Source organism: Cydia strobilella, chromosome 15 (assembly GCF_947568885.1).
Source record: "Cydia strobilella chromosome 15, ilCydStro3.1, whole genome shotgun sequence".
NCBI classification, from domain to species: domain Eukaryota; kingdom Metazoa; phylum Arthropoda; class Insecta; order Lepidoptera; family Tortricidae; genus Cydia; species Cydia strobilella.
Window position 1 is genome coordinate 16,661,799 of NC_086055.1, and position 144,179 is coordinate 16,805,977.

Genomic DNA, 144,179 nt, shown 5'->3' on the forward strand with positions numbered 1-144,179 from the left:
ATCAATCAATCAATGTGTGTGTGTGTGTGTGTGTGTGGTTTAGTGAGTTTAATTGTGGTCGTAGTATACTTACGGACGATTTAAAAAAAACGCTCCAAATCGGCTGTTATCCTACAAAATATAGATGCTGTGCGCGAACTCATATTGCAAGATCGACTTAGTACAGTCGGAGGCAAAATTATCGATCCAGACAAATGGCCAAAAATATGTGAACACGAATTTATTGTCTAAGGTAATTAGGGTAAGGAGCGTACACATATTTTTAAAACTTTGGGAATGTTTATATATTTATGCCCTTGACTGTACATATCGCGAGATAGAGGCGTCTCTGGGCAATAGTATGACGAGCATTTGCAAGATATTACGTGAACATTCGGCTGTTAAAAAAAGAAAACATCGCGAACAAGCCATTTTTGCGAACACAATGCACGTTTTGTATACCAAAATCACTATTTAAAGTGGTTTCAACGTATGAAAAAGTACATCGTTAATCATGGCGAACAAATATAAAAACAATAAAGGCATATATAACTATAAATTTTTATAAACTATAATAGATGTCATATATTAAAGAAAAAGTGACGAAGCCCTGTGGTGAAGGTAGTGGTTTGAATCTTCGTCACTTTTTCTTTAATATAATTATGACATCTATCATAGTTTATAATTTATATATAGTAGTGTGACTACTTAAAAAACACAAATCAAAATATTTAATAATATAATTTGATTTGTTTCCAAAACTTGTTTATAGATTTTTGTTATTTTTTTGCTTTTCCGGATACATAAGTAGCAGCCCTCGTATTATTCTCATTCAAGCCAACGACCCCGAAACGGTGTTATGACTTCATAATTGTTCAGCAATTACCACCTTTCTTTTAACGAAACATGAAGTCAACGCGTGAATCAAACTTTTAATTAAGCCGTCACGGAGAGGGTTGAAAAGGGGTTGAAAAGGGTTGATATAGTGCTTCATTTGGCCGTAACTTAATAAGAGGGAATTGGGACGCGTTTACGAGGAACATTAAGGGCTGAGGGATGATTTAGTTTGGGAAAAATGGGCGGGTTAATGATGTCTTGTTAATTTGGAGTTGTCTTTCGTTGGTGATAAGCAATATGCAACTAGTGTCAGAAAAATAATGTGGAAGTATTTGTGCTACGTTTAATTATTGAGAGTGTTTAATTTGAAATAATTATAAATTATTTTACATAATTTTGTGCTTAACGAGAACTTTAGCATGAGAGAAAATGTTTGTAAATGAGATTCTAATATATGCAGGTAACAGGTAACCAAACAAAATACTTGAATCGACCATCTAATTCCATAAGACTGACTGTTTCTGTCATCAATTTTTCTCATGATATGGCACATATTTTCAATATAGAAATTTCATTATTTAAATAGCGTACAATTCAAAAGGAAATAGTAGGCAGTATGATGTGTACTATGTGAAACGTATATACCTTACATATTATTTTATGGAGAGGATGGACCCCTGCAGTTTGTCATGTGCGTCTAATATCGGTGTATAGATCAGCCGGCCTAGCCAAGGTGACAATCGCTATCGCTTCGCCATCGAATCGCTTTGTGTCTCTCTATCACTCTTCCATATTAGTGTGACAGTGACAGTTGCGTTTCGTTCGCTACGGAGCGTTTGCGATTGGCATGTTGTCTACGGAGTCAGGACTGATAATACCTATCCGATTGTTAGTGGAGTTAGACCAAGCTAATTTGGCAGCAATTGATAGCAAAGACTGTGCAGGTTCCCTCGATTCGCAGGAGTGAGTCTTCAAAATCTTGAAGTGGAATAAAAGATAAACGGCCAAGAATGGGTCCGGCTCCCGTGCTCTTCGGCGGACATTCCATAAGTCCGCAAACCGAACCGCATGCTGTCCGAAATAATATAGGTGTAGGTTGTGGCTATTCTGCCGTGTCAGACGTATCTCTGCTATCTCAAAAAACATAGTTTTGAGTAAATCGACTTTAAAGTTTTTGGTGAGCGTGAAAACTAATAAACTCATATATTTCGTGAGTTTATTGAGTTAAGTCATTTTTAATATGTGTTTTGTGTTTCAATAGACGTGAAGAATAATATTTCTTTACTTTTTTTTTGTAAAAGTACATAGTTTTTGAAATAAACGCATAAACATAGTTTGGCGTAACCACTGTTTCATACATTTGGTGGTTGCGCGTAACTATGTTAACTTAAAGTTAGACGAGTTCGTTGTATGAGCGCTCATACTATTTCGCGTGGCCACGGCTCGCGGGCTTATTGCGGTTTTCGTTTATCTAAAGTTAGAAGACTACATTGTATCAACTTCTAGTAAAACGTGTAACCAGGGCATGGGGAATATTGAGGTGGTCACGCGTAGTTCTTTTATCTTAAGTTGTAAGAGTTCGTTGTATTAGTGCTCCTAGTAAAACGCGTAACCAGACTACACAAGATAATCCATTTTATATTGTGCTAACTCACATTACATACAAGGAGCCCGATTTCCATCAGTCCTTACATCATTGGTTATAAAGTAGATCAATCGTATGGTGGAAAGAGCCTTATGTTTAATAGCGTTTGCATGTATTGCATGTATGCATGTATGTATGTATGTATGTATGTATGTATGTATGTGTGTGTGTGTGTGTGTGTGTGTTTGTTTATATGTACTTTATTTAATATTTAATCCCAGTAAGTGTAAAAGGCGGAATTAACGGCAGAAGGTCAGTTACTCCAAAAAATTTAACCGCTTTAAAAAAAAAGGTTCTCAGTTTGACCCGTATGTTTGTCCGAGATTATCTCGCGTTTGGCTGAACCGAGTTTGATGCGGTATTCAGAAAAATGTTTGTTACATTTTGGAGAAGGTTTAGTATACATAGATCTGAGCTGATGCTGAACCCTGGCTGTACCTAGTGGAACTCAGGTTTGGTGCAACATAGGCACACGCTGTTTTGGTCATCCAACACGTCTTAATGAGTAGTTGGGGGAGCAGTACCCAAGATAAAGCTGATGCTGAACCCTGGCTGTACCTAGTGGAACTCAGGTTTGGTGCAACGTAGACAAACGCTGCTTTGGTCATCCGACACGCCTTGATGAGCACTTGGGAGAGCAGTACCCAAGATAGAGCTGATGCTGAACCCCGGCTGTACCTAGTGCCTAGTGGAACTCAGGTTTGGTGTAACATAGGCACACGCTGTTTTGGTCATCTAACACGTCTTAATGAGCAACTGGGAGAGCAGTACCTAAGATAGAGCTGAAACTGAACCCTGACTGTACCTAGTGGAACTCAGGTTTGGTGCAACGTAGGCAAACGCTGTTTTGGTCATCCGACACGCCTTGATGAGCACTTGGGAGAGCAGTACCCAAGATAGAGCTGATGCTGAACCCCGGCTGTACCTATTAGAACTCAGGTTTGGTGTAACATAGGCAAATGCTGTTTTTAGTCATCCGACACTCCTTGATGAGCACTTGGGAGAGCTGTACCTAATAGTGGAACTTAGGTTTGGTGCAACGTAGGCAAACGCTGTTTTGGTCATCCGACACGCCTTGATGAGCACTTGGGAGAGCAGTACCCAAGATAGAGCTGATGCTGAACCCCGGCTGTACCTAGTGGAACTCAGGTTTGGTGTAACATAGGCACACGCTGTTTTGGTCATCCAACACGTCTTAATGAGCACTTGGGAGAGCAGTACCCAAGATAAAGCTGATGCTGAACCCTGGTAGTACCTAGTGGAACTCAGGTTTGGTGCAACGTAGGCAAACGCTGTTTTGGTCATCCGACACGCCTTGATGAGCACTTGGGAGAGCAGTACCCAAGATTGAGCTGATGATGAACCCCGGCTGTACCTAGTGGAACTCAGGTTTTGGTTCAGGTTTGGTGTAAATTTATTGTGGGTATTAGAAGATATATAGTAAAAATATTAAGGTCAGTTACTCCAAAAAATTTATTCAGAATCAGAATCATTAACTATACGTTTCTATGTATTTCAAAATAAGACACTCCAGCGATCCAAATATATGTTTAAACTAATACTTTGCCTCTACTGACACTGGCTGACTGACATACATATTTAGAATATTGAAACATTTGGAACGACCGACATTTAAATTCAAAATTAGACATGACAATCACAAGACCAGTTGACGACTAGTTCATGACAGACAGCGGACGACGATAAACAGTTCAGTACCTATGTAGGTTATCTTAAGATTTAAAAAAAACGAAATAGTTTAGTTTTTCACAGGGTTTTCAGCAATGATTACAAAGTGAGATTAGCTAAGATAATTAGTCGCACAACCTTTGTTTTCTACCACATTTCTATCACTACACATTCGTAACAAGGCTTTACTTCGTAAAAAACTCATTTCAAAGACTAATTTATCATATTTTGAACAAACAACATAAAAAAACACCGGAACGCTAACTTAACCGGGTCAATATTACGTACGTAATGAAATGTAAATGTGACGTTTTCAATCAAAAGGTACCACATTGTCGCTTACCATAAGGACGAAAATTGCTTGTATCTTTATACGAAAAACCTGTCAGAATGTCCTTATGATAAGCGACAATGTGGTACCTTTTGCTTGAAAACGACACAAATAAACAAATACACGTGGCAAGGAGCGACGAGCCGCTCCCTCCGCCCCCCGCCTCACCGCGAGCCGCCTATCGCCGTACTACCTGCGTGTGGTTACGCGAAACTATGATAACTCGAGATAGTAGATATCCAGTTTGCCGTAAAAAAACTGCGAAGAGTTACGCATAATTATTCTAACTTGAGTTAGAAGAGATACGCATAACTCAATGTCCAAAAATTCGAAAACGTCTATCTTAAAACATGAAATATCTCAGTAACTAAAGACATTTTTTGAAATTTTGTTTAGGTATTATATAAAGCATAGTGTCTAGTTTCATTTTGCACTGGTTAGGCGTATCTCTGCTATCTAAAGATAGCAGAGATACGTCTGACACGGCAGTATGGCTTGTTTGACCTTTGGTTATTTATTATGGTTCACCTTTATTACATACAAACAATAATTAGCTTTTAAATGTGGACTTAATGATTTAAGTAAATCTCTCGTTAATGTAGTCATTTATCTGGGTAAAATTACTGAGCTTCAAAGAAAGTAGTTTGGATAGGAGGAAACCCCATATTCGAAGTTATCCCAATGAACCTTATTATGGGATCATACATAAAAAAAGGTCCCAAGGTCCGAAAAGGTCCAGTTTAAAGATGAACGAGCAAGAATGCGTTCGGCTCCTGTGCTCTGCGGCGGACATTCCGATGTGTCCGCAAACCGAACCGCATGTTGTCCGGAATAATATTAGACGTGTAGGCCGAGTGCTATGACTTGTTTGACCTTTGCTTATTTAGTTATTTCTTATGGTTTACCTTTATTGCATACAAATAACTATTAGTTTTAGTGTGGAAGTCCAAATATAAATAAGTTAGACTGTAAAGAAACGTAAAAAAAACCGGTCAAGTGCGAGTCGCACTCGCCCACCGAGGGTTCCGTACTTAAACTACCGTGAGACATATTTCAAAATATTTAGATCAGAACGGTTTCACTAACTTGTATTTTTAGTCGCTTTTGGCGACATGTTTCGGATTCTTTGGGAACCCTTCCTCAGGCACGAGTGTCTGCGGCGGTTGTACGTCGTGCTCGTGCACTGCCCGTGCCGCCCGCCTCGTTGATTGTTGCGCGCGCGCTGATGGGGCGGGGGCGGGGGGCGCGGGCAGTCCGCACTTCCAGTTCCAGTTCGCAGTTTGGGGGGGGGTCCATAATTTTTAGTATGTGTTGTTATAGCGGCAACAGAAATACATCATCTGTGAAAACTTCAACTGTCTTGCTATCACGGTTCATGAGATACAGCCTGGTGACAGACGGACAGCGGAGCCTTAGTAATAGGGTCCCGTTTTTACCCTTTGGGTACGGAACCCTAAAAACGTGACATACGGCCCGTTTATTCACTTAAAAGTTTTCGAAATTTACTTTGGCAGCTCATAGTAGAGAGTGTAGAGACACTGGGGCAAATGTGTTTCGGGTCATTTTACGTGATTTGGAATCGGGAACGTAAATGTTGTAAACTGTTCAGAATAAGTACGGTTAGCAGTAAATTCACGTAGGTACAAACTTCTCAACTATACGAGGGGTTATAAAATGCATCGGTTTGGGAATATTTATGTAACAAGGTATTTTTATTATTATTCGGAGAAGACTGTCTTCTCCGAGACTACGGGGACAACCGAACGCCGTCAACGACACGTAAATTTACAACTTATTTTATGCGATTAAGTCCCGTCCTTGTGAATAATAATGAGTGAAAATCGTGAAAGTTTAAATCAAGGTATTTTTACTTTCTTGAAAAACGTCAAACATCGTGAAACGTCAAATGTCGCCCACACTGTTAACAGTGGGGGGAGGCAGAGAGGGCAAGTGCCCCGGGCGCCATCCAGGGGGGGGGGGGGGGGCAAAATGGGCAAAAGGCAGCAGCAAGGAAACTTTTGAGAGTCGTCAGGGGGCGCAAATTTGGTGACTGCCCCGGTCGCCATATCCTCTAGCTACGCCCCTGACTGTTAACTGTCAGTTCGTAAACCTTATAACAAAAGGCGTAAGGTCCACTAGTGGGCAGTTCAGTGTTGCTGTTTGTTCAGGAGCAGGAGAGCCCCGTACGTCGGACGTCAACACAAATGTCTTAAACTTTCAAAATTGCGTTCAGATAAAATTTGCGTTTCTGATTCTGAATATATTAATATACCTATATATATTAAAATATTAATTGCCGCTACCTAAAGTTTATCTGGAAGAGATCGCTTTTTAGCGATAAGACCGCCTGTTGTTTAACCTCTTCTTTTCTGTATTGGGGGGTCGAGTTGCACCACGTCCGTAGGAATTACCCACCGCTACCCTACACGTGACCCCTGGGTGGTGCTAAAAGTGCAACAAACTGGCAACCGTACTGTCTTCCAGAAGATCTCAAGGTTCTTACTACACTGTTCCCAGGTAGCAAAATGACGTCAGCGACGTCATATTGACGGCATTATTACGTCATAATTGGTCATTATTACGGCAGGTTGACGCCGCTTATTTTGATTTTCGTAAAGCGTTTGATGTCGTTGACAATGATATTCTGCTAAGCAAATTAGCTGGCGTCGGCTTTACCCCCCATTTACTATATTTTTTTGCAAGCTACATGAGCGACAGACGTCAGTATGTTGAGTACGCGGGATTCAGGTCCGAGTCTTATTTCGTGAGATCTGGCGTAAGTCAAGGAAGTAACCTTGGTCCGCTGGAATTTATAGTAATGGTCAATGACTTGCCTCAGGTTATCAAAAATTCGGCTTGCCTGCTTTTTGCTGACGATCTAAAGATATATTTACCCATTAAAAATACTTCGGATTGTGCTAAATTACAGTGTGACATAGATAGGGTGGTTTCATGGAGTAAAGCAAATAAGTTGTATTTTAATACGTCCAAGTGCGTGACTATTAGTTTCACTCGAGCGCGAGACCCCATTGCACATGACTACCAAGTTAACGCGGAGATTTTAAATAGAGTGACAGAAGTTAAAGACTTGGGAGTTAAATTCACAGCTGATCTAAGGTTTAGGGATCATATCGTCAATATCTGTAAAAAAGCCTATAGAATGCTGGGTTTTGTGCTTCGGCGGTCCCATGGCTTTACAAATATTGGCGCTATTATCGCCTTGTACAATGCACTAGTCCGTAGCAGCCTTGAATGCAACGCAGTGATCTGGGCACCCCATGAAACGAAATATAGCTTAATGGTGGAGCGTATCCAGAACAAGTTTGTACGTTTTTTGTACTGGCGGAAATATGGTGTATACCCTTTCTACCCCTTAATGTATCCAACTTTATATGTGCTTGGTATGGTGGGATACAACGAGCTGCGGGTGCGCAGGGAACTATGCCTGGTAACATATATTTTTAAGCTACTCAGGGGCAAATTGTACAACAGTCAGGTGTTGAGTTATGTGAGTGTCTATGTGCCCGACAAGTATGTGTGGCGCCGGCTTCGGCCGCGACTACTGGCCGAGCCGCGCGGGCGCACCAACTTGCTCGGTCTGGCGCCGTTGACGCGCGCTGTGCGGACCCTCAACATAACGGCGGAAAATATTGACATATTCTCATGTTCTCTGAATGAATTCACAAAATCAGCATTGTATATATTATGTTATAGACGTGATGCCATACTCTAGATATTTGTTATTAATAGTTACACTATTGTCTTAGGTTTACCTGTAAAAATAGTTGTAAGTGTGGAAAATAAAAAAAATAATAATAAAAAAAAAAAAAAAATAATGACGTCGCTGCAAAAAAAAAAAATGACGTAGAAATGCTACTGGGGTTCTACCAAAGATGATCTTCTTGGAGTGCCCACTGACGAAGTACGATGGCCTAGTGGAAGATTTTAAACCGTAACGAGTGCAGCCATCACCTACTTGGACAAATGTAGATTTAGATTATAAGCTAGTTAATAAATGAACAGTGTAAAATATAATTGCCATACGATAAATAAATAAATTTTCTTTATTATTTTCTGTAATCAGGTGTGCAATAAAGAGTATTTGTATTGTTAACCACGGAGTGGGAGCCCCACGAGTAACCGGGGATCCGGCAGACCTCGTCGGCGATGGCGGGATAACTTGGACTCCTTCTTGACAGGCTGGCCAGATATAGCATTAAACAGAGACGAGTGGGAAAAGAGGGGGGAGGCCTTTGCCCAGCAGTGGGACACAGTGGGCTCTGAATAATAAATAAAATAATATGTATTGTATTGTGTTGTATATCTTATGAAGCGCGAATCAAATTCATGTTCTTTATCAAATCCTCGCCATTGTTGTTGTTTGGAGTTTTCTATCGGGATTAGAACTCATCGAGGCTTTTACTTATATTAAGACGCTGCCGGGATCCGGCATAGATAACCTCTCGTAGACACCACGATATGTTTGACGACAGGTCTGGCCTAGTGGGTAGTGACCCTGCCTGTGAAGCCGATGGTCCTGGGTTCGAATCCCGGTAAGGGCATTTATTTGTGTGATGAGCACAGATATTTGTTTCTGAGTCATGGGTGTTTTCTATGTATTTAAGTATTTATATATTATTATATATATATCGTTGTCTGAGTACCCATAACACAAGCCTTATTGGGCTTACCGTGGGAGTTAGTCAATCTGTGTAAGAATGTCCTATAATATTCATATTTAATATTTATTTATATCGTCAGAAAACAATAATAAACTGAAGTATGTAGTAGATATCATTATAAAAGTGACCAATTCCTTCGGTGGCCGAGGCGAGGCCGCAAGTAGGTATTATAGTTTATTATAGTTGTTTATCTACTACCTGGAAAACGTCCGTGTGGGCGTCCCATATACCGCTGGAGTGACGAAGCCCTAAAAGACCTGTCCGTCCTCGGAATTACCAACTGGCGTGAAGTGGCGTGGAATAGGGCAGAATGGCGCTCTCTTACGTCTTTGCCACGACATTGCGCGACTGGCTTCGGCTAAGGCGAAAACCATAAGTTGGAACGAAAGGTCCAATCGCTGTGTCACGCTCCAACCTATGGCTGTCGCCTTAGCCGAAGCCAGTCGCGCAATGTCGTGACCAAGACGTTATGTGTCAGACGCCAAGATCCTTGTTGGGTCACTGAGCCAGTGAAGTATAGTATAGTATATAATATCTACTATAGGAAAAATGCAAACTGATATATCGCGAAACATTATTACTTTTGCATTCTGCGTATTATTATAGGGAAATGGCTCATATTAATTTTAGTACATATTATTTGCAATATTTGCAAGCCCGCTAGCAGGCTTTCACTAGTCTCACTTGTCTGTTTTTTTAGCAAATAAATCATTTGATTGATTGATTGAAAAGTGTTCCTTTTTTCTTAAGGATTATTTTTTTGTTTGCAATATGGCTATTTGGGCACCAAAAATGACCGGTCTGGCCTAGTAGTAATTTCGGTTCGAATCTCGGTAAGGGCATTTATTTGTGTGATGAACAGATATAGTGTGTAAGTGTAGGTTCGTGTGTATTTATATATATCGTCTAGTACCCATAGTACAAGCTTTTAAATTTTCTCGAGGTGTGAGGTTAGAACCGGCGTAGCTTTATTTGACGTTCATAAGCGCATTGTAATATGCCTATGCCTACTTGAATAATAAACTATCTTTATCTTTGCTCAGTTTGGGCATAGAGTAACTTATACTAGAGCGGTACTGTCATAGTAAATTTTATAACCCCAGTAAATTCACTGCCATCTGTTGACACACTTTAAAACTAAAAATGAAGATTTATAAAAATACGATAAAATGTATTTAAATATGGATAAATGATTTTTTTTATTTGCATTAATTATTTTTATGATTTTGACCCATGTTCTTTCACTGATATGCGTTAAAATTGTTAAATAACAAACGAAACCGTCAACGCCATCTATACGACAGTAGGCCAAAGGTAGTAGCGCCCTCTGAACGAGAATCAAATTTTCTTGATTTTCGAGGCACGTTTTTTCCTTAGACTGTATCCATCTATTACGGAGTTATATCTATCTTTGGTTTGGGGCTAGGTCGATCTAAGATTGTCCCAAATAAATAAGTCTTTAAAGGATACCTAATTTATTTTTTTGTTTTAATCTCCAAAATTTATAAATTTTAAGATGTGGTCGTAGTGTAGGCATCATAGGTATGAGGTATCTAGTATGCAGTGATCTGCGGGATCCGGTAACAGAGAATTTGGTACGCCAAGGTATTTAGGTCATGGGAACCACTCCGTCAATTTGTATGGATGCTGGTGTAAATTGAGAATTCCTGATGTATGATCGATATATAGGTATATACGAGCAATATCCGTTCAAGTATGCGTTCGTTTTACATATTAGAGTAAACATACCGTACCGTAACTAGGTGAAAAGTAGGGTAGGGTAGGAAACAGTGGCTCAGCTCAAACAGTGGCTTAGTCGCTCCAATATCGCCTCTATCATGTTGGAAAAATAAAATACAAAAAATATAAAAAAAATACAAAATACTCATAAACATTATAAAAAAGCTGTGCCCCCAGCAGCGGGGCAAGGCCCAAGCTACAGCGAGAGGCTATGTCACAATTTTTTTTATAGACTTTATTTGCTGCCATTCCTCAACCCACCAACGGAGCGGCAGCTGACTTTCACGAGGGTTCATCATACATAGCCGTTAACCACTATACGAGTTTTCGCCTGTTCCTGGCCCGCGGTCTACTACCTAGTTCCTTATTGACAAAAAAAATTATGGTAGTCGGAATAGGTGAACTGTGTGTGTGTTGAAGTGGCAAAACCGGGTCATATGCCAGAGCTATGCTTTTACAGGTACGGAATTATGTGTTACAACCAAAAACTTTTATAAACTATCGAAAACGAAACACAAAATAACACAAAATATTTATCAGTACGGTTTTTACTCACTATTATTTTTAGTCTTTTAGTGTGCACGACGAACAACCGCCGCGGACACTCGTGCCTGAGGATGGATTCCCAAAGAATCCGAAACATGTCGCCAAAAGCGACTAAAAATAATAGTGAGTAAAAACCGTACTGATAAATATTTTGAAATATGTCTCACGATAGTTTAAGTGCGACAAAATAACACTTTAGGAGATTTGCGAACTCTTACACATGCCGTGGTTTAAGAATTCGCATAGGAAGGATAAGAGTACGCGCAACGTCACCGTAGGTAGAACGTCAACGGTCATAGACGTAAACTGTCCTATCGCAAAACCAGTGCCGTTTAATAAGATAAATACGATTGTCTCTGCGCGTGAGCTGTGATCTGCTTGTAATTGGACCGGCCATTGATAGCCTTATAAGCAAATAGACACAGAAGGCTCACTTTATGATTCAAGAACGTAGAACTGACACTTAGATTGTGATACAAGTTTGAAATTGGGTTTCCACTAAAAAAAAAATGAAAATCATTTATTGGTCACAAATTTCACAATCATTGTGTTACAAATTGAAAAAGGGTTGGGACCTCCTAGTAAGTATATCAATACTTATATTTATATTTATGACAGGAGACCCCTTAGACTTAAGAGTAACCACAGAAATTCTGTAGACTGCGACACGTTTCGGCAACACGGCACACTGATCTAGTAACCTTTGCAGGGGGACGATTTTAATTTCGCGCGCTCGATTTCGTGTAGCTCCCTTCAATGCTATTTAAATTCTACCAATAAAACAATTATTTACTTCTTTAAAGTATAAAAAGAACATTGCTATTGATATTTAATTACTCATTGAACTTGTGGGCCATATTGAGTTATACAATGGAAAGTAAAACAAATTAAGAGCCAACAGGAGCCGAGACCAAACTCAATTTTGAGATTTGAAAGAGAATATCGTCGTCGCGCTGACGGGGGCGGTACCGCGTGCCGAGGGACTATCCCAGTGTGTGTGGTGCACGCACACCGACGCGCACGTTATTTGCGCTCCTCGCCGGCCTCACGCCGCTCGCGTTTTTAGTAACTAAATTCAATATCCTTCTACAACCTGCAATCTAATTAACATTTCGAGTTACAGAATAGTAAAAAAACATAACATTACATGGACATACAAGAAAACATTGTTGTATAAAAACATACAAGATAACGGCTGTTAAATTAATCCAATTAAATATTTTTAAATATGATAAACAAAAATATTAAATTATAGTCGTGAGTATTTTAAAAGTAAAACTCCCTTACTTGTTTAAAATCAAGGTAGATTTTAAACAAAGTACTTACTTACTTGGTTCGTATGAATTAGTGACATACCTAATTAAAAAAGAAAGCTATAACTCCCGCGGGAACAATATAGGCCTTTTCCCTTCAGTACACCTGCATGAAATAAGATCTTTTCGAGCAAGCGTCTTGAAAAACAAATTTTCCGCTCTCCGGCTCCGTTGAATAGAAAAAAAGAAAGCCTCAGGTTAGATAAAATTATCATAATAAAGAAACATGTGACATGTGATATTTCTTACTTTGATGTAATTATACAGTTTTATTGATGGTCCGTTTTTTTATTTATGTGTCAGATTTTGATAAAAATAGGTATAAATTGAAGAGCTCCTAATTCTGATCGGAATAAATATGAAACCCAATAAATAAATAAATAATAATAAATATTAAATCAATATTATAGGACATTCTTACACAGATTGACTAAGTCCCACGGTAAGCCCAAGGAGGCTTGTGTTATGGGTACTCAGACAACGATATACATAATATATAAATACTTAAATACAAATAGAAAACACCCATGACTCAGGAACAAATATCTGTGCTCATCATATCATATCATCGAACCCAGGACCATCGGCTTCACAGGCAGGGTCACTACCTCCTAGGCCAGACGACCGGTCGTCGCCCAATATTTTGGGACAATAGTCTAGTCTACAAAAGGTTCAAGGTGGTGAAAAAAATAGTGTAAGCTGTTCGCATAAAAAAACCGCAAATCGATGTACAGGTTAGCCGTTTGGTACACGTATATACTAGTCAAAACAAAAATTTTGACCCGCAGTTCCTAAAAAAAATTCCCTTAGGAGGGGAGTGCTGAAACCTTTTTTTGTATAAAAAAAAACTTTTTTTTAAACCTATCGTATACTTCTCATCTATCATACGAAAGGGCTTTTTGAAGCGATTCTGAAAATATACCACATCATTGCATTTTAGCCATTTTTAGGGTTCCGTAGCCAAATGGCAAAAAACGGAACCCTTATGGATTCGTCATGTCTGTCTGTCTGTCGTCCGTCCGTATGTCACAGCCACTTCTTTCCGAAACTATAAGAACTGTTGAAACTTGGTAAGTAGATGTATTCTGTGAACCGCATTAAGATTTTCACTCAAAAATAGGAAAAAAAAAATTTTAGGGGTTCCCCATACTTAGAACTGAAACCCAAAAATTTTTTTTTTCATCAAACCCATACGTGTGTGGTATCTATGGATAGGTCTTCAAAAATGATATTGAGGTTTCTCATATATTTTTTTTCTAAACTGAATAGTTTGCGCGAGACCGAGAGACACTTCCAAAGTGGTAAAATGTGTAACCCCCCTCTAACTTCTAAAATAAGAGAATGATAAACCTGAAAAAATATATGATGTACATTACCTTGCCAACTTTTACCGAGAACTGGTTTGAACGAGATCTAGTTAGTAGTTTTTTTTTAATACGTTATAAATCGTAAACCGCAATTTACCTTTCACTCACGTTTCACATAAAAATACATTGTTTAAATTGTGTAATGTACGGAACCCTCGGCGCCCGATTCCGATTCGCACTTGGCCGGTTTTTTCTTAAATTGAAAGAAAAAGAATTTTCAAAACATACCAAGTTTGGGCTCCTCCAGATACGATATGGCTGTTTTTTTTTGTACAAATGATACGTGATATCCTCATATGTAACCCCAAAAAAGCAATAAAAAATTTATTTAGTTTTTTTTTTTTTTTCAATACAAAGTGACACAGTTCTACTTAACCCTTTAACTTGACCCCAAACTTGGTGTGTTTTGAAAATTCTATTTGTTTTAATTTACAAAAAAATGGCTAAAATGTAATGATGTGGTATAATTTTAGAATCGCCTCAAAAAGCCCTTTCGTATGATACCACACACGATAGGTTTTTGGAAAAAAAATATGTTTTTTTTTTCATACAAAAAAAATGTTTCAGCATACCCCTCCTAAGGGATTTTTTTTAGAAACTGCGGGTCAAAAATTTTGTTTTGACCTCTTAGTATGCGTGTGCCAAACGGCTAACCTGTACATCGATTTGCGGTTTTTCTTTGAAATTGGGCTTGTACGGCTGCCACTAATAGAGATACTAACTCCTAAAAATACGTATGATACCTCATTGGATTCAGAATGATGTCTAGAAAAATGTATTCGAAGCGTTTATTCCCACATAAAAAAAGTTCAAAGCTATTAACAAAAAACGGCCAAGTGCGAGTCGGTTCCGTACCATTACGCAAAAAACGGCAAAAAATCCCGTTTGTTGTTTGGGAGCCCCACTTAAAAAAATATTTTATTCTGTTTTTAGTATTTGTTGTTATAGCGGCAACAGAAATACATCATCCGTAAATATTGCAACGTTTTAGCTATCACGGTTCACGAGATACAGCCTGGTGACAGACGGACAGGCAGATTGACAGACAGACAGACAGATATTATTTTAAAGGTATTAAATATTCTTTTAAAAATTAGGAAATAATATGGTGTATTTAAAACATATCATGGAATATACTACGGTTATAAATTGATATTATGTAAAGTAATTTTTTCAACAAGTTAGGCAATTATTAAGTAACCACATTTTTTTCGAACTTTCGTCTTTGTTGTAAATTAAAAAAAAAAGAAAATAATTGGCGTAAAAAGTATTTCGCCTCGTGGAGCCCATTTCATGAGATCACGTCACAAAAGTTTTAATAAAATTAATACTTTGTTTAAAATAAATTTTTGAATAATAGTGAAAATTGTAAAATATAAAGCAATATAATAATACGTACTTAGAACTGATACTTTTCTAAATAAAGAATGAATAAACTAAATTGTGTAATTAATTTTTAGTGCAAATCACCACAATTTGCTTCTAAAGAGCAAATCTGTGACCAAAAATTATATATAGTTTTAATTTTTCGTTCGTATATTCAGATTTGTGTATGAAAATGTGAAACTATTATTTCTAAAATAAATTATTCGTCCCTAATTTACACAAAAATTATACCAAATTTGATCTCATATCAAGAGATAGGTAGAAATAGAGGCAAACTGGACCGCAGAAGCCGACTTTTCCCCTCCCTTTTTGGGGGGTAGCCAGGACTTAATCTCGTAGCTAGTGCGTCAGCTCAGCTTTGTATGAACCAAGGAATAATAAATAGTGTTAAACGATATCCCCTGAGACCAAAGTGCATACTCACTTTACTTACTTCGCCTACTAAGAGGCAAATCGCGACTTTGTTATGGTTTATCGATAACTTATTACATCACTAGATTATCGACTTTCAATGTCGACTATTGCCCATCACTTTTCTGTCCGTGTACGTATTTAGAAACTTGACCCCGCCCCTAAAATTAGTGCGATAAGGACAACTGCAGCTTAGGCGAAAAATCCTGCGTAAAAATCTCAAAAATCGAGGTTTCGTACTAGACTGTTTCCTCCTCCAAAACTTAAGCAATCGTAACCAAATTTGGAAATCTAAATGATTATGAAATTGTCTGTGTCGGACTGTTTTGATTTTTTGGCTAATTGATACCATTTTTGAATACCACGCCTCTCATTGCGGCATAGTCAGTGAGGCCATTTTTGGCCATGTTTGAAGGGCTCTAGCGCCTTAAAAAACAAAAATATCAAAAAAAGCAAAACACACCGACACAGATATTGACAATATTAATCTGTGTTAAAAAAATCATTCCTCTAGCTTCAAAAACCAGGGAGGAAACAGTCGAGTACGTTTGTATGGAGAAATGACCACTCCTGTTGGCTCTTAATAGTTTTCAAACCTGTTTCAAACCATTTCAAGGTGGGGGGGGGGGGTCGAGCGTTAGGTGGAGTGGGGGGGGGGTGAATTTTAAAGAGTACACCTAAATGTATCATGTCATGTCACATTTAAAAACTTTATTAATTTGTTTGTCTGAAAACATATCAGTCATTATATATAAAGACTCAATTATTACTCGTATAGTTGGGATGTTTTCCGGCACTTGTTACGACTTGACGGCCACGGTGACAGAAAATACAATAACAAGCATACTGGCATTCTGTATCTCGTATTGTGTTTCGACAGGACTCACAGGTATCGGGCTTAGGCGCGACAATCACACTCGCATTACACGTGCTCTCAAGGGAATTGGGTGGAATTGGTGAAATTGCTTCAATAATTGATGTGCAGCTTCGAGGTTAGGGCTTAGGAGAACGATACGCTCATCTGAAGTCCGAAGGGAAACCGTTTCTGTGCACATTCGCTCAGAAAACAGGCGTTATGACGCAAGAAGCCAGAGACAAGAAGGAGACAAGAGGCTTGGGATTGTGATTTTTGTTTAAATTTTGTTATCCTACGTATCGTGCACGGTCCAACGCTTTACTATCAGTTCCATTCACTCGCAAAAAATATGTAAACAACCAATTTTTAGCAAGAGCATGCAATAAGAAATATTCACACATTGATTTGTTACAGCATAGGTGTAAAAGATTTGTTTCTGTCATCAAACAAAATAAAATGGCTAACTCCGTTAACTCGTAACTCGCAATAAAATTGTAATCTTGTGTTGTATTGTTATGATTGTAATTGTACCTATTTGATAATATCTCAAATTCTAAATTATTATGCTTGTTATATTTTTAATCGTGCTCGTGGAATATTTACTAAATGTTACTGTTAAATTCAAAATTTTCAATAATTGTATTTTTTTTATGGAGCAAAGGAATTTTGTATTACCTATAAGAGGAAACTCTTTTGGCCAATGTTCTAACTATTATCTTTTACCTTATTCAATTTTCAATTCAATTTATTTATTTCCTTTAAGTACAATTTTAAGTTTACATCATACAAATATTCGATAGCTGTTTTACCGTGCAAACTTTGTCTTTATATTTCACTGTCTTAAGTTAAAATTCGTTATTTTCAATAACGCTTTGCTTCCATGCACTTACTGAACTTACTCTCATATTATTTTAGGTAAAACCCATTAACTTTTGAATTTAAAATAAACATCCACTTACAATAACGCTTTCTATTTGGCTACTATACGAGACCAATGCGCTTTGAGCCGAAAGAAAACTAAGTTTAGTGTTAGGTAGAGGTTAAGTTACAGTAGGCGGTCGAAAGTAAATATCTACGGGCCATAATGTGGCGTACGCTGTAAAGACCACTATTCAATGTACAAAGTGAACGGGATATATTTCAGGAACCACTACTAACGGTCTTGGTTGTTTGAGACAAAATCCTGGGCATGGCTCACGGAACACTTTACTGCCTGACTTCATAATGGTGGCGTTATAGTAAAATTATTTTATTTCATTCAAACATAATCAAATCATACAAAAAGGTAATCCGCCACATGCTTCATCAAAACACAAACGTAATCCGCACAAGCATCGTCCTGACCGTATTCTACATTAACACTAATACAAATAAAAGAAAGATATAACTCCGTAATAGATGGATACAGTCTAAGGAAAAAACGTGCCTCGAAAATCAAGAAAATTTGATTCTCGTTCAGAGGGCGCTACTAGTTTTGGCCTACAGTCGTATAGATGGCGTTGACGGTTTCGTTTGTTATTTAACAATTTTAACGCATATCAGTGAAAGAACATGGGTCAAAATCATAAAAATAAAAAAAATCATTTATGTATATTTAAATACATTCTATCGTATTTTTATAAATCTTCATTTTTAGTTTTAAAGTGTGTCGACAGATGGCAGTGAATTTACTGGGGTTACAAAATTTACTATGACAGTACCGCTCTAGTATAAGTAGTTAATTTCTGCAACAAGCTTCGTCAAAAAGAACAGTGTTGAATATCAACATTAGATAAATGATATTGTTCTCATCATAACGCTTTCTTATTTGTATCCTAAAGCAGAGAATAAATTATAGTTCTAGGTACAGAGAATTCACTCTAACAAAACGCATCTATTACGACAGATATGACTGCTACGTGGCGTAAGCGCGAGCAGGCGTCCGTTCTGTAGCGGTGCGCGGCAACTACTAAGGCTAGACACCAAAATTGGTGTGGGCCGCATGTACTTGTAGCGACGCGACGAAATCGCGGAGTGAGCCACGCCCGCCTGCCTAAACTCAGTGCAGCCTGGGAACTTTTTTTCAGTGGATAAATAAATCTCAAAATTTGCTTCACACACATCATATAGAGAGATATAACGCTTAACATTTTTCACAGTCCATAATAAAATAACGCCACAAGTTTAAAAAAATGGCCATTATCCTTTTTCTTTTTATTTCGGATCAGGGCGACAGCATCAGCCATTACTTTTAAACCCCCGACGCAAAAAGAGAAATATGTTTAACGCCAATCTGTCTGTCTGTGGCATCGACGCGCGACGGCATCGTATCGTAGCTCTTCAAGCGATGGACCGATTTTCGATGCGGTGTTTTACGTGAAAGCTAGTTTCTTTGCGGTGGTTATTAGCTATGTTTGATAGAAATCGATCCAGCAGTTTGAAGAGTATCAGCTCTTTTCCAAAATCATGTCAGACATTTTTGGCATGAAATGGATTTTTTTGGCATATCGTAGGGGGTTTGAGTTTTTCTGCCTTTCGGTGAAGGAAAACATCTTGAGGAAACCGGACTAATCCCAATAAGACCTAGTTTTCCCTCTGGTTGGGAGGTCAGATGGCAGTCGTTTTTGTAAAACGCCTACGCCAATTCTTGGGATTAGTTGCCAAGCGGACCCCAGGCTCCTAAGCCGTGGCAAAGTGCCGGTGCAACGCGAAGAAGAAGATAGCGTAGGGGGTTTTTTAATTTTTTAATTTAATAGTTATTGAAAGCTATTATCAAATGGTCTCGTAGTAGCGGATCCAGAATGTTCTGATTTCCCACAGGCTTCAGAGTATTGTAGCACTTACTACTCGCTGTTTGCCGTCGAACGACTGAACTGAACTTAAGAATTGTCGGGCTAATTGTCTATCTTCTCAATAGCGAATCCGTTTTTTTTATTTTATGACAAACAGGTTGAGTAGTTATGTCGGTATTTAGGTATGTACCTATATAATCAATCAATCAATCAATAATAATTTATTTCGAACAAATAAGTCCATAATGTGTTAGTAACATACATACTAATACTTAAATCTTGGGTTAGTACAAACATAATATTAAAATAGAATTTCATATAATGGGGCATGTAGCTGCACCCAGTGCTTTAGCCACGGTGAGTCCCACCGATAATATGTAGTATATTTAGTATATGTTAGATAGTTAGATAGATAAACCATTTATTCGTTTGCAACAATACACACATATTAAAACAGAAGAAACACAGGAGATACAAAAAAGCAACATTAAGATAAAAGACAAAACTTAAAAAAATAAACCGTAGAATTGCTGTGTGCGTTCCAGCAAAACAAAAGGGTTCTGGCTCAGTTATACACCGCTCTTTCGAGCGAAGCACTGGTAATTCTGCTAGAACCCATATATACCGATATGACCTTCAAACCTTCAAGAAAAGAGCGTATTCCCATCTTAAAGGCCGGCAACGCACTTACAACCCCTCTGGTGTTGCGGGTGTCCATGGGCGGCGGTAATCGCTTACCATCAGGTGATCCGTCTGCTCGTTTGCCTCCTATTTCATAAAAAAAAACCCAGGTCACTAACAGACTATCAATGTAGAAATTCTATAATAGTATATGTAGTGTATTTGTAGTGTAGTAACGCAGAAGAAGTTGTTTTACTGCAGTAGGTAATATGTCGTGTAATTTACCGTGGCGTCTAAGACTACTGAGCAGGTTCATTAGTTTGGATGTCACGTCACCAGATTTTATGACGCCATTGTCGTGGCTACATTTTTAACCGATTTGACTTCATAAAATACCCGTAGTTGGGTTGCAGTTTTTCCCAATATATTGCTCGTTCTATCTCGATTTTCAAATTGTAGGTAATTAATATTGACATAATGGGATTTACCAATTAGCTCCATTCATGAATTTATTTTTATTTTTGGATTCATAATTTATATCGTTGGAACACCGGAAATGATAAAAATACTTTTGTAAACCTTAACATTATTTTATTAAAAAATATTTAAAATGTTAAAAATTTTTGAGCGGTTGAAACGCTCATAATTTTTGGCGCGAATTCGACAGAGCGTGATGACGTCACACGTTGGGCGGCCCAACTGACGTTTGCTACTAATGACACTAATCTGTCGAACGCGTGACGTCACGTGGCGTTTCGAGCGTTTCGCTCACTAGCTTTTCGCGGGCAAATTTTTGTACTTTTTATTTATAATTTTAAGTAATTAAATGGTAATTTAAAAACGGAAATGCATTTGTAACATGATATAACGGTAACAAACATCCGAATAAAACATATTTCGTTCAAATATAAACTTCATGCATGAGGCTAATTGCTTGTTGGTGATGGGACTCTTCGTGATACAGGCTACTTAATCTGCAAAGAAAAAAAATGTTTCTGAACTTATAAAATCCTCACTAAGCTAGAAAAGACATTATGTACGGTCGAAAGTTTTAATTTATGACCCATTTTGTACCTTGTAACAGTGACAATAGTATGAGATCTCTAGCGACTTTCATACTGATTGTCACTGAGACAAGCTACGAAATGAGTCATTAATTAAAACTTTCGACTGTACAACCTAAACAATGGGAAGGGATCTGTATTATTGTCACCTACACATTAATCTTGCATAACGAAGTGGAAAAAATATCTGACACATTATTATTAGTAGATACAGTCGAACCTCGATAACTGGAAATATTTAAGCCCATTAAAACGAAGTACCAACAATTCCCTACACGGTCATCTAGTACAATATTTACCTGCATAAGTTCGAATAACTGAAAACTTTTCAAACTTACCAAATTTTATCAAAATCCAAAGAAAAACAAATCGACAGCTAAATAAAAATCTGCCGTAACATTATTTTTTTATTTGTTTAACCTCTGTAATTCGAAACCTCTTTAACACGAACAGAAACTTATATATGTATACCTCTTTGATGATGATGATGTCCTCCAAGACGTATCCGTCGACGGCGACATCCCGACAAGCGTTTTATTTTTATACTAGCTTTTGCCTGCGACTTCGTCTGCGTGGACCTAGTAACAGCAGCTAAAGTAAGTATAGCGCCTGGAAAAATTCTCATAGCAATAATTCAATTTGAGCATATTATGCACTCAAATTAGCAGGCACTTCATTAATTATCTCAATTCCAACCCGCTTTTTACTTTCTTAAGGGATGATTTTCGGGATAAAAACTATCCTATGTCCTTCTCAGGGACTCAACCTATCTCTATGCCAAATTTCATCTAAATCGATTCAGCGGTTTAAGCGTGAAGAGGGAACACACAGACAGAAAGACAGACAGACAGACAGACAGACTTTCGCATTTATAATATTAGTAATAATGTAAGGGTTTTTATTAACTATTACGCGCATGCGCGCGAGCGTGACTTGCAAATCCAAGTTTGGTTTTAAAAGTCTGGCAGCACGAAAGTGTAGAGCTGTCCAGATGAGTTGTAGGTAGGTAGGTTTTCGGAGCTGACGTTTGGCGTCAAGATCTTCAAGCCGAAGTCGATATTATCTACAAGACGCAACTTCGGTAACACGAACTTTTTGGGATTTCCGTTGAGTGTCGTTCTGTCGAGGTTACACTCATGCGTTCTGCAACATACAATTTGAATGTATGCCAAGAAGTGGGACATTTAACCTACCCAGTTTCTTGCAACTGCATCCAACATTAATTGCATTACAAGCTCGGTCCTTTGTCGCCTGGCCGGGACATATCCCGTGTACCCTTCTGTGTGTTTGGGTGGCTGCCGTTCACAATCCACCAACGGAGCGGCAGATGACGTCCACATTGGTTCATTACACCTTATCCTTACCCACTTTACAAGTTTTCGCCCGGTATGCTATTGGCCAAGGAAATATAGACGCCCACTGCTGGATATCCACCTGTCTAACGATCTCCATAATGACTGATAGTGTGTTGACTCGGACCACATTATTATAGACAGTCAAATAATTTAGAGATTCATTATTTTTTTCATTTCTCATGCTGTGAAAGAGGGTCATTGTTGTTCTAAAAGGTGTGCAGAAAATGATCCGTGTCTGCACTAGAGCATTTTACGTTCGAAGATTTTTTTTTATTTTTTTACGATAAGCAATTGAAATTTGTGTTTCAATGGATTTGTTATAGAATTTTCATTTTGATATTTGACTTTCCATTCCATGTTTAACTCGGGTGAAAGGCATCATTTCATCCCTTGGTTAACAATATACGGGCGTACCATTGTCGCTCATGCGAGGCTGGCTTATTATTATATTATTAATTATACGAACGAGTTTACCTTTTACTCTCTCTATTATATTAGTAAATTAAAGCACTTGCCTTTATCACGTTATTTTAGTACCAATTTGTGTGATCTTAATATATTGAAATTCTTAATTAATTTTGAATCTAAATGTCTGGCTTATCTAGGTAGGGTTTTCGAAATTAATCCTTTCATTTAAACGTTTCAATTTAAATTCCAAAGGCTGTGTAGTTTATATAGTGAAACAGATATTTTACAAAATGAAATTAGAAAAGTTTCAATGTATAAAAACCGGCCAAGTGCGAGTCGGACTCGCACACGAAGGGTTCCGTACCATTATCTATAAAAACGGCAAAAAAATCATGTTTGTTGTATGGGAGCCCCCCTTAAATATTTATTTTATTCTGTTCTTAGTATTTGTTGTTTTAGCGACAACAGAAATACATTATCTGTGAAAATTTCAACTGTCTAGCTATCACGGTTCATGAGATAACAGACGGACAGACAGACAGACAGACAGACAGAGACAGATAGACAGACAGACAGACAGACAGACGGACAGACAGACAGCGATAGTCTTAGTAATAGGGTCCCGTTTTTAACAAATATTATATTCGCGATATACACACAAATAAATACCCTTACCAGGATTCAAACCCGGGACCACCTGCTTTGTATGCAGGGTCACTACCGACTAGGCTAGGAGGCCGTTGTTATAAAATCATTTAACAGTATGAATAATGACTTAAGAAAAATGTGCAGAGCTCCGAAAGGCTCAAGCTGCATTCTGCATTTTAATCCCTTTAGCAGACTCAATCGCTGCGCCGGGGCATCCAGACGTCACTAATGCGGATTCATAAGACTTAGTTTTTAGGATTCCGTACTCAAAGGGTAAAAACGGGACCCTATTACTAAGACTCCGCTGTCCGTCCGTCCGTCTGTCCGTCTGTCACCAGGCTGTAACTCATGAACCGTGATAGACAGTTGATATTTTCACAAATGATGTATTTCTGTTGCTGCTATAACAACAAATACTATAATTAAACAGAAAAAAACAAATATTTAAAAATAGTGGGGCTTTCATACAACAAACGTGATTTTTATGCCGTTTTTTGCGTAATGGTACGGAACCCTTCGTACGCGAGCCCGACTAGCACTTGGCCGGTTTTTTAATACAATTGAAGTCCTTGAGAATCACGTTGAGTCTATTTCCATCGGTTCTTAAAATCTTCGTTTAGTAAATCGTTCTTTGGCCGAGTTTTCATTAGTTGTCGATTTTTTTGTCAGGTTTCGATAAAATTCTTCAAATAATCGCATATTCATCAATTACATCCATTGAAGGAAGAAATAAATTACATCCATTATTTCGGGAAAAGTATTGACTTTTGTATTTATTTCACCCAGAATGAGAAAGCTCTTCAAACTAGCCAAATTTTTCCCAAATCTAACAAAAAAAACTGTTATCTGTGTGGACAATGGTACAGTAGAAGGCAAAGATATGTTTTCTACATATCTAAGACTTATAAAACTGTATCGAGGCTTAAGGATGCCTTTCCACTGAGGCGGAGATGAGCGGAGTTGAGAGGAGACGTGCGGGAATCAAAATTGGTTGATTGCCGCACAGCTTCTCTTATCTCCGCTTATCTCCGCCTCGGTGGAATGAAGACTCCAAACGTTTTTATCAACAATTTCTTACATAAACCGCTTGTGGTGCTTCAATACTTTCCACTCAAAAAACACATTTATAAAAAAAATCTTGAATTTAACCGATTTTTTGTTGATATGGCTATGAAAAAGGTAAGATCAAGCATGAAATAAAACTATGAAAACGGATTATATCGCGTAAGTATATTGAATTTATACATCCCGACGTTTCGAACCCTTTATAGCGTTCGTGGTCAAAGGGTTCAAAGGGGTCAAAGGTGGTATAAAGGGTTCGAAACGTCGGGATGTATTATAAATTCAATATACGCGATATAATCCGTTTTCATAGTTTTATTTCATGAGTAACTATCGCGGTAACCGAAGACAATAAGTAAATCAAGCATATTAATTTTGTATAAAAACAAATCTTACGTACATAGTGTTAAATTCTTAACCCCTTGTTTGTGTATGATATTAATTAGGGTCCTGATCTTTTAAGTTGATCTTTTTGCATTTTTTCTACAACACAAGCGAGATTTGAACGATTTTTTACCACCACACACATAAGGAAAGTTAATGTAATATATTGATTTTAACATTACACAAACCCCGTTGACCACGAACGCTGTAAAGAGTTCGAAACGTCGGGATGTATTATAAATTCAATATACGCGATATAATCCGTTTTCATAGTTTTATTTCATGAGTAACTATCGCGGTAACCGAAGACAATATTATATTACACAAATTAGTTTTAATAATATTTATGCTACAATACCAATACTGTCATATTGACAATAAATTATTTTTAATAACAACCCAACAGGCTATTTACTTGAGTATTACTCTTTGATTTACTTACTATTTATAATCTGTACCATAATTCAAAACCTGACACCTGACATACTGTCATGAAATCAAAATGTTAAGATATATTTATTTGCTGTGTTTCTTTTATTTCGAGCTAATTTATTGTTATAACTCTATCCACGGTAAAGAGCACAGGAGATTGAGAAGGCAGGGGAATGTGGCTCACAACGGGCATAAGACTACCGCAAGCGGCCCTTACGAGAATTTAGATATGATTAATTTTATGAAACCTGAAGCTGAAGTCTTTGATGCTTATAACTATGAGAAACCACAGTAAGTGTTTTTACAAGCTTTTATTTCACTACATTTGCTATGACAAACAGTAGTAGTAAGCCAAATAATTACCAAACAGTTACCAATGTCCGAATGAGCTGCAATTTTGCGTCATACCAACGTAATTTCAATGTTAATGAATTTTAGACAGAATAAATAAATCCATACTTAACATACGCGAAAGTCTGTCTGTCTGTCTGTATGTCTGTCTGTGTTACCTCTTCACGCTTAACACATTCGGTGCCAGTCAGAGCTACGCGCTACGAGCGTAGCCGATAACACGGGAAAAACCGTATGTAGCGAAAAGCGCCTACGAACAGAGAACTTCCCTGGCGAGTCACTGGCACAGCTGAACCGCTTTAGTTGAAATCTGGCATAGAGATAGTTTGAGTCCCGGGGAGACATGGAATAGTTTTTATGTCGGAAATCATCCCTACAGAGAGTGAAAGGGGGGGGGGGGTAAAATTGAGAGATTTAATGAATTGCCTGATAATTAATCTAGCTGCTGTTACTGATTCCACGCAGACGAAGTCGCGGGCAAAAGAAAGCAAATATACAAATACAATCTTACACGAATTGACTTGGCCCCACAGTAAACTCAATAAGGAGGAGTTAGTCTCTCGAAATCAAAAAGATCCTGCAGCTGTTTGAAGTTGCAGGTTTGGATCGAGAGTTGTAGTAGGTGGCGATCACAATAGATCAGGGATGGTCGCAGTGATCGCTTTGGAGCCTTATATAGCCCCTAACACAAGAAGAAGAAGAAGCTCAATAAGGCTTGTGTTGTGGGTACTATAGACAACAATAATAGATGGATATAAATTACTGAAATACATAGAAAACATAGCTCCGGAGTCAGGAACAAAATATCTGTGATGAACGCACAAATATATGCCCACCAGAAGCCCGTTTCTCAAGGTTGTAATACAAATGGAAGTCTCTATCTAACAAAAACGGTCAAAAAGTGACATCCGCTTGTATTATAGGTAAGTTACAAGCTTTTGAGAAACGGGCCCCAGGATTTGACGCCGGGACCTTCTGCTTCGTAGACAGGGTCACTACTGAATGGCCATAAATGGCCGTTAGAATCAATCTAATGACAAAGTTAAATGTGCCATTTCAACCAAAAGGGTACTTATTGTCGCTTATCAGTAAGGCGCTATTTCCATATAGCTTCAATTAGAAATCAACCTTATCGACAAGCGACAATGTGGTACCTTTTGGTTGAAAACGTCACAAATACCGAATGAGTCGGCGATAAAATCTTGTATATCTACAACATTTGATTTCAGACGATTAAGTATCGAGGAGCTCCCTCTGGCGCGCCTGCGCCGCTCGCGCCACGAGCCCGCCTACGAACAGACTGCGCACGCGCACCGCCGGCTGCAAAGCCGCCAGCTCGCACACCATCCCAAAAGAAAGTGGTAATACGGTGCTCACCAGAGGCCTGGGGCCCATTTCTCGACCGGTATTAGTCTAATATTATTAGTGTTGTCATGGTAACCCATACGACTTGACAGTTCGTGGACTAATAATATTAGTCTAATACTGTCGAGAAATGGGTCCCTGGGGTCCTAGGCAAAATGACAATCGTACATCAACAAGCGTCGAAAGAAAAAAAAACCGGCCAAGTGCGAGTCCGACTCGCGCACGAAGGGTTCCGTACCATTACGCAAAACAGGCAACAAATCTCATTTTTTGCGTAGGAACCCTCGGTGCGCGAGTCCGACTCGCACTTGGCCGGTTATAACAAAGAAACACATAAGTACATGTACTGTATCAAACATTTCGACAAACTGTATAACAGTTAGTTGGTGGTGCGCTCTTAAACGAAATGCTACTTTGTTTGTTTTCAATGAAGGTTGACATTCCATTGAACTGAAGTGTACATTCTAATGTACATTGGGCGGCGCGAGGTGTGCCATAAAGTGTTTGAGTTGAAAGTTAAAGGTTCATTTTGTGAGTGCATTACATATTAACGAGACCGTAAAACGGAACATAAACACGATTTACCAACTCTGCTGCTGGCAGCTGTTGTTACATTAGTTGTCGTAAATATTATTTTATTGCTATTTTTCAAGCGTTTTACAGGTATTTATAGGAAAAATTAAATTTTAAAAATTAGGCACTTTTTTTAGTTAAGTCCAAGAATGTTGCGAATATTCGCATCCGCAACCGCGGAACTTCCGCATTATTTTCAACATCCGCATCCGCATCCGCATAAGATCGATGCGGAGCTTAATGCGGATGCGGATGTGGAAGAGGTAGCAGAAACGTCTTAAGTGCTAGGTAATTTCGGCATTTAGCCAATAGGAATCTCGTTTCGTTTTTGTGATTCGTCGATCGAGTACTTTAGCCTATGACGGACAGCGACAAGAAGTGAATAATTTGTTTTATTTGGACTTTAGTACACTATACCTACCACCTATATTCTTGTTCAAATACTAAGTTTCGTTTTTTTTAAATAAAAATTACTAAAGTGTAATATTTGACGTTTTTTATGTGCCTAATCTCGACATCCGCATCCGCATCCGCGGATGTGAGCCTTTAAAAATCCGCATCCGCATCCGCGGATGTCTAAAAATCGGCATCCGCAACATCCCCGGTTAGGACCACTATTTATTATTAGAAAATGTCGCACACACACCAACGTCACTGGTTTTGTTTCAGCACCTTCGCCTTGTTCCCTTTTTTTTCCCATAAAAACAAGACCAAACCCAAACTGAAGCAGGACAAGCGAAAATCCCACTCCTTTCGATTCTCCAAACCCAAAGACCATGGCTACAACCCCCCCTTAGCTCCTGACAAACGGGAACAGAAGAAAAACCATATAACAGAAAATATTGAAGTTACAACCATGAAAGATATCGCACAGAATTGCAAAATGAAAAATTCAGCGAAAATCATACACAACAGTAGACTTTACTTCGCTAATCCTTATAGAATCAATGATGAAGGTACTTATGGGAATTAAGAAGCAAGTAACGAAAGAGATTGAATAGGACTCAAAGAGGATAGGATATAGATTTAGAGAGATGTACTTTGTAACTTTAAATATAAATGTTATTTATAAGATTTGTTTCTTTTTAGTATTTACGACGGCACTATGAAAAATAACAGTATTTTTAGGGCAGTTCGTGGAAATAGGCGCAAGAAAATGTGTACGATTATTACGGCTGTCATTTCTTTACCGGAACGTTGTTTCTTGGTGCGAGGTAGAAGCGGCATGCGGATTATTATCTGTCGCCGAATATCGCCGCTATACTTACTCCACCTCGTATCTGCAACACTAATTTGATGACAAAAACACCCGTGTTCCGAATGAAAGAAAAGCGACATTTCCATCAAATTATTGTTGCAGATATGAGGTTGAGTAAGTATAGCGACGATATGGACTGTATTTTGTTAACGAGCTATATACAAATTGTTTTAAATTATTTTTCTGCGGTGGCTCGCAGGCCAATTCGAGCAATGAGATACGTCATTTGCTAGTTCTAGAAACGATACGATTATCTAATCCATATCGTATCGTATCGTATATGTATATGTCAGTGTAAAAAACCGGCCAAGTGCGAGTCGGACTCGCGCACTAAGGCATCCGTACCATTACGCAAAAATGGGATGGAATGGGAGCCCCACTTAAATATTAACTTTATTCTGTTTTTAGTATTTGTTGTTATAGAAATACATCATCTCTGAAAATTTCAACTGTCTAGCTATCACGGTTCATGAGATACAGCCTGGTGACAGACAGACAGACAGACAGACAGATGGACGGACGGACGCACGTTGGTTTCCTGTGAAATTTTCCAAAAATTTTCGAGAAATTTTCCAACTTTTTGGAAACTTTCCGCAACTTTGACATCTGTATGCAGAATCCAACATATTGTCAAGACTAGATACAATTTCAAGCCATAGAAATTTTTACAGCTTATTGACTCTTAAAGAGCGAATTAAAGCTGTAAAAAGTTAATAAGCTCAAAAAGCTGGATGGATGTTTCTTTGGTACTCTGGTCTCTGGTACTGTAATTGTTTAGCATTATACATCTTCATTCAGCTTTCACTCAAAAAATAAGGCCCTTGAAAAACGCTGCCTCTCTTCACTTGCACCGCACCGTCCCAAGCCCAAAGCCCGACAAATTGACTGTAATCTCCGCTCCACGCGTCCAGCCGTCGCCTTTCAATAACGACATTATCGCGCGAAATGTGGCCCGCATCTGCAGTTACAAATGCCGGGCTTATGGCCCCCGCCCCACACGTCCCGAATGTTCCAACATCATTCTTAAGGCTTTAATATTACAACATCTATTTGGTTTATAGGTATTGGGAGATGCTATAACCACAGGGCGGACACGTACATCAAAAATCACTAGCGTTTCTATGTGTGAACGGCACGTCCGTACACGCGTCATGCCACATACCACAGAATAAGTACTACCGTACAGAAAGGAAACTTCCTACAAAACCGAAGTTTGACAGCGGTTCAGGTTCGAATCATTTTGTCCCTTTCTAATATGTGGCACTATCCCTTTCGGCTATTTAGGGCTGTCAAAATTCAAGCCATTATCTTACCTGTGGTCGTGCACGCAAAGGGACAAGTTGTGCCAACTCTAATAATTGCTCGGGGCAATGCTGAGCCGAACGGAGCCGAGTTTGGCCGAAGCGAAGAGTTTCACACCCCTGCTAGTACTTCCTATGTCACACTGGTGCCGCGAACCTCCTTTGGTTATCACACTGGTGCTGTATCCGGGTGTGTTAACTACCTTAGAAGGTAAATAGTCCTATAGCAGGATAGTGATTTTTACAAGCAAACATTCCCTAAGCCGGCGTATTGAGCTGTCGCGATAATTGTCCCAGCGGGTAATAAGCCTCGAAGGCTCTTTATACCACCCGATTTATCATTAGAATTAATTCATTTGTCTAGTATGTACCCACAATACAAGCCTTGATTCACTGGGACTAGCGGCCCAATTCTAACTTTAACCTTTTGAACGCTTTTCCTCAAGCGTCACCCAGGTAGCATTTAAACGTCGTTATGACGTCAGCGACGGGATTATGACGTCATTATTGTCATTATGACGTCGCTGACGTCACTTTGCTACCTGGACAAGACGTGGCCTACACGCCAATATCTCGACTAGTGAATAACGAATATAAACCTTATCTGTCAGCAGGACAATTGCTTTGACAGCCTCCGCCATGACCACTTTAGTGCTCGGTGGCGTGGCAGGCACGACAGCACACGACCTATTTAGCGGCTCGTGGCGTCCAAAAGATATGGATTATATATGTCAGTAGCAAAAGTGACGTTTCTTCAAACAAAAACGTCACATTTGACACTGACATAATATTAATTGTAGGAACTGTAGGGACCATCATTCGGTGCGCGAGGTATAGCGAATAGTAGTAGCGGTTAGTATAGCACATAATTTGGGGTCCCACAGTGCCACATGCTCAATGAGCTCGGGTTCGTTAAAGGCACTAAATGAAGGGTACACGGAAAGAACATGTCTAGTCACTTTTTTTGGAAAATGAGATTTTTAATCTCAAAATGTAGAGCCCTTAATGAACTATTAGTAACAACTTCTGTTACCGCTGCAATTATAAATATAACTCGTTTTTATCTCACTTTAAAAACACCTATACACGAAAATAATATGGTTAATTACCCACATCGTTCCTTTCAAACCGCGATAACTCAAAATGTTGTCAGAGTGACTAGACATGTGCTTTTCCGTGTACCCTTCAAATATAATCGTCTCTCTGAGTAGCAAATGACTTGAAAGAAGTAGTAAGTAAGGCACAAGCTTTTTAACTTCAAATCGTATCAACAAGTTTGAGAACAAATCAAATTATTTTATTAAATATTTAAAGACGCCTAGTCTTACTAAGATGGCATATAGTCGAGAAATTCGGACGGGCAACGCCGTGGCGGGGTGGCCTAGGGGTTCATGGCGTTAGCCGCGATAGCTAAAGACGCCGGTTCGAATCCGGCCTTCACCACTGGAGGGCTTCGTCACTATTGCTTTAATATATGACATCTATTACAGTTTTTAATTCAAATCGTATCGTTCCCGTATCGTGTAAAGCGCCCCATCCATAATCTTATTAACAGTCGTAGAGTCCTCGTGTCGCCATATTGCGACTAATTTGCCGACGAAATTAGCGACGTCTTATGAACTGTCGCATAATCGTTGGGTTATTGTCGGTGTAATAGTTAACATCTGTACATTCTTATTAAATTGTGTTCATAACGGTGAAACTTATAACACAGGGCGGTCACGCTATACATCAAAAAATCACTTGCGTTTCTATGTGTGAACGGCACGTCTGTACACGCGTTATGCGTCATAGTGTGAGTAAGTTGCTTAAAAATAGTACTGAGCGGTCGGCAAACGGCCGTTAATCTTCTGTCGCGGGGCGAGGTAATTCGAGTCGGGGCGGGGCGGTGCGTGGCCATTCTGTATTACCATACTATTACTTATTCTGTGCTTATAAGGAGCGTGCGTTAACTATAGGGGGCAGCACAGGAGCCGTTAGTATTTGGCGCGAGGCGTAAATGTGAAGTTTATGCTTTCGATGTAGCCCAAAAGATTGCAGAATCTTTGCAAAAAAATGTACGACAACGGTAGATGGATGGCAGCACTTGCATTGGCATGTACATGTTTATGTTTCCGATTCAGGCCGCAAGATGGCAGACCGTCCAACGCGCGGCGCACGTTCCCATAGTAGTTATAAACATGAAACCGAGCGACCAGGGGTAAGAGAAAGACATATTCATGTATTGACAGGTTAATGTATGACAGCATAATCCTTTTTCTCTTTCACTCTTATAAATTTCGGTATTTCGCCTACCTATGCTGCCATAACCCGACCATGAAAAAAAAAACCCGGTCGGTGAGGACAAAGCATGGCACTATTTTCTCTTTCCTCTTATAGGAATCGCAATAAGACTATCTTTCTCTATCAAAGAGTGTCAGGCCCTTGCATTGAGCGGATTGTACGTAGTCGAATGCTGATAGTTATCCTACGGCGTTCCCTACAAGGCGGAGTCGGCATTCGTTGTATTTAGACGGTAGTCCTACCACTGGTTAGTCCGTCATCGCTTCTGGTTCCCCCGGGCCAGGTGGCATGCGTAAACGCACTTCCCCAACGTTAAAAAAACCGGCCAAGTGCGAGTCGGACTCGCCCACCGAGGGTTCCGTACTTTTTAGTATTTGTTGTTATAGCGGCAACAGAAATACATCATCTGTGAAAATTTCAACTGTCTAGCTATCACGGTTCATGAGATATAGCCTGGTGACAGACAGACGGAGAGCGGAGTCTTAGTAATGGGGTTTTTACTTTTTGGGTACGGAACCCTAAAAATGCATTGAGCCGACAAAAATATTTTAGTTCTTTAAAGGGGCCCACTGACTATCAGTCCGCCGGACGATATCGACCTGTCAGTTAGAACAAAAATTTGAAAGTTCCGAGCAACTGACAGGCCGATATCGCCCGTCCGACTGATAGTCAGTGAGCCCCTTTAGAGCAGTCAGTTATATACAGACGTTATTTCTCGTAAACACTATAGCTTATTAAATTTAAGGACGGAGAAAGAATGTGTGAAGTACGAAAACATTTGATAAAAAGACTAACTCGAGATGCTAAATCATCTACACATAAACAGGAAAAGTGGCAGAAACACGTGACAACGGACTTGTTTTTTTGGAACATCTTCAAAAGACGAGTTATTACTTCTATACGCGCAATCTAATTTTCGTGGCGTTGGCACAGTTAATAATTTCAGCTATGCTGATAAATATAAAACTAAAACTAGTGACTCTGTGAGCTGTAAACCTCGCGAGGATAGCTTTAAACTGAAAAATGTATGACTCCGCCTTTAAAAAAAAAACAAAAACTGTATCGACAAAAAAATTCTAAATTAATTTTTAACAAGCAGAAACGTCTGCGATCGATGCTATTAAGCTTAGAATAAATTTAAAAGTGGAAAAATTACTGCCTTGGGTGAGACTTGAACTCCAGAGGCCGTGAGTTCAAGTCTCACCCAAGGCAGTAATTTTTCCACTTTTAAATTTATTCTAAGCTTAAAAAAATTCTATTTAATCACCGAACCTACTCACAAAATTTCATCAGAATCGGTTGAGTATTGCGACCTGTAGGGGAAAACATCACATACGAAAGCATTTTTGCCCAAGCTGAAATGGAGACCTTCGCTAACGCTCGGTCAATAACAATGGCTATAAAAACTTCTTAGATACATATAAATTGTTTACTTACAGGCTTAGAGCAGAATATATTATTATCCATCCATATCTAAAATAAAACCTTTTAAACGTTACATATCTTGATTTATATTTGACCTTCAGTTTTATACAAACATCTCCAGAGGGCGCCAGAGCGACCCTAAAAGTCATGACCTAGAAACGTATCAATGGAAAAAAACACCCTTATAACATAGACTTTTATATTTTAAAGACTGACGATCTGCCTGTAATATCGCGAATATATACAACTAGCTTTTGCCAGCGACTTCGTCTGCGTGGACTTAGTAACCGCAGCTAAAGTAAGAATAGCGCCTGGAAAAATTCTCATAGCAATCTAAATTTGAGCATATTATGCACACAAATTAACAGGCACTTCGTTCATTATCTCAATTCCACCCCGCTTTTTACTTTCTTAAGGGATGATTTTCGGGATAAAAACTATCCTATGTCCTTCTCAGGGACTCAACCTATCTCTATGCCAAATTTCATCTAAATCGATTCAGCGGTTTAAGCGTGAAGAGGGAACACACAGACAGACAGACAGACAGACTTTCGCATTTATAATATTAGTATGGATGATATACAGAAGTATTTTTTTAACACAACGGTGGCAATTTGGCTGAATAATCAATCACAACTTTTTTTAATAGCGGGAAATTGTGTAGGTATTGAGTAATATGCAAAGCTGCGGGTATAACGGGGGATAACTGAGTAGTGTGAGTGATAAGTGTCACTCATGTGAGCCGTTTTTTTTTGAAGTCAAAAAAGTTCTAACAGCTTTATCTAATACAGGATCTAACAAAAATAGTGTGGATCCGTTTAAGGGCATATTCGGTATTTATTTATTTAATCTTTATTGCACAAAAGAAAAACTTATCTTACAAAAGGTGAACTTAATGCCATAAACATTCTCTACCAGTCAACCTTAAGGCAAAGCAGAGAGACAAGTCAGAGGTATCGTGTTCGGATTAGGAAAAAAGTAGAAGTATTTTTATTTGACACGCCCAAGACAGTCCAAGTCGGCTAACCCTCCATACAAATGCCAAAAAAAATCGTCTACTTTTCCATAGCTATTGTACAGTTTGTATTCTTTAACTGTCTTTGTCCTCGCTAGCTGAAAAGACATTATTTGTCACAAAAAGATAAATGACAAAGAATTATTAAGAAAGGTACTATAAAAGATGAGTGATTACTTGTTCCTGTGTCTCAAATTGCTTTCGTGTTTTAACTGATTATTCTGTATTTGTATTTAAAAGTCACAAGAACCCGTCGCTAAAATGCCGCTCCCATACATTCGGAACACCGCTCTCATTTTATAACGACAAGCTATGAATTAAATTAAGCTTGGCATGAACTAAATATGTCTAGTAGTAATAAGTGGAAACGTGAATTGAGAATTATCTCATGAAAGGTTCCATAAATAGGGGATATTACTGCAATGTTCTGCCACCAGAGTGCAGCACTAGCCTTTTTAGTAAACCATGGAGTAACTTATACATACTGTACCTTTGACTTGACAAGTTTTCAGAGATAATAAAATATGACATTGATGCACCAAGGCGGTTTGTTTACAGAGGACGCTAATCCGAAATTTCGCTATCTGCCTCTATCGCTCGAATACGTTTGACGACCGGTTTGGCCTAGTGGGTAGTGACCCTGCCTGTGAAGCCGATGGTCCTGGGTTCGAATCCCGGTAAGGGCATTTATTTGTGTGATGAGCACAGATATTTGTTCCTGAGTCATGGGTGTTTTCTATGTATTTAAGTATTTATATACCTATATTATATATATCGTTGCCTGAGTACCCATAACACAAGCCTCCTTAGGCTTACCGTGGGACTTAGTCAATCTGTGTAAGAATGTGCTATAATATTTATTTACTTATTATTTATATGCAAGTGACAGAGATGTTAGATACAGAAATTTTCTTGTTTCACGATAGTTTCAGATTGTGGTAGTGGCGCCCTGGCGCCCTCTACGCAGAGTTTCGCGTAATATTCCCTAAGTTTCGCGAATGTTCTCTGCAACTTGCACATTATTAATTTTAAAACCCCGCTGCACGGTGTCATTACATGACCAACCCCAAATGTTGCAATGGTTAAGTTAAATAAAGGTTCGCAATGGTATCTGTCGTAGGGAACCCTAAATTCACCGTTGGTGCCCAACTTCGCCCAAGTGAAATATTAAAATGATAATTTTACCAAGAAATAGATGTCGATTAAATTCACAATAAGTAGAGCTGCGTCAAAATAAATTTGAAGTAATAAAATACAAATTCCAAAATACTCCCTAATTTCGCCACCCATCCTAAGGCCACATTTCCACCAGACATGTGTTTCATAATTCATTTATTGCATAGTCATGAACATAATTACATAATAAGATGTTACAGATAAGTTGGTTAAGAACCAATAGAATATTGTCCACTAGAGCTGCGCTTAGCGAGGAAAGGTAAATGAAGTGATTCTATACTTCAATATAATTTGTGTTTATAATTAATTAATAATATGACAATTAAAAATTACAACTACAAATTACAACCAAAAATTACAACTAAAAATCTAAACTATACTATCCTAGAAACTAACACTAATAATAATAAGTCAAACTTCAGCCATCCCAAAAATTGTCCCGTGACCCCCCCGATGCAAAGGTGCCCATGACGCTCGCCGCGTTGCCACGCTGAACCGCGATGGACAATCTTTGCATCAGGAAGGACCCAGAGCGAGGATCCAAACCCCTCTCCCGCATGCGTCTCCCCACTTCCCCGAAAAAGCCCTTGGCCTCCGTACACCAGCAGCCCGTAATTTCCACTGCAAGAGGGACAAATAAATAGTTCGCCAGGACCTCATATTTCTCCCGCTTGCGAACTGCAGCCAACTCGGCTGCTGCCCCTGCCGTTCTCACAGTACGGCCAATATGCGACGCCGCGAAAGTGCTGACGCACGTTGCGTCCCACACTAAACATTTCCCCCTCTCCCAGGGAACCAAAGTTAACCCATCCGGTCTCTTCCCGTCAGAGCGACTGAGACCCGGAGGTTCCAAGACGCACGGGACGTTAGCAGATACTAGCGCCCTTCGCACGATATCATTAAGCGCGTGGTGCCGTGGGAACCTCCCCGCACACCGACCACAACTCAACGCGTGATGACCGTTGCTCTCCACCATAGTACCGCAGATGCAAACGTGGGGTTCACACACCGCACAGCCCAGGCGAAGAGCAACTGCAATCCGCGTCGAGTCGTTGTCAAGCAGTGTACCCAAGTGCGGAGAAGGAAGCGCGTGAAGCCACGCTCCAGACTCCGGCTTCGACACTGCGATTACCCTCGCCCTGTCCACACCCACCGCACTCTCCACTAAGCCCCCCAGCAACCGCTTAACCCCCACGTCATCCCACAAACGCTGACGATCCGGTCTCTCCGGCGGCGCTGCCTCCGGGTTGAGAGCCAGCCAAGCCTCCATAGCTTCCGCAGCGAAAGGTATGGATACCCTGTCACCATATGGAGATAAAATTTGAGTGACAAGATCCACGACCCCCGCCGCCGACGCCAGAAAGGCCGGCAAGCTCACGTCCCTTGCGCGCCTTACGCCTAACCCACCCGATCGAATGGGAAGGGAGGCCAGATCCCACTGGTCCGCATTGAGGGAGACGTTCAGCAGTGACTCTACCGAGTCCTTCACCACTGCATCAAACGAGTCAATAAGGCCGGGGCAAAGCCAGGTGGGCACGGTGCGCAAAAAGTAGATGACTCTGGGAACGGCGAAACAGGACCGCAACAGAACCAGTGACACGTGCGCAGAAATGTTCTTTAACTTATCCCCGGCGCTCAAAAGAACCTGTCTTCTCACCTCGAAGGCCTCCGGGATGGCTTCCGAAAAAATGGGAGAGCCTAACAGATTAAACGTTTGGGGTGACAACTCCTTGAGCCCGGGAAGCAACTCCCTAAATAAACTGAAGGAAAGTTGAGACTCGACGCCACATGGAAAAAACTCGCACTTGCTAGCGTTCACTTCTAGCCCCAAGTCACGAAAACGCGGAAGAAGAGCAAGCAAGTCTTGCTGAACCTCAAGAGGCTTACCCCCGATAGTACCGTCATCCAAGTACCAGATGTTGAGTGGGGATTGAAGCCCGGAAACGGCGGAAACGGATTCTATTGGTTCTTAACAAACACATCCCCTGCTACGCAAACTCGCACATCTATAGTGGAAACGTAGCCTAAATGTTGAATACGTCCATGAATACCATGATACAATTTATTGTGATTTAATGCTAGCTAATCATAATCATAATCATTTATTTATTAATCATAAGGCGAAGCTTTGAACTAAACGGCGAATTTAGGGTATGTACCTTAGCTTGGTCTAACTCTATCAATAGCTGCAATATTGATAGAGTTAGACCAAGCTAAGTTGGCAGTGATTTTGATAGCCCGGACAGTGCAAGTGTTATTTTAAACGTAAAACTACTATGAGATTATGATGTTTAAATAACACTTGCACCTTCTGGGGCCCGTTTCTCAAGCTTGTAACTTGTAATACAAGTGGAAGTCCCTTTCTAACAAAAGCTGTCACTAACTGACATCCGCTTGTATTACAACTATTACAAGTTACAAGATTTTGAGAAACAGGCCCCTGGGCTATGAAAATCGCTGCTAACTTAGCTTTGTCTAACTTTGTTCATTAGTAAATACATTCAAAGGTACTACTAACCAACGGCGCAATTCGGGAAATGAATAAGATTCACTAGATATGAAATGGTAAAGATATGTGACGCCCCACGGGTAAAGGTACCTTATGGCGGTTATCGATTCCATATGTGTAATCGTTTTTTGTAATTTTTGATTAATATAATTGCTTGTAAAAATTGACATGTAAAAGTGCCCCTGTGGCCTATTTGTTGAATAAATGTTTGATGTTGATGTTGAGCTTACGCTATTATTAACGCTGCTCCAATTAATATTCGCAATCATTTCCCCAGTAGCATTTATGCGTCATTATGACGTCAGCGACGTCATTATGACGTAATAATGCCGTAATTATGACGTCGCTGACGTCATTTTGCTACCTGGGTTGCGACGCTATGCGACGTAAGCGCCAGCCGCCATATGGTACCTTTTGCCGTGAAATGTCACATATCTTTACTATTTCATAGACAGACATCATTTATTGGTAATTGTAATATTACAGGTCACAACTTACATTTAAATTACATATTATTTACATACAACTTATTTGTCTATTGAGATCACAATTTCAAAGAAAAGCTTGCAATTATTACATATTTATTATTCAATTATTATAATTAAGTGATTATTCGTACATATTATTCGATTTTGTTTCTTTGTTTTCAATAAATTCTTTATAACTTTAGAAACATTTTCCAATAAGCCATTTTTTTATATATTTAATGCTTGAATCGCTTACAGAATCTCTTATACAGTCGCCATCAAATATATCGGAGCGGCCAAGGCGCTCACAAATATCTGAACACGCCTCTATTGTCAACGCGTTAGAGTGCGTGTTCAGATATTTTGAGCACCTCGGCCGCTCCGATATATCTGATGGCGACTGTACGTTTTGGTAACTTATTGTAGACTACAGGTGCTGTAATATGGATAAACTTTGCATATCTTGTGAATCTTTAATTCATTTCTCGAATCGCGCCGCAAGACTACCCTCTATCTACTCCCAAACTGTCTTGGCAGCTATAAACCCACTAAGCCCACGGGTGGGCCAGTGGGCACACCGTTTGGCGAAATAGATCGTCCTTAATCCGAGCGTGTTTACACGGGACTCATTACGGACCCTGATTTATCGGGTCGTTAAGGCGGGCGCACACGGGCGGACCGGTCAGAGAATCCGGCTATGTATATAGGGTAGGGTGGTTTACAAAGCTTGGGTACGGTGACAGCTGTCATCTCAATACATAAATCGCGTTTTATGGTTATTAATTTTATTATAAGTAGATGACAGCTGTCACGCGCTGTGTGAAAAATACTATAGCGTCCGAGTTTCGGTTTCGGCAGGCTTCGGCATAAAAATCATGTTTCGGGCGAAAGCTTGGTTTCCGCCTACCGACCTTTTGGCTGCGCCGAAACTTACATTTTATTTTCGGATGGCTTCGGCTAGTGTTCTATAATTAATCTTTCGTAAATAGAATGGGCGGAGCGGACCAAGCGCTGGCAGGTTGTTTATATAGGGTCGGCCAGTGATAAACGCATTAAAAAAAAAAAAAAATTTATGTTTATATAAAAATTATAATTAGATACGTTTTAAAAATTAAATCATCAAGATGTCGTCCGTAGCGGTGGCGGCACTCTTCCAGTATTGCTTGTAAATTTTGAAAGACTTTCGTTAGAAGTTGCGGAGATATTGATTGGATTTCTTGACGAATATTCTCCTTTAATTCTGCTGTGGTTGTCGGATTATTGGAGTACACTTTACTCTTCAAGTAACCCCACAAAAAGAAGTCTGCCGAAGTTAAGTCAGGGCTCCTGGGAGGCCAAGCAATGTCACCTAGCCTCGATATCAATTTTTGAGGAAACATTTCACGCAAAACTTCCAGGGTCACGTTACTTGTATGGCAGGTGGCCCCGTCTTGCTGAAACCATGTGTTGTTGTTGTAACCATACGATTCGTGAAGTTTCGGAGCTAGGAAATCTTTTAACACGAAAGTCTTGTTAAGTCTTTCAAAATTTACAAGCAAGACTGGAAAAGTGCCGCAACCGCTACGGACGACATCTTGATGATTTAATTTTTAAAACGTTTTTTTTTTTAATGCATTTATCACTGGCCCACCCTGTACTACTTGCACGAATTATAGGTGTTTTTTTTTGTTTGATGTTTCACATGTCTAAGAAAAGGCCACACATTTTTTTCAACGATTTAAAAAATAATAACGTCAACAAGTTCCGGTTTCGGCCTAATATAAACGGAGGCTACTATTGATGTTGACTGTATTTGATTAACTACTCAAACGTTTGATCGAAGGGCCTGACACTCTTTGATAGAGAAAGATAGTCTTATTGCGATTCCTATAAGAGGAAAGAGAAAATAGTGCCATGCTTTGTCCTTATCACCGATCGGATTTTTTTTCATGGTCGGGTTATGACAGTATAGGTAGGAGGCGATGGCGATATACCGAAATTTATTTGAGTGAAAGAGAAAAAGGATTATGCTGCCATACATTAACCTGTTAATACATGAATATGTCTTTCTCTTACCCCTGGTCGCTCGGTTTAATGTCTATAACTAATATACTATGTCTATGTTTTAGAATTGTCGGACGCCCAAATTCACCGTATGTCACCAATTTTGTCTCCCCAGTCACCCGCGAAACCCATCTTGTCGCATTACCATACTGATTAATCGACCTTCACAAAATCGTATCACACATTCAACCACTTCGCTAAAATCAACTTTAAGTCTATTATACAAGTTTGTTTTTCAAATGATGCAGTGGACGAGATATGCGATTGCGGAAGTAGTTTTATATTTATTGTGATTAGTATGTTAAGTGAATACGGTTTCCAAACTTTCCCAAGATTGGTGGAGATTTAGGGTTATATTTTGGGAATTTATTATTTGTTGCTATAATTACATTAAATGGTTTATGACACATTGTATTCATTACCTGTAACTTATATTTCGTCATTTTTTTTTACTTTAAACTTGGTGCACAATAAAGAATATATATATGTATATGTAAGTATAAGAACATACTTGTGTTCGGATCAAAATCAGACCCATGAAGCGCCTGCGCAAATATCGCAGGCAAAGCGTCGCAGAGGTCAACCACCTCTCGCATAATTTTAAAGGGGCCCACTGACTATCAGTCCGCCGGACGATATCGACCTGTCAGTTAGAACAAAAATTTGACAGCTCCGAACAACTGACAGGCCGATATCGTCCGGCGGACTGATAGTCTGTGGGCCCCTTAAGATATTGTCAAAATTCGCATGTCATCCATAAACTACCCATTTTCATAGTACGACTGAAACTTTGCAAATATTTTTAAAATAAGTTATTTTAATGTTAAAAACCATTAATTTGACGTTTGATGTACTGTTTTGAATTAAGTATAATTATAAGCGTTTATGTACACACTTACTATTTAAAAGTGGAAAATGAGTAAATAATAAAATCATTGTATGACATGTTAGAAATATATAATGCTTTATTTAATTAACATTAAATCATTTTATATTTTATGTCATTTTGTGCAAATTCATGAAAGCATAACCCATGGCGTGCTATGCACGTTGGTACATGGCAATTGGCAATATTATTTGTGTAAGTATATCTGCATATATGAATTTCCGGGATGTTTACATTTATATATTAAATATATTAATAACGGGTCACTCACGTATTTTAAGTCGAAAAACTCTCGACATGTTTCACTCCGTGAGTGACCCGTTATTAATATATTTATTATGTCTGTGTCTCACGGGAGTTTTGTTATTAAAACTAACATTTATTTTTATGATGCATAGTCGTAATGGAATATTTATAAAAAGTAAAACCTAAGTATACATAATTAGTAATTACTAAAATAAAATTGAAACTAAAGTTAAACATTTACTTTACGTTTAGTGAAATTTGAAGTCACTATATTTCGTTGCTGTGTGCATTTGTATAGCTTCTCTAGTGTACGGGCCATCTGAAAAAAAAAAACATTTAGTTTATAATTTTATATGAAAACTTTCATTTGGAACACACACACGCAAAACACATTAGAATTATCTTTAGCCAATTGATAATCCACACAATGTATCGAATCAATATAAAATAATATGTAATCAATTGATAATGAATGTCTTTCAAGTATATGCTCATTTATTTGGATACGCCCAATCGACTAGAATAACACTTTGGATTCCTTACAGCCGCGGGATAGACAAAATGTTATGTGAGACAAAATGTCCGTCTAAGCTAACTTTGCACTAACTTGAACATAACAAAGCGAGGGAGTGTCATTAGTCATGTTTTTAAAGAAATCCGTCAATTTATTCTGTCTAATAGTCGGGTTTAAAAAAAAAAACTATAGGTACACTAGTTTCAGCGTTGTGCATCAGTCATTATGTGCTCACCTATCGGGAATCACTCTTTAGAAGACATCAAGGCGTCGTTCCTGGCCGCAACGATTATTTCATGCAGTGCTAACGGGACTGTCACTGCCATGCAGATTGGGGGCTCATACGCCATGGCGTACAGCCGTACATCACTTGTCTTGTACTAACCTATCGGGAACCACTCTTTAGTCCTGGCTGCAACGATCGTTTCATGCAGTGCTAACGGGACTGCCACTGCCATGCAGATTGGGGGCTCATACGCCATGGCGTACAGCCGTACATCACTTGTCTTGTACTAACCTATCGGGAACCACTCTTTAGTCCTGGCTGCAACGATCGTTTCATGCAGTGCTAACGGGACTGCCACTGCCATGCAGATTGGGGGCTCATACGCCATGGCGTACAGCCGTACATCACTTGTCTTGTACTAACCTATCGGGAACCACTCTTTAGTCCTGGCTGCAACGATCGTTTCATGCAGTGCTAACGGGACTGCCACTGCCATGCAGATTGGGGGCTCATACGCCATGGCGTACAGCCGTACATCACTTGTCTTGTACTAACCTATCGGGAACCACTCTTTAGTCCTGGCTGCAACGATCGTTTATGCAGTGCTAACGGGACTGCCACTGCCATGCAGATTGGGGGCTCATACGCCATGGCGTACAGCCGTACATCACTTGTCTTGTACTAACCTATCGGGAACCACTCTTTAGTCCTGGCTGCAACGATCGTTTCATGCAGTGCTAACGGGACTGCCACTGCCATGCAGATTGGGGGCTCATACGCCATGGCGTACAGCCGTACATCACTTGTCTTGTACTAACCTATCGGGAACCACTCTTTAGTCCTGGCTGCAACGATCGTTTCATGCAGTGCTAACGGGACTGCCACTGCCATGCAGATTGGGGGCTCATACGCCATGGCGTACAGCCGTACATCACTTGTCTTGTACTAACCTATCGGGAACCACTCTTTAGTCCTGGCTGCAACGATCGTTTCATGCAGTGCTAACGGGACTGCCACTGCCATGCAGATTGGGGGCTCATACGCCATGGCGTACAGCCGTACATCACTTGTCTTGTACTAACCTATCGGGAACCACTCTTTAGTCCTGGCTGCAACGATCGTTTCATGCAGTGCTAACGGGACTGCCACTGCCATGCAGATTGGGGGCTCATACGCCATGGCGTACAGCCGTACATCACTTGTCTTGTACTAACCTATCGGGAACCACTCTTTAGTCCTGGCTGCAACGATCGTTTCATGCAGTGCTAACGGGACTGCCACTGCCATGCAGATTGGGGGCTCATACGCCATGGCGTACAGCCGTACATCACTTGTCTTGTACTAACCTATCGGGAACCACTCTTTAGTCCTGGCTGCAACGATCGTTTCATGCAGTGCTAACGGGACTGCCACTGCCATGCAGATTGGGGGCTCATACGCCATGGCGTACAGCCGTACATCACTTGTCTTGTACTAACCTATCGGGAACCACTCTTTAGAAGATATCCCGGAGTCGCTCCTGGCCGCTACGATAGCTTCACGCAGCGCGAACGGGACCGCCACTGCCATGCAGATTGGGGGCTCACCGATTGCTGCAACAATAATTTTTGACCTAGTATGAGTACCAAAAAATATAGCCTGTAGAAGGATACCACAGATGTCATCGATAAAAAGTAGGGTATTAGATAACTTGTACGACATTTATATAAGTATATTCATATTACATAAATACTTGTAGCTAAACTGTAACCCTTTCTCTTTCGCGACAGATTTAAAAGTTCCTGGTCCAAACACCTCACTCGAAGATTCTGTTAAAACATCACATGTTACCTTATCGTAGATTGACCCCCTGTTTCTTACCTTTGGCTCCAAGCACTCGTGGGTCTGGTATCGATTTGTCCTTTAAATAGACTCGGAAATCCTGCGGAATATCCCGCGCTTGCGGCACGTGGTAGTTCCAGGTGCGGTCCGTCAGTACTTCGCCGGTGTCCTGGTCATATACCATTTCCTCTGTAGTCCAGTAACCGAGGCCCATAATGAAAGCACCTTCTACCTACAATAAGAGACCAATATTGAGTAATCGAATGGATCAAGATTTTTTCTTAAATTTGAGCAATTAAAGATTTTTAGTAGTTGCTTTAGAGTTCCTTTAGAGTTACTTTCAAAGATTGGAAGAATTGAGACAGGTGCTACCTTGTCCGGGTGGCTTAGAGGTTAGAAAGAGAGACGCGGAAGCTGCAGATTACGGTTCGAATCCGGCCTCCGTCACTTGAGTGAGGGCTTGGTCATTTTTCTTTGGTATATGACATCTAATTCGGTAGGTACCTACTTATTCTGCTTACCTGTCCGATGTCCACATTCGGGCTAATACTGATGCCAGCATCCTCTAGTATGTCTACCCTCAATAACTCCCACTCGCCAGTCAGAACATCAATTTCCACCTCAGCCAATGTCACACCCAACACGTCAGGTTTCAGCAAGTCCTTTAGAGAAACAAACCCGTGCGTCTGCAGATCTATTTGGGCCGTATACGCCGCTCTTGTCAATACTTCCCAACTAGGATTTAATAGTGAAAGTCTTAAAGGCGCTAACCTTGCCAATAACTTCTCACAACATCTTTGAACACCTATCCCAACAGACATTGAAGTCGTACTATTCCCCGTTATAAAACCATTAGGTGCCGAAATAGTGTTGTTTGATTTAATCTGAACCTTTTCCACCTGTATTCCAAGAAAATGAGCAGCTATTTGAACAGCCTTGGTGTTCAAACCCTGGCCCATTTCGATTCCTCCGTGGGTTATAGAGACAGTCCCATCATCGTAATACACTGACATGTTTACGTCTAGGATCTGGTTACCAATGCCTTGCCAACGTAATAGAGAAAATCTCAAACCCCGTTTCTTCCATCTGTTCTCACTATTGAACTTATCCATAGCGTCTCTTCTCTCCGTGTATTTGCCTTCCTTTTTAACTTTCTCCACCATAAATCTGAGTTCGATAGCGGCTAGGTCTAAATTTCGCAATCTAACTGTAAGAGGATCTATTGATAACTCGTACGATATACGCTCCATGATGAATTCCATATTAGTTGCCGCTTCCAGAGTACCTGAAAGTAAATAACAGTACTAACCAGTAAAATCAGCTACTCTTCGTAAAACGTTAAAACTAATTTATTTTCCCCTCACTAGCTCGAAAAGCCGTCTTTTATCCTTTTAAAACAAGCGGGGAAAATCGCATTTTATCCACTAGTGGGGAAAGTAATTTGATCTTGGATGGAGCGTGTTTAAGTAGCTTTTGAAAGATAACAAAACGTAAAACGCTCATAATAATGGTTCGTTCGATATTAATTATCATAAATAAATGGTTTGAGAATTTAATAAAAATACCAAATTTAGCTTACACTCGCGGGTAAAATACAACTTTGCACCCTTGTATAACAAATAACTATTATTTTTTTACAGCATAAAAATATTGAAGATGATATCCGGAAACCTCCGGAAACTCTATAAAGGATGACTCACGTTAGACCGGGCCGTGTCCGGGCCGGAGCTTCCGGCGCTTACTTTTCTATGACATGACAGGTGATCACGTGATGCTTTCCATAGAAAACGAAGCGCCGGAAGCTCCGGCCCGGACACGGTCCGGTCTAACGTGAGTCGTCCCTTATCCGTCCACGGGAGGTTTTTGGCCTGTCCAGATTATTAGCGAGGTCGTACTGTAGTTTAATACAGAGTATATACGAACCAGGAGATCGGCACCAAGTATTGCTAGCAGTGTCCGTGGTTACATTATATACTGTATAGAGCCAACGCAACTTCTCGTAGCAATTCTGGGCGGTTTCTATCGTTAACAAGTATAATGGCTCGTCGATAATATATCCGTTGTCTGTGTAAAGGTCCTCTTTTCCGATACGAACTTTCCCCAAAAAATCTACTCCAACCTAAGGAAAGTTAAGGATACAGCATACATGCAATTCCTAAGCGTTTTCATACCAATAAAGGAGAAAACTTAGATCATAAAAAGGCAAAATATTTAATATGATTAAGTGACGACTTGGTTTCGTTACGATATCTACATGAAATCACTAGGTACACTAATTGTTTGAAAAGTGTGGAGTGTGGATAACCATTAGGTACACTTGTCCAACTTTACCTAACATCAATATTGGCTCAGTTTCAACACTTTCAACTTCAAACCTCATACTCCGTAGTGCAAGGGAACCGCTTGCCAACAGCCTTGGACAAAGTAGTAATCGGCAGCATAATTCGACATGGTCGGTTTAGCTTATGTGCTACCAACGCGCTCGCCACCGCTACCATTGAGCCGCGGGAGATCTTCAGACCGTATGCTCCTCCTAGTCGACGTACGTGGATGTCTATCCTAAGGATAAATATACATAATATATCAGCATCATCAAATGTAACTGCATTGAAGAAAGGAAAGGCGCAGTAGAGATAGAGAAAGGGAGACAACTTCGTTGTTAACAGAAAATCTTGTTGTAATTATGATCATCCTGCCTTGCTGAACTACTCCAGCTGCTAACTGTACTAGAAAGTTATGTAAATATAAGGTGTCAAATTTATTCTGCAAAAAAGTAATTAATAAGAGTCATTGTGCATTATTAACCTAAGAGCATCTGTTTAAAAAAAAGAATACTACTCCAATACATAACTGCAAAAATACTTCAAAGTTACTTACTTATGTTCAGGTATATTAAGAGCCCGGGATATCACAATCTGCGTTCCATCCATATGCTGCGTCGTACAATGCAACTCTAAACCTTCCTCTGTAGGCTTCGCTACACTCACCAACGTCTCCATGCAGAAGTGCATCTGCTGATATATCGTCTGCTTCCCTTTTATAATATTAAACAGCACTCCTTTCTCTTCCCCGCCTCCATCCTTCTCTCCAGCCTTTCTTACTCTAGCGGGATACTTCATTGCTACATTTATATCGATCACAGGTTTAGAGATACCTTTGTATTTAACGTGGACTAGTTTGGTAGCGTATTCGGCAATGGCTCTCGTTTCAGCTACGATGACTCCGACAGGTTGTCCGTTGTATCGGACAGCACCGGAGCAGAATACTTCTTCTCGTTTGAGGAATAAAGCGTTGTCGCCGGGCGTAAAGGCGTTTGTTCCGGGAATGTCTTTGGCTGAGTAAAATGCGACGACGCCTGGGTGCCGCTGAAATATAAGTTTATTTTACAATTAAATTCTTTTAGGGTTTAATTTAATAGAAACTTGTGTAATTATTAACTTCGGACGTACATTAAATGGATGAATGGAATGAATAATTAAACTCACGAGAGCCTCGCTGGGGTCAATACTGTCGAGATCGCCGATCGGCACGGTCGCGAGCACGAAGGCGCCGAACACCTCGTGTGGTAAGCCCGGCAGATCTTCCGAGTACGGTGCCTCACCTGCACACTGGATCTAAACACAAACATCTGTTATAAGTATTCTCAGCCTAAAACTTACTGCTTGCTGCTACACACACTACACTACACACTGGTCATCGTTCAGGATTTACCCATTAACAAATGCTGTGTATTCATTTTCTTATTTAGAACTACGTCTACAATTTGGTCGGTTAGCGATAATTTGATCAGATAAAGACTAAAGTTTCCTGATATGCAAGACATTATCATCATCATTTTTCTCGCGTTGTCTCGGCTTTTTGTCATGGCTCATGGGAGCCTGGGGTTCGCTTGGCAACGAATCCTAAGAATTGACGTAGGCACTAGTTTTTACGAAAGCGACTGGAATCGGGCCTTCCAACACAGAAACTAGGCCTTATTAAGAATAATCCCGGTTTTCTCACGATGTTTCCCTTTACCGAAAAGCGACTGGTCAACTGATCGAAATCGATATAAAGTAAGTAATAAATCAAATGGACGCTTTGATCTGAAAACACTCGCTTGAATCTGTTTTGAAATCGCAACATCTTAAAACTGACATGCACAATCTAACAATTTGCTGCGTCCCATCTAAGCCACACGGTAAAAGCGGCAGGTTCAGCGGCAGAAATTGCCGCCAAAAATAAGCATGCCAAATACTCCGGGTTACAGGGGTCGTACGATTTTGTGCCCGTTGCTGTCGAAACAGCCGGACCATGGTGCAGCGAGGCGTCCGAATTGTTCAGAGAACTGGGTCGGCGGCTGAGAGAGAGGGGGAGCGATCCCCGATCTGGGTCTTGGCTTGTCCAACAAGTTCCATTGCCATACAGCGCGGCAACGCTGCGAGTGTGATGGGGACTTTTGGACCAGGCATGCCACAGAACGGGTCTTAGGTTAGTTAAATAGTTTTAAATTTGTGTTTGTCAAATAGTATTGTAATGTAATTATGATGACATTTAATGTAATGTTTTAATTGTAATATCTTTAATTGTACTTTATCGTTTAGTTTAGAAATTACATCTGTATCTACTACCTATTATTATTCTGATTTCATAAACTATTTTTTTTTATCTAACAATAAATGATTTTCGATTCTATAAATCTTACCAACGCTTCAACCTTCTCAATAGGTTTGTTGATCGGATAGAGCTTAGGGTTGGTGACGAAGTCCTGTTTCCCACTAGAGACGGGACGAGTTTTGCTTAGGGTTATCGCTCCGGAGGTGTAGCGAGCGTCCAGCTGCCAGGGCGGGCACAAGGAGAGAAGACCCTAGGAACAGAAAGATTCCTGGAAAAATATCCTACAATATATAAAGTAGAGGGCTATCAATCGACGTCCGAGGACTTGGAATGAACCCTCGCTCGGTACTCGATCGCATACCTACTCGGAGCTTTCAAGTGGACTGTACTTTGTATCTCATCATCATCTTCCTCGCGTTGTCCCGGCATTTTAGGTTCGCTTGGCAACTAATCCCAAGAATTGGCGTAAGCACTAGTTTTTACGAAAGCGACTGCCATCTGACCTTCCAAGTTGGAAGTTCCAACCCAGAGGGTAAACTATAGGCCTTATTAGGATTAGTCCGGTTTCCCCACGATGTTTACATTTACAGTACATTTTAAGTTCCGAAAAACTCATTGGTACGAGCCGGAGTTTGAACCAGCGACCTCCAGATTGCAGCAGCGCTTCTTTTACTTGCTTTGCTTTTTTAACTGTACGTATGTATGTTTAGTTGGTGGATTAAAACAATATTTTCATAATCGCAAAATAAAAATAATAAAAAAAGCGACTAAAAATAATAGTGAGTAGAAACCGTACTGATAAATATTTTTAATATTTTCATAATCGAATTTTAACTGTTGTGAGACATACTAACATTAAATCATTTTACGGTTTAGACTCACTTGTTTTAGTCACTCGCGCGACATGTTTCGGAGAGCCTAGGTCTCCTTTCTCAAGCACTAATAGTGCGAGCAGCGTTCACGACGACCGTGTATCCGAAACATGTCGCGCGAGTGACTAAAACAAGTGAGTCTAAACCGTAAAATGATTTAATATTTTCATATTTTATATACGAAATAATATAAAAAAAAACACTCAAAAAATCCATATTTTGTTAGTGATGCTTAAACTATAAAATATTCTGTGTTTGATTAACTTTAGGCTATCACTGCTGGACAGTCCCGTAACGTCCTGGGATTCAGCCCAGCCCGCCTTTTCAAGACACTGAGACTTGGAATATTAAAAGGATATATGTGGTATTTTCTATAAAAAGGGACCATATTGTCGATGGCGCTTACGCCATTATTAACGATGCTCCGATATAAATACAATGCCGCGCGACGCTGTGCGGCGTAAGCGCCATAGACAATGCCCCATATATACTTATAAAAGTGCTGCAGAATAAGTAAAAAGAGTGGGGTGTCCTTTCTTGTCCAAACCCAGATATTTGAACCTAAAACCCGTACCCAATTAAGTGCATATTTCAAATATAAATTAACTAAGTAATCATTTACTTTGTAAAACAAATTGATAGCCAAATTCTTCCTATATTTAGCGGACGGTTCCGGCGGATTCTCTTCCGCCACCAACTCTTTCTCCAACACCATGATAGCGCCCTCTAGCGTCTCATTAGTGAACAGTTTCTTCCCGACCAGGAACTTCTCCGTTTCATTAGCGTGCACGAAGCGGGGGTTGATGTTTCCATATACTATTCTAGCCTCTTTAACAGTGCTGGATTCGTCTAGGTGGTATAAGAAGCCAGCGTTGACCATCGCGTGCGCGTTTTGGGCACGCGGCATGATCTGAAAAGTGGAGAAAAATATCATAAGGTAGGTATCTATTTAGTTTTCACCTCAGCAGCTCGAACAAGTCTGCTTTCGTCACTCCCTGGAGCGAGGAAAGTCGCTCTTTCATCACTCCAGGGAGTGACGAAAGTAGGCATGTTCGAGCTGCTGAGGTGAAATAGTTATTTATGCAACAAGAGAGGAAAGTTAGTTTTTCTTGCGAGTGTTTATTTTGAGTCCCTCGCTACGCTCAAGATTCTAACTTAGAATCACTCGCAAGAAAAACTAACTTTCCTCTCTTGTTGCATAAATAACTATTGTCCTATGATCTTGGATTACCGTAATTTTTTCGATAATTTTGGATATACTAGTGACTGTATATTAAGGTCTTTCAAGTAAAGATTCCTACTAGTATTTAAGATTTAAAATAAACCTAATGTATGTACCTTAAACGTGACGAGTTTGTAATTCTTCCCAAGAGGAGGAAGAAGGACGTTTAGTATAACTTTTCCCTTCATATCCACTTTGAGAAATTCCTGAAGAGTCACTTTTGTTAGTCGCCCATCAGATTGTTCTGAAATTGAATGACATGTTTACAAAAAAAACCAAAGAAACAAGTTAATAAATAAATACATTTTATTGCTAGTTAAATAGAACTTACGAATAGTTAAGTAGGCTCCAACAGTCTCCAATAAAAGGAAAACATCTGACGGGAAATCGTTGTGCTTATGTTTGACCATCAGATTACCAGCTATCGATGCCAGCTGAAAAAATATAATAGTTATATTAAATTTCACGCTAAGCTAGGTAATTTCTTAGCCTCCTACAAATATTTAGATTTCATTGGTAGTTGCGACTACAACTACATTTTCGTAAACATGGCAACTTTACTTATGCGCGGTATTTAATAATGTTTTATTTGAGCATTAAGAATTGTAAAATAATTGTATATATATTTATATTATCGTTGAAACCTGTTTCTAGTGAATACGCCTTTTCCGTTGTAAAAATACTACTTTTCCGTAACGCCTCGGCGAAAACTAGTTTTGACTAATTGTTCGATAATCTACTTATTTATTTGTTCAGTTTTCGCAGTGCCTTGGTGAAAACTAGTTTTGACTAAGTAATTGTTAATAAATTTTGGCCAGGCGATACGCACAACACAATTTCCCATATGATTTTGAACTTTGTTTCAATGTGATAGGGTTCAATTTAGCATAATTTCTGACATTCTTATGCCTTATAATATAAAGGATTGTTATAAAAATAAAATGCATAAAGTCGCTAAAATTGTGATTTCACCAAGGCGTTGCAGAACACTAAGTTTAAAATGGGGTTTACGGTATCGGTATATATTTATTGCCTTACATTTCTAACAGGAATATGAGCCACCAAATCCAAATGCTCCCTTAATTTCTCCAAATACCAGAAGTTGTCTTCCGAAGACGACACTGTTTGAAACGTCTTCATCGTCTCAGACAGTGTGGTTCCGGCTCCGAGCACCAGGTTCTGGTCAAAACTGTAGCCTTTCAACTCTTCGATGCTGGAGATGTCGATTAGGATCTTGGGGTATTTGTCTATGGGATAAGCTCCTGCAAAAAATATGTTTTTTTTAGGTTTTTAATATTTGACTTTCTAATCCAACCACGAAGATTATCAAGTGTTTTAACTTATTGAAAACCTACTGAAAAAATAATCCCAACATTATGCTACTTATGTTTAGACCTCTCGTCATGGTCAAATGACAGGTTTAAATTATTTAAGTTTTTTTCGTGACCATTTGGGTGAATCAACTTTTTCTTGTTACTTTTCGGCTGGGTCACTTTTTAAATCCTGGTTTTTTTGGTATTTATAATAACCGAACATACATTTTTATTACAATTACTAGCGACCCGCCCCGGCTTCGCACGGGTTACACAAATCCTTAACAAATTATACACCTTCCCCAATCACTCTACTGATAGGTGAAAACCGCATGAAAGTCCCCCAGGTAGCAAAGCGACGTTAGCGACGTCATGATGACGTAATAATGACGTAATTATGGCGTCATAATGACGTCGCTGACATCATAATGACGTATAAATGCTGTTAGGGCCGTCCCGTAGTTTTCGAGTTTATCGCGAACATACAGACACACAAACAGATAGATGCGGCGGGGGAGTTTGTTTTTTCGATCATAGAGCTCATCTACTCAGCATATCAATAGAACGTAATGGGTACATGTAACATTTCTTCTAACACTATATTACTATTGGCATTTGGCACCTGGCTGAATGGACAGAAAAACAACAAAAAGTAATGTTTGATTTTTGATTCGTTTCCACTTTTAAAAATATATTTCAACCCACCTTTAGCAGTATTTCCAGCAACAAGCATATAGCTTTCATCTCCTTTCTTCTTCAGCACTTCAAATATATCACTAACTCGATGCACCTTACTAAAATACCTTCCATCTATCAGATTTATCTCTATATTCTCCGTCGGTTTAATATCATGTTCATCTACTAAGCACCAGTCACTTTCACTGCCTTTTCGACAGTGTTTCCCAGTTTTCTTGCAAATCTTAAGGTCCTCTATGTCCATTATGTCTGATTTTGGAGCGTCGGAAGCGAATCTTTTGAAGGCATCCAGGATGGGCCGGTAGCCGGTGCAGCGACAGATGTTGCTACCGAATGACTTCTCTATCTCCAGCATGGTAAGGTTCTCATTGGTGTGTAAGAGACTGTACAGAGATCAAGTCAAAAGAAGTTTTATAAATTACCGATATATATAGGTAGCAATCAAAAGAAGTTTTTAAAAGTTACCGATATAGGCAGCAGTTAGAAGCCTGCTTAGCAATTTCTGCTTCTGGTAATATTTGTAAAACTTGACAATTTAAAAGTACTTGATGCTAGGCCTATTTGAATAAAATATATTGACTTTCACTTTGATTTTATCTATCTCTATAAAATATATTTTATATTTACAAGATATATACCTATACAGTGGTACTACGTAAACGAAATTAATAACTAGCTTAAATCTAAAATAGGCCCTTGAGGCATTGTACCAAGGATGCTGGCGGCATTTCCTCGCTGTATCGCAATGCTCATACGTTGTGCGAGGAAGCCGCCAGCTCTTCGGTCACCGGTTACGTCAACCAGACGCTTCGCGATTTCTGCAAACAACTTGTGCGCGCTGGGACCCCTAGACCTAGAGTTTCAACTCCAAATTTACTATCTCTATTAAAATTTCTGTTACAATATTTTTCCTGTTCTAAATAATATCTAAAATTATTTATTCAGTTTAAGTATTGGTTTACATTGTACAGGGTTGTACAATGGTTGACTTGTGTCTTATCAGTAGGTGTATAGGTACATATGTAAGAAAGCAGTAAAAAATATACACGAAAAAGAAAATAAGTGAAGCGATTTTGTAACGAAAACATGCGTACGTAAAAATAAGTATTATTCTAACCAAAAATATATATTCACCTACTTACTGCCCATTTATTAGCTCAATTACTGTATATCCTGTATAAACCCACACTTTTTCCTAATCAGATATAATCAGAGAAATATGAGATAATAATTTTCCCGATCAGATATTATTATAATCAGATAAATATCGGTTAACAAGCAACAACAAAAAGTGGTTCTGTTTATTATCAGCCAATAACAAGTAGGTATAACAAGATTAACAAGAGAAACCTTATTAGATTAGTGTCACCTTGTAGCCTGACCTCTGACCAGTGACCTCTAAGTTATAAGTACTCCTTGGGGCTATTTATATAAGATGCCGAAAACAAGCTCATTTATTTTGTCCAATTTAAAACACCGTGGTCCCAAATACCGTTATTAAAACGTTCGTATGAAAAGTAAAATATACAGGGTTGGCCTAAAAATACATTTTCATTTATTTTCTGGGTTTGGGTTTATGTATCAAAGCTAAAGGCAAAAGCAAAGATTACTATGAAGATAATACGGTTTCTTTTAGTTAAATGATTGGAGATATTTATCAGTACGGTTTTTACTCACTATTATTTTTAGTCGCTTTTGGCGACATGTTTCGGATTCTTTGGGAATCCATCCTCAGGCACGAGTGTCCGCGGCGGTTGTACGTCGTGCAAAAAATAATAGTGAGTAAAAACCGTACTGATAAATATTTTGAAATATGTCTCACGATAGTTTAAGTGCGATAAATGATTGGAGCTTTAATTGTACCTTTTGGTAAAAGACGTGTAAGACAAATATTAAAAAAAAAAACAATCTTCGGCCATATTTAACGTAGTGAATTTATACATAGGTTATATACCAAGACGTACTGAGCAACTTTTACTCGGCGAGTGGCGGTGTAACAAAACTCGCACGCGAGTTTTCGCACCGTATTGGCATATTATACATAATAATAGTGTCATTGTAATATTACATACCCGTACATAGCCATGACCCACCCAGGCGAGCAGTACCCGCACTGCGTGCCGTTGAGCTTGGCGAGGGTCTTCTGCAGCGGGTGGTAGCCCTTCAGTCTGTTACCGACGCCCTCTATCGTGGTAATTTCCCAGTCTTGGCATGATGTCACCGCCACCAGACACTGTGAAACAAAAAAACTCACATCAATATCATCATTTTCTTAATTTCAGAAATCAATTGCGATTTTAAATCTATGAGAGGGGCCCACTGACTGTCAGTCCGCCGGACGATATCGGCCTGTCAGTTGTACGGAACTGTCAATTTTTGTCCTAACTGATATCGTCCGGCGGACTGATAGTCAGTGGGTCCCTGTTCTGATAGGCCTAATCAAATTTACACTCTGACATCAAAATGATATGTAGTGTGATATGTACATGATATCAGTCGCGCGTGCATTTCGCTCGTAATTGTCCGTACATGTATTGGCGCGAGCGAGACGCACGGGCGACTGTAATCATTTAGATATCGTTTCGTTGTCATGTCACTACCGAATTAAATGACGGAATACCATCAGACAGAATGCGCTAACACACAACTCGCAAAATGACGCGAGATTCTCAAGCAGGTACCTCTTGGAGGAGGTAAGTTCTGAAGGAGGAGGTACTCACGGAGTTGACAGCGTGAGGCGGCTCGCCGAGCCTCGCAGCAGCGACGACGCACGCGCCGCAACCGCCCTCGCGACACATGTACTTGGTGCCGCGCAGCTCGCAGCACACGCGAATGTACTCCAGCAGGGATAAATCTGAACTTATCTCGCATCCCACTGGAAATAGATAACGGTATTTAAGGAACCTTTAATGAAAACAATTACTGATTGCACACAACAGCAGTGCATTTTATGGTCTTCAGCAGCAAAGAGGAAATGCACCAGTTACTATGTATAAAAATATTTAAATCCTTTAGGTCAGGCTCCGCAAGAACCAGGAGATTGAAGATCTGATGTCCGAGCCGAACATCATTGGAAAAACGAAAGCCGCCAGGCTCCGATGGCTCAGGCACGTAGTCCGGATGGGGGAAGATCGCGCAGTCTGGAGGGCGTACTATGGAGTACCAAGTGGCCGAAGACCATTTGGACGCCCTAGGTACCGCTGGAGAGACGAAGTGCAGAAAGACCTCAGCGAACTTCGGCGCCGTCGACTGGACAGAAACGGCTTTGGACAGAGTAGCATGGCGGTCTCTGGGGTCGGAGGCCAAGATCCACTTCGGGTCGTCGCGTCACAGCAGTAAGTAAGTTTGGTCAGGTTATTGTGCCCCCGGCATTTAAAATTTATTGCTGGGAACACCGTCATATGGCAAGAACCCTCGTATTTGTATATGTACGTCGCTCAGACACAGTCAAAAAGGAAAAGCTTCACTCCTTCTGTTTTACCGACATCCTGTATGTAGAGTAAGAAATCAAATTTTAATTGTAAAAACACAGTAAAAGTACAATTAAAAAAAGTGTCGACATATATTACCGCATTAGTTTGATAATTATAAGTTTTAACATTACCGCACGAGTACGATAATTATAATGAAAAAAGCACGCGGGTTAATAGATCCAAGATTATGAGCCTAAAAGCGGTTCAATAAGCTCCACATTACGAGCAAGTGTGTTGAAAATCAACCTTACTTAGCCCTACGCTCGAAGGCTTGTGTTGTGGGCACTAGAGTCTGTGCGGAAGAGTCGAAGACTCGCTACGCTCGTGAATCTATTATAGAATCTTTCGCTTGCACGGGACTCAAAATAAGCATTCGCAGAAATATCACTTTGCTCTCTTGTTGTACAATAGATTCCTTTCCGTACGTAATAAAAAAAAAATTCACTTGTTCTTTGTTGCACCATTCGACTATTCCGGAGTTAACCGGTTAAAATTGTAGTTACCATGGTTACCAGTACAATTTGACACTGGGTTAACGGTTTAACCGCTAACCCCGGGTTAGTGGGGTGAGTTTTACCTGATTGTGGCTTTCCATTGACAAGAAAACTGACTCGCTCAAGCGGCTCCATCATTTGCAAAACACGAGTATCACCTTGCAAACCCAACCGATACTGGATCTCAACAATTCCCGATCTTAAGACCTCAACTGGTTTATATGTTATCTTTGGATTTGATTAAGTTTTGGGCCATTAACCGGTCGACCACCAGTGACCCTTTATGACGATTAACAGTTATTTTAGACTTTGTTATGACAGAATAAGGTCTAAAATCAATTGAGGGGTTCGTTTGTATTCAGGAAAGTTATAAAAAGAGGCCTAATATATTTTAAAAGGTTTGACTGGTTTAAGTGTTACGTGATACAAACTAACTTTGAGAAACCGGTCATGGGCATGTCTTGCCCTGTGCCAATAGTTGCCGGTCGTTTTGCACATTTTATTTAAGTATTTTTAAGCGTAAGCGTCATGCTAGATCTGTGGTCACATTATAGTGCGTGACCATTTTTGTTTCAAATTTATCCGTTTCCAAGATTACCCCAATGCACTACGCAGTGTGAAAGAAATTACTCAAACATACTATCATAGAGTAACTTATACTAGAGCGTACCTGTCATAGTAAATTTTGTAACCCCAGTAAATTCACTGCCATCTGTCGACACACTTAAAAACTAAAATTGAAGATTTGTAAAAATACGATAAAATGTATTTAAATATAGATAAATGATTTTTTTTATTTGCATTAATTATTTTGATGATTTTGACCCATGTTCTTTCACTGATATGCGTTAAAATTGTTAAATAACAAACGAAACCGTCAACGCCATCTATACGACTGTAGGCCAAAACTAGTAGCGCCCTCTGAACGAGAATCAAATTTTCTTGTTTTTCGAGGCACGTTTTTTCCTTAGACTGTATCCATCTATTACGGAGTTATATCTATCTTTGATACTATGGAGTAATACACAAAAAGTGTTTTTACAGTACATATGGTGCTACTTTTTCGCACTAGTGCGGGAATGAGCACTTTTCGTGCATATGTCGAAAGTTTAAAGGGCCATATGTACTGTAAAACGTTGTACGATTCACGTGCGAAAAGGTGATTCGCAACTCGTGTCGATTTAAAACACTCCCTGCGGTCGTGTTTTAATTTATCGCCACTCGTTTCGAATTTCCTCTTTTCCGCACTTGTATCGTAAATAACTATTATTACTCTAGTGAAAATAAGCTCCTGAAAATAAAATGTAGGCAATATTGGTGGCCTGAGAAATATTACTGAAGCCATAAAACATTTAACAAAGTTAGGAAATGTAATATTTTTTTCACCTCAGCAGCTCGAACAAGCCTACTTTCGTCACACAAACAAAGTAGCTTTTTAATTTAGTGAAGGCCATGAACTGCCACTTCTATTACAAATTAGTTTTTTTTTGTTCTCTGTATTATCCTGTGTAATTCGAAATACATTTTAACCTTTAATATGTTCTCACTACTGAGGTGAAAAATTATATGTGCAACACGAGAGCAAAGTTATTTTACATCTCGTGTTTTCGAGTACCTCGCTACGCTTAAGATTCTAACTTAGAATCACTGTCTTCGCTCGTAATTTAATTATAGAATCTTTCGTTTTCTCGGGAATCCAATTAAACACTCGCAAGAAAAACCAACTTTCCTCTCTTGTTGCACAAATAACTATTGTGATATAATTTATTGGCGTATGTGGTTTACGTGAAGCAAAGAGGCATATAATAAGATAGAGCGGTACTGTCATAGTAAATTTTGTAACCACTGTAAATTCACTGCCATCTATCGACATACTTTAAAACTAAAAATGAAGATTTATAAAAATACGTTAAAATGTATTTAAATATAGATAAATGATTTTTTTATTTGCATTAATTATTTTTATATGATTTTGACCCATGTTCTTTCACTGCATGATATGCGTTAAAATTATAATTATTATAAATAACAAACGAAACCGTCAACGCCCTCTATACGAGAGTAGGCCAAAGCTAGTGGCGCCGTCTGACCGAGAATCACATTTTCGTGATTTTCGAGGCACGTTTTTTCCTTAGACTGTATCCATATATTAAGGAGTTATATCTATATTTGCGTGAAGGTCGTTAGATAATGAAATTTAATGGTGGTCAGCTAATTTAATCGTGACAATACCATAAAGCTAAATTTAGTATTATTTAATAATGACTTTATTTGTTTGACATGAATACTAAAAAAACTTAAACGTGCACAAACTTATATAGATAAATACATACTTATAAACATAGAAAAGACCCATGACTTAGGAACAAATATTTGTGTTCATCACACAAATTAATTCTTTAAACATAATTATACCTAATTATTTATTTAGAACATAGTCATACATATAAGATTAGTCTCTTTAGTGGCTTTATCTGAACTAGGAAAATAAATTAAGGAATAAATTAGGAAAATAAAGAAAAATAAATTGCATAAAGGAAAACTTATGTGTTAAATTTGTGTGCATGGATCAATTTGATAAGTGTACATTCTAGAATCTTGGCTAAACAATGAATACATGTTTAATATAAAAACATACCATATTATTCTAAAAGTCAGAAATGATGATATCCGCAGTAGAACTAGGTCACCGACATAGCTCGCAGAATTGCAAACCTTAAGTGGCAGTGGGCGGGGCACATTGCTCGCAGAACTGATGGCCGGTGGGGCCGAAAGGTTCTGGAGTGGCGTCCGCGTACCGGAAAACGAACTGCCGGTAGGCCTCCAACGAGATGGAGCGACGACCTGGTGAAGGTCGCGGGAATTCGGTGGTTGCGAGCGGCACAGGATCGGTCGGAGTGGCGAGCCTTGGGGGAGGCCTATGTCCAGCAGTGGACGTCTATCCCAGGTAGCAAAATGACGTAAAATGACGTCATTTTGCTACCTGGGATCGGCTGACATGATGATGATGATGATGATATTATTCTAAAATTAATTAAGTACCTACATGACAATAATGACTAATCTAGGTTACTGGCGTATGTTACATTATTTACAGTTTACGAATTAAAACGTGATTTGTGCTAACAACCAAATAACGCAGCGTAGCTAAAACATCTTTCGCTAGTGCATCAGAAACGAAAAAATAAATTACTTATTTAGGGTTCGTTAGTAATTTATTATTCGAATTTAAACTGTTGTGAGACATACTAATATTAAATCATTTTACGGTTTAGACTCACTTGTTTTAGTCACTCGCGCGACATGTTTCGGAGACCCTAGGTCGCACTATTAGTGCTTGAGAAAGGAGACCTAGGCTCTCCGAAACATGTCGCGCGAGTGACTAAAACAAGTGAGTCTAAACCGTAAAATGATTTAATAATTTATTATTATTGCCCTAATTTAGGTACAGTCGCCATCAGATATATCAGAGCGCCCGAGGTGCTCAAAATATCTGAACACGCACTCTAAGGCCTTGACAATAGAGGCGTGCTTATATATTTGTGAGCACCTCGGGCGCTCCGATATATCTGATGGCGACTGTACTACTACTTACTACACCTTATTAACTTTTTTATTTGTATACTGTTTTGCATGGTAGGTTTTAAGTAGTTGTACTGTATAACATTAGTATTTAAGTTTTTGTTACTAACACATATATGGGTCATGCCTGAAATAAATGATTATTTAATTTAATTTAATTTTAATGCATTAACATAAATGCCCTCACCGAGATTCGGACCCAGGACCTTAACAATTTTTTATTATTATTATTAAAAATCCTGTGGTCATTATACTTTGGCACACCCACTTTTTCAGTAGAAAAAGGTAGCAAATTGTAGGCGTGAAGTGTTGACTTCGGGGTCCCTTTGTTTGACATACTTATTGAAAGTCGTAATGTAATGATTGTCATATTATCATTAGTCATAATTCTGAAACCGTTAACTTTTCAGGATTTTCCTCGGGTTATCCTATAAAAATAATAAAATAAAAATATTAATAAAATTTGAATTTTGCGCCATTCTTTACTGACAAAATGGGTGTGTCTGAGTTAAATTGGGCTAGTCTCATTACCCGCTATCAGCGATTCTATGTGGTACATTTGTAGCCACTACCCTAAACCAGACAAATAATTAATCCATGTAATCGTTAATTAAGTATTTTTTAAGTTACACTAAATTATGACCCTGTAATTAATTTTTGATAATTAATAGTTATTTGTGCAACAAGAGAGAAAGTTGGTTTTTCTTGCGAGTGTTTATTTTGAGTCCCGAGAAAGCGAAAGATTCTAAGTTAGAATCTTGAGCGTAGCGAGGGACTCAAAAACACGAGATGTAAAATAACTTTGCTCTCGTGTTGCACACATAATTTTACACCTCAGTAGTGAGAACATAATTAAAGGTTAAAATGTATTTCGTATTGTAGGTACTGTATCTGCAAGGGCCGGTACAGACGGACCCGACTGAAACTTGTATGGGAACTACACGACAACGCCGACGTCGCAGTTGGCGTACAGTCGGCGTGTTCCCATACAAATTACATTCGGGTTGCAGTCCGTCTGTATCGGCCCTAATATTGATATACCTACCAAAAATCTTAAAAGTTGCAAATGTGTTGTGCTGACATTTTTGTTATCTACTTATTGAAATCTATGAAGCCACATACAAGGCTTATGCATAATATTTTATATACGAATATTTATAATATACACTATCAACATGAACTGAACCTTAATAACAAAGTTATAAATGTAATTATTGAACGGCGTGCATGTATTCATATTTATTTATTTATTGATAATAACGATACATGAAATAAAACTGAAAACGGATTATATCGCATATATTGCGTTGACCACCAACGCTGTAAAGGGTTCGAAACGTCGAGATGTATTATAAATTCAATATACGCGATATAATCCGTTTTCATAGCTTTATTTCATGAGTAACTATCGCGGTAACCGAAGACAATATAATAGCGATACAGCTATCATAACAGTTGTCCAATGCGATAGTGTAGCAAAATGTAAACTAGATAATAAAATATTTATAAAACTAGTAAATAAACAAAGTAGCCGAATAAACCAGTTTCTACAGTAAGTATGAAGGTGCACATTCCAATTGCGATTAGGCAAGTCAACGGTATGTATGAAAACACACGGGCTGATGTAAAGGGCGTTTGAAAACCGCCTGCTTTTAAGTAAACGCACAAAAGTACTTTGTGCTCTTATAGACGACTATGTGCCGATGCACACAATATATTTTCTAAGACAGCAGCAAATACCTGAAATGATAAATAAATTTAAAGTAAATACTTATACAGGAGTGAATTAATTTGGTTTGTTGATTTTGCCTAGAAGTACAATAGCTGTACTATATTGTCTGAATAATCATAATAACACTGCTATTATGATCCTAGAGACAAGCCGCCCGCTCGCCCCACGTGCCACGACTCTAATGAAGTTGATTTAGATATCACTGGCAATCACTTAATTGACCAATGGAAGTGCAGGAGTAGAAAAAAAATCTCTCGACTCGACTTCGTCTAGTTTCGTAACTTCACCTGTTGGACAAAATACTATTTCAGACACTCGATAATACAGTTTTTAAATCTATCGAACCTTAATGCGTTTCTATAAACCTATGTTTTTTTTAAATGATCATGGATCACTATTTTTATATTATCTACAGTTTTTACTAAAGAAACCATTGTTTTTGGCTTTGTGTCTTAATAAGTCTAAGAATAACGATTTCAAGTGGTAACTTTAAGTATAACATTAAATACTTTTAAAATAAATTTTAAGGACGTAAATAGAAAGTGTCACTCAGACCATAACTGTATCTTGTTCATTCTCCGCGTGTGTTCCCATCTTTATATTTGCATAAGTGATTGTTGAGTAGTTTAAAGAAATTATCAAATAAACGTCATTCCCATTTTTATCTCCATGAAATTTATTTCGCCATCCCTATTAACCCTAGGCACTGTTTTAACTATCAGATAAATCTGACGCAGCTATATTTATCAGTGGACCAGTTCGCAATAAAGCCCCGTGTGTAGGTATCGCATGAGTTATACCTAATGGCAGCTAAGATATCGCAAGTCGAGCAGTTCACGCACGCAGCGCTGCGCCATCGCCATGGACCGCGTCAGCTTCCTGCTTAACGGAGAACCCCACTCTGGTTAGTGTTGAGTAGGGTGTGCTCCTGGTTATTTGCTATTAAAAAACAGTACTGAATCCGGGAATCCCCGGTAATATAATACTAGATTGTGTTACAAGGGAGCAAAATGACATATTTACGGCGAGGGCGTACATTGAATCCTAAACGAAGCGAAGGATTCTATAATAGAATCCCGACAGTAACGAGGGATTCTATTATAGAATCCTGAGCGTAGTGACGGATTCAAGTGTGTTACGCCCAAGATGGAAATAATTTAGCTACCATGTGACATACTGCTTTTCACATCACCTATGAGGTAATTTTATTATGATGTTTAGAAATATTATTTAAGCTAAAAAAATAATGTGCATTTTTTTTAAATAGTGTCCTAGAACAGAAAAGTGTTACTTTGATCGCTCCTAGCAAGAAAGAAAAGTGCCACTTTGTTCCCTCCCAGCAGGGAAGAAAAACCCCTTTTTCGAATTGGTGATGTGAAAAATTATTAGTTATGATAGCCCTTAGTTGTTTGGTTTTGTGAGACAAAAAAAGCCTAATTATTACATTTGTTTATAAAAGCACAAGAAGTTGCAATATGCGTCATTTGTTTTTTTTTTTCTCAAAATAAATTGTACATTTCACTTTATGAGAATAGTGAGAATACATTAAAATAAAAGTAAATAAGTGAGCATCGCACATTAACTATACAAAACAAACAATAACAAATTAAATCAAAACTTTTTTGTCACAATAACAAGTAGCACAATGCAGGTAGCATTATACGAGTATTGACAGAGAAGTGCTGTTTATTCTGATTTTAGTAGTGAAGTTGAGTATTAATTAGGGTTGACGTAACTGGTGACCAAAGAGCTGGCGGCTTCCTCGCACAACGTATCAGCATTGCGATACAGCGAGGAAATGCCGCCAGCATATTTGGTACAATGCCTCAAGGGCCTATTAGATTATAGCTAGTTATTAATTTCGTTTATATAGTACCACTGTATATATCTTGTATGTAAATATAGTGAAGATAATTTATTAGGGTGTGATGACGCCTAGACGGGTATGTAAATGTTCCACCAGACCTAAAAAGACTATCAATAAACCAACTGAACATTTGTCACCAGTGGGATGCGAGATCAGCTCCGACCTGTCTCTGTTGGATTACCTGCGCGTGAGCAATGATCTGCGCGGTACCAAGTACATGTGTCGTGAGGGCGGCTGCGGCGCATGCGTCGTCGCAGCCGCACGGCCCGGCGAGCGGCCGCATGCTGTCAATTCTGTAAGTAATGTAAAATTGATAGATTTAGTCCTTTTACACCTTTACACCTTTTGTTACCTAATTGAAATAACAAGTACTGGTTTCTATTAGCACGTCTTCTGATCTTACCTTTTATCAGATCAATTTTTTGAAAACAGACTCACTAAATTAGTAATGTTTGCTTTTCTGATGGACGTTTAGGTAAACGCGCGTAAAGCACTGATTATGTCGCTCTTATTTGTAAATTTCGTAAAGTTTGGACTGCTAAACATGGTAATTTTGTATTACACATATCCTGTACTTGACGTTTATCAGACTACATTTTTATTATTATGACTTTGAAGTATTGTAAATGAAAGTTAGAAGAAATCAATTTTCTTCAGTAATTACTTCAAAACAAGTGACAATTTCTCTGAAAATCGACTTAATTTCAACGTAATTTTGATACTTAAACAATCTACAACATTTGCTGAAACTATTTTTATACATCAATTTGTATAATTTACCACCATGATTTTTTGATGAATTTTTAAAAACTGCCCCTTCTTTTCATGCATTACCGGTGACGCACGTTCGCGACCTCATTATTAAAAGGCAAGATGAGAAGACGTGCTAATAGAAATCAATACTTGTTATTTAGATATTACGTAACAAAACGTGTATAATTTCAACGACTAAATCTATCAATTTTACATTTTTGCTCCAAAATCGACTACGGCCTCTTAAGTTCTATTATAGTGTTAGACTGGTTTATTTCTAAATGTGCAACTACCGACATACTTATGGGCATTTCTCAGAGGTGACGTTCGGTGCGTGACTTCGGTGCCAATTTTTATTCTCTATGGACATATGATGTTAAAATGAACAATAGGCTTAAATTTAAAAAATACTGGTGGTAAAGGCCTCCTTATAGACGTTTTCGCGTGTCCCGGTAGGTTCTCTGTAAACAGACCGCCTTGATGCATCAATGTCATATTTTATTATCTCTGAAAACTTGTCAAAAACTCGTTAAAGGCACAGTATGTATAAGTTACTCTATGGTTTACTAAACGGGCTAGTGCTGCACTCTGGTGGCAGAACATTGCAGTAATACCCCCTTTTAAGGATCTCATAATTGTCATTGTGAAAAAGTGATACAAAAGTCAAAATTTTGGAGACCCCTGAGGAGTGAGGACATGAGGGCGTTTACGCTGGCCGAATTGTATAGAATTTGTCACTTTTCGGCTTTTCGCACGCCAAATTAATTAGCACGCTGGCGGGCGGTAGTTTGGAGTTTGGAGCCCGTTATTCTATCCTCGTAAGACGCTAGGCAATTTTTGTGTTATTGAATTTCTAACTTTCTTTTATTACTAAGAGTTAAAACTCGATTTGAATTTGTACTTGACGAGGGCAAGAAACTAACACAAACGTATAGGTACTAGTAAATCTATATCACGTGTTTATAAATATGTAGGTATACATATTAGACACCGTTGATTACTGACACAGAAAGATTTTTTTCTCAAAGAAAAAAAAAATTGTACATTACTACTCGCTTCTTGCCGTCTGCTACCGGTCAGGTCAGGCTCTGTTGTAAAAATATTGCTGCAGGCTTTTGATATTTACTGCCCCAAATCGAAAATAAAGGTATTCTCAGGTTTTCAATATTGTGAGGTGCAATTTCTGTCACTCCAAAAATTCAAGGGATAAAAATCCACTGACGATCTTGGAATTTGATGAGGCCTTAAAATACCGACATAAGTACTTATGCAACGATTGGTGAAAAATTATTATGGTCAACTAGAGCGACGTATTACGTTAAGTAGGTAAGCAAGAATGTTATACTTATAAAGTAGATTTAGTCATTAATAAAACAGCTAGCTACCTTCTAAGAGAAACCACCAGCACCTAGAAAATACCTAAGATGCAGATATCAAAACTGCATCGCAATATTTGTAGCCAGCGGGGCTAAGATGGACGGCTGTCTATCATTTATTTTGTCACCATACCTGTCACACTCTAACAAGTACGTAAGTGCGAAAGTGACGCATGATATGACAAGTGACAAAAACGCGATCTTATCTTATTATTATGAGGCATAGAGTAAATTATACTAGAGCGGTACTGTCATAGTAAATTTTGTAACCCCAGTAAATTCACTGCCATCTGTCGACACACTTTGAAACTAAAAATGAAGATTTATAAAAATACGATAGAATGTATTTAAATATAGATAAATGTTTTTTTTTATTTGCATTAATTATTTTTATGATTTTGACCCATGTTCTTTCACTGATATGCGTTAAAATTGTTAAATAACAAACGAAACCGTCAACGCCATCTATACGACTGTAGGCCAAAACTAGTAGCGCCCTCTGAACGAGATTCAAATTTTCTTGATTTTCGAGGCACGTTTTTTCCTTAGACTGTATCCATCTATTACGGAGTTATATCTATCTTTGTTATGAGGTTAAAATTAAATGGTGCTAATTGCGGTCCAGCTTCCGCCGAATAAGCGGAAGATAGGTAATTTCATTAAACGTAATGATTATCACGGGAAACGTGTCCTAATTGAGAAAAAGCAAGTTATACAGGGTATTAAACTAATTTTACGGTTTACCTTATGTGTTTTAAATGTTATAATCACTCGCGCGACATGTTCCGGAGAGCCTCCATTTCTAAGCACATTTTAAGTTCATCATAGATGACATGACCAACGGTGAACTCAGTGAAGTTTAGCATTTAAAACATTAAAATGAATATTTTAAATAGATGGCAGCCGTCGAGAAATCGGAGATTATAAAAATAACTTATCGCAAAAACAAATATAAAAGGCGCATACTTTTCGACATTTGTGGGTTGCGAGTGTTGCGACAGTGAATAAGTATTATTTAGAAATTAATTAAAAAACTCTAAATACACGACATTAAAATGCCTATTTTGCGATGATGTGTCTGAGCTAAGTTATGTAATTGTATACCTATTATATTGGCATACTTTCATACGCCCCAATTTTATGAACATTAAGTACCTCTGCTGCCTTTGCATAAAATTGAAACTACTTGAAACTACGTCCAAAAGAGAGGTATGGGCACTGTGAATGACCTTTCGCTTTGTGTGGTAGGGCACAGGACAGCGGATGTCATTCCAGATCTAGAGCAGAGCCCAACTGGGGAAGTACCTCCACCTTACAGAAAACCGCAGCCAAATAACACTAGACCCTACTCATAGTGTTGTGTTCCTGCCTGCCGGTGAGTAAGGTTGCCAGAGCTCAACGAGGGAAAGGAGTGTTAGGGTCGGCAACGCGCATGTAACTCCTTTGGAGTTGCAGGCGTACATACAAGTAGGCTACGGAGACTGCTTAACATCAGGCGGGCCGTATGCTTGTTTGCCACCGACGTAGTATAAAAAAAAAAATTCCAGCCCGAAAATCGCGACATGCTAACCTAAAATGAAGTCTTGTGACATTATAAAATAGTGTAATTTACCCTATTACACACACAAACTTCTATATTCAACTAGTTAGTCAAATCCAACATGGATCCGAAAGCGTACTCAATTCAAATACAGATGTTTAGAACAATGAGATTATGAGGTCGTCCATACATTTATTATCCTCGAGTTGTGCGAGAAGCGATTGAAATTAAGAAGCACCCCAGAAATTTTAATAGGGAAGATGGTTTTAACTTATCGGCAACTTGAGGACCAGTGATCCAGAAGTTAAAGCCAAGGGATCTATCTTCGGATGTGTGCGCGGATGTTGTGAGTGTTGTTTGTCGGACTATTGACAATAATTAACTTTTATGTGTAGAGGGTGGTTTGAAAATGTGATGTCTACCTCAAACTTTAAATGCACTTTTCGTGAGGTAGTCACACAAATCTCTGTTTTGACATTTTGCTGGGACGTCAGTTAGCCGCGAACACGACCAGTGAAACCTGTGTCGAAACGTCGGTAAATAAAGGTAACAAAATAAATTCGCGATAGACCCGTTTCTAAATGCTAAACCAAATCAAATCAAATCAATATCTAATACAATAAATCAATAATATAATATACTTATTTATTTAGCGTAAATTATCAAAAAGAATAGAATTCAGCCTTAACTTAAAATTAAGTACGTGTACAATAATTGTCCCCACTGTTATCCGACAAAAGGGTAGTTGACAATATTTTTAATGCTATCAGTCGATCAGGTTTGTTTTAAGGATCAAATGTCTGTATCGGACCCATTGTTTTAAAGCAATACAAAAGTCACAAATGATGGTCAAAGTCTGGCATCGTCACTACTGCGCAAACACTAACACAAAATGGCAACACATTGTGACGTCATTGTGTCATTGCTTAGAAGCCGTTCCGAGTTTTATTTGTACCGTTTATGTATTTTGTTGCTATAAAATATTTTTTCTTATAGGAATCGAATGGTACCGTTATTTTTTTCCTATTAATTTTTTTTTTCTTTCGAAACAGGCATTTTTTTATTATTCCCATAATTTTTTTAAGTTTCCGATTTTTTGTGATAAATTGCTCATTTTCTATTTATTTCAAGTATAACAACTATATGCATAAACGCAATATTTCACCGACAAAATCGCAATTTTACTTATTTTCCATACATTCAAGATGGCTCTCAGTGACCTTGACGTCACGTTCACTTATCGTTTTGTTATAGCTATAGGAGCGTTTCGCGAGTGAAGTACAACTGTCGGATTTTGACTATCATTTCTGACCTTTGTATTGCTGGGTCCCATATAGACATTTGATCCCAAACACAAACCTGATCGATTGATACCATTAATAAACATTTGTCATCTAGCCTATTACTGTTATCGCGATATCTGCCTACACGATCCGACTCAATCGGAACTCGATTCGCGACACAAGCGATGGTTCACCTGATGGTCCACATTTCAGTACCTTTATGCAATAAACATAAAACACATTGTATTGGTTCACAGTGTCTCGTATCCGTCACATCGTGCCAAGATTGGGAGATAACCACCATCGATGACATCGGCAACCGTCTGAAGGGCTACCACCCGCTGCAGAAGACCCTCGCTAAGCTCAACGGCACCCAGTGCGGGTATTGCTCGCCTGGATGGGTCATGGCCATGTATGGGTAAGGGTTATCAACTAATGAAATATTACTTCTGGTATGAAACAATAACATACATTTCGCTAGTCGTGATGTAGATATGTCAAATACCTGATAAGAACCGGTTTTTTTAATAAAATGCAAATTATATTATAAAGTGTCTTATAATATAATTTGCATATATATTACTTCTGGTTGGAAACAATAACATACTTTCGCTAGTCGTGATGTAGATATGTCAAATACCTGATAAGAACCGGTTTTTTAATAAAATGCAAATTATATTATAAAGTGTCTTATAATATAATTTGCATATATATTACTTCTGGTTGGAAACAATAACATACTTTCGCTAGTCGTGATGTAGATATGTCAAATACCTGATAAGAACCGGTTTTTTAATAAAATGCAAATTATATTATAAAGTGTCTTTCGTACGTATTTATTTTATCTGACATACATTATTTGGTGACAGAGCGCTGGTGGCCTAGCGGTAAGAGCGTGCGACTTACAATCCGGAGGTCGCGGGTTCAAACCCTGGCTCGTACCAATGAGTTTTTCGGAACTTATGTACGAAATATCATTTGATATTTTACCAGTCGCTTTTCGGTGAAGGAAAATATCGTATGGAAACCGGACTAATCCCAACAAGGCCTAGTTTCCCCTCTGGGTTGAAAGGTCAGATGGCAGTCGCTTTCGTAAAAACTAGTGCCATTAGTTGCCAAGCGGACCCCAGGCTCCCATGAGCCGTGGCAAAATGCCGGGACAACGCGAGGAAGATGATGATGATGACATTATTGGTGATACGCCTAATTCGGTGATACAAGTTTTGAAGCATGACACCGAGGAAAGCCAGTGAATTAGGGCCTTTTAAATGGGCCGCCGAAGCTGTGAAGCCGTGAGGTCCCATTTAAAAGGCCCCAATTCATTATATAGCAGCTTTCCTGGGTGTCAGGCTTCAAAACTTGTATCACCGAATTAGGCGTGTCACCAAATAATGAGAGTACCTACGAATACCAACCAAGTGTTTCTGTTCCAATATAAAAGTATAACAAATTATGACTTAATTAATACCTCGTTTTGCAATAAATTCCTATACTAATATTATAATGCGAAAGTAACTCTATCTGTCTATCTGTCTTATCTATTCACGCATAAAGCGCTGAACCACTTTAGATGAAATTTGGTATGGAGAAAGTTTGAGGCCCGGAGAAGGATATAGGATTGTTTATATCAACCATTATCATCGTCATCCCACGCAGGCAAAAACGCGGGTAGAAGCTAGTATTTTTAAAAATGCGTAGGCATCTTTGCGTGAATTTCTGCCAATTTTTAACCGACTTCAATTTCATTGAAGGAGGAGGTTCTGTATTCAGTTGTGGCTATTTTTTTTTGATATCTGGTCAATTCAAATTTCAACACCATACCGAGGAATAGTCAGGTTTATCTAAGTATTCGTTTATTTGAACTTTATTGCACAAACATACATTAACCTACAATATGCTAATTAAACCATCAACCTTCTTTTTCACCGGTTACCTCACAATTATTTTACGAGTATTTAATTGCTCATATTAATATTTTATTATTTCAAACCAACACGTGATTCCAATACACCACCTAATTACTAGCCAAACCATGTAGTTGTACAGTCGCCATCATATATATCGGAGCAGCCAAGGTGCTCACAAATATCTGAACACGCACTCTAACGCCTAGACAATAGAGACGTGTTCAGATATTTGGCTGCTCCGATATATCTGATGGCGACTGTACACCGATTAGGCATTATCTTCAAATCGGCTCGACATTGCACAAAACACAAAGTTCAATGGACCATCGATGGACCTTATACCGTTACAGTAAGATCTAAAACTGGTCATTTGTTAACTGTTCCTCAAGCAAGGAAGTGAAATGATTCCTCAATTGACCGCTCCATTATGTATCAACGCCAGAATAAAACAATTTTGTAGATAGTTAAAAGTGCACGTACTTAGTTATTAAAGTTTAAAAACAATTGCAAAAAGAGTATTGAGAGTATCATTTCGTTCCATTTGGACTTGAAACTCTAGGTCCATGGGGTCCCAGCGCGCATAAGTTGTTTGCAGAAATCGCGAAGCGTCTGGTTGACGTAACTGGTGACCGAAGAGCTGGCGTCTTTCTCGCACAACGTATCAGCATTGCGATACAGCGGGGAAATGCCGCCAGCATCCTTGGTACAATGCCTCAAGGGCCTATTTTAGATTTAAGCTAGTTATTAATTTCGTTTACGTAGTACCACTGTATATATCTTGTATGTATAGGTAAATAAATTTGTGAATTATTGCAAAAATGTTTTTCTGTGGTCAAGGTTAATTTGCCTGTTTTGTAACGCGAATTGTTCAGATTCAACAGTTGACTTGCAGCTCATTAACTAGCATTTTTCAGTTTCGTACCCGTCGGGTAAATATCGGAATCCACAATATTGGCTCGTCAGTGTAAAATTGGACAAAAATAGGTATATGATCGAGGACTCTTCAAAGCAAGCATAAACAGGCTAATATTATTACTATTGAGCCAAACTTTTGCCCCTGCTGTTACATCCGGCAGCGTTTAGTAAATAATAAAATAATATTATTTATATGCAGTCTAAACTCTGCATTCGGTCTCCTTGGTTGGTTAGTTTGTATTATTCACCCTTTAGCTACAAATAAATAGGCATCCAAATGAGATTAAAAAAGTATATTTCTTTCCACGTCGATACATAACTTTAAAACTTGTTATAAATTGAAGGTATATCTCATGGATTTATATTCTGCCATATATGTTTTTAAATCACATTTACAAACGGGTCTATCGCGAATTTATTTTGTTACCTTTATTTACCGACGTTTCGACACAGGTTTCACTGGTCATAAATTCGAGATAGACTCGTTTGTAAATGTGATTTAATATGTGTTCAAACCGCGAAAGTTTAAAATGTTATATATGTTTTTAACAAAAAAACTGTGATGGTTATACATATTTCTGGGAATCTAATTCTGCAGTTTTAAATTAAACATAAACTTTTTCCTAGCCTCCTGCAAAGTAAACAGAAGCTGACAATGCTAGAGATAGAGCAGAGTTTGGGCAGCAACATCTGTAGGTGCACAGGATACCGGCCCATCCTGGAGGCCTTCAAGAAGTTCGCCAGCGACGCACCCAAGGAGGAAATACTTGATATTGAAGATCTCACCATTTGCAAGAAAAGCGGTGAAACATGCCGCAAAAGGTAAGCCTAAAGTTTCCTGCAAAATAAAGATAACTTTAACGTTCTGGAGATAGAGCAGTTTTGAAGAAGCAACATCTGATGATGCATTGGCTTAGTTTGTTTATATTGCTATTTGAAAGGGTCACTCACATTATTTAGACTGAATATTGTCAACATCTTTCGATCTGTACTCCGTACAAGGAAGTAGCGTCTTTTTACTACATTTTTTTTAATAGGGGCTATTTTGCTACCTGGATATTGACATTATGGAAAATATATTAAATCACATTTACAATCGGGTCTATCGCGAATTTATTTTGTTATACCTATTTACACACGACAAAATAAATTCGCGATAGACGGTTGTAAATGTGATTTAATATTAAATTTGTTCAAAGCGCGAAGGTTATAATGTTATATTATGGAAAAAATACACTATTTATTATATTAACCATAATATCTAGAGAGAAAAATGGGGACTACGTTTGTTTGTTTGTTTGACTTCGTTCCCTTTCGTCTTAACAAATGTTCTTTCTGTTCGTCAAAAGCAAGTGCAACGAAAGCGACTGGTGCGTAGTGGAGGCAGAAGACCTGAAATTACCTGAAAAAATAGAGATCCAGCTGAAAGACGGCAAGTCTTGGGTCAGGGTGCAGTTCGTTGCTGATGTATTTGAAGTGCTACGGAGGAAGGGAGATGATTCTTACATGTTCGTTGCTGGAAATACTGCTAAAGGTAAGGATTAGATTATTAAAAATGTTGACATATGGATAGTTCCGCAAATAATAGCATGATCAGAATCAAAGATCATAAAAATATTCTTTGAATTCTCGTTAGGACATGGTAGGATCCTATGTACCTGTAAGGATCGGAAACCATACCAACAATTTTGTTATAAATATTCTATGTTTTCAATTTTAGCAGAAACCTATGAAGTTGTACTAATCAGACGATTTCATTACAAAGGTTTCCACAAAATCATTGGTATGGAGTTTGAACCTGCGACTTCTAGTTCGAAAGTTGCAGGCCTGGGTGCCTAGCCAAGGTACTAATCGTTTACGCTGCGTAGTGAACGCGGCTTGGCTACCCAGTTAACTACCATATTAGTTAGCCGAATAGTTCAGGTCTATAAGTCTACAAATCTATGTGTTTTTTAGGATCCTACCCCATAGACGAATATCCTCGGATCCTCATAGACATCAGCAACGTTCAGGAGCTCAAGGGCTACCATTTCGACCAAAACCTGGTGCTGGGTGCCGGCAACACCCTGACTGAGACCATGGATATATTTCAGCAGCTGGCATATACGGAGGACTCCTTCTGGTATCTAGATAAGTTGAGGGAGCACTTGATGTTGGTTGCGCATATACCTGTTAGAAATGTAAGTGGAAGCTTCGAATAAGTACAGTCATGTATAATAGTTCTAATGCCTTAATAGCATACCTAACGGGTATACAATACGGGTTACTAATGTAAGGATTACCATTTCGACCAAATCTGGTGTCATCATCATCATCATCATATCAGCCGATAGACGTCCACTGCTGGACTTAGGCCTCCCCCAAGGCTCGCCACTCCGACCGATCCTGTGCCGCTCGCAACCACCGAATTCCCTCGACCTTCACCAGGTCGTCGCTCCATCTCGTTGGAGGCCTACCGGCAGTTCGTTTTCCGGTACGCGGACTCCAGAACCTTCCGGCCCAATCTGGTGTGTTGCACAGGAATATCCTTACAGATTAAATTAAGTCGATGTCCCAGTGCTCCGCAACCGCTTAACCCTGGGTTGGTGGGATGGTGCAAGTGGCGCTAAGTATAAAGTACTATAAGAAGTGTTTATAGGACAGAACAGAATGTATTTTTTTAACCTAATTTCAGTTGGGAACAATCGCCGGTAATTTAATGATAAAGCATCAACACAATAAATTCCAATCAGACATTTTCCTTTTGCTTGAAACTGTTGGCGCATACCTTACTATTGGTAAGTTTTTTTTTTCTTATTTCTGAAACATCAGCGTCTCATCTACTGCGTCGAAAAATTTCAACATATATGAAGAATGAAATTTTCCTTTTCCAAAATGAAAGTTTCCTTCATTTCCTATCCAATTTTTCTGAAGTTTCCAAGAACTTTTCCAACTTCTTTGAAACTTTCCGGAACTTGCCGTATTTTGTCAGATTCTAAAATGTCAGATTAGCGCGCGTAAGCGACGCTGGTTGAAATGCTTCACGAATCTCCTTTTTTACACACTTTTATTATTACACACTTTTATTTAGCTTCACTGCGTATTTACTTTTGTATATTATAGTGCTTCAAATCTTGCAACTAAAATTTGAACAACTTCCCGATATCTGATTCAGTTGAAATTTGGAGTACTGTCGTAATTCCGGTGACAATGCAATAATATGCTAACATGGAGGTGTTCTGATGATGCAACCGGTAGGTAGCCAAAGGAACTCCTCGATGGAAAACATAAACATACCAAGTTTATGCTCATTTGAAAGGTCTCAAGAAGTACTCGACAGACATGCAAATGAGAAGAAGTGCAGTCAGCAATAAGTGTCACAAAAAAAATTGTTTGACAGTTACTTGCTTGTTATCTTCTTTTATTTTCCTGAGTGCTATAAGAAGCTGAGTTTTACAGTACTGTAAATTTTTTAAGCCTAACCGTGAATCATTCAAAACTCTTGTAAATAATGATTTTATTTTTAAGAATTGAGTGACTTGTAAAATGTATTTATTTTACTAATAAAGATCTGTATATCTATATTAAATATATTAATAACGGGTCACTCACGTGTTTTAAGTCGAAAACGCTCGACATGTCACGTGTTTTAGACTTAAAACGCGTGAGTGACCCGTTATTAATATATTTTATATGTCTATGTCTCACGGAAGTTTTGTTATTAAAATCTGTATATCTGTATCACATGAAGTATAAATATGTTTAAATTTCAGTGAACCATTACGGAGTGCACACAGTGGTGACGCCTGAAGCCTTCCTCCGAGTGGACATGAGAGGGAAAGTCATCTTAAACGTCCGCTTGCCGCCTCTCAGCCGTTCATACAAATTCATATCGTTTAAGGTAAATAACCAGTCTTTGGGGACCTAGGGTCTAAACTCATGTTAGATGTCCAGTGCAATTCATTTTGTTGGGGCGCGAAATGACTTCTGAACAATAAAACATGTTAAACATATTAATAACGGGTCACTCACGTATTTTAAGTCGAAAACGCTCGACATGTTGCACTTCGTACCGAGTAGCATCATCAGGAGGTCTCATCTTGCGTCGACGGTGACATAAAACATGTACCGTAAACTAGGGTCAATTTTAATCACGGGAAAACATTGGCCATTGGTTAAGGCGCTAGAGTGCGTGTTCAGAATATCTGAATACGCCCTTTACCGCCTTGACAATACGTTTTCAGATATTTGTGAGCATCTTGGCCGCTGTTATATCTGATGGCGACCGTACCCTTATCATTATGATTCAACTTGTACCTATTTGTTTATTTACAGATAATGCCGCGCGCCCAAAACGCCTCCGCCATTGTCAACGCTGCGTTCCTATACAAGTTCTGCGCACCGCAAGACCACGTATGTTTAGCTCGTATGGTTTTCGGCGGGCTCTCTCCGCACTTCATTCACGCCAAGAATACTGAGAGGTAATTAAGAACCTGACCTTAGATTTAGGTAGACCTATGTCATTGCAGTAAGGTTTACGACAAAACCTACAATTAACTACGTAAGTATCTTTTAACCAGTGAGCAATGTGTCGATAGTTGAACATTGATTTCGACGTAAACAATTGGATATGGAGGAGACAGTTAAAGTATATATATTGGGGGATCTTCAGTATAATTTTCAATACAGGATTCCTGCTCCGTCTTCGTATTCGAACGCTTTGATATGTCGTCTCGTACCTCTGACTAATGGAAGCAGCTCTTATTACAGAAATTTCGACTTTAACTTTCAGCCAGAAAATTATTTGTGAATATGCCTCCCCATTTATCATTTAATTTTGATGCTGTTTTCTTTAAGAAACTATTACCTATATTCAGTCCCGTCCCCCGCCCCTATAGGTCTCCATCGCATAAAATTACTAAGTGCTGTAAAGGAGGCTCTTAAGTCCCCTGTTGCTCTGTCGTATTTTAGATGTTTCTCTCGCCTGTGTCCCTGAGCAGTTTTTTGCCTGGTGAGTTTGCTGTAAGAGGAATTATATTCAAACTTATATTAAGGTCAATGTGGAGAAGACCGTCTACATGCTCTTTCGTCGCTTTTAACTCTTGTGTTTACACATACTCGACTTACGGAAGATCGATAGAGCCGAAGGAATGAAGCTCTTCCTTTCTGACCGGCTAGCATGAGTTGCGTTCTCGCGCGCGAGCCCATACATACTTGAAGTCGCGCTAGAAGTATGGAGTCGCGCGCGAAACCGCAACTCATGCTAGCAAGTCTGACTGTGTCTAAGCGACGTATTATACGTACCTATGCTTGCATACCCCCCCCCCCTCCGGGAAATAGGCGTGATTATATGTATGTGCTATGCTTGCATATGCAAAGACTTGCCCTATGGCGGTTTTCCCAGTTATTAATTTTATATACCGGTCTTCCCAAATTTATTCATTAATTCGTTAATTAATGCTTCAAATATTTCTTTCCTTAAGGTTTCTCGTTGGCAGACAGTTGTTCTCCAACGACACCCTGCAGAGCGCAATCAAGGTCCTCATGCGGGAGTTGGTGGTAGTGGACAATCCGCCGGAACCTTCGTCCAACTATAAGAGAGACCTTGCTGTGAATTTGTTTTATAAGGTAACATAAAATAAATTAGGATCGTCTCTGATATCAGACATGAGAGCATTTTGTATCCTTTTGAATAATAATAATAACAATAAAAATGCGACATTTTTACACAGTCTCCAAACAGAAAAAAAAGAAAATGAAATATCTGACGACAGTGTGATTTGACTTACATACAAAAGACCAAAATTATGAAAACGACAAAACGGTTTTCAACATGGTGCTAGCTTGTAGGCAAGTAGCACTGGCTTTCCATCGGATTTAGATTTTAAGCCCCGTATGACTATCAGCATCAGCACACTCACAGCACAAAGTCCGGATATGACTATCGTCGTTCAAAAGCACAATAAATCAGCCGTAAAACTTAGGAAACTAGGTAAAAACAAAAATATCATTAATTTCATATCTACTTTAGAATCCAAAGGTTTGCTTGTGATCAATCTATCCTAATATTTTAAAAATTTTCTGACCTTTATCAATAGGGTCTTCTGTCACTATGCCCTGGTAACATCGTGTCCCCTTTATACGCTTCTGGTGGGATCGTCCTAAGCAAAACGCGTCCCGTCTCTACTGGCCGGCAGATATTTACCACAAACCCCATGCTGTGGCCCCTCAACCAGCCTATTGAGAAGGTTGAGGCACTGGTAAGTAACTATTATCTTATCAAACAAAACAGATCAAAAAGGAAAAAAAATCTAAGTAGTTAGGTATAGAGGTGGGGGTTAGGTAAAGAGCGTTTGAGGGAAAACCGACAGCACCCGGCCGGGCGACCTAGGTACCGATGGGCGGATGTGGTGGACGCTGATCTGCGCGAGCTCCAGGTCCAAGACTGGCGAGAAACGGCACAGGACCGGGATCAGTGGCGAACTGTCGTGTTGGAGGCCAAGACACACTGGGTCGCTGCGTCAGAGGAGTAAGTAAGTTAGGTTAGGTTATCTATTCAAGTTAGTAGAGTTGACGCGTGACCAGCCCTCTGGATCATATCTAGCACAGCGGATCAGCATTGCCATACAACGTGGCAATGCTGCCAGCCTTCTGGGCACGCTGCGAATAGACGGCGATTTGGGGCAAACTTTCTATTTATAGTTTATTTTTAAGTTTATTCTTTAATTTAGTTTGTAATTTTTATTTTAAGGTCTTTTATTGTAACTTTATATTATGAGAATATTTAAAATAAGAATAAAATGTAAATAAACAGTAAGTAATAAAGGTATGTCTATCTTTTCCCAGTACCCATAGTACAAGCTTTGCTTAGATTGGGGCTCGGATCACCGTGTAAGGTTTTTTTTAATTAACCGGGTTTGGTGTTCCTCCACTCGACCCGGGTCGTTTGTACTTTCCCGCCAATCCGGATAGAATGCGTCCAACTCGTCCCGCCATCTCCTTTTCGGTCTGCCTGCATGCACCCCGACCTGCAACGCCTATGGTGTTCATTGTAACCGTGTAAAGTTGTCTCCAAAATCCAAATATTTATTTTATTATTCATTTATTCATACATAGATCCAGTGCGCTGGTGAAGCACCGTTCACAGAAGACCTGCCGGCTCTCCCGCGAGAAGTATTTGGAGCATTTGTTCTGGCCAGAGTCCCAGTTGGCGATATTGACCAAATTGATGCCAGTGAAGCCTTGGTAAGTTACTCTTGTATGGTAACAATCTGCTTTTACAATCTATTGTATAATAATTCAATATTAGTATGGAATAATATTAACATATAAATTGCTCTGATAATTAGCTCAAGATAATATATATGTAGGTACATAATATTTACCATTCATAAGTGCTTGTTGCTAGTCCTATATGAATAAAGTATATTTGAACTTTGAACTTTACTGTCGTTACAATTTTAGTGCCTACTTCACTCGATCCCAGAATAAAATAACGTACTTGGTTGGCAAGTGGTTCAGTCTTCAGTCGCTGTATTTTAGACTATGAGTTTAATGACCAGTATATTCGCTATGAATTGCCAGGGACAATTACATACACTTAAAAAAAAACAAAGCTGCACAGTATAAAAACTTATGTATTCAAAATTGTTTTTTGCGAGTTGGCCTCAAGGACTCTTTCACTAGTCCAAAAAAGAAACATACAGTGATGTCCAACGTGAAGTCCTGAACTTGCATTGGCTGATGTGAGGAATGTAGGTTTCGACCAATCATTTACCTACTTAAAGTCTTTCATTCTCTTTCGTCCAAAATGGGTGGATAAATATGTCACAGAACAATAAAAAATATTAACTATGGAGATAAACAGCACCTGTTCTTAATTCCAGCATCATCCAGGCGTAGTAGCATTCTACTCAGCTAAAGACATTCCAGGCGTCAACTCCTTCACTCCAGGAGACAACCCTTTATTCCTCGCCCAAGAAGAGCTATTCTGCTCTGGTCCCGTCAAATACAACGGCCAAGTCATTGGAATCATAGTAGCTGAGACTAGAACTATTGCAGAACGAGCCGCCAAACTTGTTCAAGTCAGATACAAGAATGTTAAGAAGCCAGTCACTGATATAAAAGTAGCAAAGAAAGATACGAACAGGACTAAATTGGGACAAGCAGTTCCGGCTACCAGTAAAGGATCGGAGGTTACTAAAGTGATCAAGGGTGAAGAAACGATATACCAACAGTCGCACTTTTGTATGGAAGTGCTAGTGAGTGTGGCAAAGCCGACGGAGGAGGGTTTGGAGGTGCATTGCACTACGCAGCATATGGACGGGGTGCAGTATATGATATCGCGGGCTCTCAAGATACCGGAAAATAAGTAAGTTCTCTCTTGTCATCATCTTACTCGCGTTAATTTATCCTGACTTTTTGCCACGGCTTATACTATCACAAGAATTAGCGTACATACATACCTATGCACTTGCTTTTACGAAAACGACTGCCATCAGACCTTCCAATTCAGAAGGGACTCTAGGCCGTATTGTTATTAGTCCTGTTTCCTCACGATGTTTCCTTCACCAAAGTGCCTAGTCTTCGAATTTAAACTGTTGTGAGACATAAGTACTAACATTAAATAATTTTACGGTTTACTCACTTGTTTTTCGCGCGACATGTTTCGGAGAGTCTATAGGTCTCCTTTCTCAAGCACTAACAGTGCGAGCAGCGTTGCGAGCGCAAGACCTCCCCCAACTGGCTTATCAGTATGCGATACAAGGCCGTCGTGAACGCTGCTCGCACTGTTAGTGCTTGAGAAAGGAGACCTAGCAAATCTTGCAGGTTAAATTTGACCTACTTTCCTATTTCCAATTAAGCTAAAAATTTGCATACATATGTAAGTCGGTTGACAATGCAATATTATGGTACCATCGAGCTGATCTGATGGTGTAGACAAGAGGTGGCCATAGGAACTCTGTGATAAAACAACGAAACCTAATTGTGTTAGGGGTTTTTAGAATTGTTTCGATGGGTATTAGTTACCAGTGGAAAGAAAAGTACAGTCAGCGATAAAAGCTTTTACCAAAAATGAAATTTTTGCCAAAAACTTATTATAGGTTTTTGGCAAAAATTTAATTTAATGTATAATGCTTCTAGAATAGACATACACGTGCGTCGCTTGGGCGGGGCGTACGGGATAAAGATATCCCGAGGAAACCAGGCAGCGCTAGCAAGCGCACTGGTTACACAAAAGCTGAACCGTCCATGTAGGATAATATTATCCCTTACTACGCAGAGCCACGCTGTGGGGAAGCGGCTGCCATGTTCTACTAATTACGAGGTTAGTGTCCTAACTAAGTAGGCCTATATCATCCGTCCATCTGATCAGAGGTCTTTGTGGAGAAAAACCTTCGCTTACAAATAAAGATTAGGTATGTGATAAAAAAACCGGCCAAGTGCGAGTCGGACTCGCGCACCGAGGGTTCCGTACTTTTTAGTATTTGTTGTTATAGCGGCAACAGAAATACAATACATCATCTGTGAAAATTTCAACTCTCTAGCTATCACGGTTAATGAGATACGCCTGGTGACAGATAGACAGACGGACAGACGGACGGACAGACGGACAGCGGAGTCTTAGTAATAGGGTTCCGTTTTTACCCTTTGTGTACGGAACCCTAAAAACTAGCCTTGAGTTCGTTAACTTTAATACTCACCTGTTACTCTCTTCGTAATTCATGTCACCCGTGGTTTTTCATTTAGGTAGCAGTAGATGCTACAGGCAGAATCCAATACTGCAAGGAGAACCTTTACATGGACCACGGCTACGTCGTCGATGAGCCCCTGTTCTTGCCGACGCTGGACGTCTTCAATAACTGCTATGAGAAGGCGCGGTTCGACTATAAGGTGTTCAATGTCACTACGGATACTGCGAGCAACACGTGGTGCCGGTCACCGGGTAAGAGTAGCGAAACTATACTTGGATTTCATTTTTCTACTCATCGTCGCATACTTTAGACTCAGAGCTTGGCTCCTATAGTACTCCACCTATAGTGCGAGTTTTATGTATACAAAACGACTTACTTATTCATTTATTTTTCCTTTTCGATGTGCGCTCTTCTTGCCATATAGCATTATATAATGAAATAAATGATGTTTTTTCTATACAGTTCTTTTTCTGTGTTACAGGAACTCTGGAAGCTATTGCTTCAGCCGAACTCATCTTGGAGCGTATCGCATACGAGCTATCACAAGATCCTTTAGAAGTGCGATTGCGAAATCTAGACCCTGCCTATACTGATCTGAGAGAACAAGTAGACCGGATAAAAGCAGACGGACAATATGATGAAAGAAGAGCGTTCGTTGATAAGTTTAACAGTCAAAACAGGTGGAAGAAGAGAGGCTTGAGATTTTCTCTTCTGAGATGGCAGCCTTTCGGTGGACAATATTTTGATGTAACACTCTCAGTTTACCATGATGATGGAAGTGTTACTCTAACTCATGGCGGAATAGAAATGGGCCAAGGTCTGAATACGAAAGCTGTTCAAATCGCTGCATATTTTCTAGGAATATCTATTGATAAGATACAAATCAAGGGAAATAATACTATAATAAATCCTAATGGGTCTATATCTGGCGGTAGTTTGACGTCGATAAATATTGGGATAGGTGTTCAGCGGTGTTGTGAGGAGCTCTTGGTGCGGTTGGCGCCTATAAGGAAAGATAATCCTGGTGCGACTTGGGAGGCGTTGGTCAAGGCAGCATTTAACGCTAACGTGGACTTGCAGACGCATGGATTTGTTACGAGGGCTGATACACAGAAAGTGGACGTGTATGGTGTGACGCTGGCAGAGGTGGAGGTGGACATCCTGACTGGAGAGTGGGAGGTGATACGCGTTGATTTGTTGGAAGATGCTGGACAGAGCGTCAGCCCTGAGATTGATATCGGACAAGTAAGACACCTTTAAGATTTTCCGTCCCCCTGATTAGTTATGTATTACAAAACTTCTGTGAGACACATATTGAATATATTTTCACCACAACATGCTGGTAAAGGCTCTCTTGATTGTTCAAAAACTAATAACGGGTCACTCGCGTTTTTTAAGCTGAAGACGTCAAATCCCTGCATCTGCGCCCGTCCGCCACTGTGTGTGGCTCCTTTTGAAGCTCCTCTTCATGGATGAAATCGTGTTGAGCAATTTTTGATTTAAAAAACGCGAGTGACCCATATACTCATTTATTATGTATTACTTTAATTCTAGTAGTAGTAGTAGTAAATCACTTTATTGTACAAAACAAAAATTGTTAACATGAAATTCATATAAATTTAGGTACAAAGGCGAGCTTATCCCTATAAGGGATTTCTTCCAGCTAACCTTAGAGTAAATCAGTGGAAAATTCGAATTAGATAGATAGACAAACTTACAGAACGTACAATAATAATAATAATAACAATAATAATATATATCCGTTCTACATGACATTAAAGCTCTCCAAGGGGCCTCTACGTGTTGGATCTATATCCCCACGCAAGCCTATCAAAAGACCGGGATTTATAGGCCCGTGAAATCCGAGGAGATACAATAATAATAATTCTTAATTGCTTTCTTATTTCGTGGGGAAACACTTGACAATGCTTTTACAGTATGTGCCATTAAGGGCTTATTTACACATTGATTAGCGTTTACTGCGAGTTCATACATTTTCTACTTAACGCTAGTAACAAATGCATGAACTCGATTTTGACAATAATGAACATCTAAACAAGCCCTAGAGCGTCGTAATAATTTAAAATATATAAGGTCGAAGGAGCCTTCATCATGGGCCTGGGCTACTGGACGTGCGAACACCTGGTGATTGACCCTCGTACCGGCGAGGTGCTCACGGACCGCACCTCGAACTACCATGTGCCACAGGCCAGGGACATCCCGCAGGACTTACGGGTGTATTTCCGGAACAGGTCTTACTCGGAACCTAGAATCCTTGGCGCTAAATGTAAGTATACCGAAGTAATAAATGATAGATGACGACCGGTCTGGCCTGGTGGGTAGTGAGGTAGTGACCCTGCCTGTGAAGCTGATTGGTCCTGGGTTCTAATCCCAATAAGGGCATTTATTTGTGTGATGAACACAGATATTTGTTCCTGAGTCTTGGGTGTTTTCTATGTATTTATGTATTTGTATATATATCGTTGTCTGAGTATGAGTACCCATAACACAAGCCTTCTTGAGCTTACTGATGGGACTTAGTCAATCTGTGTAAGAATGTCTTTATAATATTTATTTATTATTTGTTTATTTATTTAATATTTATTTATAGATGTTCAGGATGATAATCAGTTTAATCATAAAGTCTGTAGTTTAATAGAAAATGTGATTAGGACAGAAAACCTATTCTAGCTACTTGTGGACGAAGTTAGTATTTATTATTTTATCACTGATCTCTAGCTTTGTACTTACTTAGTGATTTTAAGTGACCGATAAGTGTTTCTCGAAGAGTGTTACTTATAAATATTACTCTTTCCAATTAATCTGAATACAATATGTACCTACATTATTAACAATTTTCTAGCAATCGGCGAACCCCCGATATGCATGTCAGTGGCCGTTGCTTTCGCACTACGTGAGGCCATCGTCGCTGCCAGAAGCGACGCCGGAAAACCTTCCAACCAATGGGTCCAAATAGGTATGAACCACAGAGCTATAATGACGATAAGATAAGATATGATAAGATCGCGGAACCCCCGATCTGCATGTCAGTGGCCAGTAGCCATTGCTTTCGTACTTCGTGAGGCCATCGTCGCTGCCAGAAGCGACGCCGGAAAACCCTCCAACCAATGGGTCCAAATAGGTATGAACCACAGAGCTATAATGACGATAAGATAAGATATGATAAGATCGGGGAACCCCCGATCTGCATGTCAGTGGCCAGTGGCCGTTGCTTTCGTACTTCGTGAGGCCATCGTCGCTGCCAGAAGTGCCGCCGGAAAACCCTCCAACCAATGGGTCCAAATAGGTATGAACCACAGAGCTATAATGACGATAAGATAAGATATGATAAGATCGGGGAACCCCCGATCTGCATGTCAGTGGCCAGTGGCCGTTGCTTTCGTACTTCGTGAGGCCATCGTCGCTGCCAGAAGTGCCGCCGGAAAACCCTCGAACCAATGGGTCCAAATAGGTATGAACCACAGAGCTATAATGACGATAAGATAAGATCGGGGAACCCCCGATCTGCATGTCAGTGGCCAGTGGCCGTTGCTTTCGTACTTCGTGAGGCCATCGTCGCTGACAGAAGTGCCGCCGGAAAACCCTCCAACCAATGAGTCCAAATAGGTAAGAACCACAGAGCTAGAATGACGATAATGATGATTTTAATTTTATTTTCAATGACATTTAGTAAATTATTATTACACAAACTATTATAAGTAATTTGGTAATCAAATGCTACATTTTGATTTCAGATGGTCCATACACTAGGGAGAAAATACAGCAAAACACGGCTACCAAATTCAGTGATTTTAAATTTTATTGAAGTCAATATCCTTATCAATTTAAACTGTCGTGAGACATATTAGATTATTTTAAAACGGGTCACTCACGTATTATGTAATATGTTTGAGTCTCACGGGAGTTTTATAGTTAAACTCGGACTGTTGAGGTTGTATTTGTATATAGTTTTGATATCATTTATTGTCTATGTTTCATTTAGTTCCTTTTCTAGACTTCCATATTTAAATACTGAAGTATGACAGTTTTGAATGATTCACGGTTAGAGTCACTAGACTTATACTGATCGGGATATAGACCGTGATTACCTTTTGTATTGTTTTTGAGCTCCCGAAACATAACAATACATATTATGTATTAAGGTAATCACGGTCTATCCAGGTCAATATAAGTCTACTAAAGTATGTTTGTTTATTTATGTTTTACTGTCAGTTCGCAATAAAATCTGGTTCTACAAAGTCAACTGCCTAAGTTATTTATTAATTCACGGACTTTGGGGATAAAGTGGCACTTTTACAAGTTACTTCGTTCGGTTGACTTGAAGAGTTACGTAAATGAGTAGAGTTTAGTAATTTGGTATAATTTAAAGATATAAAGAAAGTATACAAGGCTGGGAATCGCACATTTATATACATTTTGTATGTACTTGTACAAAAATCTCGCTCAGCTAAGCTGTTTCCACTAGAGCTGCGTGAGCAAGGATAGGTAAATGAAGTATTTCTATTGGTTCATGACAAACACATCGCATCCTCGCACATCCCTGGTGGAAACACAGCCTTATACGGCTGTAACTCATCAAACTTAAAAGTAACTTTTACAGTCAAACTCAACCTTACAAGCGAAATACAATCTTGATTTCAAGAGTTACAAATTTTAATTAATTTGTTAACAAAATACGTAGGTGTTGAATTCATAAGGTAAAGTTGTTATAAGTTGGTGAAACATTCATTTTGTTTCATTATACGTATTTTGGATAAATTAGAATTGGGAACTTTTTGTTATAGTTTGAAACATGTTTGAACAAGTGATAATAATTTCAGAAAAGTGCTTTATCCACTACCAAGTTTTATGACATCGAAAGTATCTCAAGTAATTTCGAAAGTTTTGTGTGTTTTTAAAGCGTTCTATACTACCATCGGAAGAATCGGAGGGGAGCGGAGATGTGGGGAATCAGCTACCTTGTATTATTTGTTATATACTATTAGTTGATTCCCTACATCTCCGCTCCTCTTCTGTGGACAGGCAGCCTAACAGCCGTAACTCGTATAAAAACTCATTACATTATTTACCGTCTTTCACACAAGATATTCCAATTTCAAGGTTTTTCAACCGCTTTCTGGTTGTTTTCAAACGAGAGAAATAACGGGTCACTCACGTATTTTAAGTAGAAAAAAGCTTAAAACGCTTTAAACGCTTAAACGGAGCGTCTTACAAACAACTATACTCACACAAATTTAGAGGACCTCAAAGAAAAGGTTCAATTACTGGATCAAAGGTTTAATTAGGTAAAATTAGTAATAACTTGTTTTTGGGTTCCTCTAAATTTGTCCACGAGTGTATATGTGGCTTTCCATAGAGAAGGGTCCATCTGCAATAAGGATGTTTCTATTAGGATTTCTGATAGAATTTCAGCCCTTGCACTTTAAGCATAAGGACCCTTCTGTAATGGAAAGCCACATATTAATGCACGTTCATTCATTCATTCTCGTATGTTTAAAGTGTCTGTTAAGTGATACTTAGTATAATTTTCGTGACTATTAGATATAAAAAGCGCTGGTGGCCTAGCGGTAAGAGCGTGCGACTTGCAATCCGAAGGTCGCAGGTTCAAACCCTGGCTCGTACCAATGAGTTTTTCGGAACTTATGTACGAAATATCATTTGATATTTACCAGTCGCTTTTCGGTGAAGGAAAACATCGTGAGGAAACCGGACTAATCCCAACAAGGCCTAGTTTCCCCTCTGGGTTGGAAGGTCAGATGGCAGTCGCTTTCGTAAAAACTAGTGCCTACGCCAATTCTTGGGATTAGTTGCCAAGCGGACCCCAGGCTCTCATGAGCCGTGGCAAAATGCCGGGACAACGCGAGGAAGATGATGATTCGATATTATAAATAGGTACAATAAACTTGGACTGAAATTTTCCAGCACGCCCGAGGTCTCGTTTCGGGGAGAACTTTTGTTACTATATGTAAGTATAAGGTGAAAAGTAAGAGTTTTGAATGATTCACGGTTAGTTTCCTTACTTATATTGACCGGGATATAGACCGTGATTACCTTTTGTATCCCCCCCACCAGTTCCCGTTTTGTGTTCAGTCACCCGTGAACAAGATGCATGTAACTGCGTCGACGGGAGCTCAAAAACAATACAAAAGGTAATTACGGTCTATATCCCGGTCAAAATAAGTAAGGTGAAGTCTTTAATATTATGACCTTGACTGTTTCCAGTAGTTTCTACTGACCCCAAAGGTTGAATACCCTGGAAGACGGATGGAAGTGAAACTTGGCACCAACTTGGCACGCACTGATCTCAATAGTTTATCCATCCGACTGTTGTTTATTATTTTCTGAGAGGAGTCGAACTTTCCTCATATTTCATAATGAATCATATAACTACATAGTATAAAACAAAGTCGCTTCCTGCTGTCTGTATGATTAGATCTTTTTTTTTTTTTAATTTATTGAATAAGGAAGCAAATTACAGTGTTTTAGATCATTACAAGACCCATCGTAGGCAAAACCTTATGGAGGTTTGTGTGCCGATGGGGAGTTCGAGAATAACATAAAGAAAAACAATATTATATCCTATATCCTATATCATCATAAATATGATTCTTAGTATACATAGCTTGTGTCGTTAGTTTTTAATAAGTACATTTTAACGACTTTAAAACTACGCAACGGATTTTGATGCGGTTTTTTTAATAGATTTGTAAACGTTTTGTGTATAGTAAGTAGCACGTGCGGTTTCATTTAACAATAGACAAAGGATAAGCCGAAAGGGGACTGTTTGAAATCTAAACACTATAAATTTGTTGAATTACCCGTGCGAAGCCGGGGCGGGTCGCTAGTTATGATATAAGTGTCTAAGCGCCACTTGCACCATTCCACTAACCCGGGGTTAACCGATTAAGGGCCACTTGCACCGACCCACTAACCGGGGATTAACCGGTTAAACCTGGAATTACCATGAAAAAGAAGAAAGAAGAAGAGGAATGATGGAAATGTAATCTTTATAATAAACTGGAAACTTGTTACCTTTGCATTGTATTTCTAAAACTAAGTGCAAATTTTTAAGGTTCCGTACCCAAAGGGTAAAATAAAAACGGGACCATATTACTAAGACTCCGCTGTCCGTCTGTACGTCTGTCTGTCTGTCACCAGGCTATATCTCGTGAACCGTGATAGCTACAGTTGAAATTTTCACAGATGATATATTTCTGATGCCGCTATAACAACAAATACTAAAAAAGTACGGAACCCTCGGTGCGCGAGTCCGACTCGCACTTGAATGAATGAATGAATGATTTTACCGGCCGGTTTTTTATAGCTTTCAGGCTTTTATTTGGATTTCTACAGTATTTTCTCCAAAGTACCTACCAATTTATTGTCCTAACCAGAAGACTTGTTCAAATCCATCAATTTGGTGCCCTTAATTTGTGGCTTAGGAGCATCGTGTGTCGTAATGTCCTCGGCTTTTTTACCAAATACCCCCGGAGCGGTTTACCGTGTCCGAACAGACATAGTATTTACAAGGTAGAGTAGGTCATCCACACTACAGATCTAGAATGAAGCTTACGCTTAAAAATAGTTGAAGTGTGCAAAAGGGAAGACATCACATATATATATGACCATTTAATGAGTGCGAAAGAGGCATACTGCAAATGAAAACACGTGACTACTTTTGAGCTTCATAGCAGCCACTAGCGGCCGCTTGTAAGTACTAAAACGTAAGGTTAGTGAACCGGAAAATACGAAAAGCTGTATTCAGTTTTACCAATATCGGATAATTCTCATATTTTGTACGGGAATCAAAATTTACCATTTCCAAAATGAGTTTTTTATATTATATAGGAGGCAAACGAGCAGAAGAATCGCCTTAACTTTTCGAACTTTTGGAAACTTTCCGCAACTTGCACTTATTTATTTATTTATATAAAAATTTAACTCAGGCGACAAGGCCCATATTATTACCTTACAGACTAACATATAATAACAACTGGCGGATTCACCAATTAAAACTACATTTATCTGCTGAATGATATGTAGTTTAATGTTATTTTTACAAAACGTTCTAAATGTTCTCATTTATATTATATATCCCTTCTTTTGACACTTGCGTTTCGTTCTTCCTCATATAAATGGCGTTTTGTTTTAATCAACAGTTTTAGGTATGCTAATATACAATACTAGACATTTACTGGTATTATTCAACTATTAAATATTAACAATATTTATATCAATGTTGATAATGTTTTATAAAAGATTCAATTACAATAATACCATAAACTCTTTAGATACACTCAACGTCAGAGAGCTATATATGTCTATCTCACTTTACTACTTTAGGCTCAGTGTAGGCTGTCAAGCCTACCACTGAACCAGTCTATATTACTAATAGGAACAGTCTTAGAAAAATATCTAACAGTCGGCCTTCCTGATAAACATTTGTTTGTCCCTAAACAAAATACTAACAATGAACTAAAAAAAAACTTAATAATTTTAGTTACACAAATGTGAAACAATTTTCATATTCATTAACATGTGAAATATGCCAACCCATTGCAGTCAGTCATATTTCCCATACTATGAATTCATTAAGATGTGAAATATGCCAACCCACTGCAGTCAGTCATATTTCCCATCCCATGCGTAAAGTTAATAATACTAATTCATTAAGATGTGAAATATGCCAACCCATTGCAGTCAGTCATATTTCCCATACTATGAATTCATTAAGATGTGAAATATGCCAACCCATTGCAGTCAGTCATATTTCCCATCCTATGCGTAAATTTAATAATACTAATTCATTAAGATGTGAAATATGCCAACCCATTGCAGTCAGTCATATTTCCCATACTATGAACTCATTAAGATGTGAAATATGCCAACCCATTGCAGTCAGTCATATTTCCTATCCTATGCGTAAATTTAATAATACTAATTCATTAAGATGTGAAATATGCCAACCCATTGCAGTCAGTCATATTTCCCATACCATGAATTCATTAAGATGTGAAATATGCCAACCCATTGCAGTCAGTCATATTTCCCATCCTATGCGTAAAGTTAATAATACTAATACCGCACTATGAGCTTCTCAACTGGTTCTAGCTACCCACGACTTCCAGCCCCAGCTGCACCGTGGACTTCACCAGTTCACAATTGATCTGGCCACCCAACGCTTACAGCCTTAACTGCACCGTGGTCTTCACCAGAATGTTATAAGTAGCACACAATTGTCACAGTCATAACACTTTTTATACTAATAATATTACCTTTTACAATTAAAAGATATATCTAAGTATAACATTTGATAATAAATGCTAATAATTTGCAATGTTTCAATTGAATTAACTCTAGCAACTAAAGCCGATCTCAGACAATATGTTAATTAATTTAATCACAATTACTTCTTATCATTCTCACTGTCTGTTTCCGAACTAGCATTTTGTAACATTTTACTTAACAAACATTAGTCTCTAGTGTATCATCAAGAATTTTGTTTCATTAACCTCAGTTACATTATGTGACATTTCAACCTTCGCTACAATAGCCTCTACTGTTGCAAATATTCACCTAATGTGACATTTCACTCCGTACCACACCAGTCACCAGTACAGCCATGCGAACCTCATCACTCAGAACCAAGTCAAACATATTTATCAACAAATAACAGCAAAATTGTCATTACTTTCTTTTAACAAATAAACATGACACTTTGATAAACAACAATCATTTTCATTGACCTCCATTTTTTTTTTGTACTAATTACATGAATTACTTCGGTGGAATAATATCTCGTTCAAACAAATAGTTATATTTTACTTACTATATTATGCACCATAAAGTTGAAAAGAAGTGAAATATAAGGCGAAGACTAGATAACAACAGGCTGCCACTGTTCTCGCTATCTGTTACTTTGTTTGAGATAATTCAACATATAATAAGAAGAAGAAATCTAGAAATCAAAAATATTTAAATTAATCTGTTGAACCTGAATCATTCACATATCATTTATCATAACCTTATACTTTAGGTATGCATGACTGTATACAATCAATAACCTAGACACTTTTGCATTTCCCTTGTTTTATCACCACATAGGTGACATCGAACATCGGGCTTCATTCGAACAAGCCATTCATAATCGGTTATCAGTTAGGTTAGCTCTGAAAGTTGGCACGTTTTCTTGCTTGCATAACACATAACTTCTGCGCCTCATACGTCTTCCCAAGTCACATCAGGGGACTTGTGTTGTGACGTAGCTGATTGGTGCTCAGCAACTACAATGTCTCCGATCCGATGACTGTGCGCCGCTTAGTCCTACCAGACTCACAAGAACGCTTAGGTGTGCAGGACTGCACCACCACGCAGTGGCAGAGACTCGCACCGCTGCGCGCGCTGCTCAGATGTGCAGACTCGCGCAAATTTTTGCCAGTACATTCTGTAAACATAAGTCAGGGCAATAATTGTGTTCGTCATAACATAGCATTTTTCGATTCGACATTTCAAATTACGGTTGAACTATCCTTGCTTACTATTTTTTTTTTTTTTTTTTATAATTTATTAAAATGTTTGATCACAATGAATTGAACATGATCTAACGGGGGTGGCTTGTGCCAAGCAGTGGGACGTCATCTGATAAAACTGATGATGATGATCAAATACACCGACAACATCAACATATATCAAAATACAATACACACTTATATAACAAGTCACATATGTATATCTCTATCGAGATTCTCATATTCAAAATTGGTTTTATGAGAATTAAATAATGTCAATACTGCTGTATGGGCTATTATTTTCAAAGACATATGGGATAGAATAAATGACAATTAATTATTGTGTGTAGCCTTAATTATCGATATGTCCAAGGCTTTCAACTGTCTCATTCACAAAGTTTTACTCAGGCAATTACAAAACACAGGCGTAAGAGGTCATGCTTTAAATCTGATTGAAAACTTTTCTAATAGACAACAATGTACAGTTGTTTAAAAATATTGTAATAATTCCAAAACAATTGAAAAATATCAATCGGAACATGAGACAGCAACTACAGGCGTGCCCCAGGATAGCGTTCTAAGACTTCTTTTGTTCTCGGTTTACGTGAATGAACTCCCGAAGGTTGTCTACAAACTCTGTGTACTATTCGCCGATGACGTAACGATTTTTCTTTTCAATGCAAATTCAAATGTCTCAATTTGGAGAACAACATAAATTGTACATTAATAAAAATAAATAAATCGAATGGCTAGGAAAACTAACCCTAAATTTAACCAACACATATGTTATACATTTCAGAAGTTTCAATTCAATCCCGATGACATTAAATATTAGTGAAGCAAGGGTTGCTATTGAACTACAGACAGCATTAAATTTTTGGGAGCAAAATTTATCCCACATGTAACTGGAAATCCCATATATTTTAATTTACACAAAGGGTACATGCTTACAAACAAAATTTATGCATCGCCAAACTGTAACCAGTTTGCCAATAAAAGCATATCTAGTCAATGTTACACTTTATCTATACTATCTGAATCATGCTCAGAAGAAATCACTAGAAATGCATGGGAACATCTATCGGTTGCTTACCTATGGAATTATCTACTGGGGAAATTCTACGGCTGTCCTGTGTCATCTTCTGTACACAGTTTGTCAGTGTTTTTATTCTATTCTGTTCCATTTATAGTAAGCCACCTTTCTATGTTAATTCTTCCCATAAGCACAAGTTTATTACCTTCATGTCAATACATCAATAATCTATTATATTTTATCTTTCATAACACATATGTAGTGCCATTATAAATTACCGCCATCATTCCATGATATGCCAAAAATGGAATGTAACAGTATAAGATTTGCTTGCATAAAAAAAACCAAATACTTCAATTTGTTAAAACAAAGATCTTGTGTTGAGAATACTTAACTTCTCTCCTAGTGGTACATACAGCATTCAACTCAGTAACACTTGACATACTACCTGCAGTCATCTCTCACCGCAGATTTCCTTCACTGCAAGGAACTTCCTGCACCATCCAGCTCGGTGAGGACTCCCATCCCAGCTGCAGTAGCCATTTGTGAAGACATTTGAGCATTTCTAACAACACACAACATGCAACATTTAACAAACAGCAACATGTGATCTTCTCACTTTTTTTTTTTTTTTTTTTTTTCAATATGCCTCATAAAATTATTGCACTGTAAGAATTAACTTTTGTAATATGAAGCTTAACTTAGGAACAAACTCATTCAGAAATATTATTATCCTTTAACAAGGCATTCAGTTATTATTCTAATCATTCTTGTATTATAAAAGTAATATTGACTAAGTTTTCCATGTCCATGACTAACCAAGACTTCATTGATAGTCCTATTTAGATGGACACAATTTTCATTCGACAACAAAATATGATCATGAATAGTAAATAATTAAAATTAGCACATATACAAGTACCATAATTTAAAACCATATCTATTGTCCTTATTTTATTAATTCACTTCTGAACAAACTGTCTGTTATCATATGGTTAACGTCAAGAGTATGTCCTTGTTCATGGCACATATCACTTCAACCATCACATGCCTTTAGTGTCCATGCTGGCTATTTATTTGCAACATGTTAACAAATATAACAAATTTTAATCATATCATGTGTACAATTTCAATCCCTCGGGAACATACGTCACAAATGGCTAAGCATTTGTATAATTCAATTTTATCTGATCAATACCTAATACTCACTTGTCAATTGTCCAATTTTTACCATGCTATATTATTACTTACAAATTATGTGAACGTCGCTCACATAACAGTAAAAACTTGTGTAATTTGGTCTTACCTTGTTCAATATTGTATTTGTCAATCAATCAAAACCTTTCACACAGGGCAGTATTACTTACTCATTTGTGTATAATCATTATGCATGGCCTGTGTGGGTATGCAGACATAAAGCATGATCTGTTAAACAATATGGTACCTCCAGCAGAAAACACATTTATTCTGTGAAAATATAAATGAAGCAACAACTTTATCTGAAATGACAATTATTACCATGATATCAATTGCATAAACATACATAATTAGCACAGGTGCTCTATCACATTCACGACAATAATATTCAAAGTGTAATCATAATCACACACCACATACTCTCAAACTATATTACTTTTCATCTTAGAATGCTTAAAATATTATTAACAAGAAAAATTCTCTCACTTTTAAAAGTTATTAATAACCAAACTTTTATATTGATAACATGTAAAATACTTAATCAAATTATTTTTATTGTTAATACTAGAACTTACCAATAACAACCATAGCCTTTAGTGTTTAACATAAACTCAACAATAAATCAGAAGACAAACTACCATATAATAAACATATAACATCTAACATATAGATATACCATATAACATCTCGACACAGTATTTCTATACTTGTCACCGATGTGTGATTTTTATAAAATTAGATTCCAGGATAAATATTATATCTAGTTTAGATGGCAGTCATAATCATTATGTTTTTATTTATTTATTAGTTATTTGCAATTGCCTTTCTTTGCATGTTTTAAGGTTAATATATGTCCATTGTTATCGACATGAATATTCTTGTATATGCCATTAAAACTAAGATTTTAGGCTGTAAAGTGTTTGCATATGTGAAATATTAACCTACAACACAACCTTAACAGGTTTTCCTTGATTGTGCAATAATATTCAAGATTTGACACTATGGCACTTGGTTCTAGAACTGCTTACAGAAAATATTAAATTATAACTTACATGGCTTGAACATCATTTCATCATACCTAGCTTACCATACGTCGTATACCAAATAATTTTTCGTATTTAGCAAGAGTGACGCCATTAACCAAGGTTATGTACACCTTCATAACCCTTCGTGTGCCAAACTCCATTTTGCACATATCTGGACATATGCCATTCTCCGACTGCTGCTAGGAAGGAATATCGGCTCGTCTGCCACTGTCCCGCTGCGGAACAGTTCTTAGGTTCTCTCTCTTGACGAAAAGTTGAGTGCCAAGAATAGATTCCTTACTGCTGGCGTCCATTTGGATGAGCGGGTAAACTACGGCTTTTTCGCGAATCAGAATATCTTGTGGACGTAAATTTTTTATGCCGCTTCTGATAATAACAACTGGCGGATTCACCAATTAAAACTACATTTATCTGCTGAATGATATGTAGTTTAATGTTATTTTTACAAAACGTTCTAAATGTTCTCATTTATATTATATATCCCTTCTTTTGACACTTGCGTTTCGTTCTTCCTCATATAAATGGCGTTTTGTTTTAATCAACAGTTTTAGGTATGCTAATATACAATACTAGACATTTACTGGTATTATTCAACTATTAAATATTAACAATATTTATATCAATGTTGATAATGTTTTATAAAAGATTCAATTACAATAATACCATAAACTCTTTAGATACACTCAACGTCAGAGAGCTATATATGTCTATCTCACTTTACTACTTTAGGCTCAGTGTAGGCTGTCAAGCCTACCACTGAACCAGTCTATATTACTAATAGGAACAGTCTTAGAAAAATATCTAACACATATGTCTGCATTTTATAAACTTAAAAACTAAACACTATTTATGCGACAAAACGGCGTGTATCCGTTGAATCGTCTGGTCTTGTGTCGGATTCGGCAGTCTACCGAACCCGACACACCGAAACACGCCACCGTTCGGTCAGAAGTCGGCGCACTCGATGGTCCCCTGCAGCTGTCGCGGCACGCGCACCACAAAAGTGTTGAAGTGCGCACTGTCTACTAGTTGACAAGCAGCGGCGGCTGGTGATTCTATATTATGGGTGTTCACTATCACAGTAAAAAACTACACATTGAATTAACCGACACAAAATACGGTCATTGAACTCTCTTATAGAATTTCGCTATTACGAATATCTTGACGACCGATAGACGCTAACTGCAGTTCATTTTACAAATGGATTCTAGGTTGTGAATGTTGTTTTCAAATTTTATGGAAATATGTGCTAAATTGTTAACACATCGGTTTCGGTCCAAGCAAACTCACCGCACAGCCGTCGCCCGGCCCGCCCGCGCCCGCTCCAAACAAGACATATACTTAGGTACATACATGTACTTAGGTAGGTAACACGATAAACTAAAACACCTAGTTACTTTTATCACAGCGACATAACACAACCACGGTGTTTTTTCATATTGATCTTATTTAATGACATATAAGTTTTTGTTTTTGACGAACATTGTTACGAAAGTTCAAGGTTTTCCTTTTATATTGAACTCGAGTCGATTTTGTAAACTTTTTTCACATTCTCCCGTTAAATTCATTCATTTTAAACACCTCACAACAAACAAATTATGTGCACTTACTGCTTAAACTCTTGGTTAATTATTTATAATAAAAAAAATGCCAAAATTCCATTCACGCGCATACCCTAAAATTGACTACTAACTAAGGTCTGTTTACAAACAAGTGACAATATGGCGCACACAATGCGCGCGCATTCGACGAGAGGGCGCAAGGTCAAACGGGCTACGGAGCGCCGCTCCAATTTTACCTCTTTCTTCATAGAAAATCTTCTGTTTCACGTGCGGAACTGTAGCGAAACTTCTCTTTCGCTCTCATTGAATTTCCTATTGATTTTATGTACTAAATCTTTTTCATAGGAGCGCAATCCAAAGCGCTCCGCTTCGCGCGTTACCTATGATTCCTATGAAATTATAGGAGTAGGCCGAGTAGTATAGGCCGTCTATAAACTTATAATGAATAAAGGTAATTATTTAATTGGTATTGACTTTTGTACGATAGATCTTAAAGAGTAATATATTAATTAGGCACTATAATTTTATGGGAGTGCACTGCACAAGCGCTCCTTAGAGGAAGCCGCGCCTGTTGACAAGCCGCTAATAATCGTTTGTCCCATTCCATCATACCAATATTACCAATACGTCGGAAAAGGACAGACAACTTTAGTAAACGTTTATGAATAAGGGGGTAAGTGTAGTTAAGTAGTTTAGCGAGCCTATCGCAATTTCTTTTCACTGTTTTTCAAAATTGCCTGCTGTGCCTGTGCCAGCATGGGATCTAAGTTTGATTGAATTGTTTTCGTAAGCTAACCCCCTCCCCCCGTTCTAATAAAATTGTTTTTATCAATTTGGCGTTGCGGTCGGATTTCGCAGTCAATCCAATAGATATGTGAGAGGAGAATTGTTTACCTGTACTGAGACTGTAAACGAGTAAAAACCAATGTTTTATATTTGAAATGATAATGCTGCCGTGATAATTTCTTAATAAATAAATAAAAGATAATAAATCCTTAGGTGAAAAATTCCAGCAACTTACTTTGACAGAGCCAAATGGCGAAAACATATTCAGAGGGCCGACTCCAAGTAAATGGGAAGAGGCACGGAGAAAGAAAAATCCTTAGGTGAAAATATTTTACTAGGTTCTAAAAACCTACAAACATTTTACGCACGGCGATAGATGATACAGTGGAATAGAAATGACTATTGATTTTTAGGGTTCCGTACCTAAAGGGTAAAAACGGGACCCTATTACAAAGACTCCGCTGTCTGTCTGTCTGTCCGTCTGTCACCAGGCTGTATTTCATCAACCGTAATAGCTAGGCAGTTGAAATTTTCACAGATGATGTATTTCTGTTGCCGGTATAACAACAAATACTAAAAACATAATAAAATGAATATCTATCACGCTATCACGGTCCATGAGATACAGCCTGGTGCCAGACAGACAGACATACAGACAGACAGACAGTGAAGTCTTAGTAATAGGGTCCGGTCCCGTTTTCACTCTTTAGGTACGGAGGCCTAAAACTGCGCGTTTTCCCAGAGATAAGACCTAGTTAGATCGAATAATTATAGCATTAACGCAACTGTTTATAATATAAACACTTCTATGTAATGTGATGTAAAAATGTGTACAATACGTATGATTAAAAATGGATTAAAATTAAAAGCAACGTGTTGGTAAAGCGACTACTACGGAGATACCCCTTAACAAATTTTGATAATAGGTAATAGGTTGGCAATAGATGGTGCCAGCACTGCGGTATTCCTCTTGAAAGAGACAGTGCCAAGACGGTACGTGACACACATACATTTAATATACGCTCACGTATATACTGTGGTTGTAGACTGTGGTGGATTTCGAGTTGAGAACCTCTATGTGCGACTAAAAATAATATACTTATAATTTCAGTGATTCTATACTTACCCGTGACTTTCATATTCATTGAAAATAAATAAAACGTGGTTGTGTTAGGAACATCTATCTAGCTAAATATAATCTGAGAGGTGTAGGATATAAAGACAATTTTGACTCTTAGGGCTAACCCCTAAAATGCAAATAAAAAAATGTATAGATAATTTATGTGTGATGTCTGTTGATTTGAACTGACCTTATTTGATCGTTTTTTTGTATTAATGTTTTATTTTTATATATAATATGTTTAATTCTGATTGTATGTATTATCTCTACCGCATAAGCGTTTTGGCATCTTAGCTGTAAGTTTAAGCATGTCACTAAAATAAAGAAATAGGGATGATGTGCGAACAGTAAAAAAATAGTTCTATTTCACTAGACTTATACTCTAATTGTTCTATTTCGATTCTAAAGTAAAAGTGACAAATAAAGCTGACTCTGTATGGACTTTGAAGTAACAAATTGTGGGATTGCCACAATGAATGTTAAATTAATGAATTAAATGGGTACTCGTGTTATAGTGGAACCCTCACACTCTGTCATTGCAACGTCTGTGTCGTGTCAGCTTGGTATCCCTGTAAATTGTTTTGATAAGTAAACATGAATCAATGTTTATTGTTAGAACATGAATAGTAAATTGTTAACCTAGGGATGAAAGGCACTCATCAGTCTCGGACTATTGACGCTCTCACTGCGTTCGGGCGCAAAACAACCTCGGCAGAAATGAGTGCCTCACGTTTCAGCTGAGTTGCACTAGCTGTGGTCACGGAAAGACGTCGGGATTTGAGGTAAAAACAATGAAATTAAATCGCGGTTGACGTGCCTCACGTTTCAGCTGAGTTGCACTAGCTGTGGTCACGGAAAGACGTCGGGATTTGAGGTAAAAACAATGAAATTAAATCGCGGTTGACGTGCCTCACGTTTCAGCTGAGTTGCACTAGCTGTGGTCACGGAAAGACGTCGGGATTTGAGGTAAAAACAATGAAATTAAATCGCGGTTGACGTGCCTCACGTTTCAGCTGAGTTGCACTAGCTGTGGTCACGGAAAGACGTCGGGATTTGAGGTAAAAACAATGAAATTAAATCGCGGTTGACGTGCCTCACGTTTCAGCTGAGTTGCACTAGCTGTGGTCACGGAAAGACGTCGGGATTTGAGGTAAAAACAATGAAATTAAATCGCGGTTGACGTGCCTCACGTTTCAGCTGAGTTGCACTAGCTGTGGTCACGGAAAGACGTCGGGATTTGAGGTAAAAACAATGAAATTAAATCGCGGTTGACGTGCCTAACGTTTCAGCTGAGTTGCACTAGCTGTGGTCACGGAAAGACGTCGGGATTTGAGGTAAAAACAATGAAATTAAATTGCGGTTGACGTGCCTCACGTTTCAGCTGAGTTGCACTAGCTGTGGTCACGGAAAGACGTCGGGATTTGAGGTAAAAACAATGAAATTAAATCGCGGTAGACCCGTTCGTAAAGTTAAATAAGTAAAACAGTACGTTTTACTAAAACAGTAATGTACGGACGATGTTTCAGCTTAAATGCAATATATTGGGCGAATTTCCTTTCGCAGTGTATTAGCTACACAAATGAATCGAAAGCCGCAAATACCGTGGACGCAAATACATTGACAATTTTGGGGGAATTAGACCTTAAAATGAAGACAGTTAAGGTCGAGAATCGTTGGGATGTAGGTTGACAGAGGTTGACTTAATAGACGATAAGTTTCACAAGTCTTGAAGGGTTACCATGGTCTCAAATCGAAAAAGGATTCGAGATATCAGTTCTATGTTAGTTTTGTATTTCCTGTTGATGATAAAAGTGAGAATAAAGTATTGCTTTTTCGAAACAATTTCAGACGTAATATCGATAGCATTTTATAGGACTAAAACATTCATACTTTTAACACCAAGTTAATGTATGTGCTTTTTTAACATTTTTAAATTTTGACTTTGGCCATAATTAAATTTCTATGGAATTCGTCACTGCCAGTGCCAATTATGACTGCCTGCATTGAAATGATACTTTATATAATAAGGAATAAATGGGCTAAATTGACTAAATTTTTATTTAGTGCAAATCGCCACACTGTGATTTTGAAGGTCAAAATTGTCACAAATGAATACATATACATAACTTTTATTTATTGTGCAATAATTAATTTCTCGTCCCTAAATTATATGAAAATGATATATAACTTGTCCTAGTTGCTAAGAGCAGGAAGAAATATAGCATAGATTGGACCTGGGGTGCCGACCCTTTCGTCCCCTTATCGAGGGGTAAGCAACTGAGCACGGTACGATCTCGTGGCTACGGGGCCAAATCAGCTTTGTTTGACTTTAGGAACAATCGTGCCAAGCAGCATCGCCTGAGACAAAAAGTCACTGCACTTACTTAGCCTACGAATTCAATTACAAAACAATTATACATTTTAAAAGGCTTTATCTCGGAAACTATGAGATCTACAGAGACAATTCTAGTCTCGTATTGTAGTAAATTTAGTCTTCTTTAATAATGTCCTGAGAAGGTACTATCAAAAACTAGTCCTTTAGGGTTATCATCATCAAAATCAAAATGTTTATTCTATAAATAAAATTAAAAACTCTAAAGCCACTAGTACCGCACTACAAACACAATTCATAGGGCCAGCCCCAGAACAAAGCCTACGATAAGCCATTTCCGGTTTTCGATACCAATTTGCACCAGCATCCGGTTCTACATCTACCAACTAACGTTTTACTGAAACCATTTTCGCGACGGCTTTCCTAAAACGCCACTCCATTACTGGTTCTCTTCCGAATAACCTTACATACTTTCAAGGCAAAGCAGCAATGGATGGGCATAACTAAGGGTTGTATACATGGTTTGTGTAAATGTTAAAGGTGGATTGTACATTGATTTGGTAGTTTAGGTATTTTTGCTGGCTTAGATGTTTCTATTAGTCTGTAGGTTTGTGGCGACTGATTTGGAATATCAACAGGTTGTATAGATTTCGATTTGATTGAGCTAGCTTACTATAGGTTGTGTTTGGTATTAAAACCTTCACGCGCTTTACGTTATTCGTTTTCTAGACTTAAAAACAATGACATGTAGAAATAGTGTCACTTTTCCGATTCAATATTGTACTTAACCCTTAAATGCATGATTTTTTGTATAACTTTTTAATAAATTGAAATAGATGTGTCATGCTGTATAAAAGTAATAAATGTGATTTTGGATAGCTGCATATTGAGCCACGGACCATCAAATATACGATGCATATATACATCATTATGCATTTAAGGGTTAAACACGTTATTTTTTATTAATAAAGAACCAGTGGTAAATATGTGTTTGAATCAATAGATTTCGATATAATTCCCTTAGCCCATATAATCTTAAAAATATAAGATTAGAGCTAAAAATATTGTAATTTTTATTCGTTATGAAAAATAAAGTTTAAATAAAAAAAAATTTTTTTTATATATATACATAATCCACTTCAGGTTGGATTGTCGGTATCGTCGGTACATTTAAGAGGAAAGGGGACGACCCACTTCTTCATACCAACGGGTCCCATTTTCCTCTCTGGAAAGTAACATTATAGAAAATATTTTCTGCAATTTGTGGTATATTAAACACAGCTATGCCCGTTTGGTTTCTAGATTTTTTATTTATTATAAGGGTTGGAAGCTTTTAAAAGAATTTATATAATATGTTTTCTCACATAACTTTGTTATGTAAAAATCATTGGATCCGCATCAGTGCCACAACTACAACAGCCACCCCCACCCGTTGACCACGAACGCTGTAAAGAGTTCGAAACGTCGGGATGTATTATAAATTCAATATACGCGATATAATCCGTTTTCATAGTTTTATTTCATGGGTAACTATCGCGGTAACCGAAGACAATATTACAACAGCCACGTTACTCATCGAAGTATTAAGTACTGACGTAATTTACCTGCAGCTGAATAAAGGATGACTCACGTTAGACCGGGCCGTATCCGGGCCGGAGCTTCCGGCGCTTACTTTTCTATGACATGACAGGTGATCACGTGATGCTTTCCATAGAAAACGAAGCGCCGGAAGCTCCGGCCCGGACACGGCCCGGTCTAACGTGAGTCATCCTTAAAACTACCGTAAATAAGTCATGGGCATAATTATGTTTCTTGTACTCTCAATATCAAATTACGAATACATTTGAAGAAAGTGAAGAATCTATTAGAAGGTGAAAAAAATGTATGTAAACATATGCATGACCATGAGACAGTGCAGTTGTCATAGCTTATAGACAGATCATGCGGGCGCCTTGGCCTGCACTTGACTGATATGTTGATTTTCCCTAAATATTAGGCCAATTAAAAGGTACACTGAGTCACTGATATCAAAATATACCTATATAATCTACACCTTAGTCAAAATATGAGGCTTGGCCGTTTCGTTACTACAAGAACTATTGTATAAAAAAAGAGTGAATATTTTTTTCACCTTTCGCCCATGTGACGGTAGCGAAACGGCCAAGCCACATATTTTGACTAACGTTGACTCCGTTGAGGAATGGCAGCAAATAAAGTCTATAAAAAAAGTTTAGTCAACGCCTCCCGCTTAATACTTTGTCAGATGATAGTTTAGATGCTATTGTAATTTAACAAAATCGTCAGCCGATTGTATCGCTGTGAAAAAACCGTCAGCTGGTCACATGAACATGTAAAAAAGAAAATTCTTTTCAGTCATCGGCGTCATCGCCTCCCGTTTGATACTTTGTCAGATGATAGTTTAGATGCTATTGTTAAAAAAACAAATCGTCAGCCGGTTGTATCGCGGTGGAAAGACAGTTTTATGCGTTTCGATAGCTGCCATTCCTCAACCCACCAACGGAGCGGCAGCTGACGTTCACGAGGGTTCATCATACATAGCCGTTAACGGCTATACGAGTTTTCGTCCGGGAGGCGATGACTGACATAATTTGCGCCTGGCTCGCGGTCTATAAGTAAGTACATTATTTAAGTCTTGATTGGGATTTTCAATTAACGATAATAAACTTTAAATGGTAAAATTATACAAAGCGCTTCCGCTCCGGGTTTCGATTCGTATGTTTTCATAGGGTACTTATAAGGTCACCTTTAATACTCGTAGTCAATAGTCTGTATTGCATATTGCTACAAACAGTTACGTGGACGTTTAAGCAATGGATCATGTGAATTTTACCGTTAATGGGGTACCTCACTCAGGTGAGTTTGATTTGTTTTTCACACCCCCTATTCGAAAAAAGGCTTTCTCTTCCCCGTTAGGAGGGATCAAAATGGCACTTTTCTTCCCTGCTAGGAGGGATCAACGTGGCACTTTTCTGTTCAAGAACACAATTATTTTCTGCGTTCCTCGTTGTCAAAAATTTTGGTTCTCAATCATTCTGGTTCGGCACTGCCTTCAAAAACTAAGTAATTACCCGGATGGTTATTAATTTGCTTATTATTAGGTATTAATTACTTTTTGGCCGAAATTAGCTTTACGACGGGATAGGGACAGGGGTTACAAGGCTACGGGTGGGGTACTTATATAAAAAATATTTTGGGCTTTTCAGTGGGTTAGTTTTTGAAGGCGGTTCCCTTTTTTTTTAAAGAAATGAAATTAAGTTATTTTAGTTTTGTTTTTTAATTTTTTTCTTTTTTTGTCAGGTTTTTTATTCAAAAATGTTAGTATCTTTTATTATTTTTTACCCTTTGGGTACGGAACCCTAAAAACTGATTTGAGCAATCTTGATGGTACCATACGTACAATGTTCCCACACCAACGCAATTGCCCTAAAATTACATAAATTATACATTTTGCATACCTACAGGCCTACATTACACACCAACAAATATGATACCTATTCATGACTAGGATTTACAAATTGTTTATATCATGGGTACTCTTAGACACGAGTGCAAAGTCAATACAAGGCTGAAACTATTTATGAAACGAAGCAGAATTTATCTATTACCTACATTATTGCCGTATTTTGTATCATTACAAGCCGATCACCTTACTACGACAATCCTAACGTTTGAAATTGATTATGTAGTCAGCTTACCAGTTGGCGTCACTAGGTAATCTAGGCACCTACCGTCTATACATATATCGACACCGACAACTATCGTGAGCTTTACATAACAGTCAATTTCGAAAAAAATATCAGACTAAACAACTTATTTTGCATAGGACCAAATAGAGGGAAAGAGGTTGGCCTTTGCCTAGCAGTGGGTCTTATAGACTACCTAATAAAATAAAAAAACCGGCCAAGTGCGAGTCGGACTCGCTCACCGAGGGTTCCGTACTTTTTATTATTTGTTGTTATACGGCAACAGAAATATCTGTGAAAATTTCAACTGTCTAGCTATCACGGTTCATGAGATACAGCCTGCTTACAGACAGACGGACAGCGGAGTCTGAGTAATAGGGTCCCGTTTTTACCCTTTGGAACCCTAAAAACACTTGCATTCCCAGTGGGGCGCGAGACAAGTTCGGACCTGTCCCTGCTGGAGTACTTGCGCGTGCGCTGCGAGCTGCGCGGCACCAAGTACATGTGCCGCGAGGGCGGCTGCGGCGCATGCGTCGTCGCTGCTACCAGACCTGGCGAGAAGCAAGGAGCTGTCAACTCTGTAAGTACAGTCGCCATCAGATATATCGGAGCGGCCAAGGTGGTCACAATATCTGAACACGCACTCTAACGCCTTGACAATAGAGGCGTGTTCAGATATTTGTGAGCGCCTCGGCCGCTCCGATATATCTGATGGCGACTGTACCATTATTGCTGAAACTCACAAACTATTATATATTATTATATTACGATTCTATTTTTATTGTGTAGTTTGATATCCACAAACCAATAAAAAAAAGTGCTGCCTAAAAATCCTCAGACATTTATAAGATTTACCATATCATGCACGACCAGGTTTTTTCGTGTCCATACTTTATATCAAAAATAAAACTTGCCTATAGTTTTTCATTTTACCCGCAGTGCCTAGTATCAGTGACGTCATGCCAAGACTGGGACATAACGACGATAGAGGGCGTTGGTAACCGTCTGAAGGGCTACCATCCCATACAGAAGACCCTCGCCAAGCTTAACGGCACGCAGTGCGGGTACTGCTCGCCTGGATGGGTCATGGCTATGTACAGGTAATCACCAACAATATTGTTACGCCAAGTCGAATATCGCAAACCAGCTAATAGTTGCCAACGTCATGGGGTAGATAATGGCGCTGGTAGTCACGTTTGAGTTAAATAACCCTTCTCGGTTATTGTGCTGAAGACAAGAGAGTAGACGCCCGAAAAGGGGGTTGTGCGGGAACAAATGTATGGGGAGAGTGATATTGGCTTTTGGATCTATTCAAGGAACTGTTATGGTGTTATTAGAATAATCAAGAATAATGATGTGTCTCTTGTAGATTGTGACCAACGTAGGTATATCAGTATTCAGAGATTTCAGAGTGAACAGTGATCGGAGGGCTAAAGTTAATATTTTAGTAATACATATTTTAATTTTTAAGTTTGTATTTTAATTTTAATAGATCTTTATGTTTCAAAGCTTTTATGAGCCATGTTGCTTGAATTAAATGAATACAATACAATACAATAAAGACTGTTTCCCTGTATTTCATAGTCTCGTTTATCAGCTGAGTCAATTGACTAATGAAATTGCATAGACAGTTTACACAGACACGCAGGTTATTATTGACACAAGTGAATTATATTTAAATTCATATTCATTGGAATGAAAATAATAATTTATAATTTAATGAATTAATTTAAGCTTTCTTCATGGTCTAATAGGGGATATTACTGCAATGTTCTGCCACCAGAGTGCAGCACTAGCCTTTTTAGTAAACCATAGAGTAATACTTATACATACTGTACATACCTTAAACAGGTTTTTGACAAGTTTTCATAGACATTGATGCATCAAGGCGGTTTGTTTATAGAGGACATACCGGGAAACGCGAATCCGAATTTTCGCTATCTGCCTTTTTATCGCTCGAATATTACTCAGATGTTAGATAACGAAATTTAGATTTTCTTGTTTCGCGATAGACCCTCAAATTGTGGTAGTGGCGCCCCCTTCGCAGAGTTTCGCGTAATATTCCCTATTTGATTATACACGGTGTAACATGAGGAAACTGAATAATTTTAACGGCGTATTCCTGATCATATTTAAATACTAAAATGTCCTATAAACTTTTCTGTAATTCGCCTAGTTTTAGAATTAATACCAATAAAAAAAAACAAGTTTTATTAGCGTAGTCTAAGTATCCTTATTGACAGATGTCAAAAAGTGACAAGCAACACTTTCTAAAAAACGGAAAAAAAAGTAAAAGTCCGTTTTAAGTGATAAGTTTACCAATAATATTTACTTTTTATGTACAAATACATTTAAAAAAACAAAAAAAAATTTTTTTGCGAATTTCACCTAAACTTATTAAATTTTTTCCTTCTTTTGGCCTCAGAAAAGCGTGGTTAAAATCTTTCGGTTCCCTCGTGAACACCTTGTATGTCGTCACATATCGTTATCGTCAGATGTTGATCATCATCAACATTAGAAATACCTAGGTTCTGGTTCTGACGCTTTTAGTTGGAAATTTGGAATTGGATAAATAATATTGTTCTTCCTTTGTTTAGATTTTTGTAAAAAATATTATTCATTCCAATCACTATATTGCCACTAAAACAGCTATTTATGCAACAAGTGCGGAAATCATCTTTACGCACGTGTATCATACAATGTTTTACTATGCATTGTGCGAGTAAATAAAAAAACATATCATGGCAAATAAGTTTAATTATTAAAAAATTGAAAACAAAAAGCACTAGTGCGGAAAAGTGCTCTTTTCCGCACTAGTGCGAGAAAGTAGTACCATATGGTACATATGTACTGAAAAAATAATTGAAAACAAAAAGCACTAGTATCAAGAGCGCATGATATGGCTCCGTAGGAAACGCACTTTTCGAGCACATGCATTGTAAAGTTTTTTTTTCTCGTGTTATGAATACGGTTATTTTGTTCCTGAGTCATGGGTGTTTTCTATGTATTTAAGTACCCACATGACAAATCTTATTGAGCTTACCGTAAGACAGTCAGTTTGTGCTATGTCCTATAATATTTATTTATTTTATAGCTTTTGCCCGCGACTTCGTCTGCGTGGAATTAGTAATTTGAGTAGTATATTTTTTATCCAACCTGTTTTTTATTGATTTCCCATACATACTTCTTTATTTGAGAGACAACTATAACGTGTAGTATGCGTGTAGTTAATGACAATCATTCAAATTGAGCATGTGCTTACATCAATTATTTAATCCATATACTTCTTAAAATTTTCATAATAAAAGTCTTAGAAAATTTTACCCAAATTGTAAGCATTCGTAAAATTTACAGAAAAGGCCGGTTTTCACGAACGATTTTGACCCTCACGGCTCACATAAAATGAATGTGATTTCAAATTTCAATATACTTATGTTTAATAATTGAAAGATAAGTCAGGTAAAAGAAGGAGCCGCAGTCTTGTAAATATTGTTATCAGGACACATTTTGCTCATCATCTTGTCTGTATCAACAGCCTCCTGCAAAGTAATAAGGATCTTACCATGTTGGAGATAGAAAAGTCATTCGGAAGCAACATTTGCCGATGCACTGGTTACCGACCTATTCTGGAGGCCTTCAAAAAATTTGCTAGCGACGCGCCAAAACCAGATAATACTATGTTAGACATAGAAGACCTCAATATTTGCAAAAAAAGTGGAAAGACTTGCCGCAAAAGCAATTGCAGTGAAAGCGAATGGTGCTTAGTGGAAGGCTACCATGCTAAAGAACCTCAAAAAATTGAGATAGATCTAAAAGATGGAAGGTCTTTTTCTAAAGTATATCGTATTGATGATATTTTTGAAGTATTGAAGCAGAAAGGAGATGATGATTACATGCTAGTAGCAGGAAACACAGCCAAAGGTATCGTTTTAGATGTTTAGGATGTTAGTAAAAAATAGCAAAATTAAATACATATATTTTATACAAATTAAAAACTGTAATAGATGTCATATATTAAAGAAAAACCACTGGAGGGCTTCTTCACTTTTTCTTTAATATATGACATCTATTACAGTTTTTAATTTATGTATAGTAGTAGTGTGACTACTTAAAAAAACACAAATCAAAATAATTAATAGAATAATTTGATTTGATCCCAAACTTGTACATATATTTTAATAAAAAACGTTTTTAGGAGCTTTCCCTATGCCGAAATGTCCCCGTGTTCTCATCGACATATGCTGCGTCGATGAACTAAAAGGATACCATCTCGACCAGAACTTGGTCCTCGGTGCAGGTTGTACACTTAATGACACCATTGAAATATTCAAAAAAATCGCCGCCACTGAAGATAATTTCTGGTATCTTCAGAAGTTACAAGAACATTTGCAGTTGGTAGCTCATATTCCTGTCAGAAATGTAAGTGTCCAATTTATAATCATTTAGATTCTGATTATAATAATATCAGTAATATCTGAAATATGTTTTTAGCTGGGATCAGTAGCTGGAAACTTGATGATTAAACACAAGCACAATGAGTTTCAGTCAGATGTATTTCTTCTACTTGAGACCGCTGGTGCATACATGACTATTTGTAAGTTGTTAACGAAATTTTAAATCTAAAACACCTAGTCATCTTTGATATCTTTAAATTGTAAGTATGCACTATTTATATTTCAGTGGATTCAAATAAACAAGAAAAGAGAGTAACCATAAGAGAGTTCCTTAAAGTGGATATGCGGAGTAAGGTCATTTTAAACATTTTACTTCCTCCTTTGGGTCAGGACTACCAATTTGAATCATTCAAGGTAACTATATAAGTAACACTAGAATCGAGTAAAGAACTAGATTATCTTCTTTAAGAAAGGCACTATGACTTTTTGAGAAAAAGATACTTGTTGTATAAAAGTTACCGAAGTTACTGGTCATTGTGTGACCATAAATATTGCTACAGATTTTTTAATGGTTAGCTTACACAGCTTAGATAAAGAGTGTTAATTCAATGAATGAATGAATGTTAGTCAGTTTCTTAAACATTTTATTTTAAAAAGATTCGACATACATATAACACTTTTACAACTTTTCAGGTAATGCCACGTGCTCAATCTGCACACGCGATCGTCAACGCCGCCTTCCTATACAGACTAGATTCCTCCAGCACAGTAAAAGAAGCTAGAATAGTGTTTGGAGCCCTAAACCCAAACTTCGTGCACGCTTCCAAGACAGAGAATTTTTTGAGAGGGAAGAAACTGTTTACGAACAAAACATTGCAGGACGCTATCGAGGTTTTAAAGGAAGAGTTATTGGTGGAAGAAAATCCTCCAGAACCGTCGGCGAAGTATAGAAAGAAACTTGCCATCAATTTGTTTTATAAAGTAAGTATTCCATTACTGTTTTTAATCATCATGAATACTTTGAGGTGACTTTTGGATTTCAAGTTAAATTGCTCCTGAATTAGTTTAAATCTCATCCCATTGAAAGAGGTAATCGGAACTACGAAACACTGCTTGGGGTAATTCTATGGAGCTAAAATTGGTCCAAGTGGCATTTGTACATTTCGTGCCCTACGATTTGATCTTAGATTATGATTATAGCAAGTACGAAGGAGGATTAAAGGAAGGGGGAGTATTGAAATAGCAAAATATCTAAATTACTCAATCACATGTCTCTTATATTATCTTCATGTATTTCTATTACAGGGTCTCCTTGCTCTTTGTCCCGATGACGATGTAGATTCGCAATTTGCGTCCGGTGGAATCGTCCTGAGCCGCAAGCGTCCTGTCTCGAAAGCAAAACAGGATTACACCACCAATCCTCTGATCTACCCGCTTAACAAGCCTGTGGAAAAAGTTGAAGCGTTGGTGAGTCCATTAATGTAATTACATGGTAATTACTAATACCAACAAATACTCTCCTTCCTCACTGACCGCGCTACCTCACGGACCGGTAGACTTTGACTCTTTCCAGTAAGGTTTGAGAATGGTCAGTTAACTGTTCCAATGATGGTACTCCTACAGTTACAGTTATAGATAAATTGCCCTTTACAAATAATATTCTGTGCAAAAAATTGTTGTGACCATTTGTGCCATAATTTATTTTTATTTATTTATTTAAATTTTATTGCACAAGCAAAGAAAAATGTACAAATGGCGGACTTAATGTCAAAAGGCATTCTCTACCAGTTAACCATAAGGTTAAACAGAGACATAAATGTTGGTGCAGGATAGATTCATAAATTATAACGAGAAATAGAACCAAAACAAAGTCAAATATTATGTATATATAAACAAACTAACAAAATTATGATTAAATACTAATACTTATATGATATACAAAAGATAAACTAATACATATTAGTACATACAAGATGGAGAACATTATTTAAATTCTTCTGACAGAAGATGCTTGCGGAGTAGACGCTTAAAAACAAGTTTGCTTGGGGCTTGTCGAATCGAGAGAGGGAGGGAATTCCAGAGACGGATTGCCTCAACGGCGAAAGAGTTGGACATAATGTTTCTTTTATGAACATATATTTCCATTAGGTATTCTGGCTGTAGGTAGTCTAGATATACTGTTTAAATTAGGGCGGCCCCACCTTCCCAAGTGTTAAGGCATATACAATCTTATACGGCAGGACCTTTAAGTAAACCATGTAAATAAGTAAACCGTGCCTACTCGTACCTTCTAGTCCCATATATTGTGAAACCATCGACAGGAGATGAATGTAATTTAGTAAAAAAATACTGTTTAAATCGTCGTGAACTCGTGATGTAGTGTAACGTATTATAGTATATTATATAGTATTAAGTGGAAGCACTGGTGGCCTAGCGGTAAGAGCATGCGACTTTCAATCTGGAGGTCGCGGGTTCAAACCCCGGCTCGTACCAATGAGTTTTTCGGAACTTATGTACGAAATATCATTTGATATTTACCAGTCGCTTTTCGGTGAAGTAAAACATCGTGAGGAAACCGCACTAATCCTAACAAGGCCTAGTTCCGCCCCTGGGCTGAAAGGTCAGATGGCAGTCGCTTTCGTAAAAACTGCCTACGTCAATTCTTAGGATTAGTTGTCAAGCGGACCCCAGGCTCCCATGAGCCGTGGCATAATGCCGGGATAACGCGAGGAAGAAGAAGAAGATATAGTATTAAGTGCATGAATTGTGTGTAGATCCAATGCGCAGGCGAGGCCCCATACTCCGAGGACCTGCCGACCTGTCCACACGAGGTGTTCGGCGCCTTCGTCCTCGCTACCGTGCCGAAAGGAGACATCGACAAAATTGATCCTAGTGAGGCACTTGTAAGTACATTTTTTAACATTTCCCACAGATCATAATACATATATCTTCTAGGGGATATACACTTCGACAATTCAGATCTTTTATGTACAGTAGCAAAACTATTAGCTTAGTACGTTTGCATACAGATGGCAATGTACTATATGGACTGTACCTTCCCACCTATTGCTTTGCAACAGCTTGCTATTTTTGAGTCATGGGTACTATAAATGTATGTATTTAAGTATATGTATAATACATAATTACATAATATTTAAATACAGTTGTCTAACAAGTATTTTAATCTTCCAAACTACATAGATGCCATTGAAATATGAGATATAATACTACATATTCAAGACTGATTTTTCTGATTAAAAAAGTCTCTAGATAAAAATGATGTAGTTTTTGAATAAAAGCTCAGATAAACGCTTCGATTATATAATTTCATCATGTAACGGGCACCCGGATAACTACACTTGAAACTGGGAAGATCGTGATTGACATTTGACATAATTGATTGTATTTGATTTATCTTACAGAAACACCCAGACGTTATCGCGTTTTACTCTGCTGATGACATCCCTGGAGTAAACGGTTTCACACCCGGCCTATTCCCAGAAATCGAATATCTGTATCTAACGAAAGAAGAGCTTTTCTGCTCCGGATCCGTTAAGTACCACGGCCATGTCATAGGAGTTGTCGTTGCTGAGACTAGATCCATTGCAGAATACGCTACTAAATTAGTGCACGTTACATATAAAAATGTGACGAAACCTGTTCTGGATGTAAGGGAAGCTATCAAGTTCCCTGACAGAAAGAAAAAAGCTGGTGAGCAGGACGGAACGAGTGCTGGTGGGAATCTCTTTAAACTTATTAAAGGACAGCAAGCAATTTTTGCACAGCAGCACTTTTGTATAGAGACGTTGGTGAGCGTAGCCAAACCGACGGAAGAAGGTCTGGAGGTGCACTGTACTACGCAGCACATGGATCTTGTGCAGATGATGATATCTCGAGCTCTTAAAATGCCGGAGAATAAGTAAGGATTAAGCAAAACACCGAAATTGATTTACGTTTTTTAAAGTAGCATCAAAGTCATATTTACACTCGTTAAGAAACCTGACGGCCTAGCCCAAGATGACAATCGTTTGCAGAAAACGAAACGAAACGCTACAATTTCCATGCATTTTTTAGGTTTAACTTAGCGTTTCGTTTAGTTTTCTGCGAACAATTTATTCTATTGGCTATAGGCCCACTGATATGTTTTTTTTTAACCAAATTATTTGTAAACCACGCTCTGGCTGGTCGAACGTAGCGAAAATATCTGATGAAAAAATATGTATGCACTATAAAACATATGTACATCGACATGGACATAAAAAAAAAAAAATTAAACTGTTTATTTTTATAAAAAATCACATGTAATATTTAACTTAACTACTATCTTAAATTAAAAAGATATATGCACATAGTGGGTTGGTGTGATCAGCCCAGGAAAGCGCCCCGTTGGCTTGCCATTATGATTTTTACGACAGAAGCTTAATTATTTTAATTGTAAATTCCAAGGATAGACGTAATCGTGCGCCGCCTGGGAGGAGCGTACGGTCTGAAGATCTCCCGCAGCTCGCAGGTGGCGGTGGCGAGCGCGCTGGTGGCGCACAAGCTGAACCGACCCTGCCGCATCATACTTCCGTTCACCACCCTCGCCAAGGCCGTGGGCAAGCGGCTGCCTTGCTACTCTGAGTATGAGGTAACCTCATTGAGATAAGACGTTTTCGAATTTTGTTTTGCGCGATAGGCCTCAGGCTCCCATGAGCCGTGGCAAAATGCTGGGACAACGCGTGGAAGACGATGATGTTCGTTGCTCGGTCAAATGTAACATTAGAATTAGACAATTTTAAACATCATGCAAAACTTCATTTCTTCATTCTTGGAACATGACGTAATTTCTCATAAATACAACTTTATAGGCATCAAACTCTGTATTGAGTTTTGCGGGGCTATGACTATATGAAGGGTACACGGAAAGACCATGTCTAGTCACTGTGACAACAATTTGAGTTATCGCGGTTTGAAAGGAACAATGTAGGTAATTAACCATATTATTTTCGTATATAGCTGTTTTTAAAGTAAGAAAAAAAATTATAGTTGCAACAGCAGTAGTTGTAACTAATAGTTCATTGAGCGATTAAAATCTTATTTTCAAAAAAAAGTGACATGTTCTTTCCGTGTACCCTTCATATTCAGAATACTCTGTGTATTTTATTAAATAAATAAACAAAATAATCTGCATCCTCATGTATGGCTGTTTCTTCTTCTTCTTCACCTAATATTTTGTGTTTGTAATGATAATTTGCCTCTCTATCAAATGTAATCCTAATAACAGTGTTGTAAAATGTTGTAACAAGTGTTCTAGCATATCTAATGTTTGTAACATAATAGATAGCACTATAACCGAAGACAATATTAGATAGCACTATATTTAAAATGACAATTTCATTAACTTTACTGCTTTCAGATCGCCGTCGATCTTTTCGGCAAGATCCAACTATGCAAAGAATTCCTATACATGGGCAATGGGTATATCATCGATGAGCCACTCTTCATACCCGTGTTAGATGTGTACAACAACTGTTACGATAAGCTGCGCTGGACCTTCCTGGTGTTCAGCGTCACAACCGACACGGCCTGCAACACTTGGTGCCGGTCACCAGGTCTGTTACAACATCATAACTGACATTTCACTATGCTAATTGGGTGAATAAACTTTTTCTTGTCACTCATTGCCATGGTCACGTTCACCGGAGTCACTTTTAAAACTCGGGTTGTATGGTTTTTAAATTAACAAAACATGTTGTAGTTACTTATAAACCCTTTCCAAAATGGGCCATCTACTTAGCATGTTAGAAGCAAGGTTCGGAAACCGGTTAAATTTCCAACCCGTTATTATACTTGGCACAAAACTTTTTAATTTCGGTTTCGCTCGAAAAACCGTCATTTTAAGACCGGTGTTTAGAAGAACATTCCCATAAAGTTCTTGTCAGATTAACCGGCTTAGAACAATAAAAACCGGTTTCTTCCTATGTCGGTGTCTATATTTACGTGGAGCACCACCAGGCCGACCGGGCGTCTCATCGCTCGTCGAATAAACCGGTTTATTTAGGTTACAGTAAAGTTCTTAAAACGTTCACGTTCTTATAAATGTTCGGAGAAGAACCGAAATAAACCGGTAAATAGCAGTATTTTATAAACCGGCTCCGAGCCTTGGTTAGAAGAACGTGATACAACCAGTTTTAACTAATATTGTTCCCTGGCTGATGAGATAGGATAACAACAAGAAATAATTGATCGACCCAATTGTTGGGGCATTAAACCACCGTGCTGACCGGATATCGACTCACTGAATGGATAACTGACTGACATACATATCTGTACATACGGCAGTCTAAATTTAAAACCGACACTATGAAAAAATTGACCAGGGTATGACAGAAGAATAATTCATACAAATGAAGAGATCGTATACTTATTTAGGTTCAGTTCAGAATCTGTAAAGAAAGCTGCAAAATTCACAACAATTAGCTTATCCGCTAATCCGGAATTCGCTCTTCCTTTTTTTTACATTACAGGGACTTTGGAAGCTATTGCTGCGTGCGAATTCATCTTGGAACGCGTAGCGTATGAGATGTCACTCGATCCGCTAGCAGTGAGGCTAGTGAACCTGAATCTTACCGATATCGAGCTCGTTGAGATGACGCAAAAATTAAAACACGACGCTGACTACGACATCAGACGTGCCGCCGTCGACAAGTTTAATAAAGAGAACAGGTGGAAGAAGAAGGGCTTAAGATGGTCACTACTTAAGTGGGAGCCCTTCTATGGCCAGTATTTTGATGTTACCATGTCAGTTTATAACGACGATGGCTCTGTCTCTATAACCCACGGCGGAATCGAGATGGGACAAGGCCTTAACACTAAAGCTGTTCAAATCGCTTCACATTTCCTCGGTATCCCGATGGACAAAATTCAAATTAAGGCAAATCATACCCATATGACTCCAAACAGTCTTGTATCTGGTGCAAGTTTGACTTCGATTAATGTTGGGATAGGTGTTCAAAGATGCTGTGAGATATTATTAGCACGGTTGGCTCCACTTAAAGTTGGTCTATTGAACCCCGCTTGGGATTTGTTGGTTAAGTTGGCGTACAAGGTCAGTATTGACCTTCAAGCACACGCCTTTGTGTCGCTTTTGGACACGCAGAAGTATGAAGTTCATGGAGTGACGCTGGCTGAAGTGGAAGTGGACATTCTGACAGGAGAGTGGGAGCTTCTGAGGGTTGATCTTCTGGAAGATGTGGGCATGAGCATTAGCCCAAGCATTGACGTTGGCCAAGTAAGAATTCATTTTTGGTTAAGGAATAAAACATGTTTTTCTCAATATCTCTGTCAAAATTACAAATGTTAAATTTTACGAGTGTCCAAAAAGTTAGAAAATCCTAGAAAGTTTTTATAAATAAGTATTTACAAAAAAATTACAAACTTCGCACTTCTAGAAACTATAGGAGGGCATTGAAAATGAATATTTATAGTTTTAGGTCAGCCCACAGCCCTCTGCTCGTCCATTGAAATCGGAGTTCCATTTTTTTCAATTTTATTTTTAAATTGATACGATCGCACAACTAGACCTAAAATCGTTGCAGTTACAGTAAACTGTGATTGATAATATGTTAGTGTACATGTTTATCTGGTAACGCATTGCGCACATGGTGACCGCACGTGTACCTACAACCCTTAGCTAAAGCAGGATTGGCGGGATCTTGCTCAGCACAGGAAGAATTGCACAAACAGGCTAAAAAACAGTTATTACCTTATATAAAAAAAACTAATGTATATACAGGGAAAAGAAAAATAAACTGCTAACCAAATGAAAATTTGTTGAGCAAATTTTGTCGTTTTTATCCACAATTTTCGATTTTTAAAAATTTGGTATGATACGATGATCCGCGAGCTCTTGCATCTTTTGATATTACTGCCTTTCGTCTATTTTTATAACTTTCTGAAATAATAGCCGAATAACACTCCCCCACGAAAATGATCCGATAAACATTTTTAATGTTGAAATAAAGGTATCCATTTTGGTAAAGGCCACCAATGCAACCTTAAGTGGCAGTGGGCGAGGCACATTGCTCGCAGAACTGATGGCCGGTGGGGCCGGAAGGTTCTGGAGTAGCGTCCGCGTACCGGAAGACGAACTGCCGGTAGGCCTCCAACGAGATGGAGCGACGACCTGGTGAAGGTCGTGGGAATTCGGTGGATGCGAGCGGCACAGGATCGGTCGGAGTGGCGAGCCTTGGAGGAATCCTTAATGATTGGACTTAATTTATGACAGGTTGAAGGAGCCTTCATCATGGGTCTGGGGTACTGGACGACAGAGCACATGGTGTATGACGAGGACACGGGCGAGGTGCTCACGGACCGCCCCTGGAACTACTACGTGCCGCAGGCCAGGGATATCCCGCAGGACTTTCGGGTTTATTTTAAAGACAAGTCTTATTCGGAAGTTCGGACGCTCGGCGCTAAGTGTAAGTTTTACTTTTAATAATCGTGAGTAGCAATGCAGATAGAAATGAAAAATTAACCTCGACACGACACGACATATAATCTAAACTATTCAAAGGTTCGAATAAAGGGTCGAATGAATGTAGAGGGATGTATCGGGAGAGGAAAACTGAGGAAAAGGTGGATGGACTGTGTGAGAGATGATATGAAACGAATGCGAGTGAATGATGTGATGACGGGCGAGAGAGAGGTATGGAAGAAAAAGACATGCTGCGCCGACCCCATATGAATGGGATAAGGGCAAGCGAATGATGATGATGATACAAACTAAAGGTGAAGTTTCATACGGGATAGATAATATAAACCTTTAACACGAGGTTATTTTGTATTATTGTGTGCCTTCATGCATTTCCAATGAAGAAGTTCCGCGTCAGAACTTGTAAAATTTTCCTCTACAGTATTGTGGAACGTCTGAGATTGTAATTTTAGTAGTTGTTTTGAGGTTTCTGCAGGTATCTACCAGTTTCAGTAAAATGTTAATCAAGATATTTATGCGCTCATTGAGGATAGATATTAGGCCGTACTATTCACAGAAGGGAACTATGTGGAATCCGACGCTTGTAAAGTAATCGAAAAAAGTGAGTTTTAAGCTGTTGGACTTAGTCGAAGTAAGGCTAAAGGTGTAGACATAAAAAGGATTAATTGGTAGTTAGAACAACGACAACAACAACATTCTTTTCTTTTCTTGATGGACTTGAGGGCGGTGTTGCCCGTAGCCAATGTCACGTCAAAGGGTAGGAACAAAATAAATGCTCTTAGAGCACGACGCTGTTCGGTGGTTGTTGTAGTTTTCTCGTAAAACCGATAGCTGGATTTTACGAGAAGCACGTGGACTCCAAAATGGTGGTTAAACACGCTTTGATATTAATTCTCCATTCACTGCACACTACCACATTAGATTATTGTATAATAAAGCTATCGATATTACACTTTAAACAATATTAATGAGCAAAAAACAAAGGAATTAATCACGAGGCTACTATCAAGATGGCGTTCGAACCGGAAGTCCAACAACAACATTGAGAGTTGACATCTGTGTAGGTATAATAAAGCCAAGCCGAGCAAAACAAAGAGGCACGGCCGTACCCTCCTTTTCTGGATTATTCTTTCAGCGATCGGCGAACCTCCAATCTGCATGTCTGTGGTGGTGCCGCTGGCTCTGCGCGAAGCTATCGCCTCTGCCCGACGTGATGCTGGGAAAGCGCTAAACAAGTGGTTCCAGATAGGTAATACCATCACCTATAGTTTTATCTGACAATAGTTAGTTCCATTGCTAAGATATGGTCCAACGATAAACAAGTGATGCTGTTACTACAGAAGCTAAAGAGATGTCCGTCCTTACTTTTTTTCTGTCTTCCCGTGTCATTTATAAAAGCTTGCGTGTGTCTTGACGCTTTTGCCATCACATTGCTTTTTTTTCTTCTAGATGGCCCGTACACCAGAGAAGCTATACACATGCACACGGAAACAGACTACTCCGATTTTAAGTTTAAAAAGAAAGTCAACCCTTTCCCATTTTAACTGTATGAATTTAGGATATGTACCGTAAGATTTGTATGTTGTTTTAAATAAGTACCTGAATATGATGGGCTCGCTTGTAATATTTTATTTTTGTGTTTTAAGATTTTTATACAAAGCGAATGAAGAATAAACTTAAAATTATATAAATATATATTTAGTTTAAAAAACCTGCGCACCGTCAATCCAACTTAAAAAGACTATCCATCATCATCTTCCTCGCGTTGTCCCGGCATTTTGCCACGGCTCATGGGAACCTGGGGTCCGCTTGGCAACTAATCCCGAGAATTGGCGTAGGCACTAGTTTTTACGAAAGCGACTGCCATCTGACCTTCCAAACCAGAGGGGAAACTAGGCCTTGTTGGGATTAGTCCGGTTTCCTCACGATGTTTTCCTTCACCGAAAAGCGACTGGTAAATATCAAATGATATTTCGTACATAAGTTCCGAAAAACTCATTGGTACGAGCCAGGGTTTAAACCTGCGACCTTCGGATTGCAAGTCCCACGGTCTTACCGCTAGGCCACCAGCGCTTCTTTAAAAAGACTATCCGATATAAGAAATTCTATTTATATACATATAGTTACAGTTTACTTAGTTCATAAAAATCCACTAAAATATACTTTACAGTACATATGGTGCTACTTTCTCGCACTAGTGCGTAAAAGAGCACTTTTCGTGCATATGTCGAAAGTTTAAAGGGCCACATTATGTACTGTAAAACGTTGTACGATACTCGTGCGAATAGGTAATTCGCAACTCGTGTCGATTTAAAACACTCCCTGCGGTCGTGTTTTAATTTATCGCCACTCGTTTCGAATTTCCTCTTTTCCGCACTTGTATCGTAAATAACTATTACAGTACATATGGTGCTACTTTCTCGCACTAGTGCGTAAAGAGTACTTTTCGTGCATATGTCGAAAGTTTAAAACGCCATATGTACCGTAAAACGTTGAACGATACACGTGCGAAAAGGTAATTCACAACTCGTGTCGATTTAAGACACTCCCTGCAGTCCCTGCGGTCGTGTTTTAATTTATCGCCACTCGTTTCGAATTTCCTCTTTTCCGCACTTGTATATTGATAACACTAGTTGCATGGGTCTTCAGATTCATTTTTACGCATCCAGAACCTATACACACGCACATTTACCTAAATTTAATAAACATGCACACACACACACACACACCACCTCATTGTACCTTACATATAAAGTAAAAGGCTTAGGTACTCACATCCCCTCGATTATTAAAACTTTATTAAAATTGTAGTCCACCTCATTGTACCTTACATATAAAGTAAAAGGCTTAGGTACTCTATTAAGAACAGATTTTTGGTAAAATTAGCTTTATATATTTAATTTCTTTCTATTTTTAGTTATGTAAGAAACATTAGTTTTAAAATAATAAATAAAATAAAAATAAAATATCTTTATTTCAGAACATTCAAGATTCCATACAATATTGTTAGTACCATCGTTATAGCTATGTGTTAGTAAATACATTAAAAATAAAAACAAAACTCAACAATAAAATCAAAATCCAATAAATTTAAATAATGAATACGATAATAACAATTAATATGTCAGATTCAGAATAATATAGACTAGAATAATAATTAGAATGTCAAAAATTTACCATTTTTTTTTCTTAATTTAAATTCATATGAATAATGATTTCATTTTTTTTTTTTTTTTTTTTTTTTTTTTTACTTTATTTAGAACACAAACAGTCACATATACAAATGGGTTTGAAGTACAAATGTACTTAACATACTTAAGAAAACAGACCTGGAGGTTCATTAGTAAGTACATAATGTTAACATACACACTAAACAGCAAAGATAAAAAGGAGATAAAAGAAAAACAAAAGAAAAACATGAGCCTACGGTTGTCCTACCGGAAAGCCGGAAAGTTACATTTATACATTTACTTATTTATATTTATACTTGACATATTAAAACAACTTATGTCTAAGTTTCATTCTAAGACTAGACAGGGAAGTGTGAAAAGGATCAATGTCATGTAGGTGCTTATTATAATAATTTGGGACTCGTCTGAAAAATGTGTGCCGAGCGTAATTCTTGCGGGCAAAGCTATTTCATGTCAAAAGAGCAACAGATACACGCATAACAAATGTCGATATATGTATTTTTAACCGACTTCAATTTCATAGAAGGAGGAGGTTCTGTATTCGGTTGTGGCTATTTTTTTTTATGACACAAGTGTCATTGTACGCTTAAAAAGAGGCACCTGCCCAGTTATAATTACGTTTGTTTGTGCGAACTCAATAAACATTTTTGTATTGTAATTTAATTGTATTTTTTTTTTAATGGTAATTATTGTATTTATAATGCTAATTTTAATTTAATTGTTATATTTTTATTGTATTTTTTATGTTTAATGTAATTATAAAAAACGACATGTATTGTGAATTATTATGAATATACGAATATGAATATGAATATCGTAAATAACTATTTACTCCCTAGGGACACTACTTTTACTATTCTCTATCATAAGAACCTTGACTGCGGTATCGAATTCAGATGAAACTCTTTGTTGTCAGATAAAAATAATAATTTACGAGCGTACATAACGGCGGCAGTTTATGTGACGTAATAAATTAAATAATAAAAAATACCGATTTTATGTAACACTGGCCAACCCTTCAGGCAAAGTAGATATTTATACCTACACAGTAGTCCACCTTCTAACAAAACAAAAGGAAGACAAACCGCCACCAGATCTAACCTACACCACAGACCAAGATACCAACGCGAGAAACTCGAATTACTTTTTAAAAATAGTATACATCAAATCTTTAAAATACTGAGGATGTGTAAATTATAAATACCAAATAACTAACCTACACTGTCCGGTAGAGGTTGTTTTTTTGAGAACGCTTCCACTGAGGAATGAATTGCCTATACCGACTTACCGAGGATTTCTCAAGAGATTATTTATTTATTTAAACTTTATTGCACAAAAACAAAAAAGACAGAGTACAAATGGCGGACTTAATAACGCATTCTCTACTAGTAAACCATTGGCCGAAACAGAGACAGTTACTTTGGTGCAAGATTGTAAAGAGTGGATATGAAAATAGACCCAAGACGAGGCTACTATGATTACCGTGTAGAGCTTTCAAAAAAAGAAGTATCCTGGTTTTAATGTTGGTCACGTTTCACGTATAATATAAGCTACAGTAAGCACTTACCACTAGGTGGAATGTATGCTTATGTTTGCCACAAACGTAATGTATCAAAAAAACCTGTAAAAAATCTTGAAAAAGCGAGCATGGATTTCCTACTAGTATATGGACGAGTGGACGTTCATTTGAATTTGAAGCGAATGAATGGCCGTAGATATACTACTGTTTTATTCCGTATACTGTGTTCGAACTATCGGAATGTCTCGTAAAAAATATTTTGCTGAAATAAAATTAGGTTACTCCTGATTGAAGAATAGTACGGTTTATAGCAAGACTGGAATGCCGGAGGTACGGGGTTCGAGCAGGAGGCATAATAAAACCTATTGTATACCGTTTTATTGTATCGGATAGAGTTTTTACGGGAAATATTTATCGGTATACTATATTTTATTTTATGGGACATATAGTGGAATAAAGTTAATAAAAAAACCGGTCAAGTGCGAGTCGGACTCACCCACCGAGGGTTCCGTACTTTTTAGTATTTGTTGTTGTGCCGGCAACAGAAATACATCATCTGTGAAAATTTCAACTGTCTAGCTATCACGGTTCAGAGATACAGCCTGGTGACAGACAGACGGACAGCAGTCTTAGTAATAGGGTCCCGTTTTTACCCTTTGGGTACGGAACTCTAAAAAAATTGGGATAAATTGTATTGCATGTTGTATAATTATAATAAATTGGAATATTATGAATAACGTACAGTATAGTTATTATGGAATCACTTTTAAATATTTTTTGATCACAGTTCGTAGAAGGTTTCCTAAGCAGGTGCACATTTGCACAGGGAGTAATATCCTATATTATTACTAGGAAACAATTCAAAATATTTTTTTACTATATTAGAAAGAAAAAGTGACCATGGCCTCCAGTTTCCAGCCCCGGGTACTAAACGAATACCTATTAGTTGATCTAATTATTGAAAGTAATTTGTTTCAAAATAGTGTTCTGACTTGCACCCTGCGGGAATACTCAGGAAAACCAGTTTGTTTGAGTAAAGTAAATATTTACTAATAATATTTACAACTTAGAGGTTGGAACTGAAACGCCTCGGGAATCAACTGACTTTGAATAAATGGCAACATTAATATGAAGCCTGGTACTCCAGAGGGCCTCCCGCAAACATCAAAATCGAAAATCGTAATTTGCCTCTATCGCTCGTAAATCGAGGTCAATCGCCTATGTGTTGGACAGACCTGGCCCCGTAGACAACATGCCAATCGCCAACGCTCCGTAGCGAACGAAACGCAACTGTCACTGCCACGCTAATATGGAATAGTGATAGAGAGACACAAAGCGATTCGATGGCGAAGTGTAAGGTTTTATTATATTCAGAAAGGAATTAAACACTAATTAGCAGCTACACTGACTATTCTGGTGACGTCATGTTCGATGGCGGCAAACGGGTCGGCGCACAGGGGCATTCTTGGCCGGGCGACGAAACCGAACGGACGTCTGATAGTAAGAATTGTGGAAGTACCTAATCTTAATCGTTGAGTTGTTGGTTTTGATTTGTTACTTTAAATAACGGTTTAGAAATATAATTACTTTTATAAACTACAAAGTGTTGGTTATTTCCGAGGTTGTTCACAGAAGCGATAGCGATTGTCACCTTGGCTAGGCCGCCTGGGCGCGTAGCCGACGTGCAATCGTTAACGCTCCGTAGCGAACGAAACGCAACTGTCACTGTCGCACAAATATGGAAGAGTGATAGAGAGAGATGGCTACAATACGCTAGGGAGCGTTAACGATTGACATGTTGGCTACGCGGCCTGATAAAACAGACAGAGCACCAATATTTCCGTACCTCTGAAAACCGTGGCAAGTGGAGGTGCATTGCGAGGGCTGCATTATATCCATACTAATAATATACCATTATACTAAAATACTATTATTAATTACTAATATTATTAATTACAAATTACTAATTTACTATGTTTACTAATTTACTATTTACTATGTTTACTAATTTACTATTTACTAATTTTTACTAATTTCCTAATTTACTAATATTTACTAATTTACTAATATTTACTAATAATATTATAAATGCGAAAGTCTGTCTGTCTGTCTGTATGTTATCTATTCACGCTTAAACCGCTCAACCGATTTAGTTGAAATTTAGCATAGACATAGTTTGAGTTCCGGGGAAGGACATAGGATGGTTTTTATAACGAAAATCATTCCTTAAGAGGGTGAAAATCGGGGTGGAATCATGGTAAAATTAACGAGTTGCCTGATAATTTGTGTGCATATTATGCTCAAATTGAATGATTGCTATAATTTTCTCTAGGCGCTAAACTTACTGTAGCTTCTGTTACTGATTCCACGCAGACGAAGTCGCGGGCAAAAGCTAGTAAGATATAATAAAACTGGCACCAAGGCACTAAAATTGGCTTAACACCAACTATTCAATCAAATCAAGTATACACGAGCTTCGCTATAATAAATCTGGCACTACACTACAATAAGGCTGGCATTACACTATAGTCGCTCGTGGGACGGCGACAGGGGAAATTGGCCGGAGCGGCGGTTCCGATGCGATCGCGGTGTAGCACACAGAGAAACAACAGTAAGAAAGAAAGAAAATAACTTTATTTTGCATGAAACATGGTACAAAAGTAAAATATAAAAACACGATCACAGTACGATCATAAATCGAGCAATTAAGCGCAAGCGCTGCGCCGCGACGCTCCGAAGGGTGCGCCACAGTCTCCTGGCCGTCGTGGCAGGGAGATGGGACAGTGCACTAATTAGGCACTGGACCTCCAAACATCTTAGTTAAGGTACTAATATAGTAATTTAAGTATATTTGTAAGTAACAAAATATGTATTGTATCGTCCGTAATAAAATATTTTTATTTTTATTTTATTTATTTATTTATAAATTTATTATGTAACATCACGATTTGTTGACTATGGTAAGTCTTTGTTTTGTATGAATGTAAAAATGCCACATATTTTTGAATAAATTATGTTTTTTATGTTTTATAACGGGCTTATTTTTTTATTGATTTGTGTTTTCATATTTTACTTTATATTCATATTATAAATGCCTTAAGAAAATAAATAAATAAAGAGAATAGGTAATAATATCCTTTATTGTGCAATTCATCTTTAAAATATTTATCAGTACGGTTTTTACTCACTATTATTTAATTCTTCTTTAATATGTAACATCTATTTCAGTTTTTCATTTTAGTACTTTACTCATAAAACACAAATCAATATATTTAATAAAACTAGTGGCTTTGTGAGCTGTAGAACTCGCGAGCATAGCTCAAAACTGAATAAAAGTGTGGCTCCGCAATTTTGCAAAAATTTAAAAAAAAAAAAATCTACAGAAAATCCATTTTACTACCTATTTAACTTGCTCACAAATTTTCACGAGAATCGTTTGAGAATTGCGACCTCTAGAGGAGAACATCCGGACATACGAAAGCATATTTGCCCAAGCTGAAACGGAGACCTTAGCTACCACCAGCCAGGTACTTAGGCATTGTAATTTTAATTGTTTTTTAATTTTAATTGTAATTTTTAATTTTAATTTGATTTTTAATTTAATTGTAACGTAATGTAATTTCAATTTATTTTATGTATTTTTTAATTTAATTTGTAATTTTTATCTATGGGTTTTTGCCTGAAATAAACATATTGATTGATTGATTGATTGATTAGCTGACGCTCGGTCAATAATTTGATTTGTTCCCAAAGTTTTCTATATGCCGTACTGTTAAAGTATACGCCACTGCGACAACGAGGATAAAGAGAAGCGCTTAAGAGGAAAGGGGACTATCTGTGTTCCATACAAACGTAGCCCCCATTTTCCTCCCTGGATATTGACATTATGGAAAATATTTTTACAGAATTTTATGTAGGTATTTTAGATTTTTAGGGTTCCGTACCCTAGGGGTAAAAACGGGACCCTATTACTAAGACTCCGCAGTCCGTCTGTCTGTCACCAAGCTGTATCTCATGAACCGTGATAGCTAGACAGTTGACATTTTCACAGATGATGTATTTCTGTTGCCGCTATAACAACAAATACTAAAACGTACGGAACCATTTTTTATTTATTTTATAATTTAGGAGAGAAAAACAGGTTTCATGCAAATATTTAAACGCTCGTAATTCTTTTAATAATGAAAAAAATCCAAAAAATCAAACGGTCGGGCATAGCTATGATTAGAATACATCAAATTGCGTAAATATTTTCAATTGTTAATATCCAGAGAGGAAAATGGTGACTACGTTGTATGGAAAGGCGATATCGGGGCGGTCGTCCCCTTCGTCTTAAGCGCTCCAGCTCCTCCATGATACAAAGCAGATTTCATACAGCCCCCTCTGAAGCCACTGCCTTGTCTGCCATAAAATGGTCTCTATCATCTTAGAAAGTACAGGTTCGGGGTTCACAGTTATGTTGGTCATTTAGGGTGATAGGTAAGTTGGTGAATTAGTTTACTTACTCAATGGTATTTTTACTATGTTTTAACTCCACGGTTTCTTTAAATTGATAGGCAACTCTAGAGGCTATAAAAATCGCATAGTGACACATGTGGTGGCTCTTTTAACTATAAAAGCCACCACACGGACCCGGGTATGTCCTTAAACTACGTCCAAAAGAGAGGTATGGGCACTGTGAATGACATCTCGCTTTGTGTGGTAGGGCACAGGACAACGGATGTCATTCCAGATCTAGAGCAGAGCCCAACTGGGGAAGTACCTCCACCTTACAGAAAACCGCAGCCAAATAACACTAGACCCTACTCATAGTGTTGTGTTCCTGCCGGTGAGTAAGGTTGCCAGAGCTCAACGAGGGAGAGGAGTGTTAGGGTCGGCAACGCGCATGTAACTCCTCTGAAGTTGCAGGCGTACATAGGCTACGGAGACTACTTAACATCAGGCGGGCCGTATGCTTATTTGCCACCGACGTAGTATAAAAAAAAACTCCCGTGAGACTCAAACATATTAGATTATTTTAAAACGGGTCACTCACGTATTATTAAGTCGAATAGCTCGACATGTTTCGGTCCAGTTTCGACATATCGAGCTATTCAACTTAATAATACGTGAGTGACCTGTTTTAAAATAATCTAATATGATAGCTCTTTTTCCACAGAATACACTTGTTTAAACGTTCACGATTTTTACACACTGGTTATTTTATGAAAACTGGACTTCTATTTCTATTTAGTTCTTCTTAAGTCCCCGGCAAGCTCGGTTCTCCATACAAACGTAGTTACGCTCTCATTTTAAAACGACTAGCTAGATTGCTCTGAAACTTAGAACTTACAATAGGATAAGATATATCTAGGTCTGAAATTAGTTTATGTACCTTTAGATACCATAGTAAATAAAATACAGCGAATTTAAGTTTTTCATACAAAACTAGTTTTTGCTCTATTTCGATTGTTTTATATATTCTATATAAACTAATTTCAGACCTAGATGTACCTCATATTGTATGTGCAAAGTTTTATTACAATCCAACACGTAGTTTTAAAATGAGAATAACTCCATTTGTAAGGGAAGGTGCAATTCGGCCGAGCTTGCCGGAGACTTAAACACGTATAATTAAGTTACCTATGACGATTTGAGAATGACAGTTGATTACTATGACCAAATGCGGGTAGAACGTTCAATCCGGAGGTCGCGGGTTCAAACCGGGCCGACAGACCTGAAATAAAGATTTTCAATTTCAAAAGATTTTCAATTTCAAACCCCGGCTCGTACCAATGAGTTTTTCGGAACTCATGTACGAATTATCATTCGATATTTACCAGTCGATTTTCGGCGAAGGAAAACATTGTGAGGAAACCGGACTAATCCCTATAAGGCCTAGTTCCCCCTCTGGGTTGGAAGGTCAGATGGCAGTCGCTTTCGTAAAAACTAGTGCCTACGCGAATTCTTGGGATTAGTTGCTAACTTCCATGAGCCGTGGCAAAATACCGGTACAACGCGAGGAAGATGATATTTCCAAGCCAATGAGCTTAATTGTCTATCCTCAGACAAAGGAAATTAATTTTCGCATGACATAACAATAGATAAAGACATCGAAATAGTGTTGTAAAGACTTCAGTATTTAGTCGCCTTTACGACTTTCTTTTAGACTGGAGTTCTGAACTTTTTGTTGGAGACTTGAGACTTCTGTCTTAAGTCTTTTCTAGAGAATTCTTTAGAGTCGCCTTTACGACTTTATTTTAGACTGGAGTTCTGAACTTTTTGTTGGAGACTTCTGTCTTAAGTCTTTTCTAGAGAATTCTGTAGAGTCGCCTTTACGACTTTCTTTAAGACTGGAGTTCTGAACTTTTTGTTGGAGACTTCTGTCTTTAGTCTTTTCTAGAGAATTCTTTAGAGTCGCCTTTACGACTTTCTTTTAGACTGGAGTTCTGAACTTTTTGTTGGAGACTTCTGTCTTTAGTCCTTTCTAGAGAATTCTTTAGAGTCGCCTTTACGACATTCTTTTAGACTGGAGTTCTGAACTTTTTGTTGGAGACTTGAGACTTCTGTCTTTAGTCCTTTCTAGAGAATTCTTTAGAGTCGCCTTTACGACTTTCTTTTAGACTGGAGTTCTGAACTTTTTGTTGGAGACTTCTGTCTTTAGTCCTTTCTAGAGAAGTCTTTAGAGTCGCCTTTACGACTTTCTTTTAGACTGGAGTTCTGAACTTTTTGTTGGAGACTTGAGACTTCTGTAGTCTTTATTCCTTTCTAGAGATTTCTTAATATTTCTATTTAGTTCGTCTTAAGTCCCCGGCAAGCTCGGTTCTCCATACAAACGTAGTTACGCTCTCATTTTAAAACGACTAGCTAGATTGTTAGAAACTTTGTACTTTGTACATACAATAGGATGCATATCTAGGTCTGTAATTAGTTTATGTCGCTTCAGATACCATAGTAAAAAAAATACAGCGAATTTAAGTTTTTCATACAAAACTTGTTTTTGCTCTATTTCGTTTGTTTTATAAACTGGAGCTATATAAACTAATTACAGACATATATATACCTCCTGTCATTGTAAACGCAAAGTTTCATTACAATCCAACCGGTAGTTTTAAAATGAGAACGAAACTCCGTTTGTATGGGAAGGTGAAATTCGGCCGAGCTTGCCGGCGGCGTTTTCATGTCAAAAATTGTTCGACCTGTTTTGGTTCCATAACGAGAAGTTCAACTGGAGCGCGCGTTGGCTGACCAACGCAGACTGATATATTTAGATAATGATCTGTTAAGTAATCAAAAGCCTTATTCCCATATCAACAGTGTCTATTAGCAAGTACCTTATTTTTAGACATGCTCCAAAAACACTCAATAGGACTGGATTAAGTACTTAAAATACTAAAAATACTAAAAAAAATGGAATCATGTTTTATTAATTAAAGACTTGAAAGTCTCTACTTCTTACCATCTCTACGTAGAAAGCAATCTAATCAGGCCATGAAAGCATTTCATACGTTTTTTTGCTCCATTGAAATCTCATTTTGTGGACAAAGACTGAAAATAATCAATTTCATCGGATGTAGCTAATCTAGATTTTTTCGCATAAAATTTTTATACGGTGGCAAATAAGCTTACTTGTATATTGAACATTAGAGAGGTGCAATACATAAATATAATTATTTTTCACTAGTTAGTGATTTAATTATCACTTACGCAATCTCACGCAATATCTCCAGTTGTGTAACTTGCAGATCGTTGACCCTTTATAAGTAGTACATATACATATATTATAGGAACTTAACTAAAAGGAAATAAATTAAAATTAATACTAAAATAAAAGTAAACTTACCTATAAAAAAAACCTCATCACAAAAAGAACATCCCGTCGAATTATGTTCATCTAAGCTGGATGTACTTGAATCTGAATGTTGATTACAAATAATTGCATATCACCAAAGATAAATATATAGTAATAGATGGATACAGTCTAAGGAAAAAACGTGCCTCGAAAATCAAGAAAATCTGATTCTCCATCAGATGGCGCCACTACCTTTAGCCTACTCTCGTATAGATGGCGTTGACGGTTTCGTTTGCTATTTAACAATTTTAACGCATATCAGTGAAAGAACATGGGTCAAAATAATATAAAGATAATTAATGCAAATATTGCAAATAAAAAAAAACATTTATCCATATATGTATAAATACATTTTTTGATATTTTTATTTTTAGTTTTAATCGTGTGTCGATAGATGGCAGTAAATTTAATGGGGTTACAAAATTTACTATAAACAAAAAAGGATATAATAAGATAGAGCGGTACTAACTGTCATAGTAAATTTTGTTACCACTGTAATTTCACTGCCATCTATTGACATACTTTAAAACTAAAAATGAAGATTTATAAAAATACGTTAAAATGTATTTAAATAACAATAAATATTTTTTTATTTTATTTGCATTAATTATTTTTATATGATTTTGACCCATGTTCCTTCACTGATATGCGTTAAAATTATAAATAACAAACGAAACCGTCAATGCCCTCTATACGAGAGTAGGCCAAAACTAGTGGCGCCATCTGATCGAGAATCAAATTTTCGTGATTTTTGAGGCACGTTTTTTCCTTAGACTGTATCCATCTATTACGGAGTTATATCCATCTTTGCTATGACAGTACCGCTCTATCCTATTATATCCTCTTTGATATCACTAAAAGGAACACAACACTATATACTAAATACCCAATTGTCTGTAAGACATCGCTTTTTAGCGATAAGACCCCCGTAACTTTGTAACTTTGTAGGCATTTAAGAATATTTATAAAATTCCTTATCTACGGAGCGTATTGAAATATTGCTTTAACTACAAGTTTCTTCGAACTTTCATATTGAAACTGTAGATATACCTACTCGTACATGAAACTTGATCAATATCGTAAGAATCAAGTTTACCGTACATGATAACTTACTAATTAACCACTTCTGAGAGTTCTTAATTACCTCGTCCAAGGGAATAACGGTTTACTGATGTTTGACAAACTTTCAGTTCCCAAACTATTTATCCCATATTTTTAGTTGGGCGAAATTTCATTTCGCAAATTTACATAATCCAACCTAACCTAACCCAACCTAGTAGGTACGTCATTTTCATTTCGCAAGTATGGGGTTGGGAAATGAAATGGTTCCGAAGTAAGGTTATGCCAACGATTGGAAAAAATGAAACTTTGGCGAAAAGTTGGTTGCCAAGTGAAATTTGGCGAAATAAATTTAGCCAAAAGGAAGTACACCGGATTAACCGAATTGCAAGAATTCCACTTCGGCGATCCGTTTTGGCGACGGACTTTTGGAGGATAAGTTCACTATAATCAGTAGGATCCTACATCCGATATCGGATCGGAGAATGTGAAAACGCTCAAAAGATATAGGAATGGTATCACGGGCGGCGCCCAGATCCATCTGCCCAACTTTAAATTGACCAAAAGCTTTCCAATCTCAGAGGCGTGACGTCACAGTATAACATTCATATCAGCAAACGAAACCGTCAACGCCATCTATACGATAGTAGGCCAAAGCTAGTAGTGCCCTCTGATGGAGAATCAAATTTTCTTGATTTTCGAGGCACGTTTTTTCCTTAGACTGTATCCATCTATTACGGAGTTATATCTATCTTTGATATCAGTAAGATTTAAACTTACAAAATTTATGTTCATTTGGTCTCATTTTGATATTATTCTCGTGTGCATTTTGCTGTACTAGTATTTAAATACTCGTATTGATACATTCACATGTATCTCACGATGCAATCACGACTTTGTTTTATATTATTACTAGCTTTTGCCCGCGACTTCGTCTGCGTGGACTTAGTAACCGCAGCTAGAGTAAGAATAGCGCCTGGAGAAAATCTCATAGCAATCTAAATTTGAGCATATTATGCACACAAACTAGCAGGCACTTCATTAATTATCTCAATTCCAACCCGCTTTTTACTTTCTTAAGGGATGATTTTCGGGATAAAAACTATCCTATGTCCTTCTCAGGGACTCAACCTATCTCTATGCCAAATTTCATCTAAATCGGTTCAGCGGTTTAAGCGTGAAGAGGGAACACACAGACAGACAGACAGACAGACACTTTCGCATTTATAATATTAGTATGGACTAGCGACCCGCCCCGGCTTCGCACGGGTAGGTCAACTAATTTACACAAAACGTTTACAAATCTATCAAAATCCGTTGCGTAGTTTTAAAGATCTAAGCATACATAGGGACAGACATACAGACAGCGGAAAGCGACTTCGTTTTATACTATGTAGTGATTAATAAGGCATAGTAACATTAGTAACAACAAAATACAGTCAGACAATTTGCAGAGAATTTGCTTTTACCAATAAAGTTCTGTATTCTGTATTCTGTAGACCAAGCTAAGTTGGCAGTGATTTTGATAGCACAGACTTTGCTAGTGTTAAGTAAACGTCATAATTTCATAGTACATAGTTTGAGGTTTAAAATAACTCTTGCGCAGTCTGCGCCATCATCAAAATCGCTTCCAACTTAGCTTGGTCTGACTCTAACACTAATGTTGTTTAAATTAATGAAGAATGGATATATATTTTTCAGCAATTTTAGTAATTGTCTGTTGTTTGTATATTTTTTATTAGTTTTTTTTTGTGTAATTCGACATTTAGACTGGATACATCTCTGACAAAGTATCTAATACTTTATTGATTCCATATTTGTAATTGTTTTTTGTAAATTTTGGTTATTTTGGTTTTGTATTCCTTGTAAAAATTGACATGTAAAAGTGCCCCTGTGGCTTATTTGCTGAATTGATGTTTGATGTTTGATATCCCTATCACCCGGGTTACATTATACCCGACTTCTAAACATGGGAATCGAAAGAAAAGAAACTGCAGTGGTGATAAAAAATTTACTTGTGCAGAAACAATTTCCGACTGTCCATTAAATCACATTTTATCGTACTGTCTCAAAGTGATGTGCTAAGTGAGCTCCTTCTAGTTGATATTCAAAGCGCTTTATACCGATTCCTTTGAGTTTCGATAGTTCGCACATTGACTGAACCTCTTCTTAACTTATCTTAACTTACCCGCGAATCTTTTTCTCTTCCGGTCTATTTTATTTCAAATTAGATGAGCTTTCATTGTCCCACTGCTGAGCACAGGCATTCTATAAATATTTTATTCGGCAGTCGGTAGTCCACTGTCCGTCTGTTCATCTGTCTGTCCGTCTGTCTGTCACCAGGAACTGTGATAGCTAGACAGTTGAAATATTCACAGATGATAGGATTTTATTCGGCCCGCAATAGGATTTTATCCGGCCCGCCGAAGGTCGTTCGAAATAATTAGTGTATGGTCCGTGATCCCGTGGAATAATAAAAATGCATTTTTGCTGCAATTCTGGCCCTCCTATAAAATTACTTAAACTTTCTGGCCCCCCATGTAGAAAGTTTGCCCACCACTGCTGTAGCCGCTTTAACAACAAATACTAAAAAGTAAGGAACCCTCGGTGGGCGAGTTCGAATCGCACTTTTGACATTTGTGAAAGCAATGCAGTCGACAGTAAACTGCTGCAGTAATTCTGGAGTGTAGCCTCAATCCGAACAATACCTTGTGTTCCCCGTTGACAACAAAACCTTAAAAATTTACATTCACACAGGATGAATCCCAATGTATATCATAAAATACAACTGTACGGTAAATCACTAGAAAGAGTTACACAATTTAAATACTTGGGACACATCCTTTGTGAAAATTTGAAAGATGACCTGGATATCGAAAGGGAAAGGAGGGCGTTGGCGGTGCGGAGTAACATGTTGGCCCGTAGATTTGCTCGCTGTTCGAAAAAAGTCAAAATTACCCTTTTCAAGGCGTACTGTCAAGTATTTTATACGAGCAGTCTATGGGTCAACTATACTCAAAAGGCATACAACGCCCTTCGAATCCAATATAACGACGCCTTCAGGATGCTGTTGGGACTGCCTCGTTACTGCAGCGCTTCAGGGATGTTCGCCGCGGAACGAACTGACGACTTCTATGCCGTCAGGCGTAAGCGAATAGCGTCTCTGTTGTGTCGGGTTCGGGGCAGTCACAACAGTATACTCAAGGTCACAGCAGACAGGGTGGATTATACATGTACCTTCCTGAAATTTTGGATTGAACTAAGTGTTAATAATTAAATAATTTAGTAGTAGTAAGTAACTAACGTAGTCATAAGCCAAACTAACAATAATTCTATGAATAATATAATTATCTGAAATAAAGAATTAATAATAATATATACGAAAGACTTATAATATAATACACTTGACGTACAGTCACGCATAAAAGTCATTTGGCCAAAAATGATAAAACCGGCCACAGCAATAAAAGCGAGCAGTCGGGCGCGCACGATGAATGGCAGGAATCGGCTCGTGCAATGAAGCGGAAAACTTGTATTGTACACGACTTGAAGATTTGGGAAGCTACATCATAAAAGGTATCAGAGCGTGGGCGGGGTAAAAATACTTTGACTTTTTTTGCTGCGGTATTTTGTTGATAATTTCAACAAACTTTGGGGTTTGTGTATCAAATCTAAAGGAGAATATTTTGAATACTTGTAAAAGTAAGTTTTATTTTAGTTAAATGGATGTAGTTGAAATTTTTTATGATATTTTGTAAGAAATCGTGGACCTAATTAAGGAAGAAAAATTATTCTAAAAATTCTTTGTCAACGTATTTTTTTGCCACATTCAGTTCAATACTATGCCTCAGTTCAACTGGAAAACCTTTACCATGGTACGGACAGAGGCATTAAGTTTTCACTTGCACTCCTCGCTATTATCAATGTACTCGCTATCCTTTATAATGAAATAGCACGACAATTAGGGTGGGAACTGTTAGCGTATCTGCGTCTGAGTGTACACACATGCATGGGTCGGCAACGCGCATGTAATATCTCTGTTGTTGCAGGCGTCCATAGGCTACGGTGACTGCTTACCACCAGGCGGGCCGTATGCTTGTTTGCCACCGACATGGTATAAAAAAATGCGGGTCACTACGAGAAAATTGGAATTTACAATATGACAGCTACTTGTGCCGCTGACTGTACTCACTACCTAATGAAATAGCAGGACAAGTACGGTATTAAACTGTTAGTGTATCTGTGTCTGAGTGTACACACGCTGGTGGTCACTCTACGGAAAAATTGGAATTTACTGTTAGATTTAGAATCTACTGTAATGTGTATATACTTATTTGTTATATATGAACTAGTTTGGTACTGGCTTACAATGATGTAAGTCTATGATAATATTATTTGAATTTTATATTTCGCCTGTGTTCTGATTTTTGACTGCTTGACACCTTTATGTCACTCGATCCTAATGTTTACATTGCGATACACGTTATTCAATATATATGTTAATATGCCTAAATAGCGCTTTGTTATTGCTCAGAGAGTTCCGCCACATTTACAATATGACAGCTCGACCGCTACTTTATGTACGATAAGTTTAGAACTTAAATATTATATAGTAATACTCGTAAAATAAAATTAGCGCTATTAGAGGTCCAAGTTTAAAACCACGACTCATACATGATCGATTATTTAAACTTGTACAAAAATAGTAGATTATACAATAGTAAATAGTAGATTATTCGAGGAAATACGAGGACGAGGATAAAATGAGCCGTTTTTGCCCAAATATTGTTCATTTTTATTTACATTTTACATTTCATTTTACTCTGCTTTTCGCTTCGTTTGCGAGGAAAATATAGAGAAAGCCCGCGACTTCGTCTGCGTGGAGTTAGTAATTTGGGTAGTCTATTTTTTATCCAATCTGCTATTTATCGATTCCACATACAAACTTCCCCCCCGCCCCTTAAAGGATGACTTCTGGGATAAAAACTACCCTGTGTCCTTCAACTAAATCGGTTCAGCGGTTTAAGCGTGAAGAGGTAACAGACAGACACACTTTCGCATTTATAATATTATTAGTATGGACTCAAGAGTCAAGAAATGAGTACTTGAGGCGCATGGCCTTTGGGGAGGAGAGCGCGCCGAGCTGCAGTTTTTTTTTAAGTGCCAGTTTGTATTTGAGGTGTTGGACTTTATTGCTAAGTTAATTAGGGTCGTAATATTATGATTTTACTTTATGCACTAGACTCCGATTCAGGCAAATTACATAACATAGATATGCTAAGAAATGTGGGAGAGAAAACAAATAAGCATATCCAAGCTTACTTACAAACCATCTATACGCTATCTGGAGTATGAAAGAATAAAGATAGCGGAACCCGCTCTCGAGATATTTACCGTATTCAGTATGTAAATACCGGGATCGATGTACCGCAATATTTTGCTTATTGTGGACAAATACTGGGACTTGTGTATGCATGTACAATTGGAGTTTTGAGGAATAAAATAAAGTTTGCTGAGGTGGAGTGGTCTTAGTGTTCCGATACCATACTAGTAATACAGGGAATCATGGTTCAGGCACATGTGTTACTTTAAAAGTATTTTTCAAAATTCAAAATTCTTTATTGCGTAAGACACACTTATTTCATAATATAAGGTGATGGAGCCACCCGGTAAGCAAAATGCCTGTGTTGGGTGGCGCCGCTCTTCCTTCAGGTTACACAACTATATTATAAGTATATTACGTACTTATGCTAAACTAATTAACTCTAATTAACTTTTATTTGCTTACTAGCTAAAAATTCTAGTTTATACTATTTACAACTAAGGTTACAGTTTAGAATTAAGGTATTTAAATGAATGAAAAATAATAATAACAATAGCTGGGTATCGTATACATGAGTCCAAAAAGAAATGTAGTGAAAGAAACTTTTAGTATTCAGACTAATAAATGGGAGAGGTAGAAACGGGAGTTGGAAGGGGCAGACCTCGGCGGACTTTCTCTGATCAGATCGGGGAAATCCTGAAGAAAGGCCAGGTCAAGAGCACCCTAAACCGGCGAGCATGTAAGAGGAATGTTATGAAAGTGAAGGAAGCGAAAGAGGTAAGTGAGTTCGGCAAAGTTACGGACATCGGGTAAGATCGTATGATTTAAATTTCCGCCTATTGTGGGGTATTTTTTTAATGCTGGCAAGGTGATGCGATGCGCAATTTTGTTCCGCACCCCTCTTCAGTCCGCACTTGTTGCTCTGACAGACTAGACGCGTGTTTTGTGCCGTTAAGTAGAAAAGTTCAAAAAATGTGTTTTTATTTTCCATCCGGATATACCCTCCGCCAGTTTTTTTGGAATAACTGGTAAGTTTAAGCGTTATTTGTTTCTTTTACAGATTGCATGTTATTTTTATTAAATTTGTGACAAATCTGTATATTTGGAATTCTGATACGATGCCTGTAGGCCAAGATCCGGTCTTACCCGAAGTGGTAAAAGATCGGATGCAAATCATCCGATCTTAAATTCTCAGGAATGCTCAAACTTTATACGTGTCACCACGATGCTTGATTAAATTTCTCTAACAGACGTATATAGTGGTGTTTTTTTTATATAACCGCAAATTACAATCTAAGCGTCTAATATTGCACACTTAAGTAGGTAACTGATCTCTTTATGAATAAATAATTATAAATACTTCTATTTACCTATCTGCTGTAATTATGAAGAGGTAGGTTTATTTTTTTGTTGATTATTATTATTATTTTAATAATGTTAAAGAAATATAATGGTTTCTTGAAATATTATTGTTGTGTTGATTAATCAATTCTTACTTGGTTTAAAATGTGTGCTTATCAAAGCGAATTGGCCTGTTTGTAAGATCGAGATATGTTTTCTCACACGAAATCATACTCGTAGTTATGTGAGATGGCGTTGGAAAGTTTATTAAGTACCTATAGACTGATATTACTGCAATTGATTAAGTTTTGGTCGTATTAATTCCTCCACTTTCATATTATTTTACCCTTATGTCCTATTTTATCACCCTCTTTTAACCTACCGCGCTTAAGGTGTCAATGAACCTACGTGGTTCATTGACCCACATGGGTTCATTGACCCCACACCTAAAAGTTTGACAACCACAACTTCTTGAAAATTGAGCGCATGGTGTAAGATCGGACGGAAAAAATGCAAAAAAAAAGAAATGGGTCGGATATGATAGCCCGAATTACTGCTAGGCCAATTCTTCTATATATGAATCGGTGAGTAAAACCGGTTATTTTGCAATGGTAAACTTTATGGTACCGGCAATAGGGCCGAACTTATAGGCCCGTCCGTTCTTACACCACCAGGTAAAAAAAGAATGCTGTCAATTTATTTTGTTTCCTATATTTAAACACTAATTACACGCTCACTATGACGTTTAGAAAGATAATAAAATTCAATTATATAGAGCATTTCATTATTATCAATTCTGTACTTAAATCATGTCCGTACCCTATCCAAAAGCTGAGAAAAAAAAAAAACCAACATCATCTCAACCCACCTAAAATCGTCCGAAACTTAGCCGAACTCACCTAGGACCGTAGCAAGTGGAAATCCGTGATCTCTGCATACCCCTCCGGGAAATAGTCGTGATTATATGTATGTATGTAAGTAGTTATAGACGCGCCACCGAGCGACCGAGGGTAAGAGGAAGAATATTCATATATAATGTATTATACAATCTCGGTATTTCGCCATGAAAAAATGCCCGGTCGGTGATAGTTAAAGACAAAGCATGGCACTATTTTTTCTTTCCTACTCTTATAGGAATCGCAATAAGATTATCTTTCTCTATCAAAGAGTGTCAGGCCCTTGGCTAGCGCAAATGTCAATAATCCGGGCAGCGACATCGATTTTGACATCTGTCAACGCTCTTTTCTTCCAAGGTTTGAAGACCGTCCTGGTCTGGTCCGGATTATACAGCGAGCAACAGTTCATTCCACAGCTTAGCTGTGCAAGACACAGACTGGAGAAACGCACAGTAGAGGACTTACAATCACCTAAGCCAATCATCTAACTTATCATTTTTAGGGTTCCGTACCCAAAGGGTAAAAACGGGACCCTATTACTAAAACTCCGCTGTCCGTCTTTCCGTCTGTCCGTCTGTCCGTCTGTCCATCTGTCCGTCTGTCCGTCTGTCCGTCTGTCCGTCTGTCCGTCTGTCCGTCTGTCCGTCTGTCCGTCTGTCCGTCTGTCCGTCTGTCCGTCTGTCACCAGGCTGTATCTCAAGAACCGTGATAGCTAGACAGTTGAAATTTTCACAGATGATGTATTTCTGTTGCCGCTATAACAACAAATACTAAAAACAGAATAATATAAATATTTAAATGGGGCTCCCATACAACAAACGTGATTTTTTGCTGTTTTTTTCCGTAATGGTACGGTCCGACTCGCACTTGGCCGGTCTTTTGGATATGCAAGGGCGTCGCTAGCTGATGAGCTGGGGGTGGGCACTTTATATGGCCAATGGCCAAGGGGATGGGGAACATACATTTAGTTACAAATTTTATTCTGTTAGTTGACGTTGTCTGTACATCGATAATAGTAAATATATTTGTATGATAGTCTTCCATTTACTGAGAGCAAATAGTCTCCGGCCGAGCCTGAGATATGGTAAAAATCTACTTAGATACCTATGTTAAAGAGGAACTTACGATTTTTTTAAATGCAATAATATTTAATCGTATTAGGTAACGATATTACAGAATAAAGGGGCATAATTATTGAGGAAATAACCAATTTGTCAGGCTTTCTCGTAAGACATATTTCTAAATAGCAGTTTTTAAAGTTTTTATTCAATGGATAGGTATGTCCTATATTTTAATAATTATGTGTGTAAATATTACCTACTGAAATATTATGGGCTCCTAATATGTACAGCAAAAACGGTTCCAAAATTCTAAAGTTTGACACTTTTGAAAATATTTTTATAAAAGCCCATAATTACATAAAAATGCGCCGCAAAACTTTCATAATAAATGTCACCGCAGAAGATATGAGTGCGTTTATGGAGGGTTTAAATAAGTTCGCGTGATTTGAGAGAAGGTTATAATGCCATTAGTCCTAAGGTTTTATGACAGTTATAAGAAGCATAAAGGGAATTAATGACGAAAACACTTTTGGTGCATACTTAATATTCACTCATATTCATTCATTTAATACTGTTTTTGCTATTTAGTACTCTGTGTATCGGTGTGTGTAATCATTCACCTCAACCCCCCTGGCGATACCTACCTATACCAAAGGATATAAATACAGAATACTATATTTTTCTCAAATTCTCCCAATGTAAAATATCCGGAGCTGAAAAAAGCGAAAGGCGATATGATACGAAATCCAATTTTGTATCCGTTACAACCGCATAAAGTTTTAATTTAAAAATCCTATTTGAATGTACAGGCGCCTGCAAAAATGGTTGGAGCAATCTCGTGTGCTTGTTTGCTATTTTTTTGTGGCAGGCGTTATCACCCGTATTAGTTGCCAATGGTGCGGTTTCGGGTTTTGTGCGTTTTGTTTTCGATCTATTGGAATTTCAACAGTATCTGTTAAAGTTTAAATAATTATTAGTTGTTGTTGGTTCATTTTTAATGCGAATCGAGATAAATAGTTCCTTATTTTTTACTGTAATGTTCCATAGCCCAAAGACAATACTCATGCATAAACTGATTGAACGAGCTATTGGCCCGCTGAAGTAGGAAGCGGAATCGTTTTCAGTATTGCGATTTTATTGGATACTTGCATTTGTGGAACTCCGTAATTCCGTATAAGCGTATTTCGCTTATCTCTGTTTACGAAATAAAAACCTATGTCACTTTCCGGGCTTTTCTGTTGATCCGATGAATAAAGTTTATTGAGTTTACGAATTGAATGAAACATTAACAAAGTTTACATTTAGACTACTTACGAGATAAAATAACGTTATGAATGATAACTCATACGAATTCCCATCCCATAATTAAGCTAAGAAAAAGTAATTTACACTGACGATAAGGTCGTGTAAATATATTTTTCTATGGGTAGTCAGAAAGATTCGATCTCCCATAGAAATTTTTAATTTTGCACCTTTTTCTAAGGGCAAGCTTTTAACAACAAACAACGGTATACCAGCAAAAAAACATTTACCTTTCCAAAACATTTAAATATATTCAACAACTTTAATAAGGACCCAAACTTCCTCCAGATTAATATTTATTGCCAGTCGCCCTGTAACCTAATTGTGCCCACCGATCCAATCCAACTTCAAAGAAAGAGAGCCAAGTCATTTGAGTGGTACATTAGGCCGACAGAAGTCAGTGAACAGTCCATTACCGCCGAACTTGGCTTACCTTTTTGAATAATACATTTTTTTCAAGAGCCGCTTTGCATTCGTCAATAATTCATTTATGGTAATGCGGGTGCGAACGGGGATGGCATGTGTTTGTGTATCAATTTCTGAAGGATTTATGCATGATAATGTGGATGCGATAATTATCTAAAAATGATTTTAATTAGCCATTTGTTCCTTGTGAATATAGATAAAGATCTCATCGTGTTGAGGTATAGGTACTTAGGTCCTTCTTACATATAGGTAAGGAGCAGGGGCCTGTTTCTCAAAAGCTTGTAACTTGTAATATAAGCGGATGTCACTTTTGACAGCAATGTAATCATCGACCTTAAAGTACAGTGAGTTTCAATAGTAATGTATAAAACAACATAAATAAACAACATAAGTTGGTTATTTTTCTCAATTTACTAATTTTAACGTAGGCAATAAGTTATTTAAATCTTAACACTGTTTCAATAATATTTTAATTTAATTTATTCAATTAAAAAAAAAAATAATTCAAATAACTTTTATAATAAATATTTACAAAATAAAACAATTGGCAATACGAAAGCTCTAAAAATAACAGTAATTATTGGTATATATCCAGCAATTAGATAATACAAATAATAAAATATCAACAAGTAATCAATAATTCATTAATTCTCTGTGTTTTGTATTCAAATTTGGTTAATCTTAGAGCTTTACATGGCGACCCTGCCGCTATAATTGATTCTGACCTCGCTGAAATCAAACACCAAGTTATATAACTTGGCACAAGCCTGTTGGATCTCGTAAAACTCGCCGACAAATTTAAATCTTCCCAAGTTCCTAAACCGAAAGCATTGCCAATTGCAAACATCGAGAAAGACAAACTGAATATAAGATTTATTTTCAGTGATTCTATGGCCTCTCTCAATAAAGTTTGGATTGTTGGAACTTTCGCTTCCTAGCTCTCGGTCGTACCTCGTACCTCTGATACTGGTGCAGATATATTATGGTATTTCTAATGTATAAGAAGCAATGACAGTAATCCATCCTCAAATCACGGACTGATTTATATTGAGTGTACAAAAATTAACAAAAATTCTTTGTTTCATAAAAATACACAAAATGTTGCCTGTTTGGGAGACATCGCTCTTCATTTTAAAATAACACGGGACTTAATCGTTTATAGCCTGACGTTTCGAACGTGACGTTACGTTCGTGGTCACAGGCAGACTGGCGAGGAATTGTATCAACATCTTGCTACGCGGGTTTTGCGAACTACCCGCACTTGATCTTGATTATTAACTTGTACACTAGGGTTATCACTCTGCCTACACACAACACTCACGACATCCGATGGTATGCGGTGGGATGTTTTTTCCTCGTTTTCCCTTGTTAGTTTTAAAATTATGAGTGAAAAGCGTGTTAGTTTAAATCAGTATACATCGCTCTTCCTTAGGTTAATAAAAGTATGTATATTCAAGTTTACAATATTCTGCAAATTAGCAAGATACTGCAGATGGCGATAGCCCAATTCGTTTTGAAGATTTTCGACTGCTTTTGAAGATGCTCGACTCCAAAGTCTGGAGCATCGTCGCAAGGTTGCCAGCCTGTCGATCTTTTATAGGATACATTTCGGAGAGTGTGCCGAGGAACTGCACAACCTTATTCCTCCGTCCCATTTTTACCATCGGACCACACGACAAACGGCACTCCGGCATCGCTTCATGGTAGGAACTCCAAAAATACGCACGAAGCGCTTTGCTTCCACATTTCTTATGCGAACTGCCAAGGAGT

At 38.1% G+C, this 144,179-nt stretch overlaps 4 protein-coding genes across 5 annotated transcripts; 3 read left to right on the plus strand and 1 right to left on the minus strand.

The window, feature by feature from the left end:
• The first annotated feature begins 25,543 nt into the window (after positions 1-25,543).
• Positions 25,544-28,803, plus strand: LOC134747648 (uncharacterized). Of its 2 annotated transcripts, none has more exons than XM_063682255.1 (3): positions 25,544-25,818; positions 27,108-27,239; positions 28,486-28,803. In XM_063682255.1, the coding sequence occupies exons 1-3, from the start codon at positions 25,598-25,600 to the stop codon at positions 28,787-28,789; spliced, it is 657 nt and encodes a 218-aa protein (XP_063538325.1). In that variant the 5' UTR covers positions 25,544-25,597; the 3' UTR covers positions 28,790-28,803. The 2 variants fall into 2 exon arrangements, with proteins under 2 accessions (XP_063538325.1, XP_063538326.1); XM_063682256.1 differs by having other exon boundaries at positions 27,108-27,236.
• A 13,870-nt stretch (positions 28,804-42,673) lies between these two features.
• Positions 42,674-56,498, minus strand: LOC134747620 (uncharacterized). Its single transcript, XM_063682214.1, has 16 exons — positions 56,406-56,498; positions 55,758-55,918; positions 53,695-54,068; positions 52,715-52,938; positions 52,008-52,110; positions 51,793-51,920; positions 51,077-51,364; positions 49,671-49,832; positions 48,472-48,600; positions 47,864-48,351; positions 47,362-47,545; positions 46,910-47,105; positions 45,508-46,271; positions 45,026-45,218; positions 44,644-44,757; positions 42,674-42,744 (listed from the first exon to the last, which is right to left on the minus strand). The coding sequence occupies exons 1-16, from the start codon at positions 56,481-56,483 to the stop codon at positions 42,674-42,676; spliced, it is 3,657 nt and encodes a 1,218-aa protein (XP_063538284.1). The 5' UTR covers positions 56,484-56,498.
• An 8,480-nt stretch (positions 56,499-64,978) lies between these two features.
• LOC134747628 (xanthine dehydrogenase-like) lies at positions 64,979-86,403 on the plus strand. The gene is made up of 18 exons (XM_063682232.1): positions 64,979-65,128; positions 70,043-70,203; positions 73,235-73,429; positions 73,957-74,141; positions 74,564-74,787; positions 75,282-75,384; positions 76,360-76,487; positions 76,922-77,067; positions 78,070-78,214; positions 78,685-78,846; positions 79,703-79,831; positions 80,473-80,957; positions 81,731-81,914; positions 82,337-82,532; positions 82,763-83,526; positions 84,376-84,568; positions 85,145-85,258; positions 86,037-86,403. Exons 1-18 carry the CDS (start codon positions 65,051-65,053, stop codon positions 86,105-86,107), a joined length of 3,663 nt encoding a protein of 1,220 aa, XP_063538302.1. The 5' UTR covers positions 64,979-65,050; the 3' UTR covers positions 86,108-86,403.
• An 18,314-nt stretch (positions 86,404-104,717) lies between these two features.
• LOC134747624 (xanthine dehydrogenase/oxidase-like) lies at positions 104,718-120,022 on the plus strand. Its single transcript, XM_063682223.1, has 17 exons — positions 104,718-104,760; positions 106,016-106,170; positions 106,530-106,690; positions 109,126-109,511; positions 109,786-110,009; positions 110,082-110,184; positions 110,271-110,398; positions 110,678-110,965; positions 111,290-111,451; positions 112,759-112,887; positions 113,407-113,903; positions 114,431-114,614; positions 115,383-115,578; positions 116,494-117,257; positions 118,254-118,446; positions 119,596-119,709; positions 119,910-120,022. The coding sequence occupies exons 1-17, from the start codon at positions 104,718-104,720 to the stop codon at positions 120,002-120,004; spliced, it is 3,822 nt and encodes a 1,273-aa protein (XP_063538293.1). The 3' UTR covers positions 120,005-120,022.
• Positions 120,023-144,179: the final 24,157 nt, after the last annotated feature.

Excerpts from the sequence above, each read along its gene's own strand:
- LOC134747648 (XM_063682255.1), top strand. The coding sequence starts at position 25,598 with ATGTTAAGATATATTTATTTGCTGTGTTTCTTTTATTTCGAGCTAATT. Across the intron at positions 25,819-27,107 it reads TATAACTATGAGAAACCACA|ACGATTAAGTATCGAGGAGC; the intron begins GTAAGTGTTTTT and ends ATTTGATTTCAG. Across the intron at positions 27,240-28,485 it reads CACCATCCCAAAAGAAAGTG|CACCTTCGCCTTGTTCCCTT; the intron begins GTAATACGGTGC and ends GTTTTGTTTCAG.
- LOC134747620 (XM_063682214.1), bottom strand. The coding sequence starts at position 56,483 with ATGTGTCGCGAGGGCGGTTGCGGCGCGTGCGTCGTCGCTGCTGCGAGG. Across the intron at positions 51,921-52,007 it reads TGGAGCCTACTTAACTATTC|AACAATCTGATGGGCGACTA; the intron begins GTAAGTTCTATT and ends ATTCAATTTCAG. Across the intron at positions 42,745-44,643 it reads TAAAGAGTGGTTCCCGATAG|ATGGCCCGTACACTAGAGAA; the intron begins GTTAGTACAAGA and ends TTTTTTTTTCAG.
- LOC134747628 (XM_063682232.1), top strand. The coding sequence starts at position 65,051 with ATGTGTCGTGAGGGCGGCTGCGGCGCATGCGTCGTCGCAGCCGCACGG. Across the intron at positions 77,068-78,069 it reads CACGCCAAGAATACTGAGAG|GTTTCTCGTTGGCAGACAGT; the intron begins GTAATTAAGAAC and ends TCTTTCCTTAAG. Across the intron at positions 85,259-86,036 it reads CAACCAATGGGTCCAAATAG|ATGGTCCATACACTAGGGAG; the intron begins GTATGAACCACA and ends TTTTGATTTCAG.
- LOC134747624 (XM_063682223.1), top strand. The coding sequence starts at position 104,718 with ATGGATCATGTGAATTTTACCGTTAATGGGGTACCTCACTCAG. Across the intron at positions 111,452-112,758 it reads TGGAAAAAGTTGAAGCGTTG|ATCCAATGCGCAGGCGAGGC; the intron begins GTGAGTCCATTA and ends AATTGTGTGTAG. Across the intron at positions 118,447-119,595 it reads TCGGACGCTCGGCGCTAAGT|CGATCGGCGAACCTCCAATC; the intron begins GTAAGTTTTACT and ends TTATTCTTTCAG.